Genomic DNA, 135,568 nt, shown 5'->3' with positions numbered 1-135,568 from the left:
TTCTTATCTTATATCACTTATCATGTCTTTCTTTAGTCTCTCTTTTTTTTTATCTCTCATTTGATTTGATGTGTTAGACAACGTTGTAGTAGCAAATGAGGTGGTTCATGAGGCCAAGAGGAAAAAGAAATCCACACTCGTGTTTAAGGTTGATTTTGAAAAAGCGTAATTGATTGGGGTTTTCTTGAGTATATGATGAAAATGATGAATTTGTGTGATAAGTGGATTTCTTGGGCGATGGGGTGTTTAAAATCTACTACAATTTCTGTGTTAGTAAATGGGAGCCCAAGTGAGGAGTTTATCCCGGGAAGAGGTATTAGACAAGGTGACCCTTTAGCACCTTTTTTGTTCTTAATAGTAGGGGAGGGGCTGAATGGGCTGGTGAAGAGGGCGGGCAACATTCATAAGCTTTCAGGGGTCAAGGTGGACAATGCTCATGAGGTGGAGGTGTCAATTTTACAGTTCGCTGATGATACTCCTTTCTTCGGACAGGCTACCTTGAAGACTATTACTACGTGGAAGTGTATATTGCGTTGTTTTGAATTAGCATCTAGGCTAAAAATTTGTTGGGGTATTGTAGTAGGGAGTGAAGTGATGAGGAGCTTTGTGACCTTTCTGAATTGTAAGGAGATGGTGTTCCCTTTCTCTTATTTAGGCTTGCCTATTGGTGGGAACCCGAGATTGACTGAGTTCTGGAATCCCGTTGTGTCTAAGGTCAGGACGAAGCTCTCATTGTGGAATAGGAAGTCTTTGTCTTTTTGTGGACGTATATGTCTAATCAAAAGTGTTCTGTCTGCTCTCCCTTTGTTTTTTTTTTTATCATTTTTTCGAATACCGAGAGGTGTTGCAAAGGCTCTCAAAGGAATTATGAGGAAGTTTCTGTGGGGTAGGGTGGAGGGTGGAAATAAGTTGTCTTGGGTATGTTGGGAGTGGATGTGTAGGCCTAAGGAACTTGGGGGATAGGGGTTGAAAGACCTTGAGAAATTCAACGTGGCTTTAATGGGAAAGTGGAAATGGAGGTTGTTTCATGATCGAGACAACACTTGGGGTAGGATTATTCGGGCAAAATATGAGGATTGCCAGCATGAGGGTGTTTTGGTTTGCCCATTGAGTGCCTCTGCTTGGTGGAGGGATGTGTGGTCGATGTGCTATGGGGATGGTGAGACATGTTGGTTTGATGAGGGTGTTCAATTGTCTATCGGGGATGGTGACTCATGTTTGTTCTGGAAGGATAAATGGATTGGAAATGAAACGTTGAAATTTCGATACATCAAGTTGTTCTCCCTATCTGTGCAGAAGAATTGCAGGTTTAAGGAAATGGGTCTGTGGCAGAATGGGAGCTGGATGTGGACATTTAGGTGGAGAAGGAAGTTAAGTGTTAGGGAGGAGGGGCATTTAAAGAGTTTGAAGCAGATCTTGTTACCAGTATGTTTGAAGACGGATGTTAGGGATGCTTGGCACTGGAAACATGAGTCTAATGGTAGATATACTGTTAGCTCCGCGTATTCGGCGTTGCTGGATTCAATTATAGGGGAAGAGCCCCCTAAATTTTGATCGATTATGGTTAGGTATCGCCCCCTCTAATGTTGCCGCGTTTGTGTGGAGATTGGTCCTTGATAGAATTCAAACAAAGGCAAATTTGTGGAGAAGGAACATTTTAACAGATGTTGCAGATGCACGGTGCTCACTTTGCAATGGTGAAGATGAAACTGCTAACCATTTGCTTTTCTCTTGCATTGTGACATCACAGGTGTGGACCCAATGTAGTTCATGGCTAGGTGTGGCCACAACATTACCAATGGAAACAAAGGCTCACCTACTGCAACATGAGTTGCCATCGTTGAATTCAAGGCAGAATGATGGACTGAGAATAATTTGGATGGCAGCGGTATGGTCTATTTGGGTTGCAAGGAATAACTTAATTTTCAGGAATGAGCAATTTCATGTAGAGCAAATTTTTGAGCAAATTCAGGTGAGGTCACGGCGATGGCTGTCGTCAAGAGAGCGAGGCTTTCATCATTCCTTCTTTGAGTGGTGTTCCAATCCAGTTTTGTGCCTTAAATCAGTCCTGTGAAGGTGCCTGATAGAATAGGAATATGTCAACTATTCCATATTTGTTTACCTGTAATTACTCTGTAATTAGGCATAACATTTATGCATTAGTTGACATATTCCTATTCTATCAGTGCCTTGCTGGGCTTGTTTCGATGGTTTATTTTGCTCCTATCTGCAATGCTATATGCTGCTATGTCATGTACTTGGTCACATATGGTTTGGTTTTCATTGCATATTGGCAGGTCATTGATGTTGGGGATCTGGTATACGCAGGGCCGGCCCTGGGCCTGTGCAAGCAGGCCCACAGCCCAGGGCCTCCAAAAAGAAGGGGTCTCAAAAAAAATTTCGAATACTTTTTACAGCGTTTTTCTTTAAAAAAGCGCTTTAAAAAGTCCATCTTTTACAGCGCTTTGTACCGCTGTATACTATTTTACAGCGGCTAGAGGTCCAAAGCGCTGTAAAAGGGGGCCTCCAAAATGTCGGGACCGGCCCTGGGTATACGGGTTTCATATTGGTTAAGGGATTAGGGAAGGTTGCTTAGGTTATTTGATTGATGTAATTTAGTTGTTTTCTTTTACTTTTTCATACCTATTGTATTGAGTTGAAGTACCCCTTTACTTCATTTCAATATATATATATATATTATATGGCTTATAAAAAAAAACTTGATTTGATGTGTGCGAGAAAAGTGTGGACATTTATTTATTTGATCTCTGTATAATACTAGACGAGGTTTAGAAATGTTCTCTATAAAAATTACCAATAAAACAAGCAAAGCACAGGTTAAAAGTAACAGCCAAAAGCATTCATTTATCTAGATATCACCACAATGCCATTGTAGGCAGGAATTGGAATTATAAATGAATGACACGTGGCAGTCACCCACCGGGACATATTGCAGGCCGTGCCTCCCCCCTCCTCTATATTAAAATGTCTAGTCCCAAAGGCATACATGAAGCACGAGGTAGTGAAAGCAAAATAATTAATTTTTTTTGAAACTAAAATAATTAATAACTTAAGCACTAGAATTTGGGCATTCTCAACTAAAAAACACTTTAAACAACGCAAGATGTGATGCTGTTTGTGCTGTTTATCTACTCAGAAAAAAATTCCAAATTAATTAATTAGATTGGAAGATAGAGAAAGTGGAGGTTTCTTTTCTCAAAGCAAGACGAATGGAGATACATGGTCCAAAAGGACTGTGAGCTCTGGTTGTGTCTCATAGGCATTGCTGGTCTCTGAACACAAAGGAATCTTTTCTTTTAGACGACAGCAGGGAATCTATGGATAAAAGCCGCAGTGACAGTGGCAGGAGGTAGCGGTTCACTGTTGTACCAGACAAAGCATATGTGACAACTGTACATTAAAAGGGAAAGAATGCAATATATGAAAGGACTGGATATTTATACTGTGAAAATAGGAAAATAATTGGTCCTTCATTCATGCATTGTTAGTCTTTCAGTCACTTATTTCCTCTGTAACAAAAAAAAAAGTCTTTCAGTCACTAAACGTGCCTACATTAATACATAGTCCCGTTTAATGTGGTTGTTAATGTGCCTATGGGCTGTGGCGGTATACATCATGTAGTATGTATAGTAGAAATATAATTCTTGGAAACCAAATCGATGGAGGTGAGTAGTGGTGTGTTTCATTAGTGGGCTTTGGGTTGGCTCATTTTTTAGTAATATCTCATGGAAAAGCATAAAAAAAAAGGGTCAGCATATGGAACCATTGAACCCCACTTTTGGGGTAAAGGGTCCTCCTATAAGTACAAGGTGTTTTATTTTCCTCAAGGACCAAGGATTGGATACACTTAAAAAATTCATTAAAAATTCTGAAGCTAGGAACGAAAGAGTTTTGCTGTGGATCGGTGTTTGTGGCTGGCTTACATAGAGATATAGGTATTTCTCCTCATCACTCTACTCTACTATGGCATTACTTTAATATGTCATTGTTGCTGCTCATGTATCCTAAATAATTATAGACTTGTCTTTACTGTTTTGTTTCAAATCTTTCCCTTTATTTTCATTTCATTTTGCTGTTCCTTCTCCATTCTTAGAGTAATAAAAATGAGATAGGAAAAAATTCATGCACAGCAAAGAAAAAAAAATCAATTATCTTAGACATTTACACTGAGAAATTGAACTATGCTAAACTAACACTTAAATGCAGAAAAGAGGAAGGTAATATCTCACCAATCCTCTTTCCCACCGGATCTGGTCTGCCTCCGCCAAAATCATCACTAAGCAGATGTTGAACCCGAGTATTACGGCTGCGGCCTTGGTGTTGTGGTGTAGTGAGGTAGCTAGGTTTCAGAGAAGAAAAGAAAAAGAACAGGAAAAAGAGGAAGAAACGAAACAGAAACAGAAACAGAAGCAGAGAGAGAGAGAACGTGTAAAGGGGAATGAATTGTTTGTTTCTTTTTATGTTCTTTACCATTTTTTCTCCTTTTTGTTGGGTCTGCTGTTTGTTTTTTCGTTGGTTTCTTCATAGCATTATGGGCCTTTTTTATTTGAATCATGGCTTAGTTCCGTTTTTGGTACAATTGTATGGATTTAATTGCTATTAGCTATTAAAATATGAATACTTAGGGGTTGCAATTATTATTTGTTCTTCCTAACTAATTATTTTCTTAAGAAAATCTCAAAATTACTTTCTCCAATATTGTTAAGAATTTATCATAAAATGCTAAAATCAAATCCTCTTTGCAAATAAAAAAAAATAACAATCTTTTCTTAATCAGATAATGGTTTTCATTCATTAATTGTTGTTGGCAGGTCCAGATATGGAGGCGATGACTGCTTCCTTAGAGAGGTCTCTTAAAAATTGTTCCTTAAACCACCAGACAAGCTGTAGGGAAGACGACCCAACCACTGATGCAGATGTAGATGCAGATGTAGGCATAGGAATCTCATCCAGCTCAGATGATGTGCCGGTGCCACTGGATAATCATTTCTCCAACTCTGACACCACTTTAGAGCTCAATTCCCACATCTCACTCCCACACCATTGGGAACAATGCCTAGATTTAAAGGTTCAATTCTTCTCTTTTTCTCAATTTTCCCCTCCCCTCCCCTTGATTTTGCAATTTTCTCTTGTTTCTTCCTCTCTCTCTTCCTCTCCTTTTCCTTTATGAGGAAGGGGAAACTTTTCTAGGTTGGTTTGACCATCCGTAGAATCATACATAGCATATATGTAGGTTATGTTCTCTTATTAGGGAAGAGGGAGGAATCAAAGTGAAATTTATATTACAAAGTAAATATTAGATCGATCGAGTATGGTGTTTTTACTTTCTTTCCTTTAATATATCCTATTCTGAAATTCTGATGGAAGGGGTTGAAATTGATAAGTTCTTGGGTGGGTTGTATATTTTGTCTAAATTTGTTAGTTATTGAACTGAAAAGATCATATCTATTTTGAAGCGAGTGTGAATGAATGAATAATTGACTACTTAGCCGTCTTACAGACGGGGGAAATTTATTACATAAACTGGAAGAACGGGATGAAAGCAAAGGAGGATCCAAGAAGGACATCAGAATATAATGTGAATAATAGGTATTATGAGTCTGAAGAAGAGAGTCGGTATGACAGCGAAGAGTCTTCATCAGAATCATGCACTTCTTCATCCAAAGAGCACTATGCCCCTCTTTCTTGTGTAGAGAAACAGAATGTTCTGGTGGTGGCTGGATGCAAGAGTTGTCTCATGTATTTCATGGTGCCCAAACAGGTTGAAGACTGTCCAAAATGTAGTGGTCAACTCCTCCACTTCGATCGATCCGAAAATGGCTCCCCATGATTAATTGCCTCTTCCCTTGTCTCAAGTTCCACCTTGTTTTTCCCTTTATTTTTTTTTTACTTTTTCAACTTTTTGTTCTATTTTTTCCTTTCTTTTATTTTTGCTTTTGCTTGCTACCCCTGTGGTGAACTTATAGTTCTCTCCTTTTGTTTATTACTAGTATATATATTTCTCTGCTTTTGCTTTGCACAGTTGAATGTTTGATTAAAACATTAATAATATAATTATAAGTTAATATATATTATTACATATGTTTGAAATATTAATATAAATCAATATCAAATAATCATCTGAATTAAAGCAACCATATGTAGTGTAAAAAATTTACGATATGCATGTTTGGATCAATTTCTATTTGGTAATAATTAATTAGTTTGGAACAAATAAAGTGAAAGACTATGCTCCGGTGCATGTGACATTTTTTTATCTGCTTATGATGTAACTACACAAAGCATGATGGTAACATCACCAAACTATAAGCCCACGTGCAAAAATATTTGTAATGTTGATTGCAAATATAAAATCCTACATACTCTACGTATTGATGTGAAAAGAATTTGTTGCCTTAATATATCAATTTCTGCTTATTATTATGTCACATAAAATTCTTTCACGTGGCCACATGAGGCATGTTAGAAGTTTTATATGGAAAACAAACATTTCTTTTCCTAGTGGACAGAACTCAATTGGTCAATATGAAAGAAGCAAGTAACTTTAGTCCTTACTCCTTAGTCCAAATCCATTAATGCAAAGTGGGGAAAAACTCATGCTGTCTTTCTGCAACAGCAAATGACATGTGCTAAAAACTTTTGACCAATTTAATTTTTTACTGATTTAGATTTATTAGAACCATTTAATATAAGAATTAATGGTAAAGAATTTGAAACATGGAACTGCAAGGATCCATGTTGAAAATTTAAAGTATTCCACCTGATAGTAGTAATAATTAATGTAATTTAGTACCTGGTGGATTGGTCATAACAATTTCATACCCTTCACCTTATCTTGACTTCAGTGAGTCCTACTGGATTTGGATCAATATATGCAAAGGAAAGCATCATTCTCTAGCCTATGATCATTTAATTAAACTCACTCATACCAATTGCAGGTTCGTCATGGTCTCATTGATTCCCTGGCTTTTGCTCTTCCATTGTAATTTATGGTTTGAATTTGAGCGGTGATTTGTTGAATTTGCAATGCAATTAGTATTAGTGCTATGCTTTGCTATTTAGTCATGCTATGCTAATTGTTAGGAAGAAATTGTTGGGTAGTGAGTAAAAATGGAAGTTGTGTTTTTTTTAAGAAAACACTCATCATATTGATTGTTTGCAAGTTGTAGTGATCACAGGATTTTCCTTAGTCATATAGTGATGGGATTGGATTTGGAACCAAGCTCAGGTGCAAAACTACTGGAAATGTCTGCCGTAACCGTGTTATGTAGGTTATTCCTCAAGTAGCTATACATTCTGAAAATCATAAGGATTTGCTAAATGCTAGTCTTCCATTATGTTTGCAATTAATTACTACCGCTGAATGTAAAATTGTATTCTCCAAGAATAATTGGTTTTCTTAACCGAAGTAATTCTAGCAAATTTTATGGAAATATCCCTATTGTAAGAAAGTCCTAAGTTTTATGTCAGTTGCACTCAAACTATCAAGTCTTGACACATTTTACTTTCTACTGTTCAATATAAAAAATGGAGACAAATAAAAAGAAAATAAACATAAAAAATAAATAGATGTGAATAGATTGAATTATTTCTTAGTGAACTCTAGCAAGGAGAAACATGAGTTTTTATGGCAATGATTCACTATTTCCACAAGGCCATCACTAGAGATTACTTCTATGGTAAAAATAATAATAATTATAGAGTAACAAACTTTATTAAATAATGTATACTAATATATCGGTAAGTTTGTTTTTTTAGAAAGTACATTATGTAGTTTCATTTATTATTTATTATTTTGATTAATAACTAATATTTAAATTAGTTGTGATATTTATTTTTGGCTTAAATATGTTGGAGGTCCCTCTAAAATAGGGGTCCTTTGGTTAAGGCCCCTACAAAAGATTTTGGGTGGAATAAGTCCCTAATGTGAAAATAATATATAGTGATAAGACCCTGCCGTGAGGTTCCGTTTAATTTCTGATGATTCTGCAAACGGCGCTGACGTGGTTTATATTTTGTGAAAATTATTCAATTAAAGAGGGTGCCACATAAGTAATTGAGGGTTGAAAAAAATAAAAATAAAATAAAAACCCAAGTATGTTTGGGGATTTTACTTGGGTTTTTTACTTGAGTTTTTATTTTTTTATTCTTTTCAACCCTAATTTACTTACGTGGCACCCTAATTATTTTCAAAAAATATAATCCACGTCAGCGCCGTTTGCAGAATCATCAAAAATTAAACGGAACCTCACGGCAGGGGCTTATCACTATATATTATTTTCACATTTGGGGCTTATTCCACCCAAAATATTTTGTAGGGACCTTAACCAAAGGACTCCTATTTTAGAGGGACCTCCAACATATTTAAGCCTTTATTTTTTGACAGAATCTTGTGCAATCCAACGGATATAATTTATGAAGATATAGATGAGATATAGTTTGAGATATTGCAAATGCAGAGTAATAAAAGAGACAAACATTTGGTCATAAAAGGACAGAAACAGAACACAACACAAGAAACGCGTCGCGTGAAAATCTCTTCCTGTTCTTGTTCCTCTTAACTCACTCACTCATTGCTTCGTCGTCGATTGCGGCACGGTGAAGACGACGGTGGCATCATATCTCATCGTCTTTCTCACGTGTGGGTTGATTGTCTGTTCATGATGCTTCCGCGTTCTTCACGGTGAACACGACGCTGCTTTTACTCCCTCGTCTCTCTGTTGCAATCGCGTCAGAGGCTAATGCTGGTGAAGCCCTATCAACATCGTCAGCGTTCTTGGTCCGCAACATTCACTCATGGGTTTCTTGATTCGGCGGGTTTTCTTGGAGCAGCCTGCATGGGTATATAGAACTTCTTGGTCCGATTCCCACTCAATATTCAGTTATGGGTTTCTCTTACTTTGCATCTTCACACTTTCTCAACAGCGTCAGAGCCACTGCTGCTAATTCTCTGATTAGGGTTCTTGAACAGTTCTTGGTCCGATTCCCGCCCATTATTCAGTGATGGGTTTCTTGATTCGATACTCAACATGTCTCAGCCCACAAGGGTAGGTATATATGCCACCTCTTCACTTCACTTCTCAACATTCTTTATTCTATTACTTTAAGCTTCATCTCATTCTCATGTTTCTTGTCCCTCATAGTATCATGACGGGGAATTAGAATGTTGCAAAGGACCAAATGCCACGGTTGGAGCTCCTTCAATTTGTCAAAAAGGTATTGTGTTTTTCATCTTTGTTTTGCCTTTATTTCTGCTTGATTTTATGAGACATAGTAGATTTCAAAGTTAGCAGCAATTTCTTTCACTTGCTAATAGAAGTATGTCCCACACTGTGTTCTATAGTTTACCAGGTTTTAAATTTGAGGCTTTGTCATCTTGCCATTACACTAATCTTATTGGATAGCTCTCTGTTTATCAAATTACTTTACTTAAGTTTCATTAAGTTCTCATTGGATACTGTATATTTTTTTCTCAGTATTTTCTGAGTGAGGTGGCGGATAACTCTTTTGGGTTAGCCAAAGATAAGAGTGGATGTTGAGTGCTGCAGCAGTGCATTATCCATGCAAGGGGAGAAACCAAAATGCGGTTGATTGCTGATATCACAGTAAATGCTTCTCTCCTAGCCGAGGATGCTACCAAAGGTTCTTAGCTCTCTCAAATGACTAGACACCTTTCCCTCTCAGCCCTCATTCCTATTTATAGCTTACACCTTTCTTGTGCGTAGCTTATACCCTTTTCTTGTGCTGCCTAGGGATGCCTATATGTGAAGCATTAACTCAGATAGAGCAGCAGCATATCATATACGACATGGTGCATGTGAAGTACTATGCTAAGGTTCGTAACCTATGATTATGACTTCATTTCTTATTTCTTCTTTCCTCTATGCTCGTTAACTCACAAACACTGCTAGCTGTTTGTTCTATATAATTCTTGAGTTCACTGTCTATTTTAATTATTGAAAAATTGATTTATATTTACTTTGGTTTCATATAGCTTGTGCGTTGTCAAGAACCCCTTAAGGTTGATATGGATATTAGCTTTTCAGATCAAGACTCGGCTCTCAACTTCGTTTTGACCTGGTATCAGGTGTCATGTCTTTTATTCTCCCCTCATTTTGCTGCCAGTAATGATATATTGTCAAGTGTGTATGTGTTTTTGTAGAGTACAAAGCAAGAAAACATGAGATTTTTATTGTGTCTTAGATAGGAAGCAAAGCGTTTAATAATTATTTTATTGGTGCCATTGGTAATTATTTTATTGGTGCCATCTCTATTTCTTTGAAGTACATCAATTTCTGCATGCTGAGCAGATTTCTATTCTAGAGCAGTCAAGGCTCACCTAGGTGTTTCTTTAGTTCAGAAACACTTAACAAAACAGTAGGATGAAGTCTAGGTTTTAAAATACAAGCTTTAGAACTAGGTACCATATGCTGTGTTGGCTGAATGTCAAACAAAGAAGGATGAGCAAAAAGTCTAGGTTGAAAAAGATTAGAAAGTGAAATAGGATATAAATTAGATTAGATGGGGAGGAAGATGAAGAAAGAGAAGTTGGTGTGTGTCACTGAGAAGAAAGTGAAATATGGAAAATAGGAGGAAACGGTGAAGATTCAAGTGAACCATTAGGAATTGAAGGAGTGGGGAGAAATTTGTGAAGAAGGTAAGTAGTGAAAGGTGTAAATTACGACTCATGTAAGTGAATATCCATAGAGAGGAAGAAGAAGGAGGTGAGGATTTAAATGAACCTTATGTATTGAACGAGCAATACATGAATTTGTACTAGCAGGAGAAGAGAAATAACTCCAAGGTGAGTAATAGTTGGATAAGAAAAAGGGATGTTTGAAGGAGGTAAAGTGTTGAAAAGAGGAAATTTGGAATCATGAAATTTAACATCTCTAGAGATTTAGAAAGTGGTATAAGTGATGGAATAGATGGTGATGGAGACGAAGAAAGAGAAGTTGGTGAAGGTAAATGAGGAGAAGGAAGTGAACCATTAGAAAAAGTTGGAGATGATGAGGATTCAAGTGAAACATTAAGAATTGAAGGAGCGGTATAAGGATGAGTTATAAGAGGAGAAAAGGAATAACTTCAAGGTGAATATAAGTTGGATAGGAGATATTGATTTTGAAGGAGGTGAAGTGGAGATAGAAAAAATTTATGACTAATGAAATTAAGCATCTTTAAAATTTGGGAAAGTGGAATAAGATGGATTACATGGAGAGGAAGAAGATGAAAGAGAAGATGGTGAGGTGAATGAGGAGAAGGAAGTGAAACATGGGAAAGAGTAGGAGATGGTGAGGATTACCATCAACCCTAATGTATTGAAGGAGCAGTACATGGATAAGTAGAAGCAAGAGAAGAGATATAACTCCAAGGTGAGTAATAGTTGGATAAGAAAATGGGATGTTAGAATGAGGTGAAATAGTTAGAGAGGAAGAAGAAGAAAGAGAAGTTGGTGGAGGTGAATGAGGAGATGAAAGTGAAACATAGGAAATAGTAGAAGATGGTGAGGATTCAAGTGAAACTGTTGTAAATAAGGAATTAATATAAGAATTATTATTAGAATATTATATTCAGTATTAGGAGATTTATTCTCTTATTAGGAGATTGTGTACATAATTAGTTATTTCCTTATTTAGGATTAGTCTTCTTCTATATAATGTAATTACCCTTTGTATTCTCTGATTAAGAAATAATAATACAGTTTCTCCTACTTTCAAGTTGGTATCAGAGCTCCCGATCTTGGGAGTTCTGCTTCTGCGAAAAAAAAACCCTAGCCATCTTATTACGGCCCTTTTATCTGGTAACGTTTTCTGTTTTGCCATTGTTGGCTTATACTGTTTGGAGGCCTGTGCTCTTCATCACCGGCCTGCCAACCTCTGTTCCTGACTGCGATTGCGATTGCACAGAGAGGGTTCCCCGTGCCTTCTGGTCCTGTTTCCGAGGGTCGTTTCCTCACTTTGTTGGTGTTTTTTCTTAAGAAGCCTTTGGTTCTTCCATTCAAGGAGAGTGCAATCTTCTCTGTTTCTGTTATTTTCCTCTTATTTCCCTTCTACAGTAACATCTCTCAGTATGTCTGGAGACGAGATTCCCATACCTAAGGAGAAACTCACTTCTGGAGTGAAAGGGGTCTCTTCCACCTTTGACCCACAAAGATCTCCCGGTATTACAAGGTTCCTTTCGCTTGGATGGGCGCAACTACCTCCAATGGTCCGAGCTCGTCCGTCACACTCTCATAAGTCGCAAGAAAATCAGTTATATTGAAGAAACAGCCCCAGCTGAAACTGATCCACAATATGACACATGGCGTGAAGAGAATTCTCTTATTATGACATGGTTTTGGTACTCTATGATTCCGGAAATTAGCCGGAATTATATGTTTTTCCCTACTGCCAAAGAGATTTGGAATAATCTGGCACAAGCATACTCTAAGAAACAAGATCTCTCAGCTTGTTATGAATTGGAAAATAAAGTTTTCAATTCTAAGCAAGGAACTCTCTCTGTGACAGATTACTATGGGACCTTGAATGGTCTCTGGATTGAATTAGATCAGTATCAAAATCTGAAGATGAAGTGTGATTCTGACTCCACAACATTGAATAAGTTTATTGAAAAAGCGCGAATCTTTAAGTTTCTCTCTGGGCTTAACTCTGAATTTGATCCGATTCGGGTCCAAATTTTGGGTAAAGAGCAACTCCCCTCTCTCTCAGAGGTGTTCTCTATAGTTCGTGGTGAAGAAACTCGGAGGACAGTGATGGTGGAAGACAAATCAGTTGATGGTTCAGCCTTAGCCTCTGGAAAGGGTCCCATAAAAGGATCCACCTCTTTCGGACGCCCTAACCGTGATGATCGCCCCAACCGTGATGATCGCTTTAACGGTGACGATCGCTTCAACCGTGATGATCGTTGCACTTACTGTAAGAGGTCTGGTCACACCAAAGAGTACTGTTTCAAACTTTATGGAAGGGAAAACGTCCTTGCACGTATGAGCAAGTCCAAAGGTGCTCCGCAGAGGCGTGCAAATCACACAGCTTCTGACATGGAGAATGATGGTGAAGTCCCACCTGTACCACCAGCAGAAGATGTTCCTAGCCTTAGCAAAGCAGAATTGGAGCGTCTGAGAGCTTTTATGGACTCATTGAGTAAGCCCTCTGGTTCTTGTTCTCTCACAATGACTGGTAAGAGTTCTACCTTCTTATCTCTTAATGCTTTGAGTACTGAAAATGACTGGATTATTGACTCTGGTGCTACAGATCATATGACACCTCACCCCTCACATTTATCTTCTTATTCCACTTACCCTGGAAAACATTATATCACTGTTGCTAATGGATCCCAAAACCAGATTACGGGATGTGGTAACATTCACCTTAGTCTATCTCTTCCCTTAAAGCGTGTGCTTCATGTCCCAAAGCTTTCTAACAATCTTTTGTCCATCCATAAACTCACTCGAGACTTGAACTGTGCAGTAACCTTTTTCCACTCTCATGGTGTTTTTCAGGATCTTGCCACGGGACAGATAATTGGGATTGCTAAGGAACAGGACGGGTTATACTGTCTGCAGCACGAGGAAAGCAAGTGTCATCAGACGAGTTCAGAGTCCTGGAATACTTCTCAAATATGGTTGCGACACAAGCGTCTTGGGCATCCCCCTTTTAGTATTCTTAGGACCATGTTTCCCCATTTATTTTCAAAAGTGTCAGTCGAATCTTTTCATTGTGATGTTTGTCAGTTTTCTAAGCATCATCGTTCAACTTTTCTTCCTAGTAATAATAAATGTGCTCAACCTTTTGATCTTGTTCACTCTGATGTGTGGGGACCTTCGTCCATTTCTAATGTTTCTGGTGTAAAATGGTTTGTTACTTTTATTGATGATTGTACTCGGATTACATGGGTTTTTCTTATGAAAGATAAGTCTGAGGTGTTTCAATTATTTGTTAACTTTTTCCACATGATTAGAACACAGTTTGGGAAACCTATTAAGAGGTTAAGGTCAGACAATGGGAAAGAGTATGTTAACAAGAATTTTTCTGAATTTCTTACAAAAAATGGTGTTGTTCATGAGTTGACTTGTGTTGACACCCCACAACAAAATGGGGTTGCTGAAAGGAAAAATCGTCATCTTCTTGAAATCACTCGAGCGTTACTCTTTCAAATGAATGTTCCTAAGTTTTATTGGGGGGAAGCTGTCTTAACGGCTGCTTATTTAATTAATAGGTTACCTTCTAGGGTTTTATCTAATGTTAGTCCTGTGCAGGTTATGACTAGCTTCTTTCCGTCAGTGCCCATTAAGTCAGGGCTTCAAAGTCGTGTATTTGGCTGTTCCGCCTTTGTTCATGTTCATGGTCATCATCGGGGTAAGTTAGATCCTCGGGCTATTAAGTGCATCTTTATAGGATATGCCTCAGATAAAAAGGGATACAAGTGTTATCATCCTCCTAGTCGTCGTGTCTATATATCCATGGATGTTACTTTTCAAGAATCAGAGTCTTTTTATCCCAATCCTCAGCTTCAGGGGGGGAATACTCAGGAAGCTGAGTCTCCAGAATTGTCTGTTATTCCTCTTCTACAGGAGCCCTTGATGCCTTCCTCCATTCCTATCACTGAGGACAGTGATGATGATGACAATGGTCCTGAACAAGTACCAAATCAGAATGATGACAATGGTCCTGAGTTAGTACCAGATCAGAATGATGACAATGGTCCTGAACTAGTACCGGATCAAAATAATGTTGACAGGTTCAGGATAAAGTACCAGCGGAAAGTAAAACCCGTCCTGATCCAACAACAAGACCAACCATCTGATCCTGAGGTAAGTGTTCCGAACCCTGAGCCTAGTAATTCCTATGAGCATAACCTTGATGACTTACCTATTGCCTTACGAAAAGGAAAACGTTCTTGTGCCAAGTACCCTATATCCCAATTTGTGTCTACTCAAAATCTTTCTGTGCAGCATCAGAGTTTTATTTCAGCTATTGACTCTATTAGAGTCCTTACATCAGTACAAGAAGCTTTAAAAGATAAGAACTGGATTCAAGCCATGAATGAAGAGATGCATGCACTGGACAAAAATGGCACTTGGGAGATTGTTGAGAAGCCAAATGACAAGAGGACAGTAGGTTGCAAGTGGATATATACCGTGAAGTACCGATCTGATGGCACACTTGACAGGTATAAGGCGAGGCTAGTTGCAAAGGGATACACCCAGACCTATGGAATTGATTATGATGAGACATTTGCTCCGGTAGCAAAAATGAACACCGTAAGGATCATTCTTTCCTTAGCAGCTCACTTTGATTGGGAGTTGCAACAGTTTGATGTTAAAAATGCTTTCTTGCATGGAGATTTGGAGGAAGAGGTGTATATGGAGATTCCACCAGGGTATGACCCTACTTCAGGAAGAAATAGGGTGTGCAAACTGAAGAAGGCTTTATATGGGCTCAAACAGTCACCCCGAGCTTGGTTTGGGAGATTCACTAATGCTATGGTGTCTCTGGGTTATAAACAAAGCCAAGGTGATCATACCCTCTTTATCAAACATACTCGAAATGGTAAACTCACTCTTTTGTTAGTCTATGTAGACGATATGATCATTGCAGGTAATGATGAACTTGAGAAGCAGAATCTGAGGAAAGAGTTGGCAGCCCAATTTGAAATGAAGGACCTTGGAAAGCTGAAATATTTCCTAGGTATGGAGGTGGCATACTCGAAGCAAGAGATTTTCATATCTCAAAGAAAGTATGTCCTTGATCTTCTCAAAGAGACTGGAAAATTGGGTTGTAAGCCCATGGGAGTGCCGATAGAGCAAAACCACAAGATTGGAAGTAGTGAGGAGGACCTTAGGGTTGATAAGGCTCAATATCAGAGACTTGTGGGGAAGCTCATTTATCTATGAAGCTCATTTATCTATCTCACACTAGACCTGACATAGCTTATCCTGTTAGTGTTGTCAGTCAATTTATGCATGACCCACAGGAGAGACACTTACAGGCTGTGGATAGAATCTTGCAGTATCTGAAGGCCAGTCCAGGGAGGGGTCTGTTGTTCAAGAAGAGTGAGCAATTGTCTATGGAGGTTTATACTGATGCAGATTATGCAGGGTCAATTGTTGACAGGAGATCCACTACTGGATATTGTATGTTCTTGGGTGGAAATTTAGTTACATGGAGGAGCAAGAAGCAGAATGTAGTTGCCAGATCAAGCGCAGAGGCAGAGTTCAGAGCCATGGCTCAAGGAGTTTGTGAATTGTTGTGGATGAAGATCATACTAGATGATTTAAAAATAAAGTATGAAGCTCCCATGAGACTCTTCTGTGATAATAAGTCTGCCATTAGTATTGCGCACAATCCAGTCCAACACGACAGAACAAAGCACATAGAGATAGACCGACACTTCATCAAAGAGAAATTGGATAGTGGTCTTATATCTACACAGTACGTCCCCTCAGGACTTCAGTTGGCTGATGTGCTCACCAAAGGACTTCCCTTGGAGCGGTTTAGAGAGCTTACTTGCAAGCTGGGAATGATAGATATCCATTCACCAGCTTGAGGGGGGGTGTTGTAAATAAGGAATTAATATAAGAATTATTATTAGAATATTATATTCAGTATTAGGAGATTTATTCTCTTATTAGGAGATTGTGTACATAATTAGTTATTTCCTTATTTAGGATTAGTCTTCTTCTATATAATGTAATTACCCTTTGTATTCTCTGATTAAGAAATAATAATACAGTTTCTCCTACTTTCAAGTGAAACATTAGGAATTGAAGGAGCAGTGCATGCAGTATAAGGATGAGCTGTAGGAGGAGAAAAGGAATAACTTCATGGTGAATATTAGTTGGATAAAATATATTAATTTTAAGGGAGTTGAAGTGGAGATAGGAGAAATTTTGGACAAATGAAATTCAGCTTCTTTAAAATTTGGGAAAGTGGAATTAGATGGATTAAATGTAGAGTAAGAAGATGAAAAAGATGCTGGTGAGGAGAATGAGGAGAAATATGGGAAAGAGTAGGAGATGGTGAGGATTCAAATGAACCATAATGTATTAAGGAGCAGATCACAGATAAGTACTAGCAGGAGAAGAGATATAACTCCAAGGTGAGTAATAGTTGGATAAGAAAAAGGGATGTTTGAAGGAGGTAAAGTGAAAGAAGGAAATTTTTACTCTTGGAATTTACCTTCTCTACAGATTTAGAGAGTGGTATAAGAGATGGATTAGATGAGGATGGAGAATGAGAAAGAGAAGCTGGAGAAGGTGAATGAAGAGAAGGAAGTGAAACATGGGAAATAGTTAGAGATGGTGTGGATTCAAGTGAACCATTATGAATTGAGGGAGTAGTAAAAAGATGAGCAGTGGGAGTGTTAAGGTGAATAATAATTGGTGAAGAAATTATTTGTTAAGGACATGAAGTGGAGAAAGTAGTTAATTTGGATTGCTGAAAAAGAATGTCTATCGAGAATTTGAAAGTGGAATAAGATGGATTAGTTAGGGAGGAATAAGAAGAAAGGTAAGTTGGTGAAGGTGAATGAGGAGATGAAAGTGAAACATAGGAAATAGTAGGAGATGGTGAGGATTCAAGTGAAACATTAAGAATTGAAGGAGCAGTTTTAGGATGAGCTGTAGGAGGAGAAAAGGAATAACTTCAAGGTGAATATTTGTTGGATAGAAAATATTAATTTTGAAGGAGGTGAAGTGAAGACAGAAGAAATTTTGGACTAATGAAATTGAGCATCTTTAAATTTTTGGAAAGTGGAATAAGATGGATTACATGGAGAGGAAGATGATGAAAGAGAACTTGGTGAGGTGAATCAGGAGAAGTAAGTGAAACATGGGAAAGAGTAGGAGATGGTGGGCATTCAAATGAACCATAATGTATTGAAGGAGCAGTACATGGATAAGTACTAGCTGGAGAAGAGAAATAACTCCAAGGTGAGTAATAGTTGGATAAGAAAAAGGGATGCTTGAAGGAAGTGAAGTGGTGAAAGAAGGAAATTGGACTATTGGAATTTAACTTCTCTACAGATTTAGAAAGTTGTATTAGAGATGGATTTGATTGGGATGGAGAAAGAGAAAGGGAAGCTAATGAAGGTGAATGAAGAGAAGGAAGTGAAACCTGGGAAGGAGTAGGAGATGGTGAGGATTCAAATCAACCATAATGTATTGAAGGAGCTGTACATACATGGATAAGTAGTAGCAGGAGAAGAGAAATAACTCTAAGGTGAGTAATAGTTGGGTAAGAAAAAGGGATGTTTGAACGAGGTGAAGTGGTGAAAGAAGGAAATTTGGACTCTTGTAATTTAACGTCTCTTCAGATTTTGAAAGTGGTAGACGAGATGGATTGGATGGGGAAGGAGAAGAAGAAAGAGAAGCTGGTGAAGGTGAATGAAGAGAAGGAGGTGAAACTTGGGAAAAAGTTAGAGATGGTGTGGATTCAAGTGCCATTATGAATTGAGGGAGCAGTGGTAGGGTAAGAGTAATTTCTTGAAGGTGAATAATAATTGGTTAAGAAGTTATTTTTTAAGGACGTGAAGTGGAGAGCGTAGTTAATTTGGATTGTTGAAAAAGAATATCTGTAGAGAATTTGAAAGTGGAATAAGTTGGATTAGTTAGAGAGAAAGAAGAAGAAAGAGAAGTTGGTGAAGGTGAATGAGGAGATGAAAGTGAAACATAGGAAATAGTAGCAGATGGTGAGGATTCAAGTAAAACATTAAGAATTGAAAGAGAAGTTTTAGGACGAGCTGTAGGAGGAGAAAAGGAATAACTTCAAGGTGAATATTAGTTGGATAGAAGATATTAATTTTGAAGGAGGTGAAGTGAAGATAGAAGAAATTTTGGACTAATGAAATTCAGCATCTTTAAAATTTGGGAAAGTGGAATTAGATGGATTACATGTAGAGTAAGAAGATGAAAGAAAAGTTGGTGAGGTGAATGAGGAGCAGGAAGTGAAATATGGGAAAGAGTTGGAGATGTTCAAATGAACCATAATGTATTGAAGGAGCAGTACACGGATAAGTACTAGCTGGAGAAGAGATATAACTCCAAGGTGAGTAATAGTTGGATAAGAAAAAGGGATGTTTGAAGGAGGTGAAGTGGTGAAAGAAGGAAATTTGGACTCTTGGAATTTACATTCTCTACAGATTTAGAAAGTGGTATAAGTCTATAAGAGATGGATTAGATGGGGATGGGGAAAGAGAAAGAGAAGCTGGAGAAGGTGAATGAAGAGAAGGAAGTGAAACATGGGAAATAGTTAGAGATTGTGTGGTTTCAAGTGAACCATTATGAATTGAGGGAGTAGTAAAAAGATGAGCAGTGGGAGTGGTAGAGGAATATCTTGAAGGTGAATAATAATTGGTTAAGAAGTTATTTTTTAAGGACATGAAGTGGAAAAAGTAGTTAATTTGGATTGCTGAAAAAGATTATCTGTAGAGAATTTGAAAGTGGAATAAGATGGATTAGTTAGGGAGGAATAAGAAGAAAGAGAAGTTGGTGAAGATGAATGAGGAGATGTAAGTGAAACATTGGAAATAGTAAGATATGGTGAGGATTCTAGTGAAACATTAAGAATTGTAGGAGCAGTTTTAGAATGAACTGTAGGAGGAGAAAAGGAATAACTTTAAGGTGAATATCTGTTGGATAGAAGATATGAATTTTGAACTAGGTGAAGTGGAGATAGAATAAATTTTGGACTAATGAAATTGAGCATCTTTAAATTTTTGGAAAGTGGAATAAGATGGATTACATGGAGAGGAAGAACATGAAAGAGCATATTTGGTGAGGTGAATGAGGAGAAGGAATTGAAACATGGGGAAGAGTAGGAGTTGGTGACTTGGTGATGATTCAAATGGATAATTATGTATTGAAGGAGCAGTACATGGATATGTAGTAGCTGGAAAAGAGAAATAACTACACGGTGAGTAATAGTTGGATAAGAAAAAGGGATGTATGAATGAGGTGAAGTGGTGAAAGAAGGAAATTTGGACTCCTGAAATTTAACTTCTCTATAGATTGAGAAAGTGGTATTAGAGAAGGATCAGATGGAGATGGAGAAGAAGATTGAGAAGCTGGTGAAGGTGAATGAAGAGAAGGATGTGAAACCTGGGAAGGTGTAGGAGATGGTGAGGATTCAAATCAACCATAACGTATTGAAGGAGCAGTACATGGATAAGTAGTAGCAGGAGAAGAGAAATAACTCGAAGGTGAGTAATAGTTGGATAAGAAAAAGAGATGTTTGAATGAGGTGAAGTGGTGAAAGAAGGAAATTTGGACTCTTGGAATTAAACTTCTCTTCAGATTTAGAAAGTGGTAGACGAGATGGATTAGATGGGGATGGAGAAGAAGAAAGAGAAGGTGAATGTAGAGAAGGAAGTGAAACTTGGGGATAAAGTTAGAGATGTTGTGGATTCAAGTGCACCATTATGAATTGAGGGAGCAGTAAAAAGATGAGCAGTGGTAGGGTTAGAGTAATATCTTGAAGGTGAATAATAATTGGTTAAGAAGTTATTTTTTAAGGACGTGAAGTGGAGATCATAGTTAATTTGGATTGCTGAAAAAAGAATATCTGTAGAGAATTTGAAAGTGGAATAAGTTGGATTAGTTAGGGAGGAAGAAGAAGAAAGAGAAGTTGGTGAAGGTGAATTAGGAGATGAAAGTGAAACATAGGAAATAGTAGGAGATGGTGAGGATTCAAGTGAAATATTTAGAATTGAAGGATAAGGATGAGCTGTGGGAGGAGAAAAGGAATAACTTCAAGGTGAAAATTAATTGGGTAGAAGATATTAATTTTGATGGAGGTGAAGTGGAGATAGGAGAAATTTTGGACTGATGAAATTCAGCATCTTTATAATTTTAGAAAGTGGAATAAGACTGATTACATGGCGAAGAAGAAGAAGAAAGAGAAGTTAGTGAGGTGAATGAGGAGAAGGAATTCTAACAAAGGAAGGAGTAGATGATGGTGAGGATTCAACTGAACCATTGTGTATTGAAGGTGATAGAAGAAATAGAAAAAGGGAAAAGAGAGGGAAATTTTTTAACTGAAATTGTTATCATAATTTTTGGTAATTTCAAGAGAGTTAGATCCTACTTTTAGAAGAATGGTGGCATACAGAGCAAGTTAACTATTCTGATAGAAACTAACAGAACCTAACTAATGATAACAGCCCCTAACTGCTAGTGTCCAGCTTGCATTCCAGCTGGCACAGCTCACACTTAACTTACTGGATATTTTCATATCTAAACTATACTTGATACACATTCCAGCTCACACATAGTAGTAATTGAAGATGAGGCTTTCTGCTGCAGGTCTTACAAAACCGAAACATAAAACAAACTAACAATAACCCATGTATGACTATATTACTAACATGCCCCCTTAAACTGAGTGAGTGTAGTTGAGACTTGAAACTGCTCCATGTTTGTCTCTTAGCTCTAGGATAGAGATGAGCATTAGGTGGAGAAGAGGAATCACTCATAGGTGAGTAATAGTTGCATAAAAAGAATAAATTTTTGAAGGAGGTGAAGTAGTGAAAGTTGTAAATTAGGACTCATGTAAGTGAATATCCATAGAGAGGAAGAAGAAGGAGGCGCGGATTTAAATGAATGTTATGTATTGAACGGGCAGTACATGGATTCTTACTAGCAGGAGAAGAGAAATAACTTCAAGGTGAGTAATAGTTAGATAAGTAAAAGGGATGTTTGAAGGAGGTAAAGTGGTGAAAGGAGGAAATTTGGAATCATGAAATTTAACATCTCTAAAGATTTAGAAAGTGGTATAAGAGATGGAATAGATGGTGATAGCAGGAGAAGAGAAATAACTCCAAGGTGAGTAATAGTTAGATAAGAAAAAGGGATGTTTGAAGGAGGTAAAGTGGTGAAAGGAGGAAATTTGGAATCATGAAATTTAACATCTCTAAAGATTTAGAAAGTGGTATAAGAGATGGAATAGATGGTGATGGAGACGAAGAAAGAGAAGTTGGTGAAGGTAAATGAGGAGAAGGAAGTGAACCATTAGAAAAAGTTGGAGATGATGAGGATTCAAGTGAAACATTAAGAATTGAAGGAGCTGTATAAGGAGGAGCTGTATAAGGATGAGCTGTAGGAGGAGAAAAAGAATAACTTCAAGGTGAATATTAGTTGGATAGAAGATATTAATTTTGAAGGAAGTGAAGTGGAGATAGAAAAAATTTGTCTAATGAAATTTAGCATCTTTAAAATTTGGGAAAGTGGAATAAGCTGAATTACATGGAGAGGAAGAAGATGAAAGAAAAGATGGTGAGGTGAATGAGGGGAAGGAAGTGAAACATGGGAAAGAGTATCAACCATAATGTATTGAAGGAGCAGTACATGGATAATTAGTAGCAGGAGAAGAGATATAACTCCAAGGTGAGTAATAGTTGGATAAGAAAAAGGGATGTTTGAATGAGGTGAAGTGGTGAAAGACGGAAATTTGGACTCTTGGAATTTAACTTCTCTTCAGAATTAGAAAGTGGTAGTTGAGATGAATTAGATGGGGATGGAGAAGAAGAAATAGAAGCTGGTGAAGGTGAATGAAGAGAAGAAAGTGAAACTTGGGAAAAAGTTAGAGATGGTGTGGATTTAAGTGAACCATTATGAATTGAGGGAGTAGTTAAAAGATGAGCAGTGGGAGTATTAGAGGAATATCTTGAAGGTGATTCATAATTGGTAAATAAGTTAATGTTTAAGGACGTGAAGTGGAGAAAGTAATTAATATGGATTGCTGAAAAAGAAAATCTGTAGAGAATTTGAAATTGGAATAAGATGAATTAGTTAGGGAGGAAGAAGAAGAAAGAGAAGTCGGTGAAGGTGAATGAGGAGATGAAAGTGAAACATAGGAAATATTAGAAGATGGTGAGGATTCAAGTGAAACGTTAGGAATTAAAGGAGCAGTATAAGGATGAGCTGTAGGAGGAGAAAAGGAATAAGTTCAAGGTGAGTTAGTTGGATAGAAGATATTAATTTTGAAGGAGGTGAAGTGGAGATAGAAGAAATTTTGGACAAATGAATTTCAGCATCTTTAAAATTTTGGGAAAGAGATGTTGGTGAGGAGAATGAGGAGAAGGAGGTGAAATATGGGAAGAGTAGGAGATGGTGAGGATTCAAATGAACCATAATGTATTAAGGAGCAATACACAGATAAGTACTAGCAGGAGAAGAGATATAACTCCAAGGTGAGTAATAGTTGGATAAGAAAAAGGGATGTTTGGAGGAGGTAAAGTGGTGAAAGAAGGAAAGTTTTACTCTTGGAATTTACCTTATCTATAGATTTAGAAAGTGATATACGAGATGGATTAGATGAGGTTGGAGAATGAGAAAGAGAAGCTGGTGAAGGTGAATGAAGAGAAGGAAGTGAACATGGGAAATAGTTATAGATGGTGTGGATTCAAGTGAACCATTATGAATTGAGGGAGTAGTGAAAAGATGAGCAGTGGTACTGTTAGAGGAATATCTAGAAGGTGAACAATAATTGGTTAAGAAGTTATGTTTTAAGGACTTGAAGTGGAGAAAGTAGTTAATTTGTATTGCTGAAAAAGTATATCTGTAGAGAATTTTAGTAAAAAGATGAGTAGTGGGAGTGTTAGAGGAATATCTTGAAAGTGAACAATAATTGGTTAAGAAGTTATTTTTTAAGGACATGAAGTGGAGAAAGTAGTTAATTTGTATTGCTGAAAAAGAATATCTGTAGAGAATTTGAAAGTGGAATATGATGGATTAGTTAGGGAGGAATAAGAAGAAAGATAAGTTGGTGAAGGTGAATGGGGTGATGAAATGAAACATAGGAAATAGTAGGAGAGGGTGAGGATTCAAGTGAAAGGATAAGGATGAGCTGTGGGAGGAGAAAAGGAATAACTTCAAGGTGAAAATTAATTGGATAGAAGATATTAATTTTGAAGGAGGTGAAGTGGAGATAGGAGATATTTTGGACTAATGAAATTGAGCATCTTTACAATTTTAGAAAGTGGAATAAGACAGATTACATGGAGAGGAAGAAGAAGAAAGAGAAGTTAGTGAGGTGAATGAGTAGAAGGAATTCAAACAAAGGAAGGAGTTGGAGATGGTGAAGATTGAACTGGACCATTGTGTATTGAAGGTGATAGAAGAAATAGAAAAAGGGAAAAGAGAGAGAAAGTTTTTAACTGAAATTGTTATCATAATTTTTGGTAGTTTCAAGAGAGTTAGATCCTACTTTTAGAAGAATGGTGGCATACAGAGCAAGTTAACTATTCTGATAGAAACTAACAGAACCTAACTAATGCTAACAGCCCCTAACCGCTAGTGTCCAGCTTGCATTCCGGCTGGCATAGCTTACACATTACTAACTGGATATTTTCTTATCTAAACTATACTTTATACACATTCCAGCTAAGACAGCTCACACATGACTAACCCGATATTTTCATACTATACTATATACACTTATAGAAGGAGCAGTAGTAGTACTTGGATATGTAGTAGCAGGAAAAGAGAAATAACTCCAAGGTGAGTGATAGTTGGATAAGAAAAAGGGTTATTTAAATGAGGTGAAGTGGTGAAAGAAGGAAATTTGAACTCATGGAATTTAACTTCTCTATAGATTTAGAAAGTGGTATAAGAGATGGAATAGATGGGGATGGAGAAGAAGAAAGAGAAGCTGGTGAAGGTGAATGTAGAGAAGGAAGTGAAACTTGGGATAAAGTTAGAGATGTTGTGGATTCAAGTGAACCATTATGAATTGAGGGAGCAGTAAATGGATGAGCAGTGGGACGTGTAGAGGAATGTCTTCAAGGTTAATAATAATTGGTTAAGAATTTAATTTTTACGGACTTCAAGTGGAGAAAGTAGTTAATTTGGATACTGAAATTGATTATATCTAGGGAATTTGAAAGTGGAATAAGATGGATTATATAGGGAGGTATATGAAGAAGTAGAAGTTGGTGAAGGTGAATGAGGAGATGAAAGTGAAACATTGGAAATAGTAGGAGATGGTGAGGATTGAAGTGAAACATTAAGAATTGAAGGAGCAGTATAAGGATGTGTTGTAGGAAGAAGAAAAGGAATAACTTCAAGGTGAATATTAGTTGGATAGAAGATATTATTTTTGAAGTAGGTGAAGTGGAGATAAATGAAATTTTGGACTTATGAAATTGAGCATCTTTGAAACCTCAGAAAGTGTAATAAGATGGATTACATACAAAGGAAGAACATGAAAGAGCATTTGGTGAGGTGAATGAGGAGAAGAAATTGAAACATGTAAATTAGGACTCATGTAAGTGAATATCCATATAGAGGAAGAAGAAGGAGGAGAGGATTTAAACGAACCTTATGTATTGAACGAGCAGGACATGAATTTGTACTAGCAGGAGAAGAGAAATAACTTCAAGGTGTGTAATAGTTGGATAAGAAAAAAGGATGTTTGAAAGGAGGTAAAGTGGTGAAAGGAAGAAATTTGGAATCATGAAATTTAACATCTCTAGAGATTTAGAAAGTGGTATAAGAGATGGAATAGATGGTGATGGAGACGAAGAAAGAGAAGTTGGTGAAGGTAAATGAGGAGAAGGAAGTGAACCATAAGAAAAAGTTGGAGATGATGAGGATTCAAGTGAAACATTAAGAATTGAAGGAGCAGTATAAGGATGAGCTATAGGATGAGAAAAGGAATAACTTCAAGGTGAATATTAGTTGGGTAGAAGATATTAATTTTGAAGGAGTTGAAGTGGAGATAGAAAAAATTTGACTAATGAAATTAAGCATCTTTGAAATTTGGGAAAGAGGAATAAGATGGGTTACATGGAGAAGAAGAAGATGAAAGAGAAGATGGTGGGGTGAATGAGGAGAAGGAAGTGAAACATGGGAAAGTGTAGGAGATGGTGAGGATTACCATCAACCATAATGTACTGAAGGAGCAGTACATCGATAAGTAGTAGCAAGAGAAGAGATATAACTCCAAGGTGAGTAATAGTTGGATAAGAAATAGGGATGTTTGAATGAGGTGAAGTGGTGAAAGAAGGAAATTTGGACTCTTGGAATTTAACTTCTCTTCGGAATTAGAAAGTGGTAGTCGAGATGGATTAGATGGGGATGGAGAAGAAGAAGGAGAAGCTGGTGAAAGTGAATGAAGAGAAGGAAGTGAAACTTGGGAAAAAGTTAGAGATGGTGTGGATTCAAGTGAACCATTATGAATTGAGGGAGCAGTAAAAAGATGAGCAGTGGGAGGGTTAGAGGAATATCTTGAAGGGGAATCATAATTGGTAAAAAAGTTATTTTTTAAGGACGTGAAGTGGAGAAAGTAGTTAATTTGGATTGCTGAAAAAGGAAATCTGTAGAGAATTTGAAAGTGGAATTTGATGGATTAGTTAGGGAGGAAGAAGAAGAAAGAGAAGTCCGTGAAGGTGAATGAGGAGATGAAAGTGAAACATAGGAAATAGTAGAAGATGGTGAGGATTCAAGTGAAACGTTAGGAATTGAAGGAGCACTATAAGGATGAGCTGTAGGAGGAGAAAAGGAATAACTTCATGGTGAATATTAGTTGGATAGAAGATCTTAATTTTGAAGGAGTTAAATAACTTCATGGTGAATATTAGTTGGATAGAAGCTTCAAACTACTTACTTTCTAAATAGACCACTCCTCAGATGTCCATCTTCATCCCTCCCTGGTATTTTTCCACCAACTTCTTTCTTGGTATGATCTTGATAGGTTGCATCTATATTGCATTTTTATCTTCATTACTGATAGGCTTCCCACGAAAATAATAAGAAAATGGACTGAATTCAAATTTTAACAAGCTCCATGTAGAAACTAATACAAGAAAAAATGGAATATAACTCAGCAACTAACCCTGACTGATCACAGACATCCACGGCACCCAATTTCCGAATCACCAATTGCCTACCTGTTTTCACTGATTAACACTACCCCACTCTTCTCATATTCTGTTAAGGAACAAGAAAATATTAGAAAGGCAAAGTGGAAAGTTTACAGTAGGAGGAAAAGGCCTAATAGTGGTCCTGACAAGTCCAATAGTGGTTTTGTTGGTTAATCAGAAGGAATATCTGTAAGTAGCTAATTTCTAGTCAGAACTGGGATATTCATGTTTTCTTATTTCTGATAAATCTCTTGAGATTGAATTCAGAGTTTGTAAAAAGAGATTCCCTTCCATTGATAGAAGGTTATTCTTCCCCGTAATGATATATTGTCAAGTGTGTATGTGTTTTTGTAGAGTACAAAGCAAGGAAACATGAGATTTTTATTGTGTCTTGGATAGGAAGCAAAGCGTTTAATAATTATTTTATTGGTGCCATTGGTAATTGTTTTCTTGGTGCCATCTCTATTTCTTTGAAGTACATCAATTTCTGCATGCTTAGCAGATTTCTATTCTAGAGCAGTCAAGGCTCACCTAGGTGTCTTTTTAGTTCAAAACAGTAGGATGAAGTCTAGGTTTTAAAATACAAGCTTTAGAACTGGGTACCATTTGCTGTGTAGGCTGAATGTCAGACAAAGAAGGATGAGCAAAAAGTCTAGGTTGAAAAAGATTAGAAAGTGAAATAGGATATAGATTAGATTAGATGGGGAGGAAGATGAAGAAATAGAAGTTGGTGTATGTCACTGAGAAAAAAGTGAAATATGGAAAACAGGAGGAAACGGTGAAGATTCAAGTGAACCATTAGGAATTGAAGGAGCGGGGATGAAGTGGTGAAAGAAGGAAATTTGGACTCATAAAACTTAGCATCTTTAGAGAATTAGAAAGTATAATAGGAGATGGATTAGATGGGGAGGAATAAGAAGTTGGTGAATGTTAATAAGGAGAAAGAAGTGAAACATGGGAATGAGAAGAAGATGGTGAAAGATAAGTGTAAGGATGTGTAGTGGAAGGAAAGGAGGAATCACACCAAATGGAGTGATAGTTGGAGCATAAGTGATTTTTTAAAGAGGTGAAGTGGTAAATTGAAAGTTGTTGAGTTTTTTATGTTAACTTTGTTACTTTTCATTATGAAAGAGAAATCGTGATTGGAGTGTCTTGATGAAGATCACACCAGTTTCGTGTGTTATTTCTACATATGATAGTTCCTCTGGTAGGAAGGTTGGTGTGTGGTACTGGTACTGAATGGATGAGGCTTCGGCTCCTCCATTAGCTCCTTGGCTTCTTTGCTTTTTTAATATAACATCTTCTGTTTATTTCTTTTTGTGGAGACTGTCTGCCCATTTTGACTAGGTGGCTGAAACATTGGTGTCTTATACAGTTCCTTCTCTGTTATGTAGCTGGGGAAGAATTGTACTTTACAGTTGGCTCTCAACACATTTCTTTTTGCTGCATACCAACAGGTAAGCTTTATAATACATACACCATCAACTGTTTGAGCTATGTGTTTAAAAATTTATATTCTTGTTCTTTCTGTTACTTTCTTTGTCATCTTCCACTTGTTTTTTCTTTATCTGAATCGAAGTTCGTATTATTCTTCTTGTTTTATGCAGGATGTGTGGACTGAGCTAGGACATCCCTACAGTATTCAGTGATGGGTTTCTTAATTCAGTACGAATGTCGGGAAAGCATGTGGTTTTATTTCATCTTCTTGGCCTGCACAGGTATGCATATATGCTGCCTCTTACTTTTCAAACGTTCTTTGTTTCACTACTTTAAGCTTCATCTCTTGTTTCTTGTCCCTGACAGGAAATTATGTTATTTTGTTCTTTTTGATGGGTCCTGGTGCAGCTCCACCCTCAACGAAGCTTCAATCTCAGCCTTACCATTTGGGTTCTTTGTCCCACCATCCCCACCCAATATTCAGTGATGGGTTTTTGATTTGATACGGATATCAGATTTTCCAGGAAAGGATGAAAAGATTTGGAGAGGAACATTTTTCGTTCTTCAAGGAGCAGAACATGTCTCAGACCACAAGGGTATATATGCAGCCTCTTCACATTTAGACATTCTTTATTTCATTACATTAAGCTTCATCTGTTGTTTCTTGTCCCTGGCAGAGAATCGGAAAGCTGCAGAGGAGCAAGTGCCACAGTTGGAGCTCATAGTCATAGGCAAACTAATTCTTGGGCCTTTGGCTGATGTGTTGCATCAATTTGTCAAAAAGGTATTGTGTTTTTCATATTTGCTTTGCTTTCCTTGACTTCATTTCTGCTTGGTTTTATGAGACATAGTAGATGTTGGACCAAGAGTCAGCTTTTAAAGCTGGCAGCAATTTCTTTCCAGTTCTTGTCTCTTTCTTTCGCTTACTAAGACTTAAGTGTCTCCGTCATTTGTATTCTTTCAACTGCAATTTCCAACACACTTGTTTAAAATTGACTTCTTCAGCCTGTGCTAATCTGTGAACCTAATGGTGATTTATTGAACCAACCTCCCTATTTTTCTCTTGAGTAACATCTTTATTTGACTTAATCCATGGGGATCCCCAACATTTTCCAAAGAAAGGACGACATGGATATGTGGAAAATAAACGTATATAAGGGAAACATAAGAAAGATCTGATTTGTGTAGCCTGACTCTACTTGAGTGAATGAATTTTAAAACAAAGACTGTGGAATCATGATTTTAGAGAGTGATTTTCTTTACTTTTTAGTCTTTATGATTTTACTGTTTTATTCAAGCCACTCTCTAATTTACTAAATGGCTATATTTATTAATACTGTTTATGTGGAGAGTTGGAGAGCACATGGATCCTTGGACAATTTGGTCTATGTTTAATTTTACTTATGTTTTTTTGTTTTCCTTAGCCATCTTTTTAGTTGTTTTGTATGAAATGGAAGTATGTCCGACATAGTAACTTTTATTTAACTAGGTTTCAAATTTGAGGCCTTGTCCGCTTGTCATATCACTAATCTTATTGGATATTTCTCTGTTTATCAAATTACTTTACATTTTTTTTGACAGCAAATTACTTTACATTAGTATCATTAAGTTCTGACTGTATATATTTTTCGCAGTATATTCTGAATGAGGTGGTGGACAACTCTTTGGGATAGCCAAAGATAAGACTGCGTGTTGTGTACTGCAGCAGTGCATTAGCCATGCTATGGTAGAAACCAAAATTCAGTTGATTGCAAGTATCAAAGTAAATGCTTCTCTCCTAGCAGAGGATGCTACCAAAGGTGCTTAACTCTCACAAATGACTAGACACCTTTCCCTCTCAACCCTCATTCCTATTTCTAGCTTACACCTTTCTTGTGCGTAGCTTATACCCTTTTCTTGTGCTGTCTAGGGATGCCTATATGTGAAGCATTAACTCAGATAGAGCAGCAGCATATCATATACGACGTGGTGCATGTAAAGTACTATGCTGAGGTTCGTAACCTATGATTATGACTTCATTTCTTATTTCTTCTTTCCTCTATGCTCGTTAACTCACGAACACTGCAAGCTGTTTGTTCTATATAATTCTTGAGTTTACCGTCTATTTTGTATATTGAAAAATTGATTTATATTTACTTTGGTTTCATATAGCTTGTGCATTGTCAAGAACCCCTGAAGTTAGATATGGATATTAGCTTTTCAGATCACGACTCGGCTCTCATCTTCGTTTTGACCTAGTTTCAGGTGTCGTGTCTTTTAGTCTTCTCTTATTTTTCTGCCAGTAATGATATATTCTCAAGTGTGTCTGTGTTTTTGTAGAGTACAAAGCTAGTAATTATTTTATTATTTTATTGGTGCCATCTCTATTTCTTCGAAGTACATCAATTTCTGCATGGTTAGCAGATTTCAAGTCTGGAGCAGTCAAGGCTCACGTAGGTATTTTTTTAGTTCCAAAACACTTAACAAAACAGTAGGTTGAAATCTGGTTACCATATGTTGTTTAGGCTGAATGTTAGACCAAGAAGGTTGAGAAAAAGTCTAGGTTAAAAAAAAGTAGAACGGGAAATAGGATATAGATTAGATTGTATAGGGAGGAAGATGAAGAAAGAGAAGTTGGTGTATGCCAATGGGAAGAATGTGAAATATGGAATAGAGGATGAAACAGTGGCGATTCGTGTGAACCATTAGGAATTGAAGGAGCGGGGATGAAGTGATGAAATTAGGAAATTAGGAAATTTGGACTCATAAAATTTAACATCTCTAGAGAATTAGAAAGTAAAACAGGAGATGGATTAGATGAGGAGGAATAAGAAGTTGGTGAATGTTAATCAGGCGAAAGAAGTTAAACATGGGAGTGAGAAGAAGATGGTGAAAGATAAGTATAAGAGTGGGTAGTAGAAGGAAAGGAGGAATCACATCAAATGGAGTGTTAGTTTGAGCACAAGTGATTTTATAAGGAGGTGAAGAGGTGAAAGAAGGAAGTTTGGACTCATGGAATTTCACTTCTCGAGAGAATTAGAAAGTGGAATAAAAGATGTATTATATTAGATGGGGAGGAAGAAGAAGGAGAAGTTGATGTAGGTGAATGAGTAGAAGGAAGTGAAACATGGGATGGAGGAGGAAAGGGTTAAGATTCAAGTGAATCGTTAAGATTTTGATGAATCACTCCAAGGTGTGTAATAGTTGGAGAAGAAGAAGTGATTTTTGAAGGATATGAAGTAGGAGATGGAATAGATTTGGGAGGAATAAGAAGAAAAAGAAGTTGGTGAAAGGGAAAGAGGAGAATGAAGTGAAACATGGCAAGGAGGAGGAGGAGATGGTGAAGATTCAAGTGAACCATTAAGAATCGAAGAAGCAATTTAAGGATGGGAGTAGGAGGAGAGGAGGAATCACTTCATGGTCATTAGAAGTAGAAGAAGTGATTTTTGAAGGACGTGAAGTGGTGAAAGAAGGAAATTTGGATTCAAGACTTTTAACATCTCTAGAGAATTCATAAAGTGGAATAAGATATGAATTAGAGACATTGAGGAAGAAGACAGAGAAGTTGATGAAGGTGTATGAAGAGAAGGAAGTGAAACATGGTCATTAGTGGTAGAAGAAGTGATTTTTGAAGGACGCGAAGTGGTGAAAAAAGGAAATTTGGACTCATGAATTTTAACATTTCTAAAATTTCATAAAGTTAAATAAGATATGAATTAGAGACATGGTGGAAGTAGGCGGAGAAGTTGATGAAGGTGAAAGAAGAGAATGAAGTGAAACATGTTCATTAGTGGTAGAAGAAGTGATTTTCAAAGGACGTGAAGTGGTGAAAGAAGGAAATTTGGACTCAAGAATGTTTACATTTCTAATAAATTCATAAAGTGAAATAAGATATGAATTAGAGACATGGAGGAAGAAGATGGAGAAGTTGATGTAGGTGAAAGAGTAGAAGGAAGTGAAACATGGGATGGAGGAGGAACAAATGAAGTTTCAAGTGAACCGTTAAGATTTGATGAATCACTCCAAGGTGTGTAATAGTTGGACAAGAAGAAGTGATTTTTGAAGGATATGAAGTGGTTAAGTAATGAAATTTGGACTCATGAAATTTAACATCTCTAGAGAACTAGAAAGTGGAATAGGAGATGGAATAGATTTGGGAGGAATTAGAAGAAAATGAAGTTGGTGAAAGGGAAAGAGGAGAATGAAGTGAAACATGGCAAGGAGGAGGAGGAGATGGTGAAGATTCAAGTGAACCATTAAGAATCGTAAGAGAAATTTAAGGATGAGTGTAGTAGGAGAGGAGGAATCACTTCATGGTCATTAGTGGTAGAATAAGTTATTTTTGAAGGACGTGAAGTGGTGAAAGAAGGAAATTTGGACTCATGAATTTTAACATTTCTTCAATTTTATAAAGTGAAATAAGATATGAATTAGAGACATGGAGGAAATAGACGGAGAAGTTGATGAAGGTGAATGTTGAAAATGATGTGAAACATGGTCATTAGTGGTAGAAGAAGTGATTTTTGAAGGACGTGAAGTGGTGAAAGAAGGAAATTTGGACTCAAGACTTTTAACATCTCTAGAGAATTCATAAAGTGAAATAAGATATGAATTAGAGACATTGAGGAGAAAGACGGAGAAGTTGATGAAGGTGTATGAAGAGAGGGAAGTGAAACATGGTCATTAGTGGTAGAAGAAGTGATTTTTGAAGGACGTGAAGTGGTGAAAAAAGGAAATTTGGACTCAAGAATTTTAACATTTCTAAAATTTCAAAAATGAAATAAGAAATGAATTAGAGACATGGAGGAAATAGACGGAGAAGTTGATGAAGGTGAATGAAGAGAAGGAAGTGAAAGATTTAATAGAAAGTGGAAGAAGAGATGTATTAGTTGCAGAGGAAGAAGTAAAAGAAGTTAGTGAAGATGAATGAGTAGATGGAAGTGAAACAAGGGAAGGATTCGGGGATGGTGAGGGTTTAAGTGAGTAATGGTTGGATATGAAGACGTAATTTTTTAAGGAGGTGATATGGTTAATGAAGGAAGTTTGGACTTAAGAATTGAAGGAACAATATATGGAGGTGCAAGTAGGATGAGAAGCGGATTTATTCCATGTTGAGTAATGGTTTGATAAGAAGTGGTCTTTGAAGGAGGTGAAGTGGTGAAAGAAGTAAATTAGAAAGTGGAATAAGAGATGGATTAGATGGGGAGGAAGAAGAAGGAAGAGAAATTTGTGTATATGAATGAGGAGAATGAAGTGAAACAAGGGAAGGAGTAGGAGATGATGAGGATTTATGTGAACCATTAAGAATTCAAGGAACCGGTTAAAGATGAACAGTCGGAGGCGAAAAGGAATCACTCCAAGGTGAGTTATAAGTTGGATAAGAAGAAGTGATATTTGAAGGACGTGAAGTGGTGAAATAAGGTGATTTGGACTCATAAGATTTAATATCTCTAGAGAATTAGAAAGTGTAAGAAGAGATGGATTAGATGCGGAGGAAGAAGAACAAAAGAAGTTTGTGAATGTGATAATGGAGTTGAAAGTGAAACATGGGAAGAAGTAGTAGATGGTGAGGATTCAAGTGAAACATTAAGAATTGAAGGAGCAGTGTAAGGATGCGCAGTAGGAGAAGTGGAATTACTTCAAGGTGAATATTTGGTGGAAAGAAGATATTATTTTTGAAGAAGGTGATTTGGAGATAGAAGAAATTTTGGACTCATGAAATTGAACATATTTAGAATTTTTGTAAGTGGAATAAGATGGGTTAGATGGAGAGGAAGAAGAAAGAGAAGTTAGTGAGGTGGATGAGGAAAAGGAACTGAAACATGGGAAGGAGTAGGAGTGGTGTGGATTCAAATGAACCATTATGTTTTGAAGGAGCGGGGTACATGTATAAGTAGTAGCAGGAGAACAGAAATAAATCCAAGGTGAGTAGTAGTTGGATAAGAAAACGAGATGTTTGAAGGAGGTGAAGGGGTGAAAGGAGGAAATTTTGACTGATGATATTTAACATATCTAGAGATTTAGAAAGTGGTATAAGATATGGAATAGATGGGGATGGAGAAGAAGAAAGTGAAGTTGGTGAAGGTGAACGAAGAGACGGAAGTGAAACATGGGAAAAAAGTTTGAGATGGTGAGGATTCAAGTGAACCATCATGAATTGAAGCAGTAAAAAGATTTGCATTGGGAGGAGTAGATGAATATCTTCAAGGTGATTAATAATTGGATAAGAAGTTATTTTGGAAGGAGGTGAAGTGGAGAAAGAAGTTAATTTGGACTACTGAAATTGATTATCTCTAGAGAATAAGAAATTGGAATAAGATGATTTAGTTAGGGAGGAAGAAGAAGAAATAGAAGTTGGTGTAGGTGAATAAGGAGAGTGAAGTGAAACACGGGAAGGAGTAGGAGATGGTGAGGATTCAAATGAACCATTATGGATTGAAGAAGGAGTCTTGAGAGAGGGAAATTTGGATTCAAGAAATTTAACATCTCTTGAGATTTAGAAAGTTGTATAAGAGATGGAATAGATGGGGATGGAGAAGAAGAAAGAGAAATGGGTGAAAATGAATGAAGAGAAGGAAGTGAAAGATGAGAAAAAATTGGAGATAGTGAGGATTCAAGTGTACCCTTAAGAATTGAAGGATCTGTATAATGATAAACAGTAGAGGGAGAAAAGAATCACTCCAAGGTGAGTTATAGTTGGATAAGAAGTTAATTTTGAAGGAGTTGAAGTGGAGAAAGAAGTAAATTTTGACTCATGAAATTCAACATCTCTATAGACTTAGAAAGTGTACTCATGAAGAACGAAGAACGAAGAAGAAGAAGAAGAAGAAGAAGAAGAAGGTGAAGAAGGTGCAGAATCTGTGATTAATGAAGGGGAATCATTCATAGATGGATGTGATTGTATGTAGAGAAAGTAGACAAGTCTAATGCAGAAGAGGCAGTGTCATATTATTGAGAGGAAACATGACTATTTAATGGAGAAGAATGAAGCACACGCAGATATATGTTTGAGGAAGATGCGGTTGAAACATGTGTTGGTATTGAAACAGTAGGAGAAGTACGGAGAGGTGGTGAACCAGTAGGGAGAAGAACAGGTGGGATATCACAAACTGGGTCAGTTACATTAGAGGGTTGAGAGCTTGGAGGGGAAGGTAAAAATAATTCAGGATACGGAAAATTATGTTTATTGAATCGAAGACCTTTGGAAAAGAATTGTTTTCCTGTTTTGTCTAATCATTTGTAACCTTTATAATTGTTAGAATACCCGAGAAAAGTGCACTTTTTGCTGTGAGGTACAAATTTGTGAGGATTGTAAGGTCTCATAAATGGATAACATGCACAGCCAAAACTAATAAACTTACAGTAGCTGTTTATGAAGAATAAAGTAGGTTGTGGGAGTGAAGAACCTCAGAAGGCACTCTGTTAATAAGATAGCATGAACAAAGGCATGATCCAAAATTTGACTGGTATATGAGTTTGCATTGACTGGGTGTTAGTTGATGTTGGATTTCGAGTAGGAAAAAGAGTTTTAGGACTTCATTGTGAGGAAGACAAACCTGAAAATTTGTGGGAAGAACACTCAGGTTGAGAAGAAGAGGGTGCAGAACCTGTGATTAAGTAAAGAGAAACAGATGAAGGGGAATCATTCATAGATGGATGGGATTATGATATTCAAGAAGTAGACAAGTTTAATGAGAAGAGGCAGTGTCAGGGTGATTCTTATACGATCGAGAGGAAACATGACTTTAAAATGGAGAAGAATGAAGCACAAGCAGATTTATGTTTGCGGAAGAGGTGGTATTGAAACACTAGGAGAAGTAAGAAGAGGTGGTGAAACAGTCGGGAGAAGAACAGGAGGAATAGCCGAAACTGGGTGAGCGGCATTTTAGAGGAAGATGAATACAATTCAGGATATGGAAAGTGATGTTCATTGCTTCGAACATCTTTGGAAACAAGGCTGTTTAATGGAGAAGAATGAAGCACAGGCAGATTTATGGTTGAGGAAGAGGCGGTTGGAAAGTGTTTTGGTACTGAAACAGTAGGAGAAGTAGGGAGATTTTGTAAAACAGTCGGGAGAGGAACAGAAGAGAAAGCAGAACAGGGTTACATTGGAGGGTGAAGAGCTTGGAGGGGAAGGTGAAAACAGTTCAGGATATGGAAAACGATGTTCATTGAATCGAACATCCATTGAATCGAACATCTTAAGAAAACAAATTTTTCTGTTATGTCTTAGCATTTGTAACCTTAAATTTGTTAGAATACCCAAGAAAAATGCACTCTTTGCTGTGAGGAGCAAATTTGTGAGGATGGTAAGATCTCAAAATTGGACAACATACACAGCCAAAAACTATAAGAAACTTACTGTCATCTTGCTGTTTATGAAGAACAAAATAGGGAGAGTGGGAGTGAAGAACCTATGGGCATTCCATTTATAAGATAGGCTGTGATTATGGAAGGAGAAACAGATGAAGGGGAATCGTTCATAGATGGATGTGATTGTGATGTAGAGAAAGTAGACAAGTCTAATGCCGAAGAGGCAGTGTCTGGGTGATTCTGGTATGATTGAGAGGTAACAGGACTGTTTAATGGAGAAAAATGTAGCACAGGAAGATTTATGTTTGAGGAAGAGGTGGTTGGAAAGTGTGTAGGTATTGAAACAGCTGGAGAATTAGGGAGAGGTGGTGACATAGTAGGGAGAAGAACAGGAGGGATAGCAGAAACTGATGTCATTTGCCTGATGTTACAATCTGTAAATACAGTTTGTAGTTGTTTTCTCCTTTAATGTGAACCGAGTTCAGTTTGGCTATCTGGATGTGTGTCAGTTTACTCAAAATTTGTTTGATGGTAGTTATATCTGTCCAATTATTGTATTCTGTGGGTTTTGGGTTTTGCATCTACATCAATCAATGATTCTGAAATTTAATCATCAAAGCTGCACTTTAATTGAAGATAGAACATTTTCAGCTCTCTGTATTAGTGTAGCTGCAAATTTTGTGAGCAGCTTTCGAATTTTGCTAGGCCTTTTTCCATTGCCTTGATTTATCCATGCCTTTTGCTAGTTGATGTGATGGGTTTCTTCACCAAAGTGGCTATAATTGTTGGTGGTCCCTTGGTTGGCAAAGTTATGGACCATTTACTTATATAATTGCTTGACTATCATTCAGGCAAGTTGTTTGATAAGCCTTTTTAGAGGCTTCTGCTTTAGAGTATACTCTGCTTCTGCGTCCATTGTTGGTGTATTGGTTACAGCTGGGGCTATTTAGAGGCTGTGGTATAGCTTTAGGGGTGGCAAACGAGCGTGGCTGAGTTTTGTTGGTACTCATTCAAACCTTTGTTGTTCCCTTGACATGTAATTTGTTATTTAAAATATTTGTTAAAATAAATAAATCTTGTTTGATTCTCAATGGTTTGTTTCCACAGCTGGCCGGAGCGAATAGACCAATTGCATTTGTTTCCTGAGGCAAATGTTGTTCTAAATCAAATTGCTCTCTTATGTGAGGTATTTACTTCTATTTTATGTTTGCCTGAGTTATTTAGCCAACGTAAATATTTTTTGTGAAACAGAGAATTCTTCAATTTTCCAATTTTATGAAATATTCAACAACTGTCATATGAAGTATCAATTATGTTATAGTAGCTTTGTCTTGGAAACTCAAAAAAATTAGTTCGCTTACAGATAGCTGAGGCATTGCTGTTTGGAGTCTTCTTTCAAAATTTCATCCTGTAACCTGCTTGATAATTTCTTCTGTCTTAATGATGGGGCAACTGCCTGTTTCTGTAATTTCTGCCTTTTTGACGTTCTATTACTTTCATTAGTTCGAAGATGGATTTATTTTCACTCTCTATTCTCAATTTGCAGATTGTTTAAAGATGTTTAGCCAACAAGCTTTCTAGTGGTGTTCTTGACCAACCTGAACCTCACAAACTTGTTGCAGAACATTCAATGTAGATTCTGCACCAGATGCTGACAGTATAGGTACTCCTTGAACTCATTCTTCAGATGTTTTAAAATGTTTTGGATATTTTAAATATTGTTAGTTGCTTACATCTATCTGCTGGTAAATCAGTGGGTAAAGGTCTGGAAGCCATCGAGCTCCGCTAGAAGGAGTATTTTGGTCAGCCAGTTCTTCCTGCCAGTCAACACGTGTTTCATTCTTCAGCTTGTGGTTAATGTGTTTCATTCTGCTGAATCGAGTTCTTCTTCCCAAGAGCTTTCAAGAATAATACCTACATATTGCCAAGAAGAACGTACGCTCCCATCGAGGTAAGCCAGCCTTCTTTGTATTTTTTTTTGTTGCTCTATTTCTCTTTCTTTCTTTCTCTTATTTCTTGACAAACATGCTGCTAAGACACCAATCATATTAAGTGGATTTCTGTGTTTGCATTGCCATATATATCTTGTTTCATCTAAAGGTTTTCATGTATTTCATCTAAATTTCTATTTCACTCATGATGGTTTGGAAGTTTAATTTCGATGTAATAGATGAAAGAGTAATCAGAGAATTGTGAGAAGAGTAAATTGATTATGATTATCATTGTAAGCAGTTACAGAACTGACGTTGATAGAGTTTCTATACCCTGAACAAACTAACTAGTGCCAGCTCACACATAACAGAATGCTAACTACTTAAGGGAAATAATCCAGTACAAGCATGACTATGCTGAACCCAGAGTATACCAACACTATACTCTACTAGGATGTGATTGAAATATAATTCACTTTTCTCGTTTTGTGGTTCAGCAATAATAACTGTTAGTTTTACACTAAACTTTTGAGGTTCTTGTGAAGAAAAGATGTTGCATGATGTAGGATAGAGTTAGATGTTGCATGATGTAGGATAGAGTTACGATTGTGGTATCTTAATGGTGAACTGCTTATGGCTGCTTCCGTTTAGTTATTTTCTTAAATATATAGAGGTTATCTTAGCCTCCTGCATTTAGTTTCTGTTTGTCAGGGGAGGAGATCTGGATCTATTGTTGTAATAGAAAGTTCGGAGAGTGCTATATTTGCTGTTGGTGCAACTTGATGTACTTCATACAAGTTTCTTGCACATTTATGTAATGGTCTCGTATCCAATGTGGATATGGGAGCCAAATAAGCATTCCCATGTGTTCCTGCACTAGATGATTTTAAATATATGGCTTTGCTATTCTTAGGATTTCTCGTATCACTCTTCTGTCATGCTCGTTTATTTGATGCTGATTTTTTAGGATCCCTCCAATTAAAAGTTAACTTAAAAATGGGGTCATGAGCATGATATTCTAATGCATCAAACCAAATGTAAAATCTATAAGCTGTTGAAAATGGATATTGTAAGTTTATCCAATTATTATTCATCTATCAGTGCAAGAGCTACTACAACAACTTTTGAGTAGTTTGTGCTTTAAATGTAGTATATAAGTATATATACTTAGAGAGGGGTGGAGGACCTATGTGAACTGGATTTAAAAAATAAAATTATGTGCTCAGTTCAGTTTTAAGAAATCTCAATAGATGTGTATTGTGCTCTTCTGGCAGGATAAATTAGATATATGTTGCAGCTTGGGTAGGATTATTTCAACACTAGTTGGGACCGGGATCTGCTATTAGAAACCTGATTTGCTCCTATCATTAGCATTCAGTGTTATGTAATTTTTCGCTTTGCTATGTAAGACAAGTATCAATCTCTGACAAATTTTCTTTAAAACTATCTTCAATCTAGTGTTGATGCAAAAGTTATATCTTTGTTTTTCTCTCTGTCTTCTATTTGTTTATTTCTTCATTATTCATGCATGACATACCTTTAATGTTCAGGTATCTTGTTATGTTCTTATTTTCTACTCTATTGGGTTCTAAGCTACTCTAAAATCTTTTAAGTTGGAAGGGTTTCTAATTTCTTTAGTGTACCTCCTTCATGTGTTATTATTGCTATCCATTGGTGATTTTGCATGCCATACCAAGGTTCAGATATCTCGTTATATTCTCATTTTCCACTTTATTTGGTTTGAAACTACATTAAAATCTTTTTAAGTTGGAAGGGTTGCTACGGTGAACCTCCTTCTAGTGTTACTATTGCTATCCTTCATTTATCATTCATTGTCAATCTTCATTTATTTTTCGTACTTGTCTTGGCAGATCAAGAAGTTGATCACTGGGTTTGATTGGCCTGCCCAATGTTGGTAAGAGTAGCCTTATTATTGTCCTCATTTATTTTTTTCACATTTGTTTCCATAAAATACTTTTTTTGAATTAGTTTGCCTAAATTGATTTTTTGTTTTTTGCATAAGTTTGCACTTTAAGTTTTCAATTAAAAGAGCCCAAGAGAATTTGAATACATTCCTTAGATTACTTGTGGATTCCTAATTGTTTAACAAATTTAGAGTAAACAACATGTGAGAGAGAGAAAAACAATTTAAAAACAAAATGAATTGAGGTCCTTTGATGTGTATTCATTTGTGTGTTGTTTCATTTTTTTAGTTAGCCATTTTCTTTCTTCTTTTCTATTTTACTTTTGTATTGATTGTTATAGCATAACTTGTACTAGGATTTTCTTATTGTAATTTTTCTCTTTTGTAGTTTGTAATATAGAACCGAAGCATTGTAATTTTTAGAACTCTTGTATTAGGACCAAATCTTTGTAATTTTCTTTTTAGCTATGTAAAGGACTTGGACACTCTCTTTGGGGATCCTTTTGGTTGATCCTTACTTATTTGTTTTGTTTGTTTGTGTGTGTGAGTAAGGACTTTGGACATTATTAGAAGGATCCTAGGTTAGAATTCTTTGGTACTCCTCTAGGTTGCTTTCTTTGATAGTCTTTTCTACATGCCTCTTTTTCCGACTAGTATATCTTATGCATGATAGTCAATGCTTTGGATTGACATGATGATTTTCATTTTTCAGAGACACTTTTGCCTGCGGATTTCTATATGTTAATTTTTCCTTTTGCTTTATCTTGAAGCAACATGATTCAATGGAAAGAATCTTTAGTTTTGAAAAAAAAAAATGCGGTATAACTACATATTTTATTTTTCTTTGAAATATTTATTTTATTTCTCTCTCATAATTGTATAGTTCCGTTTTTATTTGTCAAAATAATTGTATAGTTTTGTTAAAAATATATATACCTCTATATAGGCCAATATATGGGCCATTTAATGTCGTTGTAACATTACATGAAAATATTTGGTAGACTGCTTAAATATTTAAAAATAAGAATAGGGAAAAGTAAAGGCAATGATATATAATGTTGTGATAATTAAAACTTGAGATATAGAGAAAAGTGTTTGACATATTTTTTGTAACTGTTTGGTGCTTTATTTTTCATTATTGGACATCAAATTTACGTGCAATTTTCTTGTTTTTTGTTGAATGTGAATATTTTTTGTTTTAACCACAAGTATCATCAATTGAGATAATCTTGTTCGACTCAAAAGTGCGGCTCCTAACCTTAGGTGCTCAAAAAAAACACTTTTAACCACTGCTATAAGAACATATTTTATTGCTGTACCTGAACTTTGCTCAATTTTCCTAGTAACTGTCAAATTCAAGTTTGAAATTCTATAATTGGTTATGACATATGAGAAGTTATCCAAAAATAATAATTTTAGAGTTAGAATTAATCATCTGATAAAACATCCGAACAATTTTGACAATGGGGATTTAATTATCACTTACATAAGTGAAATTAAATTACCGTGCTTTTAGGAGATAATGATCTGTTCATAATTTGCATTATAAAAATTACTAGTGAACTAGAATCTAGAAATAAATATATGGTGGAGACAAGCATAATAAAACTAAATTGTCATGCAATCTTGTAAGAGATGAATGGGGAATGCTAATGCACACCCACACTTTTTTTAGAAGGAGTGCATTAGCAACATACCTTTTTCTTTAGACAAAAAACTCAACTCTCAGCTTTAAAGTTAAGTTACTTTATAAGGGTACCAAAATAATTTCATAAGAGCACCTTTTACAAAGGAGTAACTTAGCATTGAATACCTTTTCTTTTAGACCAAAATATCTAATTCTCTTATCTTTAAAACAATTCAAGTTATGGGTATATAGGTAATTTTATTACTATTTTAATTTTAAACTTCTTAATTTCTCTCAGCTCATTTATTATCTTCTCCCCTTTCTCTTTTTCTCTTTCTCTGAACCTCTTGCATCGCTGCTCTCTTCCTCACACATCTTCACTTCTTCCTTTTTCTTCTTACCTAATCTGTGTGTGGGTATGTTTGATAAAATAAAACCATTTGTAGAATGAAAGGTGGATGTATGTTGAGAAAAAAAAGTGAAATTGGTGAAATCAAGCTAGAGATTTTGATACCAGTTTCTATAATTTAGGGGTGGTTGAGAAGTTCTGTGATTATAACTGGGTGGGTATATCCAAATAAAGCACTGGTGGAACACTCCGAATAAACCATTGGCAGAGGCTAGATTTTCGATCTAAAGAAAGGAGTCGTGGAGGAGCCAAAGCTGCTTTTCAGCTTGAGCTGCACGGACCAAAAACGTTACGACCCAGAAGATGAAGAAGAAATAGAAATGAAGTGATAAAGGTGGAGAGAGAAAACGGTAGTTTTGAAAAAAAAAATATAGGTAAATTACTTATGAGTTATCACCCAGTCTGAATTGGAGAGAGTGTAGATTGCAAAATTTCTTTGGTACCCTTATATATATATATATATATATATGCCATGTTGCAAAAAAACCATGGATTTAACAAACAAAACCGTGGATTTCCCTCTTATTTTTTTATTTTTGTTCGGGCGAGACAGCCTCGATCGCTAAGATTTCCCATTCTTTCTTTCTATCTATTCTTTATATCAGTAAAGGGGTGCCTCGGGCCCTTTTCCAAGGTGTGAGATTACGCAGTAGCAGCAAAGAAGGAGGTTCAGTGATCCGAGGGCTAAAGCCAGCGGCGAGACTGTTTGCCCCAATATCATATTATCCCCCGATGGGTGGTCGAGCTACTATGCTTTTCAATTGAGTTGCATTTCGCTCAGTGCTGATTAGTCACTCTAATCGCTCATCCCTATATATATATATATATATATATATATATAGAGAGAGAGAGAGAAGAGAAGAAGAGAGAGAGAGAGAGAGAGAGAGAGAGAGAGAGAGAGAGAGAGAGAGAGAGAGAGAGAGAGAGAGAGAGAGAGAGAGAGAGAGAGAGAGGAGAGAGAGAGAGAGAGAGAGAGAGAGAGAGAGAGAGATTTTAAAACATTAGGTTGAAATTCATCGTTGAGTTTAGAACCCTCTTTAAAAACTCCACATGACTTTTTTTTTCTATTCTTCCACTCACAAAACCCTTCCTCTCTTCGGAACGTGAAAAAAGTTCACCTTTCACGAAACTTGATGCAAATCTTTTGTCTTAAATCTTTGTCCCTAATCATGTCTTACCAGTTAAAAGTTGACAGCTCAATTAAAATTCCACATCATCATTCTCCTTCATTTAACCGGAATAGCCATCTATTTAACGGTGTTAGCTTGTGAAACACCAAATCTGTCACACCATAAACTCATTCATTATCAATCAATGAACCTCACAAGCTGTACATAAATGTTAACTAGATGTGAATAATTGAAGAACATACCACTCCATCTAGATGGAGGAGTAGATTGAAGCACGAAATCAAGGTCATTGTTTATGGTATAGACCAAAATGGGCCCTTCAAATTCGAGTGGCACAAACTCCTCGCCCAAGGAGAAGATCTTCCCTGCTATCCATATCTTGCAAAGCCCTTCCTACACTTCCACCGTCGATGGCATAACCTTGGTGGCGACGCTAAATGAGGCCTAAAGCAAACTGTAAAGTGATGCCTTTTTTTTGGGTCTGTTTGACTTAGTATTAATGCTTGGCTTTTCGGGGTTTTTTTGACTTAGTAAAAAATTGGGGCCTTTTTTACTTGATAAAAAAAATAATTTGGAGGCCTAAAACGCTTGCTTGAGTGGCTTTACTCTTGGGCCGGCCCCTCACGTTTCACAATTTTTTCATTTGTATACGACTTGTCACTTTTCATCATGAGCTTTGCTAAATGGACGAAAACCGAACACGTACCAAGGGCATATGTTTTTCTAATTGTAGTTTTGATCCCTAGTATAGTTTGGGGTAGTTTTGATCTCTTAGTTTTTATTGCTGATACTCTAATTTTTTAAATGGGTAAATCCCCTCGTGACTAAGATGAAAATTATTGATAGTATAATATTAGTATTATAGTACCCTTCTTTAATTTTACTAGTACTATGTGCAACAATTAAATTCTATTTGGATAGAGAAGAATTAATAGAGAAGAGTTGTAGTTGATTGATATGAGAGGTGATAAGTGAGAAAAAATTTTAAATGGGGGTATACGTGAAAAAAAAAATTAGCAAAAAATACAGTGACTTTCTAAAATAACAAACATTTTGGAATATTAAAAGAAGGTCAAAACAACAATTTTTCTAGAACAGAGGAAGTAATTCATTGTTGAATGTGTTAGTTACTGATAAGTTAGTATCTAGGACTTACGAAATGCATCTTAATAATGGAAAACGTCAGTTAAATTAGCAGTTGATGCTAAATCTGTTAATAAACGTTAACGAAATAACTGAGTTTGCACATTTAATGTCAATGTATCAATTTCCAAGGTGAAAATAAGGTTTAACTCAACATTAGCTTCAAGTTAGTCCCTCCCTTTTCTACTTCTCCCTCCTCCACCACCACCATTTTCTCCGACATTTCACAATTTGCACAATAAGGCTGCGAGGCACGTAGAGAGGGGTGGAAAATGGCTTACTAGCTCTGCTCTTCCTCTTCTCTCCTCTTCCACGACCCACCTTCCATCTTCATCTCTTCTCCCAATGACAAATCCACTTGAGGAAATGTGGGGTTGGCCCCACTATGTTTTAAACTTTATTGCTAATATTATGTACGTGGGTGTATAATTTGGATATATAACTCACAGGATAATTTGCCCCACATATATGTCATTTTAAGTAATTTGCCCCACTATGTTATATTTTAATTACCATCAACGGTCTGATAATATGTTCGTAATTTGGCGTTTTTACTTTTAAATTCACTAAAGTCTAAAAACTAAACTCACAATTTGGATTATATTTATTTCGCGAACGTATTAATTCACCCAGGACAACAATAATTTAACCCAAACTTTATATAGTTATTTAAATCTTCGAGGACCAACATGAATGACTTCCCCATATCTTCATTTCTTTTAGAATTATTAACTCATCACTTCCATTCATAAAGACACTCGGCCACCACCATTTCACTTTGAGAAGTCTAGAGCAACTCCCTAACTTGCCCACCACTATCTCTTTGGACCCACTTAAACTGTTTTTCACCAATAAATTAATGGTTTAAATACTCTGGAGGTCCTTAAAATTGTTTTCCGTTAGAAAATAAGTCCCTACAAAAAAAAATTCCGATTCCGAATCCCTGAAATTTTTTTTAATCAGAATAAGTCTCTACTCGTGTTTCCAGCTTATGTGACTTAATTTTTACTGAGTCAAATATTCCACGTGGCTTTTATATTTTTTTTAAATACACATTGATTAAAAAAATAAAATTAAACATTTAAATTTAAAATTAAAATCTTATTAACCTAATTAACCCTAAATCTAAGGTTTAATTTTAATTTTAAATGTTCAATTTTAGATTTTAAATCTAATTAGAGATTTAGGTTAATTAGATTAAGGGTTTAATTTTAAATTTAAAAGTTTAATTTTATTTTTTTAATCCATGTGTATTTAAAAAAAATCTAAAAGCCACGTGGAATCAAAGACTGAGCAAAATTTAAAACACCTAAGCTGGTAACGGAAAAATTGTTTTCACGTGACTTTGCAGTCACATACACAAGCCATAAAATCAGTCTTTTGCAAAAGTGGAAGTTGAGGTTGCTTACATTAAATTAACAAAGTATGTTCGGTCCTTCTCTAAATCTTTGCCCACATCTGGAGCCTTATAGCACCATGTTTGTCTTTTTTTTTAAATTGCAAGGTATATTCTAGAGTGACTAAAAATTTATCCACGTTAATCTCTTACTTATTTGGCATGTTCTATACACAAGGTCCACGATGATGATATGGTTTTTCAAGTTTATGCCGACAATCTGGTCCTTTAGTTCTCATATATCAATATCTTTCACTAACGACTTGACATGTGTATATCTATTTATCCATGATGGGTCAACCATTACTTTCTAATATCGCAAAACAGAGATAATGGGATTGGCAGAAAGATGAATCTGGTGTGTGATGACTGAAACATACATAGCCAAAGATTAATATTGCACAATCCAATCAAACTAATACCACTTTATACAAATATATATATTGCTAGCTATATCCAATTTTCAATCAATTGAAAGCAGTACTGAGATAGTTCTTAACAACATTGTCACACAAGATTTGCAACACTCTGCTGTTTGAAGAACCAACACATCTTGGTGTCTTGTACTGACTAACAGCGGTTCCTAATCCAAGGTAATGATCAAGAACCTTCTGGAATGTTCCCCTCCTAACAACTCGGAGTTCAAGGGGCCCAATGCAGTTAACTTTGCGAGAACTAGTGTAGCCCGCATCAATGAAAGACTTGTCTAAACAATTGCAGCATTCACTGAGTAGTTTTTCACTTGCTTCACCACTGATTTCCCAGAAAATTACATAGTGACCTGGTTCTGTGGTTAAATCAACATGGCTAGTGAAGTCAACAACTTCCACTCTCTCCTCTGCTAAAAATTTGGCAGCTGCTTCCACAGCTAGCTGCAAATCCTTCTCAGTGTTCTTGTCAATGTTAATGTTCAACAGAAGGCTGCTCCGGCGAACAAATTTGAGTTCCGGAGTCGAGTTATGGAACCCCATCACCTTTACCACATCTCCTAGCCTATACCGGTACAAACCTGCAATTTGTAACATGCATGTTTGGATCAGTTTCTATTTCGTGATGATTAATTAGTTTGGAACAACTAAAGTGAAGGACTATGCTCTGGGTGCATGCGACATTTTTTTATCTGCTTATGATGCAACTACACAAATCATGATGGTAACATCACTAAACTATAAGCCCACGTGCAAAAATCTTTGTAATGTTGATTGCAAATATAAAATCCTACATATCCCTACATATTGATGTCAAAAGAATTTGTTGCCTTAATATATCAATTTATGCTTATTATTATGTCACATAAAATTCTTTCACGTGGCCACATGAGGCATATTAGAAGTTTTATATGGAAAACAAACATTTCTTTTCCTACTGGACAGAACTCAACTGGTCAATATGAAAGAAGCAAGTAACTTTAGTCCTTAGTCCAAATCCATTAATGCAAAGTGGGGAAAAACTCATGCTGTCTTTCTGCAACAGCAAATGACATGTGCTAAAAACTTTTGACCAATTTAATTTTTTTACTGATTTAGATTTATTAGAACCATTTATTATAAGAATTAATGGTAAAGAATTTGAAACATGGAGCTGCAAGGATCCATGTTGAAAAAATAAAGTATTCCACTTGATAGTAGTAGTAATCAATGTAATTAAGTACCTGCTGGATTGGTCATAACAATTTCATACTCTTCACCTATCTTGACTTCAGTGAGTCCTACTGGATTTGGATCAATGCAAAGGAAAAAATCATTCTCTAGCTCTGTCAATGGAATGAACTCAAAGTAACCAATATGGGGCAACACAGCATAAGTAGCCATTTCAGGTGGAAGTTTTGGGTTCACATTTGCAGCAATCCAACCTTCAGTAGATCCATAATCAGCAGTCAACAAAGGCAGCATCTCCCCTGCATAGTGCCTCAGTTTCTTCAAATATGGCTCCATTGACCCTGTCATGATGCCATAAATGTACTTTGCATTGGGAAAAAGCTCTGGTATCAAACCATACCAGTTGCAATAGCTCAACCCAACACATTCCTTGTGAATCAAGTTTGCTAGTTCTGGATTTGGTTTGAGTATTTTAGACATGGCCATTCTAATAGATGGCACTGTAACTCTGCTTGTGAGAACCCCTTCTCTGATATCAGTGCAGAGCTCTTCCCACACTTGTTCAAAGGTTCTGAAAGCATGGACGATGCTATGAGCAAATGTAGAAGACACTAATTGAACTTCCTCGCGGAAAATGAGGCCGCATAGCAAGTGGCAGTATAAGGATTGGAAAAAATCAGGACCAAATACCACTTCATCTGGGCTGCAGCATTGAGATTGCAATGCCTTCATTGCATGCTTGTAACCCGGACTGCGAAACAAATTGCTTGTAGCAGTTCTTGCTACCAGACCCCCTTTTGTTTTGAACTGTTTGCTACCATAGATAAAGCTTAAAGCCTTCCCATTTTTCATAGGAAACTCTCTGCAGAAGAAGGAACAAGACAAAATAACAATTTAAAACATGTTTTTAGTGTCACGATTTGCACATAATCTAAGACATGTTTACTCAGAAGCTAAAACTTATAGGCTTACGCGCTATATTTATAAGTTTTTGGGCCCTGATGACTGCCTAGTAAGTTTTTAGACCCTAGTGCCATAAGTTTTTGAGCTAGAATGCTAGTTGTCAAAAATGGTGTCCGAGTGTATCCTTTTATGCTCATAGGCCTTAGCGCCGTATTTATAAGTTTTCAGCCCGAATGCCTGCTAATTAAGTATGTGCGCTTGAGTTTGAACCAAAAGTGATTCTAGAGCATTTCACTGTAGAATCAATCATCTTAAAACTTGAAAACAAGTTTAGGAAATGAAGTATTCTGGATTACCTGTTCCTATAGGCAAAAGAGGTCTTATAAATCTGCATGGTGGTTTCAAACAACTCATCATTCCATGGGAGATACTTTGGCTTCCCCTGAGTAGTGCCAGAGCTGCAGCAAGAAATATCATTCTTAGACTTAGAAACTTTGAAAATACTTAGTACCAGAATTGATTTTGAGCATGCTATAAGATGAAGAAAAGAATAAAAAAAACAAGCGAAAAACAACACCTTAAAGACATAGTTGTGATGGGTTTTCCAGTGAGAATAGAAGAAGATTCGCCATCAATGATTTTGTAGATATAAGGTTCCAAATCTTTGTGTGTAACCATGGGAACACAGGCCTTGAAACTATCAGGGTCAGTTCTCCCATTAAGGCCCAAATTCTGCAAATACTCAGCTGATGCATTATCCTCCAAAATTCTCTTGAGAGTTTCTCTCTGAACCTTTCCTGCATCCTTTGTGAGTGACTCAAATTCTTCTATAACCTTGTCCATGTTATAAAACTCTCCCACTTTCTCCAACATTTTCACCACTTCACCTATTCAAAGGGAGAAAAAAAGATGAAGCATTGTATTATACATAGAATAGGACAAAACAAAGGGTGAGTAGTGACTAGTGACCGGCGTGTGCTAATTTCTACAAACCATTATTGGTAAGTGTTCCAAATTTTCAAATAGATGTGGGGTCACGGTCAATTCAGACTGAGAAATAACACAGAAAAAGATAAACAACATCACTTCTCTTAGACATTGCATTGTGGTAGAAAATTGGAAAAAGCCAAACAAAATCAATTCGCTCTTCTTCTTCTTTTTTCTTTTTTCTTTTTTATGAAGTATACTCATCTTTTAAACATGCCTTCTTTTATTTTTTTCTTGCTAGTGGTCCCATTTTCATATGTGTCATAGAAAGGACAAATAGACATGCTACAAGTGCATTGAACCTTGTTATTGTAGAAACACCAAATCTAAAGGGAACTTTCGAATTTACATTTATAGTTGATAGAGAAAGTGATGGTAAATAAACAACTTAGCAAGTAACAAAACAAAGAAATTGCAATGTAAGAGATACACTTCAATACAAAGGTTAAAGGAGCTGTAAAAACTATAAAGTCAAAGGAAGCAAAAAGTATATTCGAGCTTTTGAAAGAGACTTGATGGTGATAAGTGATAACCAACAAGATAACAACTGGAAAACCCTGAATTACCAGCTAAAAAAGAAAATATAAAGAAAAATGGAAAAAATGTCAACTAAAGCATAATCTGTTTGGTTCCCAGGATAATAACGGTAGAAAATGGAAGAAAAATCATCTCAATTCATTCATGAATCCAGGTGTGATTCCACTAAAATACAGAAAGTAGGATTGACTCAAATACAGTAAGATTTAGCAATAAAAAAACTAGTATGAAATGAGCACAAAACAGAATTAGAAACAGTGTTGAAGATAGAAATAATATTTTAAAGTGAGCATGCTTAGTTAGTTGTAACCGGAAACCATGAATCAGGAACACACCCAGGAGCTAAAGGAATAAAAGAGAGTTTTTTTATACACAAAAAACAAAATTGAATACCTGGGAGAATGAGAATCTTCCTGTTTTGTTGGAGGAGTCAAATAGAGAAAGAGCTAGGAAAGAGGGATTTAATTTGGATGAAAATGAAGATTTTGATGCAATTCGAGACAGTGGAGAGAGGTTCCTAACTCCTAGGTAGGTAGGCCTTAGGAGTAGTAGTAAATGGAGAGAAAGAAAAATGGACTGATCCTGAGCTGGCACTTGGCTGCAGTGCAGTGATGAAAGAAAGAAAGGAATGGAATATGAGTGGAAAGATTCTTCTCAGGGTTGCAATATATAGGCTTTATCACAAAATCTTCTAGACAGTGGGTGGAACTTGTTTGTCTTTTTAATTTTTATGTTATTTGAATAATACAAGTATTTTTCAATGAAATCATTCATGTTTGAAACCGGAACATTCACATAGTGATAACGTTAATTTTTTTCATATAGAAGACTTAAAGCTAACTTTACTCAAATTAGACATGTACAGCTAAACTAATCATCTGTTAAAATTTTATAGTACATTGAAAATTATTCTCTACTAAATTTTAAAATAATTATGTGATCAAGTTATAATTAGGAACGTTTTTGTATCAAAACATTTTTCACAAAAAATATGTGAAATTGTTGGATTTCTAAAGTACACACAATGTCCATATAGTGGCACTATCCCACTATGACGTCCCTTTTGTTTGTTTTATTCCCTTCATTCATTTGTGGCTTTTCCGTCCATATATTCCATTATTCATCACCTGCGTTTTCTCCGACATACCCATGGTGGACGGAAAAGCAAGCCGCAATACCCTTTGGTTTCGGCTTTAAATATAGAAAAAGCATTACATATATACTTTGCATTAACTAGAGTCTAAAGTGAGAAGTACTTCTTACCAATAGAGTAAGTTAATGTTAGGAGAAAAATGCTAGTCTATAAACTAGGGTGGATTCACCATGAATTATCAAACATTGATAAGTGCCTGTGTATGACAATAATTGCTTTTTTATACTCTCGCTTAGAAAATGGTTTTAAGAAACTTCATTATTAGGCTATGCTTATTTTATACTTTGGCAAGTTAAGTTTGAATAAAAAAAAACTCATTAATGTAACTCATGGTCATTTAGTTATTAGTTATTGCAAAAAATATATATTATTTTTTTCTTGTTATTAGTAATTGTGAAGATAAACTAAAGTAAGTTAGTGTAGTAGTTCAATACTTTGTTCCTTAAATAAATGATTGAAAGTTTGACTTTTAATTCTTGCGAATGAAAAAAAAAAAACTCTTTTTGTGAGTCTCTTACCGCTTAGTGCGCTAATAATGGAGGAGAAATTTTGGTTAACACCAGAAAAAAGTTATTATTACTAATATATTCTCACAACGATAGTTATGAGACTAATCATATGAAGTATCGAGGATCATATTAAGTAGGTAAGTCTCTAGCTACCAAATTTTTCCCATATAAACTATAGAGGATTAAACCCTCGATCAAATGCTCAAATAGCTCAATTATCTACTAATTAAACTAAAACTTGTTCATAAAAAAAACGAGTCACGTTTCTTTATATGTATGAAAAAATAATGAAAGTTTTTAAAAGTGTCGTAAAGTTATGAATTATAATATGAGTTTAATGGATATACACTGACAGTGTAAAATAGTTTTACACAGACATCCACTTGAATTCCGCCAAATCAGAAAATATCTTATTCTTTTAATTAAAATTAAAGTCAAATGTAATTATCTCTCCTATGTGGCATGCTTTGATTTGATAACTGTGTAAAACTATTTTACACTGTCAGTGCATATCCATTAAACTCTTATAATATTTGAATGGATAACAATGTAAGAAGAGTCTGATTATTAAATAAGGTCACGTTTCTTTTGCACAAATATTGTGCAGTCTACCATTAAGCTAAAATGAATAAAAAATACATGAAACTTGAAACTGAAACACATAATCCTAATCCTAATAGTCACAAGGTCTAACACGGACAGGTTCAATAGTTATATAAAGCACGGTAGATGGTATGCAAAAGAGAAATGTTGAAAAACCTTACCCAATAAAATTGATTTTTAACCCATCCAGGCTTATTTTCATGGTTTGTGTTCTCAAATTCAGTGGTTGAGTTTGGTTTAGTTGAATCACAACGTAATTAGATTAACTTATTTTATACTTCTTTTTTTTTTTTTTGTCAATAACTTATTTTATACTTCAAACAATAACTAAGGTTTCCTGTAAAAGCTTTTTTGTTTTTGTCAAATCCTGCAACAGCTTAATGATGGTTAATTCAATGTTAATTTTCTGGCCCATTTCAGTTTCAATCTAAATGAAACCAAGTAATAGTGTTCTTACTTTCAAAGAAAAAAAAAAGTAAGTGTTCTTCGCTTCTTATTACTATTTTTTATCCAAAAAAACTAAGAACGATGGTCTTTAATTTTAGGCCCAAAACTACATAAAGCTTCGTTGAAAATGATTTACTACTCACTTTGACCAAAAAAAAAAACGATAAACTACGCTATCATTATATTCAAGTTTTATTATGATTGTTATTGACAAAAAAAAGTTTTATAATAATTGGAATTTTAATTAGGAAAAGGACACCCTTTACCTCACGCACCCCACCTTATGGTATTGGGCTGATAAGTCACTATCCTTTGTAGATTGTGGAATTTTAATATTTTATGCAATGATAACGATGCTTTCTTTGTTAAAAACAAAAATTATAAAACAAAAACTAAACTAAATTGTATGGTGTCCGTTCATCTTTGTGTGGGTGGTGGAGAATATCCCCTATGTCATATCATTTTATCCATGATGTGTTTTGATCTTTGATTTTCTTATGTGTTCCATATATAGGATAACAACTAGTACTTTATGTACATTCACATAAAATTTTCATTTCAAGGAAAACCAGATAATTTGTATTTTATAAACAAAATAGCTAGTATACATCCTCATTACTATAAAGTAGACACATGAAAAGTAAACATAGGTCATTTTTTAGACGTAAATATCGTTTCTTTTTTAATTTTTCACGCTTGATTTTACCCAAAATGCTATGAGACTAAATTTAGGTAATGCGTGTTTATCTTATAATAAGAGAGCATAAGAAAATTTGTATGTTTAGTTGTTTACAGCTTATAACCTTACCCATAACTTGTTTTAAGTTTACTTTCAGAAGTTGTATGAATAAGAATTTATAGACTATAAACTATTTTCAATTTATTTTAATAATTTCTTATGAATTAGTTTTGAGAAAATACCTTCAAACTATTTGGTAGGACGCCGGTGACATGCTGGGAAGACCAACAAAGGCTCACTCTTAAGTAGTGAGTTGTCAATTAATTGAGATTTTACTGATCCCAGTGAAATTTGAACCATCGACCTATAGGAGGTGAGCAGTGGTAATACCAAAATTATACATGTACAACATTACCTTCTTTAGGCTTAGCACCACCCTCTTTAAAAACTCGCCTCCACCGCTGGGGCTGGGGGTAAGAGTTAAATCCAGAAATTAAAAGAATTATGCATATGATTTGTATACACTTTGAGAGGATCCTTATCCAGTTTGAGAATTGTAATCCTAACAAAATGTCCATAATTATTGAGCCAAAAATATGAAGAAATCCAAATATGAAGGGGAAAGGACCGAAAATTGTTGCCTCTGACCCTGAGCCTGAGTGAGTCCACGTAAGCAAACAATATATACACACTGACACACACGAATGAATAGCGCCATTCTAACCAACCAACGCCGTCACTTGCACTCTTTCATCAGCTACCACACACTCACACTCACAGCCGCCGGCAAGATTATCGTATCTCTGCGATGATCGCTGCCGGAAACCTAAGATCTTAATCTCCGACATTGATAGCTCCTCATCTCCACTTCCATTTTCTCATTTCGTACGAGGTTAGGGTTTGTTTTGTATGGCTTCAGATTCGAAGATGGTCAATCTGGCCGAGGAAGCGAAAGCGAAGCTCGCTAGTGAAGGTGTCAAGGCTCCCAGCTATGCTCTTATGAGCATCTGCAAATCCCTCGTCGCCGGTGGAGTCGCCGGAGGAGTGTCAGTCCCATTTCTCACAATCCTTTTTTTTTTTATCATTATTTTTGGATCCGATTAGAGTTTTCTTCATGGAATATATATTTGTTTCAACGTAGAAAATTTGATTAATCGGAATTGATTTTCTGACTGCATTTGTTTCCGAGAATCTCGGTGCTTGGCGAGGGTAGAAGTGAACAGTACTATATGAATTATTTTAGTGCTAATAATTGATCTTTGATTGATGTTTCATTGTCTGGGGATAATGAACACGTTACCCTTTCCGTTTCATGAAATGGTAATGGAATATATGATCCATGCTTGGATTGGGAAGTTGGAAAATGATAGCTTCAAAACCATGCTTGGATTATAGCTTTTATGTTAAACCGTTGCATATTTTGGAGCTCTGAAAGATTTTTTCACTATGCTTGTATGATTAATATTTTGAGAAGTAAATTATTAGAATTCACATAAGGCTAATATGTATTGAAATCTCTATTTCCAGTGGCGGGATGAATGGGGGTTATGAGTTCATTTATGCCCTTAATGGTGGTGAATTTGTCTATATAATTTCTATATGCCATTAAAAAAATCGACTTGCATTAGAGTTCATTGATACAGCTATGACAGTCTGATCACCTTATTCATTTTTTCATGGAAACTATGTATTAATGACAAGTTCTTTTTAGCATGATGTTGAGATTTAATTGACTTGGAGTTTTTTGTATCGATGCAGATCACGAACGGCAGTTGCTCCACTGGAACGCATGAAAATTTTGCTACAGGTTAATTCATTATTTCATTTAGTTGTTAGATCTGAATGGGGGGTTTAACTGTTGTGTCTTCTTAGTTGTTTATGCTGGGATAAGAAAAAGTGCTTCTGGCTTGCTACTGTTTCCTTTTTTTGTTGGTTGTGTTTGTGGTTGGATGTATCATTCATGTGATGTGTCTTTGGGCCCTGCCATATACAGGTCCAGAATCCTCACAACATCAAATACAATGGAACAATTCAAGGACTCAAATATATATGGAGGACTGAAGGTTTCCGTGGGCTGTTCAAAGGAAATGGTACTAATTGTGCTCGAATCGTCCCTAATTCTGCAGTGAAGTTCTTCAGTTATGAGCAAGCTTCCAAGTAAGTTTTCCTTTAGATATACAGGGATGAACTTAATACCTTATTGTTTGACATTTTATCTTGTTGTCTTTTCCTCCTTATACAATCCATTTTTTTAATCCGCAAACAGTTATATCTAACTTACTGTGTTCATTCCTTTTCTGACAGAGGTATACTACATCTGTATCGGCAGAAAACTGGAAAGGGTATGTCCATGTTTATTGTGTTTTTTCTTTTGGATACATACGCATACATATACAATACATACATGTGTATGCAAGAGATAAAAAAATGCTTTTGAAGCCTAAGGAAAAATCTTAACACATTGCTATAAAACTTTGGATGTGGTATGATACTTTTAGGCACAGGCCTCAGTGACAGAATTTTGAAGTTGTATGCATGAAGAAATAAATAGTAAGACAGAGAGTGGTTTAGTTAGTTAGGACAATTGGTCATGACGGTTTTTGCTTAGAAGGTAGTCAATAAATATGGGAGTGATTCAGGTCAGGCAGTCAGACTAATTGTTAGAGAACTATATCTTTTAGTTGTATCGGGTCACTCTTGTAAGGGAATTATCTCCCTTGTATCTCAGCAAAACAGAATTATTTTCCTCACATCTCTTCTTCGCTCTTACTCATTTTCTCTGTTTAGTATTTTCCTGCTCAGTTAGCGCAGGCTCCTATTAGAGACTGAATGTTGGCTAGTAAAAGTCTTACAAGAAAAGAAGCTCAAGCTCAATGATGTAAAGATGAGAATATTATGTTGGATGACTGGACACATAGGACAAAATGAGATTGTGAATCAAGACATAAGAGAAAGTTTAGATAACATCTATTGTGGAAAAAGTGGTAGAACCTTGCCTTAAATGATTTAGGCATGTGTGAAGTAGACATTAGAAACCTTAATACGGAGAGTAGGCCATATGGAGGGGAGTCCAATAGTTAAAGTTAAAGGTAGAGGGAGACTAAGAAGATTCTTGTTTGTCTAAGTATATTCTTTCATTTACATTTGGCAGAGGATGCTGAGCTTACTCCTCTTTTACGTCTTGGGGCTGGAGCATGTGCTGGAATAATTGCCATGTCTGCAACTTATCCAATGGACATGGTCCGAGGCAGGATAACTGTACAGGTGCACTCTTTTCTTTCATTTTTCTTTCTACCGAGTGCTTGTAATGGGTCAGAATTGTAGCTGCAAATGCATACAAATCAATAATGGTTTTTAACTTCTTATAAATGTAAAATTAACTGGAGAGAATTTGTATTATGTGTCTCCATATTCTTTGTGGCCTTAATGTTCAATAATTAATAGTAAGTTTGTTTTTCCTTGCATTCACAGACAGAGAAGTCCCCTTACCAATACAGAGGAATGTTCCATGCTCTGTCAACTGTGCTTAGAGAAGAAGGTCCACGTGCTTTATATAAAGGCTGGCTTCCTTCAGTCATTGGAGTTGTGAGTAATATTTCTAAAATTTCTCTTCCTCTTCGGAAGTGAGAAATTATGGTCATAATCATTAACATGGTGTTATAAAAAATCCCAATATGCTTTTACTATTGGCCATTTGTGAAATTCATATTGCATCTGATGGTGACGATGTAGAACCTGAAGGAGGCATTTGTGGGGGAGGGAAAACATATGAAGCGCAGCACTTAGGATTTTTCTGTGTCCTTTTCATTGTTCTCGCTTCTTTGGGGATAATTTAATACCAATCCTTTTTTGTACTGCCGCTTATAGATGTGGGTGGATATTGTCAAGGATGCCTTGAAACTCTCTTACTTGGTTTCCCTCCCTGTTTTTCAGGTTCCTTATGTGGGTCTTAACTTTGCTGTGTATGAATCTTTGAAAGATTGGTTAATAAAATCAAAACCATTTGGTTTAGCTCAAGATTCTGAGTTGGGTGTGACAACTCGCCTGGCATGTGGTGCTGCAGCTGGAACCATTGGACAAACCGTTGCTTATCCTCTTGATGTTATTCGTCGAAGAATGCAGATGGTGGGTTGGAATCATGCTGCTTCTGTTGTAGCTGGTGATGGAAGAGGCAAGACACCACTTGAATACACGGGCATGGTTGATGCATTTAGGAAAACTGTTCGGTATGAGGGATTTGGCGCATTATACAAGGGTCTGGTGCCCAACTCTGTAAAGGTCAGTCTTCACTCTTCATCTAATACTCGTGAATCATGATCTATTTCAAAACAAATGACTCAAACCATATATCTACATGATCAAAAACTTTTTGTTGGAAAAGTAAGACTTGCATTTCTCTTATTCTTTTCTGGAAGACACTACTATTTCTATGGATCTATTTAGAAAAAAATGTTCATACCTTGTCTCATAGACGATTCCTATATTTGATTCTTCCATCCTACTATGTTGGTTATTTTCTGTCTAAAGCTGTGAACTTAACAAGCTTCTACCATATTAGCTCAAAGTCTACCTGTCAACGAGTTAATGTGAGACTCAAGTTTCTGTGGTCTGAGTCCAACCTTGAATTATATACTACTTAAGCTCAGTTTCACATCAGCTTAATGAAATGCATTATTCGAAAAATGCATGCCATCTTAGGCTTTTATCATTTATAACCTTGTCCTTTGCTGTCTCAATTTGAGTGTCGTAGTCTTTTATTTTTGCTGTGACAAAAATTGGTTTTCTGTGAGTTTTGGTAGTTGTTGTCCAGAATCACAAATCAGTGCACTTTGCATAGCCTCTTTGTAATGCAATGAACTAGAGATGTCCTTATTGTAATTTCTTTTGTTAAATTCCTCCACTGGATGGTTGGTGTTCAGAAGTTCTACAATTCTCATTTACTGTAACCATTATGATATGAAAATGCACCCAGTCATTTTTTAAATACGGCTTTTCAAACATGAGGAACATTGCATAGGATAAAGATATAGGTGGGAAGTTTTTATTGAAAAAGAGAACATTTATTACATCAGAATACAAAAATGCAATAAATACTTTCTTTTTCAATTAAAACTTTCCAGTTTGGTATCCTTTTCCCATGCAATGTTGCATAGATTAGAAAAACCCTTTAAAATAACATTGACGTGAAAGATTTTTTTGTTAATGGCTTTAACCTTTCTTTAACCAGAACATTCTCTGTCTCTCAATATATCTTGCAGGTGGTCCCATCCATAGCACTGGCGTTTGTAACATATGAGATGGTGAAGGACATTTTAGGAGTGGAGATCAGAATATCAGACTGAAGGTTATATCCACTTCAGTTCTGATTGCCTGTTGTTATTTTTTTCCCCTTGTAGGCAAGGGGGTGGAGAAATGATAAATCTTGTTTTTTATTTCTCCAAGAATTAGTTAGGAAGCACTTGAGGTAGTGCCTACAAATTAGTTCTCTTGTTTCCTGTTTGTATTTCCTTGTGAACACACTGTAGCTTTCAGCTTCTTTTTTCCCCTATCTTTTATAGCAATAAGTGTTATGGAGAAACAATGCAAGCATATCTGCTTGGCTTTCTTCACCAGTGAAGAAATCATTTTGATTATTGAAAATAATCACTGACTGATTATTGGAATATTCATTGACTAATTATTGAGTGCCCCTCTCTACCCTCATCTAAAAGGGTATTTATTACCGCATTTGCAATTTAATTGATGAGGTAATTAAAATGTGGTCATTTAATTATTGAATAAAAAGGAATATATCCATGCTATCTGTACAACCCCAACATATTTTTATCTTGTTCTATTTTTATTTTTATTTTGAAGTAAGCTGTGATCAAACTCATCTGATGAACTGTGTTGTTTGCCAATGATAAGTCTGGTCTCCCCCAACTATCAGCCATTGTAGCGCAATTAATTAACAGGAGCTTATTTTCAATTTATGCATATAGAAACTTGTTTTCCAAGCTTTTCTTCTGCGATGTTTAATTTTGATGCTTCTGTAAGTGATCACACATTGTATTGGTTTCAAAATTATATTCTCAAGTGAAACATTGTGTCATATGACGAGAGAATTTTACCTCTTTAATACAAATGGTACATATGAAGAGATAAATAAATGCCAAATTTTCACTTAATGAAAGGAGATAGCCTATGCAGACAAACTCAAAAATAATTGACGGTTAGATTTATTGCTTCACCATTTCTTAAAATCACTTTGTTGAATCCTCCACTGTAGAGCTTTACATTTTCCTTCCATGCCTGAACACAACATAAGAACAATGCTTAAGCTTTGATGCCATGACTCAATGCCATAGAAATATGTTTTTGTATGGAAAATAAAATTATAAAATGTAGCCTGTTAAGGTCTAATTTGGAATCATAATTTAGGTCTTGAAATGTGAATTTTTCCAATACATGTTAAAGCTTACCTGGAATCTTTTATGGTAGTTTGAGATCTTCTGGAACATGATCTCCTCCCAAGCTTTGGCTCATGTCTCTCTCTTCTCTTGGTTTCTAGTTTTGATGATGTGCATGATGTTTTATTTGTTATAGCAACGTAATGATCCATTTTCATCTGCTCACTCTCCTCATATTCTGTGCAATCTTCTCTTGAAAAGTAAAATAATGACAAGAACACAAGCAACATGTTTAGCTCTGCTAGAGATGTGTTTGGAAGCTGTGACTTATTCGATGGATCAATATTCTCTTCTTCCTCTTCAAACACTTCCATTGTTTCAATCCCAAGGCCGTTTTCTTTCTCTGGTTCTGCCATAATAGCAACAGAAAATATGTCTCATGAAATCAAACCTGTTCTTTAGATTGTCTGCATTTTTATTACTAGCACCTGCTTAATTAGCTTGAAACTTTTGTTATCTTTTGAGTATAAATAGATCAGAAATAATTGAAGAAGATCATTCAGGGGTTGAAAGGTGGTAAGAAAATTGCATGGATTAAGGATGCCCACTAAAGCTATTGGCCTAATTTTATTTTTCTATTTCAAAATGTGAGGTTATTAATCAACTCTTCTTTCTCTGTCCCTGATTAGCTCATGATACTCTCAACCAAAAATCTGAAAAATAAAAAGAGGAGTAATGGGACATGGAAAAAGTTAAAAGGTTTTTCTCATTGAACAAATATGACAATAGATACAACTAATTATAGAGGCCAAAAAGATATTAAAATAATTATACAAGAAAATAACCACTGTTTTACTTTCTCCCTTAAACGCCTTTATTTTGATTCCATTTTTTGAAGTAACCTTATTTTAGAAAAAGATGAGTTTTTGCAAAAAAGAAGAGACATAAATACATGGTGAACTTATTCATACAAAAAAGATGATATGGATACTTCGTAACATTTGTATTAGTTTTTGCTAAAATAAAGTAAAAACTAATAAAAAAAGCATGTCAAGAATTAAAGCGAGTCCATTTCAGAAAATAAATGACCAAAATTTGGCATTGCAAAAAGAAGTGACAGAAATTATATATCATTGTGTAAGGCAAAAGTTCATGAAGCAAGCAATTATATGATAATAGAACATCAACCCTTACTCGTTGAAGACATGATTTTAGGGAAGAAAGGTTGTCATCCTTGATCCAGAAAATGATAGTGTTGACTGTTGAGTGACTAGGATTTCATCTCATCTGATGGTCTCTTCCACAACTCTAACTGGGGCATGTTGTGTAGCCTAATTTATGAAATAATTATAGAGACCTAGTCATACTAATTATAACCCTAGTTGCTGGCAATCATGATCCCAGGGTTAAGCCCACACTTCAACTCACAACAATAAGTTTGCAGATTCCAAACTCATCAAATAAAAATTAATCACTTAAATAATAATCGAGTCTACTTACCCACTCCTTAAAATCATGAATTAACCTGTTTTCATAAAATAAAACTAACTTGATTGCAACGCACTAAAAAATTAGATAATTCTAACAATATTGGATGTGAAAAAAAACAATATTGGAGTAAAACCATACTTTAAATAGGATAAATGAACAAATAACCCATAATCATTTACCGTGTTTCGTTAATGGGGAATGAAAAGAGATGTTTTTTCTTAAAAAGATACTTTAAATAGGATATCTTGTTTGATTTAATTTTTTCTGTTACAAGTTTGATTTAAATTTTAAGAGTGAAAGGTTTGAATGCAGAGATAATAATTGTGAGACTAAAATGTCTTCTTATCATATTTTTAAAACTGAAAACTCTGTTTTGACTTTTGAGAGTAATAAATTACGTCGGATTTAGCGACGGAGTCTTAGACAAGGAAATTACGTCGCAAAATCCGTCACAGAAAACAACCACTTTCGATCCAATATGAGAGAGAGTTGATAACTACAGAAGCCCAAATTCATTCTATCTGAATGAAACGAAACGAAAAAGAAATTCCCTGCTGATCGTGCCGTCGCCGCGCCGCTGCTTCCGTCGCCGTTTGCCTTTCAGCCGCGTCTCCCATCGAGATCGAGGTAAATAACCTAACAATTGCTTGCTAATGCTACTGTATCTGTATGTATCCATCTATCTATAATTGATTTGTAAATTCGATTCGATGATTGATTCAGATTGAAACCATGCTTGAGCATATGAACATTCACATTGATCCAGATTTGATAACTGAAATACTGTTGAGATTGCCAGTAAAGTCTCTTATGCGTTTCAAGGCTGTGTGCAAGCTTTGGCGCTCTCTGATTTCCGATCCCCATTTTGCAACATCACATTTTCAACGTGCTTCTCCTACACTCCTCTTCGCTAGTTGTGATGCCATTCGAACCATAGACTTTGAGGGTCCGCTTCACTATGATCATGTTTCTCAACCAATCAATTATCATTTAGTGTCGTCTACTCCTATTAAAATTGCAGGTTCATGGCTAATCAACTATAATAATAATCATACTCTTTACCTGTGGAATCAATTATCATTTAGTGTCGTGACCACGTCTACTCTTATTGGAATTGCAGGTTCATGTAGAGGCTTTCTGCTAATCGAATATAATGATACTCTTTACGTGTGGAATCCATCCACACATGTCCACATATCAATACCACCTTCATTTCCGGTTAATGTTGTTGACAGCGACACCGATGATGTTTTTACTCATCTATATGGATTTGGTTACCATTCCTCAAAAGATGACTACTTGGTGGTTCAAGTGCCTGTTCCGTACAATTACGCAACTACTTATTTACCACATGTGCAGTTTTTCTCATTCAGAGCTAATATGTGGAAATATACTGAGGGTGTTGATTTGCCTCCCTTGAACTCTATTGACTGTAGTCACGGGTTGCTCTTCAACGAGGCCATTCACTGGGTGGCTCGAAACTGGGTGGATGGTATTACGACATATTTTATTATTGCCTTTGATTTAATGGAAAAGAGACTTCTAGAGATACCCCAGCCTCATGATTTTCTTGCCCATCGTTATTTGACTAATTTGTGGGTGCATGGAAGATATTTTAGTCTATCAGTTGAGCGGAGAGATTATACATGTGAAATATGGGTTATGAAGAAATACAAAGTACAGACATCTTGGACCAAGACTGTTGTTCTATCTTTCGACAGCGTTGACTATCCAGTATGCTCTACAAAAGGTGGTGATATTGTTATGTTATCTGGAGATATACTGAAAAAGTATAGTGACGAAGGAGTAGTACAAGGAGAACAACTAGATTCTCAGAACGATTCTAGTTATTGTGGTTTTCTCAATCCATCAGCTCCCCTGTATACAGAGTCAATGCTTTCACTCCCTGATATTAGTGACTGAAATCTCCACAAGAGCTTCGCTTTGTAAGTAAGCTCCTCAAATTTCACTTTCAATTTGTTAGAAATACATTTATTTATGCCTTCTATTATAGTTGTAATGTTTGTGGAGTTATAGTCTTCTTTAAAGATCTGGAGATTCAACCATTGTTGGGAGTTTTTTTAAGGCAACTCTAGACTAACACTCCTACCACAAAGACTCTAATCATTGCTGTTTTGGTTTCTAACTTTGTGGAACCTTACTATGCTGGATGTAGTGAACTCCATTTCAAAGATGGAAAGACTAATAGTTTCATATGGGTAACACCATGGCAATATAATGACACAAAACCTATCATTGATTACAAATCTGAGATCACAAGAATAGGTGTTAGAACCAGATGTTTTATTGATGATAAACCCTAATTCCCAAACTGAGAATCAGGGCAGAGTACAAGAGAAAGAGTCCACACTCAATCTCAAGAGAGTCCACACCCTCTTCCTAGGCCCCAAAACCCAAAATGAACTAAAAGATACCCCTAACTCTCTAATGTCTGTTATTTATAGGCTACATGCCTCAATGACATTCTAACTAACTCACTAAGTATAACTAACTAACTAACTAACCCCTAACCTTGAGTTCCTATCAATAGGCTTAGGCTCACTCGAAAATGAATGTAGGAAAATGGGTGATTTTATGCCTATTGTGATTTTGGTGGAGGGATAGGAGGTCCTCTGCAATGAAATTCTAGAACTGAGTTGTTAGAAGCTGTACTAAGAAACCGTAATTATGTGTTTGTAGCTTTTTGATTCATTCATAACTACCCACAATTCGTGAAGAAAGATCCATTTATAGAAAACAAACATGCATACATTTTAAATAGGTTTTTTTTTTTACTGAAACAAATCATCATCAATACCTTCTTCTCTATTAGGTTCATAATCATTTTCACTTTCAAACAAATCATCTGGATGTCAAAGAAGTCTCAGAAGGTGCAACAGTGTAAATTCAGAGATAGAAAATTCCATCCAGGGAGCAATTGCACACTGCAAGAATTCCCAGCAGATGTTCTCTTCAAAGGAGAATGCAAGTGATGTTGGACTCTACTCATTGCCTGAATTCAGAACCTCAGTTTGCGAGGATCAAGAAAGAGTTGAGCCTTGTAGGGGTTGATAGCTTGGGAATAAAAACTAGCTTTCTAACATGTCTGGATCAGATTCTTTTTCCTCAGAATAAATTATGGCACTCAGAAGCTACTCACAGATGCTTCTTCTATCCAGAATTGATTTTGGCTTTAGAATTAATTCTAGGGGCATTTCCAAACATACACTTACTTATGTTGTCATTTTCATACATTGTCTTTTCAATTCAGGAAAGACACTGGTGAAAGATAGCTCTAATGATATTGTACAAACATGAGCTTCGCTTTGTAAGTAAGCTCCTCAAATTTCACTTTCAATTTGTTAGAAATACATATATTTATGCCTTCTATTATAGTTGTAATGTTTGTGGAATTATAGTTTTGGTCTTTAAAGATATGGAGATTCAACCATGTAGTAGGGAGTTTTTTAATGGCTTTTAGAGGCAACTCTGGAGTAACACTCCTAACCACAAAGACTCTAATCGTTGCTGTTTTGGTTTGGATTCTAAGTTTGTGGAACCTTACTATGCTGGATGTAGTGAACTCCTTTTCAAAGATGGGAAGACTAATAGTTTCATATGGGTAACACCATGGCAATATAATGACACAAAACCTATCATCTGAGATCACAAGAATAGGCTTAGGCTCACTCGAAAATGAAAGTAAGAAAATGGGTGATTTTATGCCTATTGTGATTTTGGTGGAGGGATAGGAGGTCCTCTGCAATGAAATTCTAGAACAGAGTTGTTAGAAGCTGTACTAAGAAACCTTAATTATGTGTTTGTAGCTTTCATTGTGCTCTCAATTGATTCATTCAAAACTACCCACAATTTGTGAAGAAAGATCCATTTATAGAAAACAAACATGCACACATTTTAAATAGGTTGTTTTTTTACTAAAACGTGTGGAAATGATGTACAAGAATAATATTTAGACTTCTAATTCTTAATATATATCAAGTGAAGTTAAGGAATTACTGATCATGAGATGGATTGTCACGAAACTTACTGTAATACAGAAAAATCAATTTGTTAAAAGTCCTTGTTCTTAATATTTGACCAATTGTACTTGCTTTCTGGAGGAAAAATAGTACTGTCACTAGTCTTAGGCTTGTAATCTACATTGTAGTCTCTATCTGCATTGGAAGTTGGAACCATATATTGCTGCATACAAGTTGCTGCATATAAGGGATCGTGTCTTGTTTGCAAATAAGGTAAATGGACTTCCATTCTGAGTTAAGTTAATTGCTGCATTTAAATTGGTTTTTAGTAGTAAGAAATAAGAATCTATCACTTTTTATTACCCCTGAGGCCATCTCGTACTGGTTAAGTTATTGCTATTATATTCATAGTAGTTTTTTAGTGGTTACTCTTTCTTTGTATATTTTCAACTGTCTCTATAATATGTAAAGTAATGTTAATTGATTCTACTTTGTCTCCTTTTTGTTTTTAGCTTCATCAAATGGTGCTTGAATATCTGGTTTTCATTTGTTTTGGCTTTATGATAATGTTCGTGGATGTTTTCCCTAAAATTGGTAACTAGAATCTTATCATATGCTGAATCATGACATGGCATCTGTTCAGGGTTTAACGGACTCTGATTTAATCAATTATGGCCCTAGGGCCTGATGAAGATTAAATCTTACTTAGTTTCTTTGAGTCTTGGCAGTACTAAGCTAGAATAGGGATTAAAGCTCGATTTCAGTTTAGCTGATACCTTAATCAAAGGCAGAGTCAAGTCTTTTAAAATATTGAAAAGCATTTCAGAACTAGTTCATACCATCCATGTCCTATCTCTAGTACATGAATACTTCTTGCTCTAAAATTTGAATGTCTCTCTTTTTAACCAAAGAGTAACTTATTATGGCTGAAAATCCCTAGCAATGGTTTTGCTTAGTAGTTCCCCTGCAATCATATATGTATATATATATATATGTGTGTGTATTATTTTGAACAAAGTTTGAACCTGACTGTGTTTGGTATTTTAAAATGGTTGCAGTTAGCTGGCATACAACACACTTTTGGTCACTGGGAATCTAAGGAACCCTCATTGCACCTCCAAAGATAAATACATGGAGTCATTATTAAACCCTCATTGCTTCACTGCTTTCTCCTCAAGTTCTTTCCGATGCTAGGAACCTTATGTGGACACTTTGTGCAAGTGATAGGATGGGTTCTTGATTCATTAGATTATTAGAGATAGTTTCTTGTTTTAATGATGATAGATTCAAAAGCAGAATTGCTACTGGATAAATTTCATGATCCCTATAGATGATCAAATTAAATTGTCATATTTTCACAATTCGTTAAAATTATTTTTTTACAGGGGATCAACCTAAAATGCCATATTTTCCCAAATGTTATTCTGGTGATCACATATTTTGCTACAGATGTCATTATATTTTTGTTGTGAATTCTCACTAGGCACTAGGCGAAGGTAGAAAACATAACTAATAATAGAGAAAAATCTAGATTATCATTCAATATTAAGGTGTCTACAATACTCTTCCAATTACAACTTTATGCATCATAAGGAACTAGGCATTGGGTTGTCACAAGGTGACAATATTCTAGGCCCAAGGTTCTTTATTCTAGATCCTTCTACAGCTGAATATTAACTGGAATATAATTGAGACATAAACTTAAACTGTCTTATTTTAACCCCATATAATCATTGTGCCATTTGGGACTAAGTCTCCTCCTTATATATCATCTTGGAAGTTTTGTAAAAAATCGGTCACAATTTGATATTGGGAACGGACAATCAATGAGTTGGACATTGGTATCGTAGCAGAATCGCACTTCCATTAAGAGATCTCTCCTAGTCGTGTCACAAGCAACTTCAGGCTGAACTTGATACTTTAACAAGAGATTTGTCACAATTTGTCCTGTTGCATAATTCATATTGTAAATAGGCATCTTAAGTGTCACTGCGATGTTAGCCGTGCTCCAAAGGTTTAATGTTAGGTTCATAGCTGCTTGCAAATAATCTCCTTGATGGAAATTGGAACCTAGCATGCATGTGCCATGCCTTTCAAACTCTCATCTCCAAAAAAATATCATCGTCCGACGAAAGCATGTAGGCCATAATTGTTCTTCAAATCCACAATCTGTGAGAACAAATATTATTAAGCAAGAATAGAATTTACAAGAGTTTTTTTTATTGGTACAATTCATGAAAGAAAAAGAAAGAACAAACAAAAAGGAAAAACAACAAGAACAAAGAAAACTAGGGACGCACAAACAAATATTTTTCTTTAGAGTAAAGTTATATATTAATAAAGGAAAGAGTGGGTAAACCACCCAAAACATAGTACAAGAGTCCTAGCTCACCACTGGCAAATACAAAGAAACCAAAAACGCAGTACAGTAAGAAAAGACAGGAAAGCTAAATACTATTGCAAGAGGGAAAATAAAAGAACATTAAAGCATCACTAAAAAACATCATCAAACCAAAAAAAAATCAACTCAAATACCCTGCATCCAAGCAAAGGATCACGAGAACAGAGGTAGGTAGGAAAAACAAAAAGCAACAGCACTCCACCAGTCTTCTATGCAACACAGAAAAGAAACAAAACATGACAGAATTGAAGACAGCAAGGTATCATGATAGGCAAATATACTCACGTGTGGGTCATTGGCGTCATAATTGTCAAATGTAAACATCTGTGGCTGATTAAGACGGTAGTTAGCTGGCCAAAGGTCGTGAATATAAAGGGCATGTTTGTTTGTTGTTTTCAAAACAGTTTTCAGTTTTTAAAAACTGAAAACCTGTTTGGCACGACCTGTTTTCAAAAACTGTTTTTGAAAACAGTTCTCATTTTCAGTTTTTAAAACTAAAATACCAAAACAGTTAAAATATGTTTTCAGTTTCTGTTTTTAGTTTTCAGATATCAGTTTTCTAAATGTTGGAAAACATGTCATTCAAACGGTTTTCTTCTTCTGAAAACTATTTTTTAAAAATTGTTTCTGAAAATTGTTTTAAAAACTGAAAATTAAAACTGCAATCAAACAGACTAAAAAACTTGGTGGAAAATCTCTCATTTTTCCTCTATCGCATCTCTTTAATATGCACACGGTTGGTGTCCATTGAAAAGCAAGTTTGAGGAACTGATACTGTGCTTTGGCTTGCACAGTGAGAGCGAGAAAGGTGATGAATATAAAAATTGTTTTCATATCTCTAAAGCTTTTTAATTAAGTGGCATGCAGTGGGATGGAGTGAGTTGAAGAGAAGAGAGATGAGTCCATTTTATAGAACACTGCATATCCAGAATTAGATTAACATGCAAACAACGCTGAAATACACCACAGTAAAGCAATGATCCAACTAACCAACCCCAAAAACCCCACACAAATTACCACCCAAAGATACATGACCAAGAGAGAGCAAAATGTAAGAATCATGTGCAGCCAGCTCCTACGCCCATCCTGCAAAAGTATGGGAACAACCAGATTACACGAAGCAGAGCACAACACTGGATTATATATATGTGTGTATTATTTTGAACAAAGTTTGAATCTGACCGTGTTTGGTATTTTAAAATGGTTGCAGTTAGCTGGCATACAACACACTTTTGGTTACTGGGAATCTAAGGAACCCTCATTGCACCTCCAAAGATAAATACATGGATTCATTATTAAACCCTCATTGCTTCACTGCTTTTTCCACAAGTTCTTTCTGATGCTAGGAACCTTATGTGGACACTTTGTGCAAGTGATAGGATGGGTTTTTGATTCATTGGCCTATTAGAGATAGTTTCTTGTTTTAATGATGATAGATTCAAAAGTACAATTTCTACTGGATAAATTTCATGATCCCTATAGATGATCAAATTAAATTGTCGTATTTTCACAATTTGTTAAAATAATTTTTTTTACCGGGGATCAAACTAAAATGTCATATTTTCCCAAATGCTTTTCTGGTGATCACATATTTTGCTACATATGTCATTATATTTTTGTTGTGAATTGTCACTAAGCACTAGGCGAAGGTAGAAAACAGAACTAATAATACACACAAGGGCAAAAGAGAAAAATCTAGATTATCACTCTTCCAATTAGAGTTTTATGCATCCAAAGGAACTGGGTCTTGGGTTGTCCACAAGGTGACAATATTCCAGGCTCAAGGTTCTTTATTCTAGATCCTTCTACAGCTGAATATTAACTGGAGTATAATTGAGACATAATCTTAAACTGTCCTACTTAAACCCCATATAATCATTGTGCCATTTGGGCCTAAGTCTCCTCCTTATATATCATGGTGGAAGTTTTATAAAAGCTTGGTCACAATATGATGTTGGGAACATACAACCCATGAGCTGGAAAGAGGTATCGTAGCAGAAACGCACCTCCATTAAGAGATCACTTTTAGTCGGGTCACAAGCAATTTCAAGATGGAAAGAGGTATCGTAGCATAATCGCACCTCCATTAAGAGATCACTCCTGGCCGGGTAACAAACAACTTCAGGCTGAACTTGATACTGTGACCGGAGATTTCTCACAATTTGTCTTGTTGAGTAATTCCTATTGTAGGAATACTAAGTGTCACTTCGATGTCGGCCTTGCTCAAAAGGTTTAATGTTAGGTCTATAGCTGCTTCCAAATAATCTCCTTGATGGAAATTGATGATGATCAAGAAGGAGGTGAAAACTATTAGATAGTTTAGCTCTTTTTGTTTTAGTAAAAGAGATTACTTTGTAAAATGGTTCCTCTTGGTATTTTTATGAAGTCACATAGAGTTTAGGAAATTGATTTCATGTTTTGTTTTTAAAGAGACTAACTTATATACCTATCTATCTATCAACACGCACGCGCCCACAGTGCGCACGTAGCACGCACACACACATATGCATGTATATAAGCGGTGTCCCGGAGTCCTACTTTTTTAAGATTAGCCGTGTCAGGGTGTCGGTGTCGTGTCGGCGTCGGCGTCGGTGCTTCATAGGTGTCCATTAAAAGACAAGTTTAAGCAACTGAGACTGTGTTTCGGCTTGCTCAGTGAGAGCGAGAAAGCTGATGAATATAAAAATTGTTTTCATATCTATAAAGGTTTTTAATTAAGTGGCATGCAATGGGATGAAGTGAGTTGAAGAAAAGAGAGATGAGTACAATTTATAGAGCGCTGCATATCCAGAATTAGATTATTTCAATCAATTAATTTTGCTTGTGTGAAGAAATTGGTTTTCACACAATTAAGGAAATTAAGATGCTAAAGTGATGGATGAGCAATAAATTAAGGTCACCTCAGTCTAATTAAATGGGCCAATTTTAATTTACTAACCTATATCTATTTATCTATATCTATATAATATTTATATAATAATATACTAAAATAATATTTTTTTTCTAGAATGTTCTGCCACGTGACATCCATATATCATCTCAATTCACTCAAAAACAAAAAACCAACATATCCGTAAATATTAGAACTAATTTGTATTCGTATAAAAAAATCCTATATATAAAAATGCTGAAGTGAACTCAACGAATATGGCAGGCATAATTAATATGAAAATGACAATAAAAAATCATTAACTGGAGAATTTAGACAAGTTGCATGTCATCATCAATGTCTTGTTCACTCTGTACGGTAGTTAGGGTTTGTGAACTTGACCATGACCAGGGTCGGTCCAAGGGTAAAGCCACCCAAGCAAAGGCTTTAGGCCTCTAAAAAATGAAAATAAAAATTACTAAGTAAAAAATGTCTCTAATTTTGTTATAACTAAGTAAAACAAGGTCCACAAAATTACAATTAATAAGTAAAAGAAATATGTTTTTAGATTAAAAAAAAATCTCACTTTAAAATTCGCTTTAGGCCTCATTTTGTGTTGGGCCGGCCCTGACAATGACATATCCATAGGTTCATCAAGAAAATAATTAAAATTTGGTATGAATGAAATTGAATGTGGTTAAAATTATTTGTATTTGAAGAAATAAGAGCAAGAATGAAGAAAGAAAAAGAAACATGAATGAATGAGGTGTGCGTTCTTCGACTACTTCTCTCGAGATGTGAAGAAGGGTTTTAAAGAGGAAGGAGAATATGAGATTGGTGATGAATGAGGAAAAGACTCACTCACCTGGTTGAGTGTTTGTTGCGATGATGATCTTGACGATCGAGAAAGGCAAAACCCTGCTTCAAAACCCTATGTGCAAAGATTTTGAGATTTTCTTACATCGTAAAAGTTTCAGTTATAACAAGAAATACAAGAAACACTTAAACAATTATTAATCTTTCTCTATCTTCCTCGTGTAACAAAAAAATAAAATAATAATCCTATATCTCTAATGTATTTATACTCGTTCATGTTTTTTTCTTTTGCGTAAAAAGTTTTTACACGGTGTATTTTTTTATTGCCGTACTTTTTACGCTTCTATATAATATATAAAAATAATGTTAAATAGATAACAAAAATATTAAAAATAAAGTTTCTAATAATAATAATAATAATAATAATAATAATAATAATAATAATATACGCTCATCGAAAATAACTAGTTGGGAAAATATCAATATGTTTATAATAATAGAAAGTTGGCACAAAACGGTGCGTTTAAGGTTCCTTCACAAGTGTGCAGAGTGTGGATCTGCTCTGCACAAGTGGAAGAAGATGCAGTGGTACTCCGTCGCGGCGCTCCTCACCGTCCTCACCAGTTCTCAGGTATCTCTCTCTTAATCAATCAATGCTTCTTCTTAACTTGCTCATCATCATCATCTTCATTTCTTTCTCATCAATTTCACGTTGCAGGGAATCCTAACTACCCTCTCTCAAACTAATGGAAAGTATGACTACGATTATGCCACTATCCCATTTCTCGCTGAGGTTTTCAAGGTTCATATCTGCATCCATCCAAGTTTCGATTTTGAACCAGAACTCGTTGGTGGGTCTCTCTCATCATTCATTCATATCTTGTTTGTCTGCTATTCTCAGCTTGCAGTGTCTTGTTTGTTACTGTGGAGGGAATGCAAAAGCTCACCTCTTCCGAAGATGACAACGGACTGGAAAACGGTGGCTTTGTACCCCATTCCTTCTGTTATATACCTGATCCACAACAATGTTCAGTTTGCTACACTCATGTATGTGGACACTTCAACATATCAGATAATGGGGAACTTGAAGATTGTTACTACTGGAATACTATTCAGGTGCATTGTTGTGTTTTCAGAATTCAGATCAACTGATCAATGTTCAGGTCAAGGTGTATTTGTTTAGTACTATGTTTTGTTTCTCATTTGGAGCTCATGTTATTTCTAGGCTGTTCTTGGGGAGGAGGCTTTCGAACTTGCAGTGGATGGCGGTTGGGCTGTTGGCTATTGGGACAACCACAAGTCAGGTGCCAATTTGCAACTCTAGTTCTCTGGCTTTAGATTGATTTTATAACAAGATTTCTGAACTTTATGCATTATTTGCTATGTATTATGAACTAAAGAACTCAGCATTGAGGACTTAGGTGAACTTTTTATCGTTCTAACACTTGTATGAGTAACTGTAACATGAGTTTAAGTGCCTATAGACACAAATGACCGAAAGCTTAAGATACATGGACATAGTAACAGTAATAGAAGATAATGAAGTCTGTGTTAAAGTTTTATTATCTTGAGCTTTTGCTCAGTTCTGCCCATCTACAGATACTATGCTCACGGTAGAGTTTCTCAGTTTCTACACACTTGTATAGTTCTAATACAATAGGTCCTAATGTATCGCATAACTCTCGAACTTTATGAAGTCATTTCCATACAGTAAAATGATTCCATCATAATTTGACTTCTATTGTTTTTTATGGAAGATGCCTTATTTGCACTCATTCAGCCAGCTGCTGACACTTGTATGGGGGTCTCAGAAGGGTTCTATGAATACTATAGATGGTTTATGTGTATGCTTATAAAGAGGACTTGACTGTACCTTCCTTTGGTCATTAGAGGAAGCACCCTTTCGGGGGAGTATATGAAATCCTCCTGAAAAACAAAAATAAAACAGAGGGCCAGTGGCTTCCAAATGCTACAAAGCTGTCCCAGTGTCCAGTTTCTTTGCATGTTATTAGAAGAAATGCAAAGAAGTTGCATGTTAAATTATATAAATTTGAAGTCCAAATACATCATGTTAAAGACTAAATGCCCTAAATTGGCACATTAAATTAATTAAGCTTTTTGCTTTGACTTAATTAGTTCCAAATCATTCTCCTTTCTCATTATATACAAAAAAAAAATTGTCATTAAGATGGAATCTCTATGCTCGTTCATTTTAGGTTAGGGGCTGTGGAGTGGCTTCATGTGACTCCCTTTTCTCAGCACCAATTCAGGGTTACATGTTAGGAGTTCTATCTGCTTGTCTCTCAGCATTAGCTGGAATTTATACAGAGTTCTTAATGAAGAAAAACAGCGACACCTTGTACTGGCAGAATATACAGCTTTACACGTAGGTATTCTTTCTTGAATTTGTCATCTCAAACATCAACATAGGCACAGGCACACATCTCTCTTTTTTATTATCTTTTGAATTGGAGCCTTCAAATTTGTTTAGTCCGGAGTAAGGAGTATGGCATATATTACTGTTAAATTTGTATAGTCCGTTCACTGTAGGTTTCTAATTTCTGAACTCTTTCAACTTTGACATTGTCTGTGTTTTTGTGTTTGATATTATGTGTTGTGCTTTATTTTGGTAGCTGTATGTAATGCTTAATACATTTGGATTTGCATTATTGCTGGAATATCTGGTAGTATAAGCATGGAATACCTGTTTTTTCAGCTAATCTTTAGAAGTTAAATATTTAAATTATAAGGAATTTATCTCTGTAATGTCTTTTCTTTGAAATTTGCTAGTGATTTTTTTTTTACTTTCCCAATTCTCAAGTTGATGTTTCTGTAAAATTGGAAGATGTGACAAGGGCTGTTTGAGTAGTCCTTTTATGGCACTCTAGCATATAAATATGAACGACATGATCAGATGTCTCTTTTATTATCTACTAAGAGGAATACACACTAAATGAGTATCTCTCTCCAGGTTTGGTACAATTTTCAATTTGGCACGACTTGTTGTGGATGATTTCAGAGGTGGATTTGAAAATGGGCCCTGGTGGCAACGTATTTTCAATGGATACACTATCACTACCTGGTTGGTGGTATTAAATCTAGGGTCTACTGGTCTTTTGGTTTCATGGTTAATGAAATATGCTGATAATATTGTCAAGGTATGTCCTTACACCAACTAGTAATTGTTTTGTGACACTAAAATGAGTAGTGAAGTATTGCACCTCAGCATATGGTCTGTGTTTATTCATCGATCCCCTAACTATGAGTTTTGTCTGCTTTCTTTAGGTCTATTCCACTTCAATGGCTATGCTGCTAACAATGGTACTATCAATATTTCTCTTTGACTTCAAACCTACATTGCAGGTAATTTTGTCTAAACAATTCCTATATGTGTAGGTGACCATTTAGTGCTCTCCCATCATGGCCTAAGTTTTAGGCCAAGACTGATTTTATTTATTTATTTGCACAGAATTTTAAATTTTAGATGTCACATAGAGATATGACTATATGATGATGTTTTACAGTATAAGCAAAGTTGCTTCAATTTAGAATCTATGTTCTTAAAGTTTGTACAATGCTTGTAATTAAAGTGCGCTATGCATTTTTTGAAAGGAGTGGCATGAATAGATTTTCCCATTGTTCTCAGGCTATATAACTTACTGATTTTCTGTTCATTTCTCTTTGCAGCTTTTCTTGGGCATTGTTATTTGTATGATGTCCCTACACATGTATTTTGCCCCATCAAAAATGCTCTTAGATATGCCATTAGCAGTTAAACCAGATGAAGAGAAGCTTATTGAAGATTCTGTCGATCGAAGAACACATTCATGATGTTTTGGACATCTGAATAGAATGGATGGTAAATGACCATTTTCTTCAATTGTAAATTTCCCTTTACTTTCTATATTCATTAAACAAGATACTATCATCTGAAATCTGACATTTCTAATTACAGTATATGTTTCGCATTACGAAAGTATTTATTTGATGCAGAATTTTGAATAGACGAGTAATGTCGTTCTTGTTGCCTTGTGGCCTAGTGGTCCTGGATTTACATCTTACCCTTCGCAAACCCACAGTACTGGGAGCCTCGTGCATTGGGCCACCCTTTTAAGTAGTCATATATCAGTTATATAACTGAAATATCACCTTGTATATTCTGATTTAGTGTTTATGTATGTGCAAATTGATATGAAGCTAACTCAATGAGAGAGAGAGAGAGAGAGAGAGAGAGGCTAAAAAGATTATGTTTCATGGAGTTCTCTGAATGAAATTTAACTCGCAATATTGAATCAGATATTACTGTTTATTTTGGTACGTGATAATATACACTTGTTTACATAGATTGCTATTGAGCCTTTCTCTATTTTGCATAGAGCTCTGTTCATGTCTATATTGGTTTTCAATATTTCCTATTGGTTCTGCAGGTATTTTTGAACCGTTCTTTCCCAGAAGGCCCATTAAATTCATTTGTTCTATAGCAGAAATGCAGAATCTAGTTCCAATCTGCAATGATTCAGTAATTTGGAAGAGCATGGGCATCTTCAATTCGATGACCTTAACTCTATATAGCTAATCAGAACATCATCCCTTGTATTGTCTGTGTTTAAATATATGAAAGGAGGATAGTGATGTAAAAGATGGTTTTAATGAAAGTGCACATAATGTGGTTTACTCGGAATTGAATCTCGTTACCTTCAGCTTTTGGTTAGATTTTAACTTCTCTTGCTGGTAGTGACAGGGGTCCTACCCAGTTGACTCGACAGCACATGAATCAAGCCAACCATATTTGGTTTATGTTTCTACATGATTGGCCAGTAAATAACCGAATTATGTGTCATTGTTCAGAACAAAAATATGCTTGTAGTTGCTAACTTGCTGTTGAAGCTATTATACACAACCAAACCAAATGGCAGTTTCATTAGATTTGTCTCTTTATAGAGAGAAAATTAGGACAGGAAGGGGTGAAAATAAAACATTACATTTTTGTTAGTAGTTTTTTGTTTTCCCACCAAGCTCATCGATCAAATGACACGGGTTTGTTCTAGCTTAAGCAGAGGTCTCGATTCAAGTTCATGTGAATGCAGCTCCTCGAACAAGATTGTCTTTGTGGAAGATACATTTCTTTTAAACAAAAATTGAATCTTTTGTTTTCAGGGGTTAGCCCATTTGTCCAAAAAAAAAATGCATTAGCAATTTAGCTTATTAAAATGCGTAGTTCGGTGCTCTAAATCAATCATGTGAAGTCATATGATGATTTAGGAGCACATGGGATGGTTCTTTTTTCATGGTTAGACACATGTTCAGATCACATTCTCAGCGGATTGAGTTTTGTTGTTTTCCATCCTTCAAACATTTCCTAAGACATGCGAGCAATAGAGGATCTTTTAGCCATCACTTGAAAATGTGGTTGATATGTTCATGAAATCTGATGAAAGTTTCCAGACCACAAATGATCCAAAAGAAATAAGACATTCAATTTTTACTCTTAGGTTTCTAATTCGCAAGTTTCTGAATTCTTTTTGGTTTTTAATTAAGAATCATCACGTAAGTTGTGGGAGTTAAAACCAATGTTTGATATTGTATTATATATCAAAACTGCATTTCCTTAATATATAGTAATTTTTTTTGGTAGGTCTTAATATATAGTAGTGAATTTATTGAAATATATTTTCTTAATTTTTTAAGAGATTCTTCTGTCTTAGAGGGGCCAAATCATTGACTTCCCTCTATTTGAGATTTCCCCAGACATTAAAAAATTGCAATGCACATTTTATATTTGGGGGAAGCAGGTATCTTATTTAAAGTCAAGATAACCTTAATTAGGTTGGAAGTTTCAATAAAACTAAAATAAAAAATTTATGTTGCTTACATAGAGGCCTTTGAAGTCTGATTCTTTGATCCAAATCATCTTAATATTTCAAGTTTAGAGAAATAGGGTTTAACTGTTATTCAATCCCAAACGATTCACAAATAAATTCATTTTATTGCTACAATAGAAGAAAAACGTGGCTGGCCTTTACCTAGCTGAAAAACGTGTCAAGTTTGGAACATGAGAAAACAAAATGTCTAAACAAAAGAATCCATAGAAGTCAAGTGACTTGAGTTTTATTCTAATTTTGCTTCTTAAGTTATGGCATCAAATATGGGAGCAGACAAAATGAGAAGAGGAAACAGAAGAAAGAAACAGCTACCACATGGCCTTGTTAGCTCCAATTCAAAATATTACACCAAAAAAGGTTGAGCCATAGATTGGTGGTCCCATAACCACGAAATAGAAGGAAAGAGTCACTCAAATCTCAATGATTAGATGCAATTTACCACTTCACTCAGTGAGTCTCACAACACTTTAACTGCCAATCCAATTCACCTATCTGTGGAGGACTAACTTTCTATATAAAGGGTCTCCATGTTAGTGTATTCTTCTATCTAAACACAAGCATATTGACTTGTTAGTTTTGGGTTCAGGGGTTTCTACATTGTCTCAGTCTCTCCTCATTTCAAGTCTATTTTCGTTATACAAGGTCACCCAGGTGAGAGGGTGAAGAAAAAATGGCATTTTTCATAGCTTCTTCTCAAATTTTAGTGATCTTTGCTCTTATCTTTGCCATATTTTCAACTATGGTTCCTGAAGTTCAATCTCTTTCCCTTGCACCTGCACCTGCTCCCTCCAGCGATGGTAAATCTCCCATTCTTTTCTCAAATCTGTTGTTTGACAAAAAAAAAAAACAAAAACTCCCCCCCCCCCCCATTTAGTGTCCAATCATTGAACACCTGTATCTATGAATGTAATGCTGAATTTCAATGGTGATATGAACTCGTTTAAATTAACAAGCACACCCTAGTGACTTCACTTTTTGGTACTAAACTTAGAGTGCATGTTTAAATACACGATAAAGCCAAAATCATGGTGGACGGAAACAAAAGCTAACGAATGTTGTTACGTGATCTATCCACCATGATTTTAGCTCACTGTTATGTACTTAATCTTCAGAGATGACAAACAGTGACAGACTTTACAGAAATAACTGACTTCCACTTTTTCATCTTAAAATTGTCTTGATGTAGGTTTTTTTCTTGGTGTATGGATGACATGACAGTCTCTAAGTGTGTTCTTTGTTTCCTTTTGTTTTTAATGCTTTGATTTGTCTTGGTCATTCATCAGGCAATTCAATAGACCAAGGGATTGCATGTGCGCTGATGCTTGTGGCGCTGGTTGTCACATACCTCATCCACCCTCTCGACGCCTCTTCCCATCAGCTCTGAATTATCTGTATTATTTTGTTATATAAATCCAACATTGTAGGAGCTAAGATTGAATTCATTTCAGGGACATGAACATTGTACTGCACCACTACTTTGAGATTAATCATATTGATGATGACCATTTTACCTAGTTGTCCATTGATTCATTTACAGAACTAGGAGAGTTCTAGTGTTTTAATGCCCAGTCTCCGAAATAATAATCCTGCATTTCAATCTCAAGAACAAGATATCGTCTATAATATTCACTAACAGATCTTATAACTTAATGAATTGGGTTTGTAATAACTCATAAAATACATGAATCGTGGGAATTGAGTTCCATTTTTTTCCTACCAAAACAGAGAAAACAAAAACCAATTTTCTCTGTGCAAGCTTACCCCCTTGCTGTTTAGTGCAATAGCACTTATTAACTTTCCCTATAATGTTACAAATGTAAAATGTACACATTGTGTACCCAAATGGAAACTAGGAATGAAGATGAACTATAGTGTGATTACTTATTAGTAGATACTCACAGACAAATGTTCTGTTGCTTCTTGAGCTCTGACTCTTGCTAAGTCAGGAACATATTGTGGGCATGGAGCTGAGACTTTGACTCAATCCATTATTAAGCTAAGTAACTTCACAAAAGAATTAGAAGCCTCCAGCAAATAGGGCTGGATGCCTGGATGATGAATGAAAGTAACTCCTATGCTGAATTTGGATGTGTATCACGTAAGGCATACTTGACAACTTCGTAAAAGGAGACAACTATCCCAACGGATGGACCAGCACGACCTACACGGGGACCAACACCTGTAAATAGCCCCCTCAATCCGCCATCCCTGTCCCCAGAAAAGTTAAGAGACTTAAGGTCAGTCCAATGGCCCCCTTATATGACTTCTAAAGCATGAAATCAAATGATATCAGATTACTCATCAGGTTAGAAATATGCACATACCTCCAAATCTCAAGCAATGTTGTTCTTGTTGTCATCTTTAATGCCCGTTGAGGATCCTTCTGGGAATATGAAAAGGAGACAGTTGTTTTAGAGAAAATGAAGTCTTATGGGCAAAATTAATTCCATGGACATGATTCGCCATTGAAAACAAAACCTATACAGTTCAGCAATGCCCAAGTATTCTAATTGCAGTGCAGTACGTCCAAAGTTTCATTTAATTAGAAGGCTCGATGTCATATGTTAATGCACAATGTCTGTATCTTTTGATATGGGTTCTAGCCTGAAAGAAAAAATTGACTCACATTTATCATGAGTACCAAGAGCGTTGGCTCACTAAACCCGTGAGTTAATTGAGTGAAGTAGTTGCAGTCAGGTTGAAACAATTTTCTATTTCTAATTAGCTTTATTTTTTGCATCTCAATGTTTTTTATATATATTTTACAAGTTTTTTGAGCCAATCACTTGGAAAAAATCAGCCAGAGTTTGCTTAGTTCACATTTTGACCATGGCTCACTTTGACACTTCTATTTGTGAGAACAAATATTCTGATGTAACTTGTTTTAAGGGCCAACCAGCATAACGATGCAGGAAGATTGATTTTTAGTCAGCAGCTAGCGTTGCACTTTGAGTAAATAACTTCTACCGCACCCTAGGATGATTACTTTTCTTGATGATACATTTTCCAAATTTCTACCTTTTCTTGGCAGGAACAGGGTGATTGAAATACATAGAAAGTTACCGCTAAAAGCTAGGTTTTCAGAAATAACCTCTATCTGCCGTCGAGTTTTTGCCACATCAAGTGGACATGTGGCAGCAGATGCTAAAATTCCTGCAACAAACCCAGCAGAAAAATTTGCCACAAGGATAGTGGCTGCGCTTGCTTCATCATCCACTAGGCCAAGAATTCTTTTCCTTATCTGTAAGGGAGCTTCAAATCAAGACATGCATGAAGAAACACCCCAAACAAAAAAATATAAATCAGAACATATGCATTTCCTAACTAGATGTGAAGAAATCTTACTGGCTCAAGGGTTGACCAGCAAATTGCAGAGTATGGAACATCCCGAGAAAGTTGTGCTCCAAGGCCAGTCCACCAGAATCTGTACCTATGTACTATTAAAGAAATTGCAATCACAGTAATTACTAATTGAGGCAAACAAAACAACGCAGAAATCATACAACAAAACAAAAACTGTATACTTGGTCATTTAAAAGAAAAAGGGTTATAAAGAAAACAGAGAAAGACAACTAAAAGAAAGATACCAGGTGCTTACAGCTTTGAAGAATACTTGTGCCCTTGGCTGGTTTGATGACTCCAAGCAATGTCTTCCACACCCCTGGAGCCTTGTCACTTTGGGCTACTCTAAATGCCTGAAGAATGAGAGAAATCACGCGAATCAAAAAATCAAGTAATTCAAAAATAAGTTGCTTTAGAGAAGGTTTTAAGATTTAACCATGGCAAATCATGCAATGCATACAAAGTATATTACCTGCATGCGAGTCTTTGCAAGTTCTACAGGATAACAAGAAATGCAAGCCAACGAGCGTGCAAGTGATCCTGCAACTAATGGAACGTAAGGTGTCAAACTCGGAGCATTCTGAGTTGTAAACTCCTCCATGGAGTTGCGGAAGATATCATAACAAGGCATATAGATTCCGACCTATTTGTCAGAAAGAAAAACACAAGACCATTAGCATATTGACTATATATGAGATGAGATTTACATACAATATACGCGTAGAATAACAAAAAAGAAGAGTATAAGCTTGGAAAGCAAACAATATAGCACAAAACAGGACAGAAAGAGAGCTTACGGTTGGAATAGCTAATGTCAAACTTGCATTTGTGCCTCTCCACAATCTTGTAAATCCTTCCTGCATAAATTGAGTCCTGTGAAAACTAACTCAGTACAATGAATGAATTTGGAGAGCATTTGATTGAAAACACTAGACACTAACCTGACGAATAACTTTGTACATGACATCTAGAGTCCCTTTATAGCGGTGAGCAGAAGGTGATGTAGATGTAGTAGCATGACATCTGATATCTGGTGGCACCTGAAACAAAAATGCATAAATGTTGTTGAATTTGAAAGCAAATGAACACAAACTTATTTATAAATAAATTACCATGTTAGTAGTTTGGAAAGATGGACAAATATGTTGTTGGTAGGGAACCCCAGCAGCCTGAGCTTGAAGCCTTGTCTGAAAAGGGAGAGTGTGCAAGTGCAATCAATGTTTTCAGTATTCATGAAGCATGGTCATGGTTGTTGGAGAACAAAGTGAAATAGGCAATAGCAATAGCAATAGCAACGATTGAATTACCTTGGCGACATCGAGGGGATTGACAATGATGGCGGAGAGGAAGGCGGCACCGGCGGCGGAGAGAGCGCGCTCTCCGATACTCAATTGGGTGTCGGAATTGGAATTGGAATTGGAATTGTGTGTTGACGGCGACATTGAATTGAATTGAATTGTTAGGTTTCACCCTCAATTAGAATTAGAATTAGAATTAGAATTAGAATTAGAATAGATGCTTGCAAAATCGAATAAGATATCGATAGCGCGCGGCGCCAAACATTCCAGAATTCTATCTCCTCTTAATTACCTTTCTTAACAACAATGCTCATCACCTTTTAACTTAATTAATTGTTCTATCAAAAAAACATATTAATATTTTTTTTTACTAATATACTGTACTTTTAAAACATATTTATCATTATTCTCTAGTTTTTTTTTTTAATTACCAAACTAGTATAAATTGTCTCTCCATGACTTGGACGCAACCGGCCGTGAACGTTTTCAAGTTGAACTTTAACGCCTCACCGTTGGAATCTAGTGTGGCTGGTTTTGGGTTTGTGATTAGGGACCATGAGGGGATGTTCTCGTTGCTAATGCGTGTGTGTCGTTCCAAACCTTGTCGATGGTGGTGGTTGAGGCTTTGCTTGCCAGTAGGTAATGACTCTGGCGGTGGACTTGGTTTCATGTGTAAATGTTTCTGTTTGTCTTGGGTCTTCTTATTTAGACATCATTATTGGTGATTGTAGGGCTCTTTTAGTTTGGTTTGACTTTGTAGATTTTACTTATGTTCGTAGGACAGGTAGTTAGCGTTGCAGATACTTTAGCTAATGGGCTCATCCTTCCTCTAATGTTGTTTGCGTGGAGAAAGAGCCCCGGGTCTGACTTAGTTACTTACGGCTAATGTAAGGATCTATGTGTCTCACTCCGTTTTAATCTAATTTTAAGTGACATTCAAAGAAATAAATTGTCACTTAAGTGCTCTTATTTTGACATTCTTTCTTAGTGGAAAAATAAGTCTCTCACAAAATATGATATATGATTCAAAGAGAGTAGTGACGGAAAAAGGAGAGATAATTTTTCCGTCACAAAATATATCCATCTCTAAAGTTTTGGGATGGAAATATCCCCTCTCAAAAATCCGTCGCTAATGCATTCAATATTATTCACTAGGATATTGTGACGGAATATACTTCGTCATAAATAAATTCTGTTACTAAGTTCTTTGCGACCGAAATCTTCTTCGTCCATATTCTGTCACTAGTTCCATTTACAGTATATACCATATCTTTGTGACACATTTTTTTTCGTCACTTATAATGAAAGTCTAAAGAAAATTGGCCGTGCAAAAAAAAATAAAAAACTAGAGTCTGCATTAGATGAGATCACAAGTTAGAACTTCGGAAAAATCATATGTTAGAAGCAACAATCATAGTTTCTCAAACAACGACTTACACTCAGTAAAGAAAAAAAAAAGATTTTTTTTTCACATGCACTAGCACATATCCCGCATTCCCGCTTATAGGTTCCATTTCTCCCTTTAGCCGAATTATGGAACAGCAACTCATTTCACACATCGGGATGATACCTTTCAAAATTTTATATGGTAAAAACCCTCCAACCATCATTCCAAGTTTTATCTATATATGTTGATAACCTCTTTGGTGAACACTTCCAATTAGTTCAGACTTCAGAGGAACTGTCTTCTTGCTCAACATATATAAATACAATTTATCTCATGCTCAGTCTCACAAGAAGGTGCATGTTGACAAAAGGCACAATGAAATTTAGTTCAATGTTGGTGACTTCATTTTTGTGAAATTGCAACTATATTCCCAACATTCTCTACGACTTCAATGGAACCGGATGTTGTCTATTCAGTATTTTGAGCCCTTAATAATATACTATTTGTGATAGACATCTTTCATATATATATATATATATATATATATATATATATATATATATATATATATATATATATATATATGTATAGTGATCAGCGACAATTTTTAACTATCACAAAAACTTGTTGCGATTAAAACCACTATTAGTTAATGTATTGGAAGGATGCCACACAAATTCATGCATCCATCAACCATCAATCTTTAGTTCTTTATCGAAACAAAAATTTGTTGTTCGCTTTACAAAAAAACGTTTAGATTGTAAAGGCATGTCATACAACAAGCAGGTCTAATATCTCCCTCTCTTCCTAAAGGCATGTCATTCAACAAGCAGATCTAATATCCCTCTCTTCCTAACCGCTGACCATTTAATTTCTTTCATAGGGTAGCCTTGGCCCTTAAGCTTTCTTTCTAGTACTTTACCAAAGAATGATATGTTACACCTTAAAAAGCTACCACAATTTTTTCTTTTCATTACATTACTACATTTTAATCATCCAGTGGTTAAGTAATAAGGGGAAGTAGTAAAAAACAACTGATATCATGTTCGCTAGAGCTTATGAGAAGCTTCTGAATAAAAATAAGTTGGTCTAAACATGCTTTAAGTTTCTTGGCAAATCCAATATGGGCAAGGTGCCCCCACCACATTGATTATGGTTTTTTTTTTTTTACTGAAAAGAGAAGAAATAGAAACTCTTCTGGAGTGATTGAGTGAGGATTCCTATTAACAACTACATTAAAAAAAAATAGTTTGATAAATACAACCTCATGTATGAACTTATGTGCATCCCACTACACATTTGGGAGAACCAAGCAGCAAATTGAACTGCTGTATACCTTTTACTAAGCAATTTTTTTTTCTTTTTGAAAAGAGATAAAGAAAGGTGTATACAAATAATTTAGGTGTAATCCAATTTGATAACAAAGCCTTCACCTCTGAATTGCACGATGGATCATCAATCAACACATCCCCAACTCATCGCGGTATTTTGATCCTGTGATCAATCAAAAGCAAAGCAACAATTTCAATTAGAATAGTCAATCGTTCGTGGCTAGCATAACCATCCTCCCTCCCCCTTGAAGAAACAGAATTGACATATTCTAAGTAAACCCAAAGACATATTCAAGATAATATAAAAACATGAATTTGAAAATCCATGCAATGAGCACAATGCAAGAGACATGTTAGCTGGCCATTAATTTGGATTTACATTTTTTTTGTTGCAGAAGTGATTTCGGTGCAGGATTCACTTAGTAGTAGATAACAAGGTTACAACCTCAACTCAATTAACAATAGCACATATTATTTCATAATAGCAGCTGATAGGGATTAAGATTCCCCATATATATATATACATGATATTGTCATGTGAAATTTCATGTCTATAACTTATTGATTGAGAAAGATGATTTTGCATGCTCTACTACCAAAATGTAGAGAGACTTTCGGGGACAGACCCGGGTTGGTCCGGAAAGGCATGGGAGGGAAGTAAAGAATGTGTAACATCTTAGTACACTTATCTTAAACATTTTTTACTCATACCAAACACACCCCTTAGAAGATTTGGATCATCAATCATTCAATGTGTGTTTGGATATCATTCGGAGTCCGTTAGCACCGATGTCAACAAGTATCCAAACATACCTATCTAAAATGCGGTTAACGTTAAAGAATTGGCCAGCAAGAAGGCATGGTAAGTTTTGAACATAACCATACAGAGAAACTGAGAAACACATGTCTTTAGTTCCCACATGAGTGAAAGTCTTAATGAAAAGCAACATGAATCAAGTCATGGGTATGCCATGTTTCAAAATAGTTCTACATTCTAAGTCAGAATCAATGAATCAATATTTGAGAGAAACTGTGAGTAATTTATTTTGAGGAAAAATAAGTTAGATGTAAGTTTTTCGGTGTTAATTATTGTATTCCACAATCGGTAGCTGTGAGATTAATTCTTCACCTCATTAGTGCATTAAGCCATAGAAAAAATGACCAATAGATTTATACCATTTACAAGAGGAGTTGTATATCAAAACATAGATAACACTCAAAATTACCAATAGAGAGAAGATTATAACTAGAAATGTTAGTTACCATTTGAAGAGAGTATAGGAGCATTGGGGCATGTCTCCATTTTCGAGGTTCTTCAGGGAGACACCACCACAGACGACAGTAACAGGAATCGAACCAGATTTCCAACCCTGCATGCTCACACCCGTTCTGGTTTGAACCTCCACAGTGGGCACCAAAGCCTTCGCATCAAACGTCCCCTTCAGCTTCCTCCTCTGCCTCTCATCCAACGCCTCCCCCTTCACGGTTGTTTCCGCCTTCACATCCGTCTTGTTCTTCTGCTTCACCTCAAACCTCGCCACCTTCGTCGACCCCAGATTCAGGTCCCCATTCTCCGCCGTAATCTGCACGCTGCTCTCCTGGAAATGCCACACCATCCTGCTGCTCCGGTTCTTCACCTCCACCCTCGCCGTCGTGTTGGCGTCCAGGTAGGCTCCGTCGGTACTCTCGGTAACGTTCATCTTCGTGAACCGGAACGAGCCCAGGTGGAACACCGGCAGGGCGGGGTCGTAAACGATGTAGATGAGGCCGGCGGCGACGGCGGCGGCGAATATCAGGACGAGGAAGATGACGCAGAAGATGCAGCAGCATATGCGGCAGCACCCGCGCCGCTTCCGTTTCTGGCGGAAGGTGGTTGGGAGGGCGGCCTTCCGCGGCGGAGGAAACGGTTTCGGCGTTGTCTGTAGAGGTGGGGTGGTGGGGTCTCTGTAACCCGGTGGTTTCTGCAGCGGCGGTGGTTTCAGTTGGGGTGATGCATCCATTGGTGATTGCATTGGTTTTTTTTTCTTTCTTTCTGTGTTATGTTTTGTGGGTTAATCAATGAATGGCGCTTTTTGGAAAAGATGAAAACTCTGAATCGGAAAAATGAGATCAATTATGGGTTGTCAATGTCATTGAGTAACGAGAAATGGTTAAGCTTGGGAAAATGAATGGTGGTGAAAAATGGAAATGTGAATCAATTTTGGTATATTTTTTGCAACTACTAGAATTGAAGATGACGAATGAGAATGGAAGGTTTTGGTGGAGTTAAATTGAAATCTGAGATGAGGAAGGAGAAGAAAAAGAAGGGAATGAAAATGAGAGTTGCTTGAAGGATAAGAGAAGAGAATTGGAAGATGAAATGACAGAGAGTCTCTGGTCAGGAGTGGAGGAGGAAGAGGACAAATTTGTTAAGACGTTTGTGAGAGGGCGACACAGAGACAGAGAGAAGGTAAGAAAAAGGCAAGGGAACTGCATGAATCCATGGAAAGCTATTTTTAATTTTAGAACAAAATAAATATTCAGTTTGCAACTTTTTATTTTTATCAATAGTTTGTTGTTAAATACAAAAAAGGAAAAAAGGCATTTTCCTTTCTTAATAAAATCTTTTCTAAAGTGGAAGTTATTTTCTTTATTTTCAATTCTGAAATAGGATTTAAATTAGGGATAATTTACCATATATATCATATGTTGCGTATCTAGATACCCTAGAACTATAAGAGTAATAAGAAAAACTGCGAGTGTAGCCCCTCATTTTTTGAATGAGTATAAACTTCTCTTACGTTGTGTCTCTTGTGAAATTCGAGACCAAGGATTTAAGGCTATCTTTGGATTAATGGAAGATGATGAACTTAAGGGAAATGGAATCAAGTCATATTATGTTATGTTGCTTGTGAATGATCAAGATAGAAACAACGCGGATCACAGTCAGCATCTATAATACAAGTGACCATATCTCTTTCATTCTCTACGTTGACTTTTATAGGTTGGAGCGTTAATTACATAATAAAGTGACTTTAATTTCTTCATCGTCTCCAGCCTAAAATACGTTCTTTGTCTTGTTCCGTGTCTCGTCATTCCTTATCATGACGCAATCAACATTTATGGGAGGAAGCGCGGTCCCTTCAATCACACAAGCATGTCTCATTAGGTTTCGGTTTGGCCTTTTCCTTAAAGAATAAACTAAAATACTCATTGACTTGACCCACGCATATGGTTGAGGAGCATGACCATACACATAGAGAGGATAACTCTCTTCCTGTTGCCGACTATTTGGCTCATTGACCTATGTTTTCCCCCTGTTACCCATTTGTTATAGGCTTCGTTTGGAGAGTGTTATAGTCTATTAGCTCAAGATTCGAGAGATGTTATGTCCTCTGTTTCCTCCCCTATATAGCGTTTTCTCTTTTAAGAAATGTCACTCCAAAAAATCATAAAATAACTAAAGAATTAGGTGAGATAAACTATTCTGAAACCATTCTAGGCCACTCCACTCCATTCGGATCCTTTCCATTTCCATTGCATTTCACCTCCTTCCACCGATCTAAATATAAATATCAGTTTGAAAAAAAAAATGCATCAAATTCTCATTCACTCAAACCCATTATGGCCCATTTGACATTAGAACGGGTCCGGGTTGCGGTTCGGCCCGGTCAATTTTAAAATCCTAATTTTTTTCATATTCACGACTCCTTCCAGTTCTGGCGCACGAATGAACCCTCGCCGCTGTCGAAGCTCCTCCTGCCGTTGTCTTCGGCGAGCGTCTCCAGCTTCGTTCCCTGCTCGTCGTTCGGCGTTCACATCTTCTCCTGCTGAAACTTCCCAGCTCGCTGCTCCTCTACTTTGCAGTTGAATCTACTGCCAACTTGTATGTAGCTCAACTTTGATGTGTTTCTTAGTAAATAAACCTCTGCTTTCACTTCACTAGGATTCATACTCAGTGTATGTGGGTAAGTGGGGATTCTTATTTTGAAGAGCTTGGCCAGTGCAAAGCTTGTTTTGAAGCATATAGCTGTTAAAAAATCAATGTTCTCTATTCTTTGATTGTTCTTTTATTGCATTTCATAGTCACTGGATTATTTAATGCTGTAAGTTGCTTTTAGATCTTCCATCATGCTTCCACCTTCGAGTCTAGCCGGGTAGCTTCATCTTGGAGTATCACTAGTTTAGTCAACTATTTGTTTAGCTGTTAACTTGTTTTACTACGAATTTTTCATGTTTATGGTGGCAGTAGCTAATGCAATTGTTGGTTTAAGACCTGAAGGGGTGGGGGATATTTTGTCTGCTGACAAAGGCGTATAAGAACTTTGCTGTTGTATCTAAAAATGAAATTCTTTGTAGTTCATGATCAGTTTATTTTTTCTGCTGAAATTTTGGTTATTCACTCAAATTGAAGTTGTATTGTTTCATTGTTTAGATATCTTATAAATTAATGGAAAAAAGAAAAAGACATTTCTATGGTGTAGAAAAAAAGGGGTATCAAATAAAATGGGATGATTTAAATCCCATCTTGTTATGATTCTATTCCTTTCTTAACCTGGGAAGCACGGACACTTCCAAACAGAGGCGTGTTCGACACGCAGACGACACGGACACGTTGCCGACACGCCACCGACACGTGTCGAACACGTCTGAAACGTGTATGAATTTTAAAACATTATTTCTTGGCTCGGACACGGCTGAGACACGGTTTGTATAGTGAGCCGACACACTTTTGTGGCTGGACACATATATGAGACACGTGTTGTTTTTTTATTTATTATTTTTTGACTTAAAAAAAAAGATAAGTTAAAAATCAAAAAAATCTCATCTAATTAAAACTGAAACAAACCTAAACCCTTAAATCAAATATCTTTGGCTCGTAACACACAGTCTCCTCTCCGCGTTTCATCTTCTTCTGCAAGCGGAGGTTTTGATCTCCTTCCTCCACCAGCGACGGCGGCGGCGCGACGGCGTTCTTCTCCGTCTCTTTACCGTGCGCGTTTCATCTTCGGCGAGGTAGTTTTCTCTGCCGACGACCACTGCCGCTTCCTAGGGTCTTCTCTGTTAGTGGCCAAGGGTAAGCACTTTATAACTTTAGGGACAGAAGCAGATTATCCGTTGATTTTGTTTGCCACTGTTGCTTGTTTTGGGTCCTTTCCAACGAAATTTGTGTTTGCCACTGTTACTTCTTTGAGATCTTTCTAATGTTACCCTAGGGACAGAAGCAAGGCTTCTTAGTATTTTTTTTTTTGTGAAGCTCATTGACATATGATTGAAGTTTTAAGTTTTTAATTGTAAAGGCATTAACTTGTGTTTACTTGTCTCATGGTCTCTTAATTTCTCTTAAGCCGTGTCCCCGTATCCTATTTTTTGAAGTTTAGCCGTGTCGCCGTTCCCGTGTCCGTGTCCGAGTCCGAGTCCATGCTTCATAGTTCTTAACTATTCAATTATTTTTCATTATTCAGAACATAGCTAAACCTTTCAAACCAGCGTAAAATCGTTTGAACCAGATATCATTTTGAAAACCAACCATTTATTTACCCATTAGTTAGGGGCTTAGGGCCGACGATGTGGTCCTATTCACCCCTGCAACTTTCATCATCACTGATATAGATGCCAGTGAGCCTCATCTCTCCGCTTAAATGGCTGGTTGTGACACTTTGTACAGGGTTTCCTGTAGCTTATGGGGCTATAGGGTTATGACACGTTAAGATGAATCCGTGCAACGGCCAAAATTGGCTCCTAAAACACATGCTAATCGCTTAATTCTAATACCATATCTTTTTTTCTTTCTATCTTCCTTGCTTACACAAAATTTATTTGGCCCAGATTCTGCAAAGAACACGAAGTAACAGAAACATAGGCTGCTCAAACTACTGTCAACGTCTTTCTATTTTTTTCTCATCCTCCTCTCTCCAAACTTGAAGATGGAGTACGTCAGCCCAGAAGGACTCCGCTTGGATGGTCGCCGACCCATGGAGGTACTGTTATGACTATTATGTTTCTTGGATCCTTTTATTTTTATTCTATTTTATTTCTGTCTCATGAGCTTTACCCTTACCATCTTCTCCCCTATTTATGAAATCCTAGATGCGGCAAATTCGAGCAGAGATTGGTGCTGTATCCAAAGCGGACGGGTAAATGAATTATTGCTTTTGGGCTTAATTTTTTCCCTGCTCCTCACATTTTCCATTTTTCATTTTTCTTAAACCAAGGTGTGATTTTATTTAAAGCATTTGACCATAAAGTTCTCTTTCATTTTGAAACCAGTTCTGCCATTTTTGAGATGGGTAATACAAAAGTGATTGCTGCTGTTTATGGCCCTAGAGAGGTACTATTTAATTATTTACCTTGCTTATGTATGGTTAATAGTTATTCTTGTGGGTAAATCTTTCTTATTTTAGGGGGCGGGGTAGCCTAAATTTTTAGAAAAGCTTTTAAGTTTCATTTCAGCTTTAGTTGATGTTTTCTATACCTTTCAGGTACAAAATAGGAGCCAACAAATGAGTGACCAGGCTTTGGTAGTGATTCTTGTCCTCTTAAAAGTTATAGTGCACTGGGTGTCATTTTGCTTTGTTCATCTGTGTTGTCTAAAATTTTGATTACTTTTAACTTCTTTGCATAAATTTAGGTTCGGTGTGAGTACAGCATGGCTAACTTTAGCACTGGAGATCGCATGAGGAAACCAAAGGGCGACAGGTTTTTCTCAACTATTTAAGATCCTAGTGGTTTTGTATGTTATTTATACTTGCTGAAATAATATCAATGAACTCAGAAGATTCTCTAATGCTAGAATGATGAGACAAACTCTAGATTTTAACTTCTTTGTTAAATTTAAGTTTTCTGATGCTGCAGGAGATCAATTGAAATTTCTCTGGTTATTCGACAAACTATGGAAGCATGCATATTGACACATTTAATGCCTCGTTCCCAGGTTTTATTGCAGCCTTTGGAACTTCTTTTGATATCTAATTTGTGTTTTTTTTTATAATGATAGTTATTTTATTTGCAGATAGATATTTATGTCCAAGTTCTCCAAGCAGATGGAGGTAAGTTAAACCTCATAATAGGATCTTGTGATCATCTTCTCCTCCCTTTGTTATTTTATTTTCTCTCATACCCGTTTTATGGAATGTTTGTTCTTGACATGCCTCTTGCAGGAACTAGATCTGCATGTATAAATGCTGCAACTTTGGCCCTTGCTGATGCTGGGATCCCTATGCGTGATCTTGTAACTTCCTGTAGTGCTGGATACCTTAATAGCACCCCTCTTCTTGGTATATTTATCTGTTTTACTGGAAATTTTAACTGGGTATTTAACTAGGGTTGGGTTTGGGTGCCTTCTTTTATTTCAGACAACTTTTAAATTTTGATTCAACAGTGCATTGGGTCATCATAATTATTGAAAGTTGCTAAATGAATATGGGCAGATTTGAACTATGTAGAAGACAGTGCTGGAGGTCCTGATGTAACTGTAGGAATTCTGCCCAAGTTGGATAAAGTGACACTTCTTCAGGTTAGTTTTCATTTCTTATTATTTTCTCCGTATTTCTCTGGTAATCAACAAAGTACAATAATTCAGCTAACTGGAATTTATTTTTATTCTCTTCTGGTACTAGGTTATGGATTGTATAAGCTTCTTGTATATTGTTAACGTTTCTAATGTCCTTACTGCTCTGGTATTAGCCTTTCTTGTAGAGATCCGGTGACCAAGGGCCCATTTTTTCTTTCTACTCTTCCCCTTGCTCTCTGTCATTGATAATTCATACAGCTACATATAAAGCCTGTTGCTTTTGAAGCTGTACTCCCCCTCGCTCTCAAAATAATTCTCATCTTTAGCTCGAAAGTCAGGGTTACAGTTTAGACAGAAAAGTAAGAAGTTATAACATACTGTTGGGAAATCAAGGTTTGCTTTGTAATATATGTGCATGTTATAGCTTTAATGCATGTTTGGAAATCCTTCTAGAATTGATTTTGAAGCCAGGATCAATTCCGGGAAGAAGCTTCCGTGGGTAGTTTCTGGCTTTTAGAATTGATTTTGAGGAAAAAGAAAAACATCCAAATATGCTTATTCTCTTAAGTGCATTCATCTTTAGAGGAGTCAAATTCAAAGATTCTGGACCTTTTGTTTACTTTCTATACTTTGTTACTTCAAGTCTACCTTTGGCCAATTTTATTGGAGTCACTTGAGCCTTTAGGAGAGATGATAGCCAAATCTTTGTCAAGTACCAGTTAATGATTAGTCAAGTATATATACCTTCATTTATCTTCATTGAATCATTACTTTTGGGAACTCCAGTTTCACATCATTGCATCTCTTTTGTTAGTTCTCCGTATTTAGCCTGGTAGTAATAGTATAAAGTTGTGTTTCTTTTTGTAAAGGGGCTGCTACAAAGGCCGATTTAAATGGAGAACCTGGAATATTTTAACAAGAAATGGCTCACTGTAGCATTTTTATGAAGAGCTCAATCCATTTCTTTTCTACTCCTGTTTCTTAGGAATTTTCTCTAGCATTCCTTAACCGCCTTGTTCCATAACATAGAATTGAAAAGCACTTATTTGAATTTGATAGTGTTGGGTTGAGTAAGGCATTTACTTGATTTTTGGACTGTCAGTCATCATAGTTTATCTGCACTGCTCATTTCTTTGTTACTGTCTGTAGATGGATTCTAAACTACCAATTGACATTTTAGAAAATGTTATGCAACTGGCAACTGAAGGCTGCAAAGCAATAGCAAACTACATACGAGAGGTAAGAACCTGTCTTCCTTGATGTGATTATACTTAGTGATAACATGGTTAACATTCATTTCATAGCTTAAATCCTGATTTCTTTATTGGTTGACAGATTTTACTGGAGAACACAAAGCAACTTGAATATCGAAGGGGTGTATAATTTTATTGTAGAAGTAAGATTTCCAGTTTTGCTTCCATTTCAAGTTGGTTTACTACATAGTATGTGTTTACTGATGCTCTTAATTTTCCAGAACTGCAGGTTCATTCTCCCTATAGTTGTGCGTTTTTCTTTTTTGGTTTAGGATTCAACTGTATCAACTGTGAAGCGGGAAATGTAGAGGTGAATGTGCTTAGAAGTCACTGTGACCTGGTTTTCGTTTAGCCTTTGAACCCTCGCCAGTGTTTTGTTTTGTCTTAGCAGATGCATGAATTGTAAATTTGCCCAATTTCAGGTCCTATCCTATATCTTTGGGGTTGAACTTGTTATCATAATTTCAGTGCGGCGTTTCATTTCTTTGTTGACGAATATGATCAAATGAGTTTCTGTTCATTGTGGTGTAGAACATGAGTCAATGACCACTTCTAATACAAGTGAATGGTTTAGGACTATGCTGGTTTATTGCATGATACGAACCTGTTTTACATTGCTATTAACTTGTCAACTAAAATAACAAATGTGAAGAGAATAGAGAGAAATGGAAAAAATACGGGTTTAAATTTCATAGGTATGATTTTGTGGATAGAAAATTATGAATTTAATAGAGATAATTTCATTTTTTTCTGGATTTTATTTATCACATTTTAATCTTTCTCATGCAAGGTTGGTCATCATGTTTTAAATTTGCCGAGCGGTCACCACATCACCTTTCAAGCACTATTCTACCAACCTGTCATTTTCGCAAATCTGTGCACAGAAACAACTTCAGCCTACACAATTTCTAATTTAATACTTAAAATCAAAGCAAAATTTAACCAGAACCGAACCAATTGATTAATAAGAATGATATTTAAGTATAAAATGGGAAAAAAAAATGTAACTACAAGTACAAAAATTATTTTGAAAATAACCACACTCCATACTTATATGTTTTTAATCAATTAAATTTGTTCACATAAAGTTTATCTTTAGTCAACCTAGTATTACAATGATTGATTCCTAGTGGGGATATGCTCCTTCTCTGTTTTATATTCATTATGGAGCGATTTGAAAGCATTAATGGAGTTGATGTCGATTAAAACATGATTGATACATGCTTTCCATGGGAGAGTGAGTTTTTAAAATTTGATGATGATGCTCAATCCGACTTGACTCAGGGCATCTCCAATATAAGTTCTTAGAGTTGAGTTCTTAAGTTAAGAACTAAGAACCAGGTTCTTAAAACATTGGAGATGACTGACGTTGAGTTCTTAGTTATTAAAAATAAGAATTAATTCTTATATAAACAACTTTGCTTTATGAGTTCTTAGCATAAAATAACATTTTTTATCTCATCCAAATTGCTTAATTATTTTATGAGTTTTGGTTTATTGCTTTATGAAAATAAACAGTATAAATAATGTGGTATTGTGAGACCAGATGAATAGTGCTAAGTAGTAAAAACTAATAACTCGTGATTGGAGCGAAATGTGCAAAAGTTGCTTAAACACATGTGACAGTACGAGCTCACATGAATAGTGCTTAAGAACTCACCTACAAGAATTAGCATTGGAGATGCTCTTAGTAAGGAGGTTACTATTTATTCATACAACTTTAAATTTGAGGATTTAATTTATATGCACCGTCGATGTAATATTGTTTACCTCACATAAAAAATAAGCATTTAATTTAATTAAATAAATAAGAATGTGTTTATTTTTAAATATGTGATATGATGTTTGTGTAAAAACGTTTTACACGGACAGTGCGTCAAAATTAAATTCATTGATTAAATGCAAAGCAATATTTTCCTTGATTAGTAATCACTAAAAGATGATTTTTTGGTTGAGACCATAATACTCAACTACCCTACCGATAGAAGTGACTAATCCCTTCTATTGGAGCGTTTTGATCCCATATAACCATGTTTTCGTACTTGAGAGGGACAGTCTCAATTTTTATCAATCTATAATTTTCAAAAAAAAGTTGACTAATCCCATTGTTCTAGGTGTGTCGCACGGGTAAAGCGCTGACCACAAAATTTATTCCTCTCATGGGTGAGGTTCAAATCCCTAATATCTCATGATTATGGATGAATTGAGCAACCACCACACCACACCTTGTGGTGGTTAAAGCTGATTACCTGTAGAGAACAGACCCACAGTTGTAACCTCTTTTTTTTTAGGAATTTAATAATGCTGGTTCAAAAACTCCCCAAAATATTAAAATGGTCTGAAATTTGATAGCCACTCTTTCAAAAACATAGGCTTTTCTAAAAGTACTATTCCTAGCCTAGGATCACCACAGAAAAATCAGATGCTCCATAAAAAAAGCCCTATTCTCTACAACTTAAAACTGTAAGATAAACTGAAGCCATCTACTGATAAGATTTTGTACAATTTTCCTCAAAGATCACCTCTATCAAGACCAAGACGCTCACTACAAAAACTTGATGGCACAACTGAGAGCTGCAGCCTCCCTGTCCATTCCTCTCCAGGCTTCAAGTTCACAGGTTTCTCTATCACTGCCCCATTAACACAAAGCATCTGTTTGTACTCATCATCACCAAAGTCTGTCATTGATTTTGATTTCTTCTCCCATGGATTCCACACAGCTGCACATCGGAGAAAACAGAAAAGTTTCAACTTCAAGAACATCATGGAAATCACAACGAAAACTAGAGATGAAAGGGACTGTATAGTTTTTCTTTAACAATTCAAAACATTGTCCACATTTGAACTCATGTTAAAAAGATTGTTGGTATCATTGTCCACAATTCAAAACGTTGCGTTTTGATCAACGTTAAAAAAATGATTTTGGTTAAATTGATTATAGTAAAAGTGAGTTCTGATTTATGTTTGCATACATTTAAGAAAAAATTAATTTTTGAAGGGTGATGTATTGATGTGATATCTGGTTGTAAAATTTCTCAATTGATTATGTTCAATGCAGGAGCTACTCTCTCCAACTTCTAGCAGAATTGATTTTGAGATTAGAATTAATTCTCCGAAATGACTTCCAATGTCCCAAACATTTATATTGACATCCAAATATGATTTTACTCTATCAGAATTGATTATGAAGTTTTCCAAAAAATAACCAAACACATTCTAACTACACTGAAAAACTTTTACGAGCTAAGTAGCTTACCAACATCAGGGAGACCTTCCTTTCTTATAACATAAGTCCTTTTCCTCTCATGATCTAGAACTGCAATTACATTTGGAGAGCTAACATAAACTCGATCCACCTGCAAGGAAGGAAGGATGAGAATGTTGAAACCTACCTAGTAGTAATGCAGTGGCATAGTTACCTCAACTAAAGGGAAAAGCTCAAACTGCATCATAGAATTATAGATATGTATGTGTCGCAAACATAAATATAATCCAGAGGATTTACCTCAGATTCAAATGTTAACGCGTCTCCTTGTTCTGTGAATCGTTCTTTCTGGCAAAGGTTGTCCAGGTAATCAAGTGTCTCCAGACCTTCAATCCTTATCTCACTACACAAAATTGTTAATGTGAGTTCTTAGTTCAAACTAACAGTCTTAAAGAACATTCCTTATTCTAAGTCTATCAGGTATAATGAAGTTATATGCATATAATATTGGTCATGAATGTAGAGCTCATTTATTAAATATTCAAATTCGCAATCCTAATGAGCAAAAAGCATCACAAACAGAAGTTGTCTTTATAACATGAAAAACTTGCAGATATTAGAGGGTCCATAAAAACTTTAACTTAATTATGACATATCACTACTGAGTACTGACTTCAAGTTATAAATGAATACACCGTATATTAGTCTTCGGTAGCTGTTAAAGAAAAAACAGTCCTACCTGACCTGATTAGTAATCGTCAAAATCCCACAATTTAAAGCCTTCAGCGAACTATTTATTTAATGTATATATGCAAAATGTCTGTTTCAGATCAATAAGCCAAGTATTCGTCTCTAATAAAATCTTAAGAAGTAAACATCATTAATGCTTGATAAAATTCTAACTACAGAACCTATGTAAGTGTTCTGGTAGTCAATTTGCACAAGTAATCTTTATAACATGTGCACACAAAAAATCAACTACAGAACCTTTGTAAGTAATCTAGACTTCCAATAGTCAATTTACAGTGTACAAGAAAAAAGAGGGTTCTACATTATCAGGGGATGATGATCAAGCAAAAGAAAGAATTATCCATACCTAATGTCAGAAACCAACAAGTATGTGTGATATGCGAATGAGAAACTAAATGGCTTGCCATTGATATTCCTGATTCGTGATATCAAATTCAGGGCTCCATCAGTTGTAAGAGAGACCCGAAGGCGGAACTCAAAACTGTTACAATTAGGCAATTGTTAGCTTAATACTGCTTGAAATTACTTCCAACACAGGGAACCATATTTCATGAGCTATGGTTTTATGGCATTCAAAATAATACCTATGTGGCCAGCCCTTCATATCTTCTTCAGATGATTTGAGAAGCAGGTCAACAAAGGATTTCCCACAGGAATCATTTGCAGGCAGAGGAGGAGGGTTGTCATCAATAGCCCACATTTTATTTTTTGCAAATCCATGCAGCTCGAGTGATCCACAGTTTCCAAACTATTAAACAAGTTTAGCTTAAGATATGAGTTATGTATGTTAAACTTTATTGACAATGAACATACAGAACAATAATTAAATATACCTGCGGAAAACATAAAGGAATTCCTCCTCGTATTGCTTTTGGCGCCTTGAAAATTGCCTATAGTCAATTGGAAATAAGAGAAAGGAATAACAAATGTCAGTTTCCTATTTACGAAGTAAAGTGCGCGTTTGCTTGAGATGTAACACAAACCCAAGGCACATTGAACCCAGAAGCTACAAAGGAAGGCTTCTAAATTAATGTGGTTCAGCTCAGGGACACGGTAAACAAATGTGTTCTCAAACAAAACACACCGAAAATTGGTCAAATTCTACATTTTCACAAAGTCATCATCTGTGAACCAAGGTGGCAAAAAAGGTAGCCACTCTTAATCAGACTACCTTCCCCGCACCCGAAAAAAGAGAGTAAAATGCCAATTAAAACTCTTTTTCTTCCCCCCTTTTCTTTTCTTTGAAATTGTAAATTGATATGATTAATGAACAATGCAGAATATTTTGACTCACCAACCTCCAAACTCATTCCATTTCTAGGGAAATTTAAGTTCTTGATTCATATAAAAAACAATGCTGTACAAATACTATTTGCAGATGAGTTAGTAAAGCCCAAAATGAACTGGATGATGATTTGTTGACATGAATTTTGCCAATCAGCACGGACAGGACACCAAACAAATCCATACCTTGCTGCTTGTGAAGAGAAGTTCTTCGCCCTGCTCATTACGCCATGAAGTGACCTGTGCTCCATGTAAGCTTACCTATTTTCAAGAAAGGACAATTAACCCCAATATCACTAGCACCAAAACTATTTACTCAAATTAAACAAGAAATACCATTATGAACCAAATTTTCCTTATCAGGGATTGACATTGGAAGTTATAAATTATAAAATCACGACTTCATCGATTGTTAAAACCGATGTGAGTACCGCGATCAACAAGTTCTCACCCGTGCCGAAACGCCCTGCGGGGTCCGAAGCATGATTTGATCGATCCCATTCCAGTCTTTTGTAATTTCAGTTGCTGCTCTATAGTCCCAGACAGCTGCAGAATGCCCCATCCAAAACAATTCACTTCCTCTACTTCTCTACTCCCTAAGCAAACCCTAATAAGCTTCTCAAATTCGGTACTCGCCAGCGCCCAAGGACCAAAGGGAAATCCAGTCCAAACCTAAACTGAAACAAACAAATAGCTTTTGTCAATTAAAAGCATAATCCCAACAGCCAATTAACTCACCTAATCTCTACTAACTGGTATGATTCAGATCTAGAGAACTCTAATCTCTACCTAATTTACAAAGCAAGAATTAGGAATGAATGTGAGAATTCAATCAAAGCTTTGAAAAAAACCAGAAACGTTACATATCAATCTACCTGGCACACATCTAAATATTGTCCCTTGAAACTTGTCAGATTTGCAGCAGAAAAAGACAATCAAGGACTGAATGAACTTGGAATTTGGAAATATCCAAAAAAATGTATACAAAACATAAAACCACAATATATAACAGCCGGGAAAAAAACGTTTCTTTAAGAATGTAACAAGAAAAATTAATAATAATTCCTTGAAGTAAATGCAACTTATGGAATAAAATCCAAATACTGAAATGAAACTCCGTCAAACTGAAAACACCGCTACCCACTAGGGATAGCTCGGTTGACAACACCGGCTGAATGTGCGGAGAATAGCTCTCGCATTCAATCCCCGCACAATACACCCGGGGAGAGATCAAAAGTCTTAACCGTGACTAAATCCTGAGTCCCGAATAGTCGGCATCCATCCGAAGGGTGACCGGATACCGGCTGGTTTACACACAAAAAACTGCAAACACAACTACATAATTAACCCCAGTTAATCAAGCACTTGTAAATGTACTTACCTTAAATACCTTGAACTGGGAATTTCAACTGAAACCGCAAACTGGCACAATGTCCCCGAAGCACAATGAAGCAGGAGGAGCCACAACAATGCATGACCACTGTCAAAAGGGTTCACAAATTCACACATCCAATCACAAGAAGCAATACCTATTCAATATCAAAGAATGGGGGAAAAGTGCAAGATGCATGACAAAGAAGGACAAGCCAAGGTACCCTTTTCTTATAAGCATTCATTCAGCACCAAACTTGCAAATGAATCAATAAAAGTTCAAAACTTTCAACCACCCCAAGATTCAAAAACACTACACCAGGGAAGATAAGGATGAAAAATCAGTTTTTGAAAATTGGGTATTGAAGAAGAAGAGATCTAGGACGTGGAGATACGAGAAGTAGATGTACACAAACAAACACATGTACAAACCGTCAAAAAATCAAACATATTTTTATGCAAAAAATGTTTTTTTATTAGAGAGAGAGTAGAATACACACACACCGTTTGAGTATGAGGTTGAAAGCTACCTTTTTGTTTGGACCGTGGTGGTGGCGCAGGGAGAATCAAATCAACACACACACACACACAATGTTGGTAGAAGAAGAAGAAGAATCTCGGTGCAGATGAAGAAAATTGAATCAACACTGACTGAGCTATCACATCACACTATGACTACACAAACAACATGCGTGTGTGTTTGTGTGTTGTGAAAAATGGATTTGTCAGTGTAATCCCGGGCTTATCTTCAAAATTTGTCTTCTTTTTCATGATTGCTAACACTTCCCATATTTAAAACATTCCTATCAACATCCATTTTCAAATTCTTTACTACTGTAAAAAATATGTGAGATTGTGATGAGAGAGCGGTGATGATGAATTGATGATAGGATATGTAATAGAAAATGTAAAAAATGAAAAATGAGGGGGTGTAAAAATAATTTCCACCCAAGAGGGTAGCTCAGTTGACAACACAGACTGAGATTGTGGAAAGAGTTTTCGCCTCTCGGGTTCGATCTCCACAATACACTTTAGGGGAGGAATGATGACCCTTAATTGTAATTAAATCCTAAATTTGGCAGACCGGGTAAAAGATGTTTATAAAAAAAATTCCAAATAAAAAGTTAGTGTATATCCATTATGTTTTTTTTTTTTTGGTATATATCAATTGTGTAATTAGTTATGGACAAATAATAAAACTATTTTATTAGGTTACTTGTTTTATTTTTTTTATTTTAATTTAATTATAATGTGAATGGATAATGAAGTTTAATAGACCTGTTTGTGCCTATGAAAAAAATTGACCTGTCTGTTTCTTTTATAAAAAATTGGTTTTCTTTCCGATGAAAAAAAACTTCAGTTTTTATTTGAAGGCAGGGGCTTACAAAATTAAACTTCGGTTTTCCCATCATGATTAATATGAAATATCCATAACAGACTCAAATATTATCTTTTACCATTTAAATTTTTTTTTGAATCAACCATTTTAATTTTTAATCGTAAGCACTAGCGAAATTTGTAAGGGACATAGGGGTCATGGCCCCGAGTTTATAAAAAAACTAACAATACTACTACATATCGAATAATAATATTTTAGAGCGAGTAAAAAATGAAAAACAAGCCGTGCGCAACACGTGCTTTGCACGACGAATTGGAAATTTACAACCCTGACTTTAGATGATAATATATAAAACTTGTGTATAACATGTTTTTCACCTACATGTTTGTGTTTCTTTTGAAGATTCAGTGTGCTTCTTTTTACACACAATTTTGATTCTCATTTTTTAGGTAAAAAACTTCAGTTTTCTTAACTCTATGAAGATAAGGGTTTACAAAACTTAGGTTCTCTCACCTTGGAATAGTAAATATGAAATGTCCATGCTCGAAAATATTATCTTTACCATTTTAATTTTTAATCGGAAGATTAGTTCAATCATGCATGCATACATACCTTCATAAACTTGATTTTGAAAAAATTATTTGTTGATTGTACGATACAGGAATCTAGTGATTGAGTATAGTGTAAGGTTACACATGCACGTGGTCTAGATCTAACATTAAATTGTTACTCAATCCAAGAGGTTCATGTTCAAGCATATATAAATGTTTGAAGTGTCTCACAGATTTTATATGAAGCAACGGTGCGATTTAAATAGCGGCATTCCCGTTGTTAATCACCTTTAATATTGTAGGACAACTCTAGATGATGTGAATGAGAATCTTGCAAATGAGTTAGTGTCTGATTAAGAAGCATAATTACTTAAAAACCAAGTATTACATGAATTTTACGTTTTTGATGAAATAAATCTTTTCACAGTAAGTATTTTTTTGACTTCAATTTTCTTTTTCAGCATCCTAAAGCAAATTCCCATGGTGGGCGCCGTACAGTACCTAGAATGCAGGAACCTTTGAATGGGCCTAATCAATGAAAACAAGTGTTATAGTAATGGGCTGACTCAATTGGACACAAGTTTCAAGGGTTGGAGGAGTTGTCTTCGGATATGGATCAGGTATTGGAGATGTACATTTTGACTCAGTTTGTAAAGAAAGATTACTTCCCTTCAAAAAGTTGTGTTTCATTTCTACTGTTGGTGTGAAAGCTGTATTGGTGGACAATCTTGGTAAATACACTCTTAGTGACATGCCCTTGTGTTTCATTTCTACTGTTGATGTGAAAGTTGTGTTGGTAGGCAATCTCGGCAAGTATACTCTTAGAGACATGCCCTGACTCGGTCACTATAGCCGAATCATTCAAACTTTTTCATTGACCAAAAAAAAGGTATTGCACGTTTTTTGTCAAAAAGAGAATGTTGTTTAGAACCACGTCAAATAGCACTGAGCACAGGCATTGAAGTCGTGCTAAAGCAACAAACAAAAAGTGACTTCTACGTCAATGCACCAGGAATTTCCAAACACACGAAAAGCCAGAATGACTTTATCAGATACTAACATTACAAGGTCCACACCAAAATAGTCAATAGCACACATCCAATTATATAAGGGTTCAACAACCCTCTCTAAAGTCTAAACTAAAATCTATAATCCTCTTCATTTTACAAACTTTAGTAATCATATCCATATTTCGTCAAATCTAATAAAATAAGAGTTCTTGTCCTAAGTAATAACTGACAAGCAATGAATTAGTTCTGGATTTGATGGATTTAGATACTAAAATTCAGCTGATCCATCCCTCAGACAACTGTTAGCAGTAATTTTGGGCTTGTAATATGCCAAAACTACATGATCAGCCGCGGCAATCGCTGGTTTTGCATTAACCAGCCGCCACAGCATCAGCTCGGGGACTCGCATCCAGTAATTGATGCAGCTTCGCACCGCCGCCAGAGTTTGAGCCAGAGTTTGATTTGTTGTCACGAAAACCATTCTCATCCTCCACAGTTCTATCGTTAGAACTGGAATTATTAACTCTTGATAACAAGTTTTCTGTACTTACAGGTGTAGCCCTCTCGCTGTCAATGCCATTCAAAATTATCTCTTCTGATTGTCCCAGTTGAGCATTTCTAAGTTTTTCCTGAGTCAAAAACAATATAGTATTCAGCATCACGGTTACTGGAATCGCGATTCATATCGTGAATCGGAAGACCCATTTTATGAATTGCGAATCGAATCATTTTGTGTATCGTAAGATACATGATACAAAAAATCAAGTTATAAATTGAAATATAAGCTGAAATATCATATAATAAGCCTTAAAATAATAAAAGATGAAGATCCAAGCCATAAATCAAGATAAGAAGAAAAATAGTGGGTGCACAAAGTTTAAGTACCCAACCCCTCAAGAAATCACCAATAAAATGACGATATGCAAATTACTTTCCTACTTCCTATAATTGAATCATTCATCATCCCTAAGGTCAACACTAGACCGCAGCACAACAGCATTAAACAAGTATCACAACAGGAAACACGCGAGTAGATGGAGAAGTGTCAAGAAAACAACAAAGGAGGCACAAGGGTACTGGAACCGATAAAAAACAACAAAGGAGACATGTTTCTTTGGTGAGCCAGAAATGTCACATGAATCAATAGTAGTAAGGGCCAAAGTAGGGTCTGAATTTTCGAGAATGTGACAGGTCTTTCGAAGGAGTATTAGTCAGCTATTTCTGTCATTTTTTGTAAGAAAAACTAAAATACATCAGCCCAAAACACCAGAAACCTAAATTGGTCACGCAACCAGACCCGACTGAAGTGCAACCTGCACGCGACGTTGAAAGATCTTGAATCATAAGATTCAGCTGTGACTTGGTGATACAAAATGAGATTCAGGTTCATTCTCTGCAATACATATCGCTACCTCAAGAATTTGTGTAGTATCACATATCATAAGATACTGCTGATAAATATGCTCGGCATGAAAGAATACCACAATGAAATGCATACACTGAAGAAATATTATGAGAAAAGTACCTTTAACGTGGCATTTTCCACCTTAACTTTTTCAGAACTTTCAGCCAGTCGATTTATTTCTGATTTCAGGGTCACATTTTCAGCATTCAAGGATTCAACTTTTCGTGCCAGTTCTTCAGCCTCAGCCTGGAACACAGGGAATAACATTAGTCACAAGCCTATATTGAGTATAATACCTTTTTTTTTTCTAGGGAGCTGCATGCATAGAGACAGCTCATGCAACAAATTTACAAGCATGTGATATGGAAAAAGATTGACAAAATAACTATTTCTAACAGAAAGCTCAAACGCCAATTGGTGATTCACAATATCTGGGAAAAAAAAAAGCAACATTTATACCTGCTTCCTTAGTCTGGACCTCCTAGCAGATTCTCGATTTGATTGTTTCCTCCTCTCACGCTTCAGCTCACGATCATTCTATGGAATCCAAAAATATCCACATGAATGACTTCAATGTTAGCAAAATACAATGTGTTTCAGAGTCTCTGATGTTAAAATGAATTATATGGTGACCATACCTGTAGCCAAGGTTCTGCAGGCAATACCGCACAAGGTTGTGGAGCACTTGTGGGATTTGTTTTAGAAGGAATATTGGAAGGGTTTCTCAGCTCCAATACAGATCCGACTAATTGTCCTGCAACTGGCACCATCTTACTCGAAGCTCGAGTTTCTTTGGAATCTGGACTACCTTGTATCTCAGTTTTCCCTTCTCCATCTGCTTAAACAGCGTGGAAAAGCATAACAATCAATACAGATCACATTGAGACCTGGCTCTTAGCTTACAGTGCTTGTAGATAAATAATGCAGTTTGGGGTGTAAGACATTTTATTAGCAATTGTAAGCACAGGACACCAATACCTATACTGTAACAAGTCTGAAATCAAGGTGAATACCATCTTAGAGTCTACTACATTTTTCAAACTAATTGTGATGTAAGAACTCGGGCAATTTCACCTTGCTGATAGAATATCATTCCATTTATGAAAATCCTACTCAATAAACTGGTTGAAATCATGCATGCAGTGCTAATAGTGATCCAAGGACAACTCTATTGTTCATCAAGATGTGACACTTGGTGAAGAACAGAGTCATACCAGTGGTTGGTGTTCCCTCACGGCTTCTTTTCCTTCTTGTTTGATTAGCCTGGCCATAACATAGGCAAATATTATAATTTAAAGGTTCAATTTTATCCAATCATTGGAAAAAAAAAAATAGGGTACGGGAAAACAATATCATATAGTCAGCAAAGTGCAGGAAAAAAATGCCAATTACAAGAAAGTTCTCACCCCAGCAGTATTGCCATCACTTCCATCACTGGAGCCCTCAGTATCTCCACTGTTCACATCACCATAAAATTACTTAGTTACCCACAAGAACCTATTACAATAACCAACTTATGGACCGACCTTCTAGACAGCGAGAAAGTAGAATTCAATAAACTAAGGAGTATTAGATATTCACCCCTTCCCAACTCCCATTGTAAGAAAGGAAAATAAAAGAAAGAATGTTCTTGGCAATATTCATATATAAAGAAAACAGATAACAAACCTCAGTGATAGCATGTTTTCAGCTCCACGCTCCGCACTCTCAGCATGGCCATTGCCTATTGACATAGCAAGTCCATCAAACCCTTTCAATTTCTTCATCAAGCCCTTCTCATTATTTCCAGATGATTTGGGAGGTGTCTCTATGCTTAGAGGAGTCCCGGTCTGCATTGTTTTACACCAATTAAAACCATTCATAAAATGGATAGCACTCAAGGACTAGAGTAAGAACTGCTCTCAGGAAAAAAACTTACAGCAGGTGAAGACGGAATTCCTTGGCTATGTGCATGTGGGCCCTATATTTCACAAATATCATTCATGAGATCACGGAGGAATTCCGACCAATCAAGGATATATAATAAAGCGTGAAAAATCTCTGTTTTGCCCATCTTATATGCTTTAAATTAACGGCGATTTTGGCACGTTAAGATTATCACAGTAGGGAAAGGTTAGTAACAGTTGAGATGCCAACCAGATATAGATAACTCCTAAATTAACTAGGGCCAACAAAAATGGAAAAATCACATCTCGAATTCTCGACCTCCCTGATCCATATTGATTATTTTTGTAAAGCATTAATAAACCAATTCATGTTCCAGAGAATGAATATAAATTCCATTAACAGGAATTAATAATTATAAAAAATCACAAAAACAAATCACAAGAACGTAGGCTTACAACAGGAACTCCGGGGTGACTATAAACTCCACCGTGTGGATAAATTGCTGCATAAGGAGGCCCATAAGGTGGCATCATATGCTGGAAGAAATGATAAGTTAACAAGTTAATCACCCCTGTCATCTAGGATGTGTACCAATACATCCAAAAAAAATGACAGTGATATAATATAATAATTTATGTATTTAGGTATTACCTGTGGTGGCCCCCACATGTAGGGGTGAGGAGGGTGACCAGAAGCCACAGCTGAGTTGTAGTATTGTGGCATAGGAACTCTTGGCCCATAATATGCCTGAAAATATAACAGACGATTTAAATCACCAGAAGCAATTTCTAACGGCATTTATGCTTAAAAGAACTTGGCAGATAAATCAATTTTGAAGTGGGAAAAATTCATAGTTTCATACCACCAATTGGATATGTTTTCAAAAGAGAAAGCAACCGAGGGCCAAAGTAAATCTCATCCTATATATTATTACCCAACTGGTTACTGAATCCAATGCACAATTTCAGTCTGATGTTTATTACAGGTAAACTTTATTAGCAATGGACTAAAACAGAATATACAATACAATGCACCATAAGAATGGCACCCTTTGGGTACTTACTTTAGGGACGACAATCTACTACTCATATACAGAGAGGATGCTCAATAATTCTCAAGAGCGAATAGATAAACAGTTTTATCAATTCATTTCTTAGTAAAAGAAAAAGTAAAACAGAAATACATGATGGTAGATTTTAAGTAAAGGAAGCTGGTGTCTTCCTGGGAAGATGTAGTCCGTAGACGCAGATCACTGACTTTAAAGTGTGGAAGAAATAACAAAGATGGTGTGGATAATGATTCTCAGATTTGTCAATAGTAAGATGGTTATTAGAAAATCTTCAAAAGAGTGAACACGGTCCATTAATAGGTTTTCACCCCTGATATTGGCAATGATTGACTGAGTAAGGATGGCAGCGCTTAAACAAGTAAAATTTGAGGGCAGTTATTTATATTAAATTTAGCTAGAAAGTAAGAAACTAGAGTAATACTTCAGTCATTAACAGACAAAGGAGTTAAAGGCAAAAAGCAGGTAACCTGCATGGCTGCCCAATCAGGATAGACATGAACATTGGTCTGGTTGGTATGGTTGGCCTGATCCTGTTCATAAGGTAAGTACGAGAGTGTTAAAGAAAGTTCAAGCTTTTTACAAATGCATCCACACCCAGATACACTTTTATGAGCTCACCACTGTTACAGGTGAAGGCGGCTTTTCAGACTTGGTAGATTTCTCTTCCTCACTGCTTCCCATTGTAAGCACCTCCTGGTCAAATATTATAGAAGGATCCTTGCTAATTCACAGAAAATGTCTCAACTGCATTAACAGAAGCCATGTCAGCTATTATCAGCAACAAAAAGTTACAAGGGGGGACAAGCCAAAATCCATAAGAAAGGAGATGCAATTTAAAACACACTTGATCCTAAAAATCATTTCTGTACTACAAGTATACAAAAATCATATAGTTTTCACTTCCGTTGTAGACAGAGACATGTTATCTATGCAAGAGATTTGACAAGTCTCAAGGTGAATCTAGCACCTACTCAGTAATTCACTATGGATTAGACAAATTGAAACAAGTTTCAGAGTTTCACGTGAGAACAACTGACTGATCTATATTCTATACCAATTCCAACAAGAAGGCTAACACTTGAGAGCTTATATGGTTTTATACTTAATTAGACTCAGTAAATGCTTCAGAAAAAGGTCCAAAAGAGTAGGAACCAACACCAGTTCACCTTTGTTAGTTCCTTGTTTAAGAGAAAGTGGGATTTCACAAAGACCTTTCAAGAAAGGTTCAAAAGAGTGCATAGACAAAATGAAACTACAAACATAAGATAAGAAGAGTTAGTCAAGGACAGAATGGAGGAGGGTTAATTCTGTCTTTTCACCATCCCACAAACATGATAGAAAGGGATAGAGAGACAGACAACAAGGCAGAACATAGTCCACCCCAGCAAGACACCTCATTAGCTAAATGACAAACATGCCCTCCCATGGCAAACACATTCCACTTCCACATGGCTCAAGAAATGGTGTGAAAACTGAGAGAAGAAGACTCATAAAACTCATGAATTATCTACCTGAGCCTCCACTATGTTGAATTCTGCAGGTTTAACCTCCGATCTAGTCCCTGTCCACCTACTTGTTATGGAAAAACCAATTTTACTAGCAAACATACAACCAAAATGAAATGAAAGAAGCTCACTCAAGCAAATCCACAAGCATATTCAAAATCTTAACCAAAAAGATGCAAAATGAGATCCAGAAGAACCTCAATTCTTAACCCTCTTGTTTGTTTCAGCTGTTTAGTGTTTCACAAAATCAAAATTCTAAACTTTTTTCTTCCATGAGAAGAAGAAAAAAAGGTCTTGTTCTTCCACCACTTTGACTCGCACTCAATTACATGAAAAGCATTCAAAATCAAAACTTTCAATTAACATAGCAGAATTCAACGCACCTGACAGATACCCACAAAAAAAATTCCTTTTTTGGCAGCTGCAAGTAAAAAAATTGAAGCTTTGGAGAAGAAATGAACGAGGGAAAGAAACAGCGATACAGAGAGAGGAATGAAGTTTTGGTGGTGATGGTGAAGAAGAAGGAAGAAGGAACACCAAGACGATGTCCACGTCACCAAACACGTGTCGTATGCTGCTGATGTATGCGTATATCTACGGCGTATAAACATACGGTGTAGGGTGTGGTGGTTGTTGAGCTGGCCATTTTATTCCAACGTCACCAGAGCCGTACACGTGTTGTTTCAAGGATCCATCTACGCGTCTTGTGGTAGGGGGTCCAGCCTATCCACCCACACCCCTCATGTGCCTGACGTGCCTGCCTTCCAGATTCAAATTAATTAATTTTTCGGCTCCGATCACCACAACGGGTTCTATATGGCTCTGTGATAATCACGATGGCTAACAGTTACAGACGTATTTATAAATTGTCCACCAACATAACTCTTACATTAGAAGTTGGAATCGAACACGCAATCTTCTTATGATCGATATGTGTTGCTATTTTTATTAATTAAAGTTTCACCGCGGACTAGCTCATGTTGGCTCGACTCCGCCTCATGCTTCTGAGACCATAAGTCGATTTCAGAAACACTCGTAAATTGTTTGACAACACAACATTCACATCAGTAGTGGAAACCAAGTGCACATTTTTTCGAGGGAAAGCGTTTCATTCTTATCAACCGAGAACGAAGAAGATGTGGTATTTCTATTAATTAATTGGTGATGATTGATGAGATCAAATGAGATTATTGTTAATATTTAAATTGGGAATGAACTTCAACCAAATTGAATAGATGATTGGAATCCACGAGTAGCCACTTGTATAGCCACGCCTTCTGTATCTGATATTTTTTGTCTACTTTAATATGCTTTTTGATGCGTCACACACTAATATTTTATTTTATGTGAGTGTGCAGGATCTTTCTTTCTTTCTAGTTTTCTACCCTCTTTATCCTTTTTGAAGGCTTTTGCTCTAACCTATGATTAGGCCATCTAACAATGTTTAAAATTAATTTATGTAAAGATTGAGATGCTGAGGAAAGTTAAGAGGTGGCAGTGATGTCTTCTTATGGTTGATGGCCATAATCTGCCATTTGTTGAATGCTAATTTGTAGTAATTACCTCATCTTTGGCAAATCAAACATTACAAGGCCACTTCAAAAAAAAAAGGTGATATGCTGACTAATGAAAATTCCATAATCCATATGGCTAATGAGTGAGGAAAAAAAATATTATGAATTCCATTCTTTGTGTAATTAATTTGTTCTGGATTTTGTGGTCCATCTTTATACGTATAATATTTGATAAAAAAAACATTTAGTCCAGAGTTCGATCTCTCGGTGATGCATATGGAGAAACCATTATTGGGAGATGTCTACTCACTTAATGTAATCTCAAAGTCACATTAAAGTGTGTATGTCCCTCCCAACAAACCACTCAGAGATCGAACACTGGACTAAATACTTAAAGAACTCAATTATCAACCAGTTGTGCTACATCTTGTTAGTTGACATTTATTATTTAAATAAATAGTATTATAGTACTCTGAAGAAAAATAAAAGATGTCTATTCCCTCGTTTTGATCCATGATAAAACGCAAACAATTTGCTTCATCTACCAAAAAGTCCACTTTGCTTTAACGAACCCAAAAAAAATCAATATTTAGGCTCATCGCCCATAATCACATACTTGTATTACTAAAACACGGAGCATTAGTTCCCTAATGGTAATTTGGTAATAGTGTTGGTGACCATCTGACTAGGAACACAAACTTTTTCTTCAATTCTGGGTGGATTTAAGAAGTTTCATCGAATATTCACTATTTAATTCATCATGATGTTTCTACCTCTGAGCCGGTGTAGTTCTTTCTTTCTAATAAAATTTTCTTAAAAAAAACTAATTTATGTCAGCCTCTTCAAAATTTATCATCATGGGAATGGTTCATTTTTTCACACAAGTATGTGTGTTTGGATTTAACATAAAAAATTGTGCAAGAGTGATTTTTTTTTTTCTCAATTTTTTGTTTCACTAAAAGAATGGCGATCTAATTCAAACCGTTAAACATTTTGGTTTTTTTTCTTTAAAATTAATAAAGTTCTTAAGTTTTCCTTAGAGTAAAATCTTTTGTCACGCTTTGTGTGATTCTTGCCTTCTCGATATTTATGATTCCTCCATCGACAAGCTTTGTGCCTTCTCCTCATCGTCTTGCTTGTGCTTTCTCCTTTGTTGATTAATCTGCCATGGAACCGGTCCCTTTGTTTCTTCTCTAGCTCTTCAATCTATCGAGCTTAGGTTGAAGACACCCTTGATTTTGGTCGAAGCTCGGCCCATCTCTCACGTCTTTTAGAGCTTCTTTTTATTATATAAAAAATGTGGATTTGGAACTTGATCTCTTCATAATATAAACGCACACATGAATATTGTGGCGTTTGCGTTTGTGGCAGTCCGGGACTTCCAAAAGTTAGTTTGCACTAAGCAGCCTGACTAAACCGCCACAAGCGGTTGGCACATGTTTTTGTGGCGGTTCACTGATTGCCATAGAATCATTTATTGTGGGTTTTAGACGGTCAGTAATGTCGTGCATAAACCAACGGGTAGTAAACCGCCAAAAATTGCATGTGGCACCTAGGCTAGGTACGTGGCGGCTCTGGACCGTCATAAGTGTAGAAAAGCCGACACAAACGATCAGTTTTTTTTTTTAGTATTTTGTCATTGTTTTGTTATAAACTGGACTATGACAACAATATTGATGGTTTTACTTACAAGCCTGATAAATCTCGTTTACTTCATAATTAAACATAATTTTTCAGTTTAGGTTGGCATATGTTCCCAAGTCTAGGTGGTTGTTGGTGCCTGATCATCGTAATTAAGAAAATAGCTCTCAAATATCCTAAGACAGTAAGACATATTAATTTTGATTTTTACTTATTTGTTGTACTTCCACTTTCTCGGATAATCATATTGTGGTATTGATTGATTTGATTCAGTATGGTATCAGATTGTGGAGGATTATTTCTGGAACCCAACCCATTAATCTTTGAGTCAGCATGGGGATACTTCAATTCCTTTTAAGTCTTTTTGTGTCTTTATACTATCGGGCCCTTGGTGTTGGGTTATTTGCAGAGGATAATCGATGTCTATAAAATGCCGGCGAGACATCGCATACGTATTAATGCTCAGAATTCATTGATTCTGGGCTTGGAAATACTCAAATATATACCGAAGAATATCACAATGACAGAACTTGGTTTTAGTTAAAGTAAAATACTAAAGTCAATGCTTTTTTTATTGCTGAAGCTGGTTTTGAGTATGCACTATTAGGGGTGGAAATAGGCCAGGCGGCTCGTCAGGGGCCTATGGCTTGGCTCGTTAGAGGCTCGGCTCGGCTCGGCTCGGCTCGTTTATTAAAAAGGCCAGGCTAAGGCTTTTTTAAGAGCTTGATTAACCAAAAAGGTCAGGCCCAAACTATTAAAAAAGCCTATTTGGCCTAACAGGTCGACCTATTTATATATTATTTGATTTTTTTTAAACTGATGTATACGTTAGTATAAAACAAAACCCTAAGTTCCTACCCTAACCTAGATTAGAAAGGTTCCAGACATATTTAACATGACACATCATCAACCGCACAGGACGCAGGGTGCAGCCGGCCACCACTGTCGGTCTGCCGCTGCCAAGTCCACCTCTCCTCCAAACCGCGAGTCACCACTCACCACCACCGTTTTACAAGAATTGCAGGTGTCTATTTTTATTTAAAAAGAAAGTGCAATGATATATAAAAGGCTTATTAGCCCACCAGCCTAATGACATTCTTTTAATATAATTGTCTGTTAAATAGGCTTTTAAGCAGGCTTGTAGGCCAGGCCAGACCTTAGAAAAGGCCAGGCCAAGCCGTAAAATTTGGCCTATTGATAGGCCACAGGCCAGGCTTGGGCCACGAAAAGAGAATGCAGGCCAGGCTTAGGCCACGCAAAGTTCGGCTCGGCCCGGCCTATTTCCACCCCTATGCACTATGCACGAGATTTATCGCAACCCCTAATATTTTTCCTTGCCCTCCACCGCTATTTTTGAATTTGGAATTCAGCTGCTGCGTTTTTTAAGTTTGATGAAACACTATAAGCCATATCTATGTTCTTACGAAGCCAGTGTTGTCATGTTCCACAAAGGCAACAAATTCATCATTGATAATATTGCCCCCCAAAGAATCTTAATTTAGTACTCCAAAATAAATGTAGGTTGGTCAATCCATCCAGGGGATGTTCAAGAGTGCATGTTTTGGTATTGGTATGCAGTTACAATGTTACATACTTGAAAGCTACATAATCTAAAGCCTATATAATGTGTTTGCTAATGGGTCATCGTTACCTACTCAAAATGCAATGACTTATAACCTGCCACTACATTAACTAGATTACCCTATGTTCCATACTTATCTATAGAGTCATCCTCCTCAAACTCCTGTAAACAGAAGTGGAGTTCCATGAGAACTAAAAAGTAAAGATTGAGACATATGAGTACTACATTTACCTTCTTCTATATCTTGGAATTCCTTCTAGTTCTAGTGGTTTATGTGTAGTTAACTAGTCAACATTAGCATAATTTCTTAATTGCATGTCTTAACCTTCAGATAGATGTGGTTTATATAATGTCTTAACTCTGAATCTTCTAATTACTCACTTGTAAAGGGCATTAGTTTATTGAGAGAGGTAATTGAAAATGAAGACACTTCAGCTCTCATGGATAGCGAGGAGATTCATACTGGTTTGCATGGTGATGATCATGTTTTCATGGGTGGGTCCAAGTAATTCAGTGTGTGAGTTTGATGCCATATTTAACTTTGGAGATTCAAATGTGGATACTGGTGGGTATAATGCTGCCTTTCCAGCACAGGCTAGTCCCTTTGGAATGACTTACTTCAAGAAACCGGTTGGAAGGGCAAGCGATGGGAGGCTCATTGTGGATTTTCTTGGTATAGTTTACCTTTACTTTGGTCAAATGACTTTTGCTAAAAGCATGTTTGGTTCCGAGGTTGAAAGCCTCATATCCAGAAGCTACAACTGGATTACTGTGCTTTGAATTGTGTGTCCACCATGAATCCGAACATGATATGTGCACATGTAGTAGCTAGCACATTTTTGTAATTGAATGTAGATGTGTTAGTGTCATGTCTTTGAGTTATTTACTTTTTAGGTCAATGTGTCCAATATAGAGTTTTGATATGTAAACCTTTGCTTTGTTGTTGCAGCTGAAGCTCTTGGATTGCCATATCTGAGCCCATATCTGCAATCCATTGGATCTGACTATAGACATGGGGCAAGCTTTGCATCTTCAGCATCCACTGTGCTTAAGCCCACTACTTCATTTCATCTCAGCGGGCTTAGCCCCTTTTTCCTTAACATCCAGCTCAAGCAGCTGGAGCAATTTAAAGCCAGAGTTGGTGAATTTTATCAAGAAAAAGGTCCATCAAATTCCTTACCACAAAGACTATTTTCATCTCTGCTTGATACTAATCCGAAAGTATGTAAATGAAAAAGTAACACATCCGATCACAAACGTGTCTTGGGATGTGTTATTTTTTCATGTACATACTTTCTAATGGGTATTGAAACAAGCTCTATTTCTATACTCCAATTATTTTGTGTGTGTGTATGGTGTGTTAACTTGCATTCTCACAACACAGGCAGAAAGTTATTCGATGATTGCTCCATAGGAAATATTCTTCCTCCACCAGATGTCTTTAAGAAATCCATTTACACGTTCTATATTGGCCAAAATGACTTCATATCCAAATTAGCATCCAATGGCAGCATAGATGGAGTGAGGGATTACATTCCTCAAATTGTCTCACAAATTGATGCTGCTATTAAGGTTTGAGTAGAGTTCCTTCATGACATTTAATTATAATACTTTAGAACATTTATATGAAATGTGGCTATAAAGTGCATGGTGATAAGTACTTTGATTACTTTGTAGGATGTATATGCACAAGGTGGGAGAACATGTCTTGTATTCAATCTTGCTCCTGTGGGATGCTTTCCAGCATACTTGGTGGAGCTTCCTCATGGAAGCTTAGATGTTGATGAGTTTGGCTGTGTGCTTTCTTACAACAAGGCTGTGGATGATTATAACAAACTGCTAAAAGAGACCTTGGCAAAAACCAGAAAAACTCTTAAGGGTGCTTCACTCATTTATGTGGACACTCACTCTGTGCTGTTGAAACTCTTCCACAATCCCTCATCTCATGGTACAAACATCTTTCCCTCATAATCAATTCTGGTTGAGTAAAATCACTTGTCGATCACTACATAGCGCATGTTCAAAAACTCTTTTATAAATTGATTATGAAATCAAAGTCAATTTTGATGAGAATCTTCTATGAGTAACTTTTGGCTTTAGAATTGATTCTGATAAAAGAGAAATCAATCCAAACATGCTAATAAATGTTTGGTAGTCGTCCCGGAGAATTGATTTCAATCACAAAATCAATTATACGCAAAAGCTAGAAAGAGTAGCCTATGCGTTGAACATAATCTACTGTTAGACTTTACAACTAGATTTCACAACATTGTCATACAAAAACCACTTTTTACACAAATGTATTCAAAATAAATATAAATACTTCACCTTCAGTTTACTGTTAGAGTAATCAATTTTTCCAAAATTAAAATTATTCAAAATCAATTGTGTCAACGCTGATCCAGACTCAAATTTATATGTAATCTAAAGAATGCTTCTTATAACTTCCTTTTGGTCATTGCCAAACAAATAATGATGATGTATTGATGGAGCAGGGCTCAAGTTTGGTTCCAGAGCATGTTGTGGGCATGGAGGTGGTGACTACAACTTTGACCCTAAAATATTGTGTGGCCATTCGGCTGCAACTGCCTGTGAGGACCCCCAAAACTATGTGAGCTGGGATGGCTTTCATTTGACAGAAGCTGCAAACAAGCATGTCACTTTGGCCATTCTCAACGGCTCCCTTTTTGATCCCCCTTTCCCACTTCACCAACTTTGTGATCTCAAACCTATTTATTGATCCAGTTCCTTAGGGGGATTTTCTTATTTAACAAATTAAACCATTCCAAGATGCCGCTATATTAATACATAAATAATTGGTGAGAGTTGTGTATGTGTGTATCTGTTACTTCATGCTTGTACAATACAATATCAATTATGCTGGTAGCTCCAGTTGTGTATTAAAGATATTCCATACAAGTTGAGCTTTGGATGTAACTGACCAATTACCAGAGTGGCAGAGTTTTCACTTTTCAGTTAATTAGCATTTGCCATATTAGTGCACGTTTCTATATACTTTGAAAAAACACGACGGACAAAAATTACGGTGAAAAAAACAAATTTCCTTAATTTTTATGGTTGTCCTTCATGATTTTAGTTTTATTGTGATTTCTATCGTGTATCCAAACACACTTAAACTAGGATATTGAACTAGGATATTGCAGCAATCCTAGCTGGCTGCCTAGGTTGTTTTCTTCCTAAAAATCATAATCACTACAATAAGTCCACTACAACACCATATCACAATACCCATTAGATCAATAACATTGTGATGATAGTGCAAGTCTGGCTGGCTGGTTTTTAGCCTCAGATCATCCTTAACAAGCTTGGCCTCTTACTAAATTCATGTGAATACCACACATTTTGGACAAACTTCCACTCTCTGTTTTGGTGCAATGTATCCAAATTACCAAAACAAAAAAGTACTATATTATTAAAAGTGACTAAATTAGTAAGCGGTGGGTACATTTGTCAAATTGCCATGATAAAGATAAAAATATATCCTGATATAAATTTTGATTTTAATGACATAAATGTATAAATATACTTCTACATTATAAAATACAAATATCATTTAAGCTGTCATTATTACCCTAAAAAGTTTATCTTATAGCATAAACACTGTGCGGATGCTCGGGAAGACTTAAATAAATAGCTTATGACTTATGTATAAGCTGTTTTTTACAATCGAGAGGATCTTCATCCGGGGATAGCAGCTTGAAAGTAACATTTTCATCACAACGTCCAAAATATGCATATGGCCAGTCTGCCGCATATGGTCCATGGTTATCATATCAAATATTGGTATACATTATTATAAAATCACTGCAGAAAATAAAACTCACCATGTCTTGTCATATAGCACTGCCTCAGTGCTTGCAGAACCCTTAAGCTCCAAAAAATGAGTTCAAGGGTCTTCATCAATATCTTGGTCATTTTCACAGTTGTGTTGCCTTGCTTGGTCAGTTTAAGTCACTCTAAATGTGATTTCAAGGCAATCTTCAACTTTGGAGATTCAAATTCAGACACTGGTGGCTTTTTTGCAGCTTTTCCTGCAGAATCTGGTCCCTTTGGAATGACTTACTTCAACAAACCAACAGGCAGAGCTTCAGATGGGAGACTCATCATTGATTTTCTTGGTAATGTTTTCACTTAAGTTCTATTGGAAAATTGTTTTTTTCTTTGATTTTTCCCCTCATAATATCTCTCCTTATGATAGTGGACATATTAATGGAAAAGAAGATGAAAACAAGTTCTCAGTGCTTATGCTTTATTCTCTCTTTTCTGCTTTTTCTCAGCAACAGTAGAGCCACGAGGATGCCTTAATTAGTATAAAAAATGCATTTTGTGTATAGTGAACAAGATTTAACCAGCCATTTTTTTAAATCAGGGAGACATAGATCATGAGATCTTATTGATTTGTTTCTTTCATGGAATATTGCTTCTGATTTTTATGCAGGTTGCTAAGCTAAGCAAGCAGTTTAATTTAACCCAAAAAAGAAGAAAAAGAAAAAGAAAATGGCATCTCTTACTTTGAGATCGGAGGCTTTTTCTGGGGCCAATTTTTTTGTAATTGATTGTGTAAAGTTTTCCTACTTTGTATTTTTTGCATCTGTTCAATGTTTTCATCTTATTATAAGAGCACATCAAGCTTTGCCTTTATTACTTTTATGTGTGTTTGGATACTAATTGAAACGTGAACGGACTTTCATCTCAATTTACAAGAAGAGTTCAATTCCCCTTTCTTATTGTTCAAGTGAGTAATGCCTGTTTGCACTGGTATCCAAACACAACTTTCTTCTTTAGGCAGTTTCCCTTCCAAGACAAGATGCTTAGCTGGAAATAGTAGTGTAGTAATGGATTTGTCAATATCCAGATATCAATTGTAAACATGCATGACCTATCAATTTTTGTTTCTGTTTTACTAACAATAGATAATGACATTTTCTGATGCATCTTTGGCTGTACCTGAATCACTTTTCTCCCCACCAATAATTTCAAGCTATTATTTTATCCAAGGAAAGGAAAAATTAACTCCATCAACTGCTAAAATTATGAATATATCTCTCCTGTTTGGACCAGCTTACCTTTTCTCCAAATTAATTATAAAACTCAGAAGCTACTCATGTAAACTTTTGCCCATAATTGATTTTGGCTGTAGTATAAATTGTAGAAGATTTTCTAAATATGCACTTATTCATTGCAATAGGAGAATCCATTCTAGCACTGGAAGTGGTACTAATATTTGACAAACTGCATTACATTTCAATTGGCAGCTCAAGCTCTTGGATTTCCATTTTTGAGTCCATATCTGCAATCAATAGGATCAGATTATAGACATGGAGCCAACTTTGCTACATTAGCTTCCACTGCGCTTCTGCCTCATAATTGTTTGTTCGCTGGTGGGATCAGTCCTTTCTCCCTTGCTATCCAGCTCAACCAAATGAAGCAATTTGCAACTAAAGTTAAGGAAGCTGATAAAATAGGTACAGGTTGCAAAAGGTTCCTAGTTCTTACATGACTACTAGTCAAAATCGCGATTAAAATGGCTTAATCAAGTAGTTTTGCGATTAATGATGCCCTAGGAGATTAAATGTAATCGTTTCATGGCATAATCGTAAGATTAATCACATAATCACACACCGTAATTGTACCATAATCGCATAATCTCTCCAGAAAGTTTTTGTTGTTGTTATTTATGCTATTTTATTTGCATAATTGCATTTATATATGGGAAATTTGCTAAATCTTACTATTTACGATTAAGACCCCCTTCCCAATTGCCATTGTCCCGATTTTGACTACTGTGCTTATATGTATGTGTGTATATTTATATATTAAAAGTTGTACATTACTATAGTTTTGTACTAATTTCCTTTTGATTGTTCCTCAGGATCCAAACTTCCTTCACCAGATATATTTGGAAAATCTCTCTACACGTTCTACATAGGCCAAAATGATTTTACTTCCAACTTATCAGCCATTGACATTGGTGGAGTGGAGGAGTTCCTACCTCAAGTTGTTTCACAAATTGCTGGCACCATTAAGGTGAGATTACTTTATAAGACTCAACATAAAAAACAGGTCTAGAATAACACACGAACAACATATGTTATTAATTTCAATTTCAATTTTGCTCACTAATTTCTAGGAGCTATATGATCTTGGTGGGCGTGCATTTATGGTGCTTAATCTGGCACCAATTGGATGCTACCCTTCACTCTTGGTGCAGCGTCCTCATAACAGTTCAGACCTTGATGAATTTGGATGCATGGTTTCTTACGACAATGCTGTAGTGGACTATAACAACATGTTAAAAGAGACATTGACACAAACCAGAAAGAGTCTTTCAGATGCTTCTGTCATATATGTTGATAGTTACTCTGTTCTGTTAGAGCTCTTCCAGCATCCTACTTCTCATGGTGCAAACACTTATCCCTTTTCTTTTTTAATAGTAAAAAAACACTTACGATCTATGAAAGATATCTATCAATTCATCAAGGTTTTATTTATTTATTTAATTAAGTACTTCAATATCTTAACTCATCTTTTGAAGTGTGTACAAAGCACATTCCCTTACCCATTTATAAATGAAAGTTATAATTTGGAGGATTTAACTTAGGGCAATTCTATGGTGAATCATGTTAAAAACTAGACGATCCATGAACCATGTTTTTACTACTAACATTTAGTACATGTTATTTACAATATACTTCTTGTGTGCTAAAATTAATTTACAGAGAAACTCTTTTACCTTGTGAACCATATTTTTCTTGATCCACGGTTTATAAATTGTTCTATATATATCTTTAAAGTTTGATATCTTGTTTGTAAACTTTGAGAACACTAGAATGACATCTTTTAAGACACCTATTTTGGCTAGTATAAATTGCTTATACTCACATATGCTAAATGTCTTCATCATACTTCTGATTTTATTTTCTTCACACAGGGCTTCAATATGGTACAAAATCATGCTGTGGATATGGAGGGGGTGCCTACAACTTTGATAAAAGAGTTTACTGCGGCAACACTATTAAGATAAATGGCACCACAATATCAGCAACAGCATGCAATGACCCCTACAACTATGTGAGTTGGGATGGGATCCATGCCACAGAAGCAGCAAACAAGCTGACTACCTTAGCCATTCTTAATGGATCCTATTCTGACCCCCCTTTCCCATTTCATGAACACTGTGATCTTCAACCTATTGGTTGATCCATTTTATTCAGGAACCAGAAAAAATGAGTAAGAGGGCAAAAATTTAGGGGGAGACCGCCAATTATATCTCTACCTGAGTCCATCTTCTCTTACTAAGAAGTTACACAAGTGTCACCGAGAAAAGAAATCTAAAGTTTTTTTTTTTTAGTTTGCAAATAAAAAGTTATAATCATGTAAAATTTCCTCCACCAAATAAAATAACAAGTCGTTTACTGTTGATTTATCTACCAGATTTTAAACTCAGTCAGTAGTCTAATTAAAAAAATTATAATGAAGAAAAAAATGAAAATATTTCTTACATGATACATCTGCACTTGAAACCCCAAATCACGAGTACAGTATGAGCTAAAATTTTCTTTTATTGTGTTGCAACTTGCAATTATTATATTTATTCAAGTGTAAAACATTTAACTTTGAACAAAAGACAAAATTTTGACATGACATGCTCATGTGATAATATCACATGACAAAATTCATCAACAAATTATATACTAATCCAGTTGGTATGAAGGATGAAGGAGAGAAGGAAGAAAGGAAATCTACCTTTTTTGTGTTGCATTTTTTTAAACAAGTGATCAAATTCTAAACATAGAATTTTGTATGAAATGCGTCTTCTTATATGAAAGATTCACAGGACAAGATGGAATTAGTATTTTGTATTTAACAGTTAACATGTATAAGCATGGTGAGATGAAAGAGATCGATTATAGTTAATGATAAAGAAAGATCAACAAATTAAACAATGAAAATAAATTTTTCTTTATCTATTTATATATATATATATATATATATATATATATCATTTGAAAGTACGAGCTCTCACCATGATGCCTCAAGTGCTTTTTAATTTTCATGAGACCAATTTAGCATTTTGCTTGAGAAGGAAAATTTCATGCAATAAAAACAGAGTCCAGTACATCTGAAAGAAAAATATAATATATGTTTAAGCAAAAACAAAAAAGAAGAGTAAAACAAAGGCCCTTTGACAAATAAAAAGTCCATCTAAAGCAAAGAGCCTCGCTAAAGATAAAAGGAAGTGACATCTAATCACACAAAAGTAGCAAGAGCAAGGAAAACACCACCAGAATGGAAAAGTGTATACAACATGTTAATTTTGGGAAAATGCTTCCTTTTTTATCAGCTCGATATCTTTTACATTTAAACGCTGGGTTTAATTCTAATAAAGGGTTGTGAAAAAATGCCAAAGAAAATTGATAGTGAGAGATGAGGCATTATTTAATTTGTGTATTAGTTGTTGTATTGTCTAATTACTCACTCTATTAATTAATAATTATTTAATTTGTGTATTAGTTGTTGTATTGTCTAATTACTCACTCTATTAATAATTTAAACTTAAGTACATTTATAGACCTATACTTAGCACAAGATAGTTAATTAAATAAAGAAATGCTCTGATAAAGACACACTAATTCTATTTTCAGACACCCTTCACATCTATGATCTACCAACTTGTAAAACAATCCTAGATTTTAGTTGGCAAAGAAAAAGAAACAAGTCAAATAACAGAAACTTACATACAGCTAAGGTAATATGTTAATTAATAACTCTTGTAAACAACACCACTTAAAATGGAAATGACAGAAACATTAATCTTGTCAAACTCACCTTCCTTAACATTTAGAAAGAAAAAAAAAAGAAAAACCTCATGATAGTGAAACATAATTACACAAAGTGAACAATCACAATTCACAATTAAGTAAATTGCCAACCAACCACCTCATGATAGTGAAACATAATTACACAAAGTGAACAATCACAATTCACAATTAAGTAAATTGCCAACCAACCAACCACTAAGCTAACAATGAATCACCAAGCCTACTTATATCTACAACTCATATCTACCCTACTTGTCTCTGGCAAATGTTAATCAAGATTAGAAAATGGAGATTAGTTAGTTAATTAATTGTTAGGTTAGTTTTAAAGTAGTTAATTAAGACCAAACAAACTAGTAACAGATACAACAAACATAACAAAATCAAACTCAAATTTGAATTTCCAACCATTTTATTTTCATTTGATTTATTTATTGGTGACCGCACTTCATAGCTAACTTTTTTTTTTATTTGTAATAAAAAACAAAATAGAAGCATCTTCTTCATTCTTCACCTTCTCTTCTTCTTCTTCTTCTCTTCTCGCACCGCCAGGGTTTGCGTTTCATTTCTCTGCTTCAATTCGCAGAGGATGAAGGATTTCAATTCGGATCTATTTGAACCGGGCACGGTTATGGACTCCGATTACTCTCGCGGCGGTGCTTCCTCTTCCTCCTCCGATGCTGATTTCGGCTTTGCATTCAATGACAGCAACTTCTCTGACCGGATCCTCAGGATCGAGATTATGGATGACTCGGTCGAGACTCGCTCTGATTCCGACGGATGCACCACCATCGCCGACTGGGCTCGCCAACGCAAGAGGAGAAGGGAGGATATCAAGAAGGAAAATAATGGTATATATATTTCTTTCCCACCTACCTAGCTTTTCTGTTTGGTGTTTTTCTCTGTGTGGCCATGGAGGGTTAGGAAATTGGTCATGTGTTTTTGTTCTTGTTTCCTTGTTTATCTTAATTCTAGCTTCTAGGGTTTAAGTTGCTTGCTGCTAGGGGATTTTGTGTATGCATATTTAACATGCATGGCCTTTTATGTTCTCATGGTTTTTTTCTGGAAAACTGGACAAAGGAAAAGATAAATTGAAATGAAATGAAAAACTATAATCAAATGAACCATACCAGTGTTTCCACAAACTACAACAAGGGAATTTTCCTCCTTTACATGTAATGCAACTAACCAAACTTATATATGAGTTTCTCCGGTGGGGTACCCCCACGCACGCTTGTCAGTATGTTGATTAATTTGAAATGTTCATGTGCTGTGTGCTGCATGCTACCGGAGCTGGATTCTCCGGCTCATTGATTAGCTGTCAAATATTATCGGTTGTCTTATCATTTAGAAGTGTTGCTGACTTAACATTTAGGTTTAGCTTGCACTGTCTTTTCGCACTTAGACTTACAGCGTGCCATTGGTAATGGTTCCTTTTCTTCTTCATGTGCAAAAGCCCTTCCACTATATGCAAGCACTTTTCTTTCTGTAGAAAGTATAAGGTCTCGCAAGCAAGTAAGGCAGCAAGAAGAAGAGGCATTCGGAAATTCATTATAAAAATTAATCACCGATAAATGGTTGACAACTTATTTATATTACTGCTACTTTAGAGTGAAACCAGGGCATTAGAGCAGCACCAACCCAGCACGCTTGAGTCTGAAAGTGAATTGAGCAATAGTTGATAATATTGCTTCGTTTTTGGCTGATCTAATCTTTGCTCTCTCTTGCTTGTAGTGGTGGATCTTACTTTATTGCCTGACGAACAAATTTTGAACGAGAATCAGACTGATATAGATGATTTTGTGCCCTGTGAGAATCAGGATGAAGAGGCAGTTGCAATGGTTGAAGAACCCCCTTCAGGTATTTCAATAAGGGAAAAAATCTTAAACCTGGTTTCTCTTAATATACATTTTTTTATTTATATTGTACCATGGCTATCAAAATTGGACAATTAATATTAACAGTTGTACGTTTGGTCTGAGACAATGGAAAAGTTATACATATTTGTTCGCTTTCCCCTATCGTGCTCTGCTTATCCTGTCAAAATAAGCTTGTGAAGATCAACCATTCCGCCATCGTTACTATTTTCCCCTGCAATGAGATTGGGGTGAGAAAACTGTTTATTCTTTTTGACAAAACTGGCCTGCGAACCAGACCTGGAAACCTGTCTGAGGTGAAATCAGATCGGGCCACCTATCTCACATTTCCCACACTCCCAACAAACTGAATGTGATCTCAATTATTCACCGTCTTCGCCATGAGAGGGCTTTATTATGTTGATTTATCTTCTGATTTGAAATTGAACAAAACCAAACCAACCCAAGCCATGTTGATTAGATCAGTTTGGACCCAGCCTAACAAAACTCTAGAACCTGACCCGACCTGTGTGCAGTACTCCTGTAGAAATTATGTTGCGGTATGGTGGGAGGCTGCTTTTTTTGTTCTTGTCACATCATTTTCTGCATCGTAGTTGTTGCAGGTGCTACAGCATGGGAAGTCATGTCTGTTTACGGAGTTCCTAGCCCCAATTGTAAAATCAGAGGGAAAACCCATTTGTATTCTCAAACCCTAACATTAGCAGGGGGTATTTTGAGTTTTTAATTTGGTCTACTGCTACTATGCTGAGAATCACACTTTGTCAATGATTTTTTTGGTGTGTAACTATGTTGAGAACCACATTTGACAAGAGAAATTAGTGTGTAAAGGAAGTTATGTATTGGACAAAGGCATGGATAGAACTTAAACATTCTCCTTTTGTTTGCAAGAAGATAGCCTATCCTTTCTGTAAGTGTTAAGTTGTCAATTCTGCCCAATGATTTGAATTGGGTTATTATTAATACAGGTGATGAGACTGCAGTTGCAAACAGTAATGATTCAAACTTGAACATGGACTGCTCTGCTGTCGCGAGGGTTAGAACATTACATATTAGTTCTCCTATCTTGGCTGCTAAAAGTCCTTTCTTCTACAAGGTACATGTCTCTTCTTTATTGGTTAGATTTGAATAATTTTGCAAAATTATGTATGCTTAGTTGTGCATATTTTGCAGCTTTTCTCAAATGGGATGAGGGAGTCAGAGCAGAGGCATGTCACCCTGAGAATTACTGCATCTGGTATAAACATATATAGAAATATTTTTAGTAGCTTAAATATATTTGTTTCCTCTAATAGTTTCCTTACAAATGTCATACTTCTCTTGCATTTTACAGAGGAAGCTGCTCTCATGGAGCTTCTGAACTTTATGTATAGTAATAGCTTAAGCATTACTTCACCACCTGGTTTATTGGATGTGTTGATGGCTGCTGACAAATTTGAAGTTGCTTCATGCATGAGATACTGTAGCCGGTTATTGCGGAATATTCCTATGTCACCTGAGTCTGCGCTGCTTTACCTTGAGCTTCCTTCTAGTGTCTTAATGGCTGATGCAGTTCAGCCATTGACTGATGCAGCAAAGCAGTATCTTGCTGGTCGATACAAAGATATAACAAAGTATGTTCTTTCAATTCTGTCTTTTTATTTAACTTGGTTATATGATCTATAGGTTTCTTACCCTATCAACTCTTGGTTTTTTCTTTTCTGTCTTTATATTGATTTGGGCTTATAGTTCATGTTCTGTCTGACTTGAATGCTGTTGATACTGAAGTTTGAGCTCAGTTGTATCCTGTATTTTATTTGAGTAGTTTTTTCTTGTGTTTGGTTGCATCTAATTGTTGAAACTCTTTTAAATAACATTTTGGGTGGACGACTGCTGCCTTTAGTTTATGAAGTTCATATGTTTTAAGCTAGCTCTTTTTTTAATATTCAGTAGCATACCATAAGAAAGAGTTCTTTTTATTTTATTTTGGCTTCTATGCATGATTATATAACTGACAAAGGAAGGCTTGATTATTTTATTTTTAGAAAGCTCCTATTTCTATTCTGACTTTTTTATTAATTTAAAATATAGTTTTACCTTTTCATTCTTTGAATGCTATACTTAATAAGTTTCACAATTGACCAGGTTCCAGGAAGAGGTTATGGGCTTGCCTCTACCTGGAATAGAGGCAATTCTCTCAAGTGATGAACTCCAGGTTGCATCAGAGGATGCTGTCTATGACTTTGTCTTGAAGTGGGCTCGAACCCAGTACCCAAGATTGGAAGATAGGAGAGAAGTCCTGGGTACAAGGCTTGCCCGTTTGATTCGCTTTCCTTACATGACCTGCCGAAGGCTTAAGAAGGTCTTATCCTGTACTGACTTTGACAATGATGTTTCATCCAAGCTTGTAATTGAAGCCCTCTTTTTTAAGGCTGAGGCTCCACACCGCCAACGCGTACTGGCTGCTGAGGCGTCGTCCTCCAATCGTCTTTTTGTGGAGCGAGCATACAAGTACCGCCCTGTTAAAGTGGTGGAATTTGAACTTCCGCGCCAGCAGTGTGTGGTTTACTTGGATCTGAAGCGAGAGGAGTGTGCCAATTTGTTCCCATCTGGCCGTGTCTATTCTCAGGCATTCCATTTGGGTGGACAGGGGTTTTTCTTATCAGCACATTGCAACATGGACCAACAAAGCTCATTTCACTGTTTTGGCTTGTTTTTAGGAATGCAGGAAAAAGGCTCTGTTAGCTTTGCTGTTGACTATGAATTTGCCGCGAGGTCTAGACCAACTGAGGAATTCGTCAGCAAGTACAAAGGCAATTATACATTCACTGGTGGAAAGGCTGTTGGGTACAGAAACTTGTTTGCAATTCCATGGACTTCATTCCTGGCTGAGGATAGTCTTTACTTCATCAATGGCGTTCTCCATCTTAGGGCTGAGCTCACCATCAGGCAGTGACCCGGATTTGTATTTGTGAACCTTTTCTTTTAGTTGGTAGCTTTGACCTTTTTTGGGATACTGTTTTTCTGGTTACCTGCTGTAATAATCTTAAAAATCTTAACTTATCGCTAGCGCTTCATAAGACCAAATGAATTTTCAGGACTTGTTTATTTAAACCGAATTGTGCTCAATGATATGTAGGGAAATATTTAAAGGAGTTTGAGTAGCTGCAGCAGTTTCTCCTTCGAGTTTTATAGCGTGCATAAATATTGAAGCTACTCACAGTAACTCCATTTTTACGTGATTTACAGAAAAATAATAAGTAGTAATTTTCAGTAAAAAAATCTAGTAAATTGCCAAACCTGCGCTTAATAATGCAAGTTTAGATTTCTCAAATGCAAGTTCAGTTGCAATTGTTTAATATTACACTGGTTCACATTTCTTCTTAAAAGTTAATTTAGTAATATTACACTGGTTATAACCGACACTAGTCCTTTAAAACAAATCTAGCGGTGGTTGTGCCGGCGGTTGCCTTTTGCCACCGCTAGTCTGGTTAGTGGCACCAAATTTAGTGTTACTTGTGTGACCGCCGCTAGTCCATTTAGCGGCGGTCCTAACCAACGCCAAACGAGAAAACTGAGCGACACTAAACCAGCGAATTTTTGTAGTGACATGTGTTTATGTTAAACCGCTTTTTTTTTGTAATACTTAATGAATTTTTCATTCATATCAATCTTCCTCTTCGGTTAACTTGTGGATATTTTTTTTTTTTGCGGGTTCCACCCTAACTTTCCCATGTTTTCCTCCACAACTAAATGAGAGAAATTGGTACATTCCTTTCTTTTTCTCTCCACCGAATTACCTCGGGTTCTCTAAACAAGTGTTCTTTAATAAATGGTCATGCTAGCTTACTGTTATACAAGGTTCCCTTCTGCTTATTACAATTTTCTTTAAAACTATTGTAATGTATGGCGATGGCATGCTAGTTATCTTATCTTATTTGTTAAAAATTACATTAAATGTATTAGATAAAATTGTGCTCACATACATAACTTAGCTCTACAAAATTGTCCGTTTGTATGATGTTGTGTTCTTGTTCCTAATTGTTTTACATGTTTTCCAAGAGAGTATTACTTAAGGTGGTGTTGTTCATTTTCTTGCAGGACTGAACAACTATGGAAATCAGATCAGCATCCAAGTGTCAGTTTTTTTATTGTTCGGCATCTTGTGGGTTATGCTAGGAATATAATTATTTTTATTTTTCTACAAGTTTTCTTATGAAATTGTTGAAAAGCCTTTAATATTTTGTTTTAGTGTATTCAAAACACATATTAGAGCAACTCCCCTTGGCAGATAGGGGACACCACTCTGATCTTCATGCATCTAACCATGTATTATAGCAATAAGATTGTCTTTTACAAAAAGATTAATTCTAGAATTAGAATGATATTTGGTAGTGGTACCCTAATGATGAAAGATCAGTGTGTGATACCATTGCAACTATTCACAATCCAATGCTCTCATCAGCTGAACAAAAAGAGCTTTTGTTAGCTTTAGAGCGACATCTCTGCTCCTCTAACCTTGCTTCAAGCAGTTTTGCCATCAATTTGTTGTCCTTTACTTCCCTCCTATGCAATTTGGGAGAAGACTCATACTGGTTAAAATCTGAGACAACCAAAATAGGTTTCCACTGCTTTACAGGACTACTATTACCTATAACTGCAGAATGGACACAAGATTCTTCCCTGCAAATACTCTCGGTAAAAACCTTATCACCTTCTGATGACAAAGAACTGTTTCCAACTAGGTTGTCAAGCATGTGACCTGAATTTATTCTCTTGGTCCAGGTCCTATCACTTTCTGGTGGACCTTGTATTGCTGATACCCCAGGCGGGGCATTTAATAGAATTGTGCTTCTGTTCCCTCCAATTTCACTTGATTTCCTCTCAACAAACACCCTCTCATTTTCATCACATGACATGTTCTTGTCCGTGATTGTTAGCAGAATGATTTCTTTTGGCTGAACTTGTTTTTTCACTGAACTGTGGCTTCCCTTCTTTTCTTTACGGACATTTGCATTATTATTGCTGTGAAGTCTGTGGCTGAGTTTGTCAAGTCCTTCTTCATCAGCAGTCCTTTTCAGATCAAAAATGTCGGTACCGATCGAGTCTTCCCCAACTGTATTATGAGGTGCACTTATGGTCTCCTTTAGTGGAAAGGAATCCAATGAATCCAGGTAAGGGTAAATTTCCTTTAGCTCCTTTGTGGAGGAATTACCACATCTTCTCAAGTTAACAGAACTCATTGCCAGAAGATATGTTTCAATATCAACACCTAATTTGTCAATTATTGAATCTCTGTCAGTGAGATCACTGCTAGCTTGAACTAGCTTCATTTTCTTCCGCTCATTAAGCCAAGCTTCTGAAATACGAAGGCGACAATCCCCTTTAACCTGACCCTTCTCAACACTATGCATAAGCGAATGTACCTCATGTTCATAATCTCTTGTTCCTTTGGCAAAATCATCACACAAATTCTTCAAAACGATCCGTGCTTTTCTCTCGCTTTCAAGATCTCTTAGAGAACTACAGAATGAAGACTTTACTTCAGACAGCTCCCTAACCAGTTTCCTGTGCAGGCTTTCTGAATGTTTTCTTAACCTCTTTTCATCTTGTATCTCTTCCTTGATTGATTGAACTGCAGCTTTAATTTTAACATGTTCATTGCTCTTCCTAACAAGCTTGTCCTCTGTTAGTTTCTTTATCAACTTCTCCATTGCCTGCTTATTAATTTTATTTTCTTGTAGTAAGTCTTTAACTCGTGCCCGGGAGAGATCCACTTCCATTTTCAGGGCTTTCACTGTTGCTTTATCTGACGCATGCTGTTCTTCAAGACACCAGATTCGGTCGAGTACCTTGAATAACTCTCTGGATGTTTTAGGATTGCAACTTGACTCTCCAACCCTACCCTTGAAGTCTGAGGAACTTGTAGGGTTTACATGATTATATGGTCTCACCTGTTTTAAGCAAATGGCATGTTCATCCTACTATACTAGATATAAAGGCTAAAAGCATCATTTTAAAAATCATGTAGTCTACATGGGACAGGAAAATGAGACACCATTTTGAACAGAAGATCTTGATCCATCTAGAGACAATTTTTCAGATTTTTATTAAAAATTCCACAAAAGCATAATTGACAATAAATCTCTCATGGCTTATAGACTAAGGTGTGGAGTTTCCTCAAGAGTCAAATCAATTTCAATTTCTCAATTGAAAATACAAAAAGAAAACAAAGAAGAAACTAATGACAGTACCACATTAAAGAAAAGGCAACTAATAAGTTCGTATCCTCGTTGAACATTCATACTTATATAGTTTCATGACTTGTTACTATCTTAAAAATCATAGAACTGCTCAAGATTCAAATGGAACATATAAAATTACACAAACACACTTACTTCCACTGAGCTAGTGTAACTAGCAGGAGATACATTCTGTAGAGCACAATTATTTCTTTCAACTGATCTATGGTGCTGAACAGGTGATTCTTTGACATGTCTTCTCAAGCCTCTTGCAGCTGCTGGCTGGATTGAGAAACAAAAGTTAGGGTAATTGGCCGTAACATACAAAATTTCATGAAAGATTCAAGTTACAGCACACAAGTACATCTCCATTAACAATAGTGTCCAAAAATGCTTCAATAAAATTATGACATTTTGAGCTTGAGTGTTTGAATATCTGTATGTTATCATTAATTCTGTTGGATATCAAACCCAAGTCACCAACTTTTGAAGCTGAAATTGAAATTTCCAATTACATAAAAAAAAATTAAAACAAACTAGATGGGCAGAGCAAGTGTAACAGCACCCTACCAGACTATATTAGATTCCAAGGAAGCAAGAACATGTGCATGGAGAAAATATTTCTGCATAAGCACATTAAGTAAAAACCCTGAAAATCCAAGACTACTCATGTTTGGATTTATGTTGCCACACAATCCAAATTAAGCGCAGTAACTAAGTGCATGATCATGGTGGACAGAAGTAAAAGCTAAGAAAAGTTGTTTCTGTCCATGATTTTTAATTGTGTATCCAAACATGCAAAAAAAGCTACACTTTGTCACTTCTCTTTAAAAGTGATTATGAGGCTTGTATACAGAACCAAACACACTATAAAAAGGTAGTGAAACAAAAGCCAATCAGAGCAGAAGACAAGTAGAGAAACAAGTGCATAACTAAATCATATACAAAAAACAAGAATTCAAAAGAAAAAAAAGGAAAAGCTGATATTAGAGCTGTTCAGATGGGGTATGAGGAGGCTCAACCTCATAAATTGTGTCCCTACAATGGTGGGCGTGGCGGCGGCGAAGGCTGGTTCTCATTTTGGCAAGAGGGGCCAATTGGTGGGGCTGAATTTCCCAGAGTTTGGCACAGAGGTTTCTGGCAGAGAGTGCTGAAGTGGGAAAGTTGAGGAACTCTTGAACCTGGTTTTTGGTGCTACTATGAGATGGAAACTCAAGTCTCCAAGTGGGTGGTGGAGTTGAAGGGTCTCTTCTTTTCCCCACAACACATCCAATTTTCAACTTTTCCACCATTAGTCCTTCACTTTTCTTATCTCTCTCCACACCCTTTTCTCTTCTTTCCATCTTCCTCAATTCCTATGCCTCTCTCTACTCCAAGTTCAAATTTTGAACTTCATTTCTTCAATAGAAAATGATTGAAAATGAAGTGTTTTCTCCTCCTTTTTTGACTCACCTAGAAAGCTCCATGAACAAGTTAAGTAAACTTGAGTGTACAAGTCACAAGTTATACAGTCACCTTTCTTCTTCTCCCCCAAAGATTCTGCCAGGTAAGCACATGTTTCAAAGTGGGATCCGCTTCTATTGGACCCCTGCACCTTAATTTTGTCGTCCTTTGGTCTTCTCTCCTCCTAAATAATTCCTCTCAGCACCTTATTTTTACCCCTTTATTTGCATTTATGTGCCTGTTGGTGATGGTGAAGTTCCTAATTTCTGTACTAGAAATTTTAACCATCATAAAAACAAAGACAGAAATGTTATGTTTAATTTACGTGTGAGAGTGTGTTTAAATTCCAGTTGAAACCATATTCGAGTACTTGAGACTTGTTTACACTTAAGCTAACAGTTCAAACATTTGAGCATGCATATGTTAGTACTCACTTGCATATAAGAAGTGAATGAAACTCTTCACATGCATTAAATAAGTGCTTATTTATACATTAACACAACCGGTATCCAACACGTTTGTCTAACTGATCGATTTGTGTTATTGGATTGTGAAGAAAAACATATCCCCACCCATTGGAATGGATAAACAAACACACATTAAAGAAGTTCATGTTATCAATTTATCATGATTGAGTTATATAACTCAAGGTGACCCTTTTATCAAAGACGACCAATGTTCATTTTACTTTCTATAAATTAATTTTATATTTCACACCATAGCGCACTGTAGTGCAACAGATGCATTTGATGAAAACCACTCACAAGGTTTAACCTTAGCTCATTGGATTAGAGTTTTTTTTTTTTTTTTGTGTATACTCGTTTTGAAAATTGTTACGGTCTCTTTTAGTAAATGATTTTCTTAGGATATGGAATTGTGTCATCACTCTTATGAAGATCTTAGGTCGTCCATCATTAGATGAAAAACATTGATGAACAAAAGCATTTTATAAATAATTCCATCCTAGGAAAAATGAAAAATCATTTCCAAACACATAATAAATTAAATAGGTAACCAAAACAACATCAGTCAATCCTTACACTCTGTTTAGTTCTATGGAAAGAGAGGGGAAAGAAAGTGAAAGAAGGAGAAAGAGATAGAAAACGTGATGTTGTTGTGTTTCGATGGCAAGAAAAGAAGAGGGAATGGAAGAATATATGTATGAACCCCACACATTCTCCATTCCATTTTCTTTATTCTATTTTTCCATCAATTCTCATTCTTTTTCTCTTAATCCAAATACTTCAACAATCACTTCAATTTCATTTTATTATATATAATTCTCTTATATTCTTTCACTCAGATTATTTCCTCTTAATTATTTTGATTTCTTAACCAAAGTAAACATTACAATTTTATCTGGCAAAGTGAGACATAAAAATCCAACAAATTTAAAAGAGGAAAATGGAATAAAAAACAAGAATATGTCATTATTTATACTAGATTTTTCAAAATCATCCTAATTATATTAAGTAACAAATAAAACGAATATAAATAAGGAAATAAGTAAATGAATAATTCTAAAAACAATAAAAACAGTTCAAAAATCACTTTAATTTCATTTTATAATTATATTTCCTCTTATATTTGACTTTTTTTTTTTGAATGGCGGTACACAATATATTAGATAAGTGCAGAATCGCTTATCAAAAAAAAAAAAAAGATAAGTGCAGAATCTACAAAGAGGGCCTCATCTACAGGTAGTGGAAAGTTATCCCACCACATTTGAAGAGGGAAATTTATTTGCTAGAGATGCAAGAGTATGAGCCACATTGTTGGCTTTCCTCTTAACATGTGAGAAAACAATAGTATGAAACCTACGAGCCAGAGCGTTACAATCATCAAGATAATTGCAGCAATAGCCGGCGGGGGGGGGGGGGGGCACATATATATTAGAATATAATTTGACAATTAGTGAGACATAAAAATCCAACAATTAAATTAGAAAAATGAGAATGGAACAAAAAACAAGAATATATCATTATTTTCAAAATCATACTCATTATCCAAATCAAATTAAGTTACAAATCAAACCAATATAAATAATAAATAAAAGAAAATTAATAATTCTAAATAATAACATATCATCCAAAAATAAAGTCTAATAGAGCTACAATGGTGAAACCAAACTTTCAACGTAATTATGGAAAATACAAGGATAACTGGACTGATGTTGAGGAACTCTACTAGTAAATTTGAACGTTTTGTCTATGTGTTTATATAGAACTAGTTCGTGGGGTGATATCAATAAGATCTCATTATTCTTTGACAAGATGAACTGAATAGGACTAAATGAAGGAACCATATGGATGAGATCTTCTTCAAAACAGAAGTTGAATAATTTAATCCAAGACTCTTGATCTCCAAACTCCTTCATTTGCCAAACCACAAACCCCTCCTTGCCATCACTTTGCAAAATACACAATGAGTCCTTAAGAGCCTCAAGAATTGGTGGAGGACGGAGATCTTCAACATGTTGAGAAGGAGGAGGCAGTGACAAATGTGAATATTCTTCCCTCACCAAATTAAGGGAAAAAATAATCAAGGTATCCGTATTGACTAATACCAACCAATTGAGTGTGCTACTTAGGTAAACTCCATTTCTAGTTGGCATTGGCCAAAGGCTGGTCGGGAGATCCGGGGAAGATCGAATACTTCTCCAATAACTACCACCCATATCATAAACATTCACCACATTATGCTTAGGATCTTGAAGAGAATCTCGAACGTCAAGAATGACCACCATCTTATAACTGTCATTCAAAGAATCATATCCAAACCCAAAATTTTCATGCCAAGGTATTCGTAACAAAGACAAAGGTGGTGACATTTTAGACCATAACCGTGTAGCTGGGTTCCAAAAACGGACCCAACAAGAACTTGATGATATATTTTCAGAGTAAAAATAATTCCATTTGATAAAAGAGACCAAGCCGTTGCAGACTCCAACCAACTGGTAGTCAATATTTATTTTGTAGAAATCTCCCTTTTGGGATGAGAATAACAAAGGAAGAGAGTATACCGAGACATGTGGTTCTATTCGGTAGTAGGGTCCATCGTATAAGGTGATCTTGGACGCAGACAATAATTTGATGTGTGTGAGGTCTGCGCTGCTGTAATCTGAAGAACGATCAAGGTGCAGTTTCACGAATTGAGGATCGGAGATGATGAACTTCCATGACTTGCATACGCACGTGAACCGCACAAGGGATTTCACCGGAAGCCATAGCAAGATTTCCAAGATGAGTTCGTCGGGGATATGAATTAGTGGCGGCGGGGGTGGTGGCGGAGGCGGCTCTGCATCTGCAACAGGGCGTGAGAAGCAGAATCGGAGGCGCTGGAGCATAATGTCTGGTGGTGGTTCTGCTATGTTTTACTCGTTACGTTTGTGTTATAGTAGTATATATTTAACTGATATTTATTATTGACTTCAATCAGATCAAATAGTTACATTTTTATCAAATTATTATATTAGGACTTAATTTATACGTATTACCAATCATACAAAAAAACATTAAAAATACCATTATTAAATATTCATACGATGGATGGGTTATTAGCTAT

At 36.0% G+C, this 135,568-nt stretch overlaps 17 protein-coding genes across 40 annotated transcripts; 9 read left to right on the top strand and 8 right to left on the bottom strand.

Annotated features, from left to right (window-relative positions):
* Window positions 1-3,824: 3,824 nt before the first annotated feature.
* On the top strand, window positions 3,825-6,042 carry LOC130731378 (protein CURLY FLAG LEAF 1-like). 2 transcript variants are annotated; one of them, XM_057583662.1, is made up of 3 exons: window positions 3,825-3,956; window positions 4,833-5,089; window positions 5,522-6,042. In XM_057583662.1, the coding sequence occupies exons 2-3, from the start codon at window positions 4,841-4,843 to the stop codon at window positions 5,849-5,851; spliced, it is 579 nt and encodes a 192-aa protein (XP_057439645.1). In that variant the 5' UTR covers window positions 3,825-3,956; window positions 4,833-4,840; the 3' UTR covers window positions 5,852-6,042. The 2 variants fall into 2 exon arrangements, with proteins under 2 accessions (XP_057439645.1, XP_057439644.1); XM_057583661.1 differs by lacking the exon at window positions 3,825-3,956 and adding an exon at window positions 4,445-4,466.
* A 40,480-nt stretch (window positions 6,043-46,522) lies between these two features.
* Window positions 46,523-50,835, bottom strand: LOC130731376 (jasmonoyl--L-amino acid synthetase JAR4-like). Its single transcript, XM_057583659.1, has 5 exons — window positions 50,585-50,835; window positions 49,245-49,554; window positions 49,024-49,125; window positions 47,818-48,626; window positions 46,523-47,175 (listed from the first exon to the last, which is right to left on the bottom strand). Exons 2-5 carry the CDS (start codon window positions 49,538-49,540, stop codon window positions 46,634-46,636), a joined length of 1,749 nt encoding a protein of 582 aa, XP_057439642.1. The 5' UTR covers window positions 49,541-49,554; window positions 50,585-50,835; the 3' UTR covers window positions 46,523-46,633.
* A 3,344-nt stretch (window positions 50,836-54,179) lies between these two features.
* Window positions 54,180-59,259, top strand: LOC130731375 (mitochondrial adenine nucleotide transporter ADNT1-like). Its single transcript, XM_057583658.1, has 8 exons — window positions 54,180-54,628; window positions 55,341-55,389; window positions 55,576-55,739; window positions 55,887-55,924; window positions 56,734-56,846; window positions 57,054-57,167; window positions 57,516-57,860; window positions 58,841-59,259. Exons 1-8 carry the CDS (start codon window positions 54,492-54,494, stop codon window positions 58,922-58,924), a joined length of 1,044 nt encoding a protein of 347 aa, XP_057439641.1. The 5' UTR covers window positions 54,180-54,491; the 3' UTR covers window positions 58,925-59,259.
* A 322-nt stretch (window positions 59,260-59,581) lies between these two features.
* LOC130732759 (uncharacterized) lies at window positions 59,582-60,492 on the bottom strand. Its single transcript, XM_057584751.1, has 2 exons — window positions 60,044-60,492; window positions 59,582-59,873 (listed from the first exon to the last, which is right to left on the bottom strand). Exons 1-2 carry the CDS (start codon window positions 60,385-60,387, stop codon window positions 59,855-59,857), a joined length of 363 nt encoding a protein of 120 aa, XP_057440734.1. The 5' UTR covers window positions 60,388-60,492; the 3' UTR covers window positions 59,582-59,854.
* Window positions 60,493-61,950: 1,458 nt separating this feature from the next.
* Window positions 61,951-66,813, top strand: LOC130731373 (F-box/kelch-repeat protein At3g23880-like). Of its 12 annotated transcripts, XR_009016652.1 has the most exons (6): window positions 61,951-62,089; window positions 62,186-62,483; window positions 62,583-63,412; window positions 64,734-64,794; window positions 65,631-65,715; window positions 66,501-66,813. XR_009016652.1 is itself a non-coding variant. In XM_057583657.1 (4 exons), the coding sequence occupies exons 2-3, from the start codon at window positions 62,195-62,197 to the stop codon at window positions 63,383-63,385; spliced, it is 1,092 nt and encodes a 363-aa protein (XP_057439640.1). In that variant the 5' UTR covers window positions 61,951-62,089; window positions 62,186-62,194; the 3' UTR covers window positions 63,386-63,408; window positions 66,501-66,813. The 12 variants fall into 12 exon arrangements, 6 of the variants coding, with proteins under 6 accessions (XP_057439640.1, XP_057439639.1, XP_057439638.1 ...); XR_009016657.1 differs by lacking the exon at window positions 65,631-65,715 and having other exon boundaries at window positions 62,583-63,408; window positions 64,734-64,790; XR_009016656.1 differs by lacking the exon at window positions 65,631-65,715 and having other exon boundaries at window positions 62,583-63,408.
* Window positions 66,814-72,037: 5,224 nt separating this feature from the next.
* Window positions 72,038-76,209, top strand: LOC130731371 (CMP-sialic acid transporter 1). 2 transcript variants are annotated; one of them, XM_057583649.1, is made up of 9 exons: window positions 72,038-72,159; window positions 72,247-72,330; window positions 72,430-72,644; window positions 72,754-72,832; window positions 73,745-73,914; window positions 74,500-74,686; window positions 74,814-74,891; window positions 75,216-75,387; window positions 75,956-76,209. In XM_057583649.1, exons 1-8 carry the CDS (start codon window positions 72,109-72,111, stop codon window positions 75,357-75,359), a joined length of 1,008 nt encoding a protein of 335 aa, XP_057439632.1. In that variant the 5' UTR covers window positions 72,038-72,108; the 3' UTR covers window positions 75,360-75,387; window positions 75,956-76,209. The 2 variants fall into 2 exon arrangements, with proteins under 2 accessions (XP_057439632.1, XP_057439633.1); XM_057583650.1 differs by lacking the exon at window positions 75,956-76,209 and adding an exon at window positions 75,522-75,871.
* Window positions 76,210-77,903: 1,694 nt separating this feature from the next.
* On the top strand, window positions 77,904-78,924 carry LOC130731370 (arabinogalactan protein 20). The gene is made up of 2 exons (XM_057583648.1): window positions 77,904-78,207; window positions 78,694-78,924. Exons 1-2 carry the CDS (start codon window positions 78,081-78,083, stop codon window positions 78,792-78,794), a joined length of 228 nt encoding a protein of 75 aa, XP_057439631.1. The 5' UTR covers window positions 77,904-78,080; the 3' UTR covers window positions 78,795-78,924.
* A 99-nt stretch (window positions 78,925-79,023) lies between these two features.
* Window positions 79,024-82,339, bottom strand: LOC130731369 (mitochondrial carrier protein MTM1). 4 transcript variants are annotated; one of them, XM_057583644.1, is made up of 10 exons: window positions 82,060-82,339; window positions 81,865-81,939; window positions 81,694-81,792; window positions 81,550-81,609; window positions 81,225-81,395; window positions 81,009-81,105; window positions 80,756-80,847; window positions 80,502-80,651; window positions 79,735-79,793; window positions 79,024-79,618 (listed from the first exon to the last, which is right to left on the bottom strand). In XM_057583644.1, the coding sequence occupies exons 1-10, from the start codon at window positions 82,192-82,194 to the stop codon at window positions 79,483-79,485; spliced, it is 1,074 nt and encodes a 357-aa protein (XP_057439627.1). In that variant the 5' UTR covers window positions 82,195-82,339; the 3' UTR covers window positions 79,024-79,482. The 4 variants fall into 4 exon arrangements, with proteins under 4 accessions (XP_057439627.1, XP_057439629.1, XP_057439628.1 ...); XM_057583646.1 differs by having other exon boundaries at window positions 79,065-79,618; window positions 81,550-81,625; window positions 81,694-81,782; window positions 82,060-82,074; XM_057583645.1 differs by lacking the exon at window positions 82,060-82,339 and having other exon boundaries at window positions 79,065-79,618; window positions 81,550-81,625.
* A 2,304-nt stretch (window positions 82,340-84,643) lies between these two features.
* On the bottom strand, window positions 84,644-87,239 carry LOC130731368 (NDR1/HIN1-like protein 13). The gene is made up of 2 exons (XM_057583643.1): window positions 86,032-87,239; window positions 84,644-84,931 (listed from the first exon to the last, which is right to left on the bottom strand). Exons 1-2 carry the CDS (start codon window positions 86,778-86,780, stop codon window positions 84,913-84,915), a joined length of 768 nt encoding a protein of 255 aa, XP_057439626.1. The 5' UTR covers window positions 86,781-87,239; the 3' UTR covers window positions 84,644-84,912.
* Window positions 87,240-89,577: 2,338 nt separating this feature from the next.
* Window positions 89,578-94,092, top strand: LOC130731367 (exosome complex component RRP41 homolog). Of its 2 annotated transcripts, none has more exons than XM_057583641.1 (13): window positions 89,578-89,824; window positions 90,577-90,728; window positions 90,838-90,884; window positions 91,018-91,078; window positions 91,230-91,268; window positions 91,379-91,446; window positions 91,603-91,681; window positions 91,760-91,796; window positions 91,908-92,024; window positions 92,178-92,263; window positions 93,410-93,499; window positions 93,596-93,656; window positions 93,735-94,092. In XM_057583641.1, exons 2-12 carry the CDS (start codon window positions 90,675-90,677, stop codon window positions 93,641-93,643), a joined length of 726 nt encoding a protein of 241 aa, XP_057439624.1. In that variant the 5' UTR covers window positions 89,578-89,824; window positions 90,577-90,674; the 3' UTR covers window positions 93,644-93,656; window positions 93,735-94,092. The 2 variants fall into 2 exon arrangements, with proteins under 2 accessions (XP_057439624.1, XP_057439625.1); XM_057583642.1 differs by having other exon boundaries at window positions 89,601-89,824; window positions 93,743-94,092.
* Window positions 94,093-95,783: 1,691 nt separating this feature from the next.
* On the bottom strand, window positions 95,784-100,893 carry LOC130731365 (putative glucose-6-phosphate 1-epimerase). Of its 5 annotated transcripts, none has more exons than XM_057583637.1 (10): window positions 100,654-100,893; window positions 100,143-100,232; window positions 99,204-99,429; window positions 98,939-99,013; window positions 98,302-98,358; window positions 98,053-98,216; window positions 97,815-97,949; window positions 97,019-97,121; window positions 96,770-96,869; window positions 95,784-96,233 (listed from the first exon to the last, which is right to left on the bottom strand). In XM_057583637.1, the coding sequence occupies exons 3-10, from the start codon at window positions 99,312-99,314 to the stop codon at window positions 96,025-96,027; spliced, it is 954 nt and encodes a 317-aa protein (XP_057439620.1). In that variant the 5' UTR covers window positions 99,315-99,429; window positions 100,143-100,232; window positions 100,654-100,893; the 3' UTR covers window positions 95,784-96,024. The 5 variants fall into 5 exon arrangements, with proteins under 5 accessions (XP_057439620.1, XP_057439619.1, XP_057439621.1 ...); XM_057583636.1 differs by having other exon boundaries at window positions 100,134-100,232; window positions 100,654-100,892; XM_057583638.1 differs by lacking the exon at window positions 100,654-100,893 and adding an exon at window positions 100,348-100,556.
* A 2,135-nt stretch (window positions 100,894-103,028) lies between these two features.
* On the bottom strand, window positions 103,029-109,422 carry LOC130731364 (G-box-binding factor 3-like). Of its 3 annotated transcripts, XM_057583633.1 has the most exons (14): window positions 109,273-109,398; window positions 108,896-108,953; window positions 108,003-108,128; window positions 107,852-107,914; window positions 106,967-107,062; window positions 106,771-106,851; window positions 106,347-106,388; window positions 106,097-106,257; window positions 105,835-105,883; window positions 105,643-105,691; window positions 105,067-105,263; window positions 104,888-104,965; window positions 104,549-104,674; window positions 103,029-103,652 (listed from the first exon to the last, which is right to left on the bottom strand). In XM_057583633.1, exons 3-14 carry the CDS (start codon window positions 108,063-108,065, stop codon window positions 103,395-103,397), a joined length of 1,263 nt encoding a protein of 420 aa, XP_057439616.1. In that variant the 5' UTR covers window positions 108,066-108,128; window positions 108,896-108,953; window positions 109,273-109,398; the 3' UTR covers window positions 103,029-103,394. The 3 variants fall into 3 exon arrangements, with proteins under 3 accessions (XP_057439616.1, XP_057439615.1, XP_057439617.1); XM_057583632.1 differs by lacking the exon at window positions 108,896-108,953 and having other exon boundaries at window positions 109,273-109,422; XM_057583634.1 differs by lacking the exons at window positions 108,896-108,953; window positions 109,273-109,398 and adding an exon at window positions 108,551-108,696.
* A 4,583-nt stretch (window positions 109,423-114,005) lies between these two features.
* LOC130732758 (GDSL esterase/lipase At4g01130-like) lies at window positions 114,006-116,512 on the top strand. The gene is made up of 5 exons (XM_057584750.1): window positions 114,006-114,299; window positions 114,576-114,788; window positions 115,011-115,198; window positions 115,304-115,574; window positions 116,122-116,512. The coding sequence occupies exons 1-5, from the start codon at window positions 114,047-114,049 to the stop codon at window positions 116,364-116,366; spliced, it is 1,170 nt and encodes a 389-aa protein (XP_057440733.1). The 5' UTR covers window positions 114,006-114,046; the 3' UTR covers window positions 116,367-116,512.
* Window positions 116,513-117,261: 749 nt separating this feature from the next.
* On the top strand, window positions 117,262-121,073 carry LOC130731363 (GDSL esterase/lipase At4g01130-like). The gene is made up of 5 exons (XM_057583631.1): window positions 117,262-117,765; window positions 118,903-119,112; window positions 119,520-119,674; window positions 119,778-120,048; window positions 120,579-121,073. The coding sequence occupies exons 1-5, from the start codon at window positions 117,528-117,530 to the stop codon at window positions 120,845-120,847; spliced, it is 1,143 nt and encodes a 380-aa protein (XP_057439614.1). The 5' UTR covers window positions 117,262-117,527; the 3' UTR covers window positions 120,848-121,073.
* Window positions 121,074-122,930: 1,857 nt separating this feature from the next.
* Window positions 122,931-127,483, top strand: LOC130731362 (BTB/POZ domain-containing protein POB1). The gene is made up of 6 exons (XM_057583630.1): window positions 122,931-123,317; window positions 124,201-124,326; window positions 125,309-125,436; window positions 125,514-125,577; window positions 125,674-125,953; window positions 126,465-127,483. The coding sequence occupies exons 1-6, from the start codon at window positions 123,056-123,058 to the stop codon at window positions 127,273-127,275; spliced, it is 1,671 nt and encodes a 556-aa protein (XP_057439613.1). The 5' UTR covers window positions 122,931-123,055; the 3' UTR covers window positions 127,276-127,483.
* A 1,148-nt stretch (window positions 127,484-128,631) lies between these two features.
* LOC130731361 (uncharacterized protein At5g41620-like) lies at window positions 128,632-132,103 on the bottom strand. The gene is made up of 3 exons (XM_057583629.1): window positions 131,584-132,103; window positions 130,718-130,843; window positions 128,632-130,273 (listed from the first exon to the last, which is right to left on the bottom strand). Exons 1-3 carry the CDS (start codon window positions 131,902-131,904, stop codon window positions 128,762-128,764), a joined length of 1,959 nt encoding a protein of 652 aa, XP_057439612.1. The 5' UTR covers window positions 131,905-132,103; the 3' UTR covers window positions 128,632-128,761.
* Window positions 132,104-134,114: 2,011 nt separating this feature from the next.
* On the bottom strand, window positions 134,115-135,350 carry LOC130727289 (F-box/kelch-repeat protein At3g23880-like). Its single transcript, XM_057578396.1, has one exon. It carries the CDS (start codon window positions 135,348-135,350, stop codon window positions 134,115-134,117), a length of 1,236 nt encoding a protein of 411 aa, XP_057434379.1.
* Window positions 135,351-135,568: the final 218 nt, after the last annotated feature.

Source organism: Lotus japonicus, chromosome 1 (assembly GCF_012489685.1).
Source record: "Lotus japonicus ecotype B-129 chromosome 1, LjGifu_v1.2".
NCBI lineage: Eukaryota > Viridiplantae > Streptophyta > Magnoliopsida > Fabales > Fabaceae > Lotus > Lotus japonicus.
The sequence above is the reverse complement of the archived record's forward strand: the minus strand, read 5'-3'. Positions and strand labels throughout refer to the sequence as shown.

Coding starts and splice junctions, on each gene's coding strand:
- LOC130731362 (XM_057583630.1), top strand. CDS start 123,056: ATGAAGGATTTCAATTCGGATCTATTTGAACCGGGCACGGTTATGGAC. Junction 125,437..125,513: donor AAAGTCCTTTCTTCTACAAG/GTACATGTCTCT, acceptor CATATTTTGCAG/CTTTTCTCAAATGGGATGAG. Junction 125,954..126,464: donor CGATACAAAGATATAACAAA/GTATGTTCTTTC, acceptor ACAATTGACCAG/GTTCCAGGAAGAGGTTATGG.
- LOC130731365 (XM_057583637.1), bottom strand. CDS start 99,314: ATGGGGCATTCTGCAGCTGTCTGGGACTATAGAGCAGCAACTGAAATT. Junction 98,359..98,938: donor TTCTCTTCACAAGCAGCAAG/GTATGGATTTGT, acceptor AATTGACTATAG/GCAATTTTCAAGGCGCCAAA. Junction 96,870..97,018: donor CGTTAACATTTGAATCTGAG/GTAAATCCTCTG, acceptor CCTTCCTTGCAG/GTGGATCGAGTTTATGTTAG.
- LOC130731364 (XM_057583632.1), bottom strand. CDS start 108,065: ATGGGAAGCAGTGAGGAAGAGAAATCTACCAAGTCTGAAAAGCCGCCT. Junction 107,063..107,851: donor CTGATTGGGCAGCCATGCAG/GTTACCTGCTTT, acceptor TTATATTTTCAG/GCATATTATGGGCCAAGAGT. Junction 104,966..105,066: donor CTGCAGAACCTTGGCTACAG/GTATGGTCACCA, acceptor TGGATTCCATAG/AATGATCGTGAGCTGAAGCG.
- LOC130731369 (XM_057583644.1), bottom strand. CDS start 82,194: ATGTCGCCGTCAACACACAATTCCAATTCCAATTCCAATTCCGACACC. Junction 81,610..81,693: donor TGTACAAAGTTATTCGTCAG/GTTAGTGTCTAG, acceptor CAATTTATGCAG/GAAGGATTTACAAGATTGTG. Junction 79,794..80,501: donor AAACTCGACGGCAGATAGAG/GTTATTTCTGAA, acceptor TCATATTCCCAG/AAGGATCCTCAACGGGCATT.
- LOC130731367 (XM_057583641.1), top strand. CDS start 90,675: ATGGAGTACGTCAGCCCAGAAGGACTCCGCTTGGATGGTCGCCGACCC. Junction 90,729..90,837: donor ATGGTCGCCGACCCATGGAG/GTACTGTTATGA, acceptor ATGAAATCCTAG/ATGCGGCAAATTCGAGCAGA. Junction 92,025..92,177: donor TAATAGCACCCCTCTTCTTG/GTATATTTATCT, acceptor GAATATGGGCAG/ATTTGAACTATGTAGAAGAC.
- LOC130731368 (XM_057583643.1), bottom strand. CDS start 86,780: ATGCAATCACCAATGGATGCATCACCCCAACTGAAACCACCGCCGCTG.
- LOC130727289 (XM_057578396.1), bottom strand. CDS start 135,350: ATGCTCCAGCGCCTCCGATTCTGCTTCTCACGCCCTGTTGCAGATGCA.
- LOC130732758 (XM_057584750.1), top strand. CDS start 114,047: ATGAAGACACTTCAGCTCTCATGGATAGCGAGGAGATTCATACTGGTT. Junction 115,199..115,303: donor AAATTGATGCTGCTATTAAG/GTTTGAGTAGAG, acceptor ATTACTTTGTAG/GATGTATATGCACAAGGTGG. Junction 115,575..116,121: donor CCACAATCCCTCATCTCATG/GTACAAACATCT, acceptor TTGATGGAGCAG/GGCTCAAGTTTGGTTCCAGA.
- LOC130731373 (XM_057583657.1), top strand. CDS start 62,195: ATGCTTGAGCATATGAACATTCACATTGATCCAGATTTGATAACTGAA. Junction 62,484..62,582: donor TACTCCTATTAAAATTGCAG/GTTCATGGCTAA, acceptor TTGGAATTGCAG/GTTCATGTAGAGGCTTTCTG.
- LOC130732759 (XM_057584751.1), bottom strand. CDS start 60,387: ATGGCAGAACCAGAGAAAGAAAACGGCCTTGGGATTGAAACAATGGAA.
- LOC130731378 (XM_057583661.1), top strand. Junction 5,090..5,521: donor AACAATGCCTAGATTTAAAG/GTTCAATTCTTC, acceptor GCCGTCTTACAG/ACGGGGGAAATTTATTACAT.
- LOC130731375 (XM_057583658.1), top strand. CDS start 54,492: ATGGCTTCAGATTCGAAGATGGTCAATCTGGCCGAGGAAGCGAAAGCG. Junction 57,168..57,515: donor TTCCTTCAGTCATTGGAGTT/GTGAGTAATATT, acceptor CCTGTTTTTCAG/GTTCCTTATGTGGGTCTTAA. Junction 57,861..58,840: donor TGGTGCCCAACTCTGTAAAG/GTCAGTCTTCAC, acceptor TATATCTTGCAG/GTGGTCCCATCCATAGCACT.
- LOC130731370 (XM_057583648.1), top strand. CDS start 78,081: ATGGCATTTTTCATAGCTTCTTCTCAAATTTTAGTGATCTTTGCTCTT. Junction 78,208..78,693: donor ACCTGCTCCCTCCAGCGATG/GTAAATCTCCCA, acceptor GTCATTCATCAG/GCAATTCAATAGACCAAGGG.
- LOC130731371 (XM_057583649.1), top strand. CDS start 72,109: ATGCAGTGGTACTCCGTCGCGGCGCTCCTCACCGTCCTCACCAGTTCT. Junction 72,160..72,246: donor CCGTCCTCACCAGTTCTCAG/GTATCTCTCTCT, acceptor TTCACGTTGCAG/GGAATCCTAACTACCCTCTC. Junction 74,687..74,813: donor ATGCTGATAATATTGTCAAG/GTATGTCCTTAC, acceptor TGCTTTCTTTAG/GTCTATTCCACTTCAATGGC.
- LOC130731361 (XM_057583629.1), bottom strand. CDS start 131,904: ATGGAAAGAAGAGAAAAGGGTGTGGAGAGAGATAAGAAAAGTGAAGGA. Junction 130,844..131,583: donor GTAGGGACACAATTTATGAG/GTTGAGCCTCCT, acceptor TTCTCAATCCAG/CCAGCAGCTGCAAGAGGCTT. Junction 130,274..130,717: donor GTTACACTAGCTCAGTGGAA/GTAAGTGTGTTT, acceptor TGCTTAAAACAG/GTGAGACCATATAATCATGT.
- LOC130731376 (XM_057583659.1), bottom strand. CDS start 49,540: ATGTTGGAGAAAGTGGGAGAGTTTTATAACATGGACAAGGTTATAGAA. Junction 49,126..49,244: donor ATCACAACTATGTCTTTAAG/GTGTTGTTTTTC, acceptor TTCTTGCTGCAG/CTCTGGCACTACTCAGGGGA. Junction 47,176..47,817: donor TGTTATGACCAATCCAGCAG/GTACTTAATTAC, acceptor TACAAATTGCAG/GTTTGTACCGGTATAGGCTA.
- LOC130731363 (XM_057583631.1), top strand. CDS start 117,528: ATGAGTTCAAGGGTCTTCATCAATATCTTGGTCATTTTCACAGTTGTG. Junction 119,113..119,519: donor TAAGGAAGCTGATAAAATAG/GTACAGGTTGCA, acceptor ATTGTTCCTCAG/GATCCAAACTTCCTTCACCA. Junction 119,675..119,777: donor AAATTGCTGGCACCATTAAG/GTGAGATTACTT, acceptor ACTAATTTCTAG/GAGCTATATGATCTTGGTGG.